The sequence below is a fragment of the Manis javanica genome, chromosome 3, assembly GCF_040802235.1.
Source record: "Manis javanica isolate MJ-LG chromosome 3, MJ_LKY, whole genome shotgun sequence".
NCBI lineage: Eukaryota > Metazoa > Chordata > Mammalia > Pholidota > Manidae > Manis > Manis javanica.
Window position 1 is genome coordinate 111,706,166 of NC_133158.1, and position 121,896 is coordinate 111,828,061.

General features: G+C 35.6%; 2 protein-coding genes across 2 annotated transcripts; one reads left to right on the forward strand and one right to left on the reverse strand.

Annotated features, from left to right (window-relative positions):
- The first annotated feature begins 11,372 nt into the window (after window positions 1–11,372).
- HEMK2 (HemK methyltransferase 2, ETF1 glutamine and histone H4 lysine) lies at window positions 11,373–23,653 on the forward strand. Its single transcript, XM_036998014.2, has 6 exons — window positions 11,373–11,587; window positions 13,525–13,611; window positions 14,356–14,446; window positions 17,841–17,924; window positions 21,313–21,454; window positions 22,496–23,653. The coding sequence occupies exons 1-6, from the start codon at window positions 11,454–11,456 to the stop codon at window positions 22,600–22,602; spliced, it is 645 nt and encodes a 214-aa protein (XP_036853909.1). The 5' UTR covers window positions 11,373–11,453; the 3' UTR covers window positions 22,603–23,653.
- Window positions 23,654–53,448: 29,795 nt separating this feature from the next.
- Window positions 53,449–118,228, reverse strand: LTN1 (listerin E3 ubiquitin protein ligase 1). Its single transcript, XM_017663301.3, has 30 exons — window positions 118,044–118,228; window positions 113,709–113,912; window positions 113,087–113,185; window positions 112,326–112,556; window positions 109,765–109,817; window positions 108,899–109,079; window positions 104,300–104,473; window positions 103,563–103,753; window positions 102,661–102,796; window positions 101,004–101,810; window positions 100,622–100,663; window positions 97,721–97,910; window positions 97,008–97,247; window positions 96,060–96,213; window positions 95,156–95,300; window positions 94,520–94,706; window positions 92,875–93,034; window positions 91,848–91,952; window positions 90,080–90,222; window positions 67,987–68,122; window positions 67,602–67,746; window positions 66,531–66,744; window positions 65,831–66,068; window positions 65,456–65,530; window positions 63,290–63,476; window positions 59,084–59,255; window positions 58,005–58,225; window positions 56,382–56,576; window positions 55,348–55,515; window positions 53,449–54,759 (listed from the first exon to the last, which is right to left on the reverse strand). Exons 1-30 carry the CDS (start codon window positions 118,083–118,085, stop codon window positions 54,697–54,699), a joined length of 5,298 nt encoding a protein of 1,765 aa, XP_017518790.3. The 5' UTR covers window positions 118,086–118,228; the 3' UTR covers window positions 53,449–54,696.
- Window positions 118,229–121,896: the final 3,668 nt, after the last annotated feature.

Genomic DNA, 121,896 nt, shown 5'->3' on the forward strand with positions numbered 1-121,896 from the left:
TGAATTTCAGTAAAGCAAGATTTAATACTATGGCAAGGGTGCCATTAAAATGTGAATATTAACTTGCCAATAATTTCTAGAAGTTGAAATGGAATCTGCTTGGCAATAACACGACATTTTGACACCAATGAAAATATTTTATGTAGTTATGTAAGTGATAAAAATAAAGGTTTTATAAAAATTTATCCAGAAAGACAACTAGGAAAAACAATCATAATTAACAAGATTTCATAAAGTATGCAGCAGCCAAAGATAACTTTAGACCAGCTGAAGGTGATGAGGTCATTGCTGGTCCAAAGTTTGTAAGATCTGACCACCTGTAGAAATTTTTTTTAAAGCATTTAAAAATTTAATTTTCCAACCATTGACAGGCTAAAAAAGTCTCCCTCTTTTACATGACTTTCTGTTGTGCCAAAGTTAATGGAATTGAATGCACCCTTCAGCATTTTGAGCAGCTGTTCCTAGGGTACAGGAGTAAATGTATACACCCTACCAGCTGGAATAAAGACCCAAATCTACTATTTCTGAATATAATATGAAGCCTAGATTTTGTTTCCAGGATAAAATTGTCCAAAACAATCTAATTTAAGAAGAGGGTTGTGAAATTATCCAGTGGATGAGTAAGCATCTTGACAATTCAACTGGCTGATGCAAACAAAGCTGAACTGGCACATAACCATACAACTTACTTGCTGGCTGTGCAGCATTGGAGGGATTCTTTTATTTATTTTTTATTATTTATTTATTTATTTTTATTTTGTTATCATTAATCTACAATTACATGAAGAACATTATGTTTACTAGGCTTTCCCCTATCCCAAGTCCCCCCCACAAACCCCATTACAGTCACTGTCCATCAGCATAGTAAGATGTTACAGAGTCACTACTTGTCTTCTCTGTGTTGCACAGCCCTACCCTTTCCCCCACCCCCCACATTATACATGCTAATCATAATACCCCCTTTCTTCTTCCCCGCCCTTATCCCTCCCTACCCTCCCATTCTCCCCAGTCTCTTTCCCTTTGGTAACTATTAGTCCATTCTTGGGTTCTGCGATTCTGCTGCTGTTTTGTTCCTTAAGTTTTTCTTTTGTTCTTACATTCCACAGATGAGTGAAATCATTTGGTATTTGTCTTTCTCTGCTTGGCTTATTTCACTGAGCATAATACCCTCTAGCTCCATCCATGTTGTTGCAAATGGTAGGATTTGTTTTCTTCTTATGGCTGAATAATATTCCATTGTGTATATGTACCACATCTTCTTTATCCATTCATCTACTGATGGACACTTAGGTTGCTTCCATTTCTTGGCTATTGTAAATAGTGCTACGATAAACATAGGGGTGCATCTGTCTTTTTCAAACTGGAGTGCTGCATCCTTAGGGTAAATTCCTAGAAGTGGAATTCCTGGGTCAAATGGTAAGTCTATTTTGAGCATTTTGAGGAACCTCCATATTGCTTTCCACAATGGTTTAACTAATTTACATTCCCACCAGTAGTGTAGGAGGGTTCCTCTTTCTCCACAACCTCGCCAACATTTGTTGTTGTTTGTCTTTTGGATGGTAGCCATCCTTACTGGTGTGAGGTGATATCTCATTGTGGTTTTAATTTGCATTTCTCTGATAACTAGCTATGTGGAGCATCTTTTCATGTGTCTGTTGGCCAACTGAATTTCTGTCTGTTCAGCTCCTCTGCCCATTTTTTAATTGGCTTATTTGCTTTTTGTTTGTTGAGGTGCATGAGCTCTTTATATATTTTGGATGTCAAGCCTTTATCGGATCTGTCATTTATAAATATATTCTCCCATACTGTAGGATACCTTTTTGTTCTATTGATGGTGTCCTTTGCTGTACAGAAGCTTTTCAGCTTGATATAGTCCCACTTGTCCGTTTTTGCTTTTGTTTTCCTTGCCCGGGGAGATATGTTCATGAAGAGGTTGCTAATGTTTATGTCCAAGAGATTTTCTTTTAAAATCTTTAACTGACATTATTATTATAGCATGAGAATATTTACAGCAATACAAGGAACAGAAAGCAATTTTGGCGAGCATATTTTTTTTTCAAAATGACTATCACTGGTCACTAAATTTATGAGGACTACTAAAGATTTTTAAGTCAAACAATAATTATGGTAATAGTAAAATAATAGAAGGCATTTTATTAAATAAAAATGCTTATCTTTGGACTCTACTTTTAAATGTAATTTTAATAAAAATATTTAAAATTATACTTCTAAGTCTAACCAAATAAAAAAATGTTTTTTAGGGTGTCATAGCTTGTTTTTAATAAGCTGTATTTTTTTAGAGCAGTTTTAGACTCACAGCAAAATTGAGTGGAAGATTCAGAGAATTCTCAAATACCCTTTCTCCCATTACACCCCCACACAGACTCCCCCACTATCAACAGCAAACACACCAAAGCAGTACATTTGTTGCGGTCAATGAACCTGCATTGACACATCATTCCCAACCAAAGTCCATAGTTTACACCATAGGTTACACATGATGTGTGCATTCTATGAGTTTTGACAAAGGTATATGGCATGGTACACTATATTATAGTACCATACAGAGTGTTTCATTGCCCTAAAAATATTCTGTACTCCACCTATTAATCCCTCCCTCTCCACTATCTCTTGGTAACCACTGATCTTTTTCCTGTCTTTACAGTTTTGCCTTTTCCAGAAGGACATATAGTTGGAATCATACCATATGTAATCTTTTTAGATTGGCTTCTTTCACTTAGTAACATGCATTTAAGGTTTCTCCATATCTCTTCATAGCTTGATAGCTCATTTATTTTTTTAAAATATTCTGTCTGGATATATCACAGTTTATTTATCCTTCACCTACTAAAGGACATCTTGAGTGCTTCCAAGTTTTGGCAATTATGAATAAAGCTGCTATAAAGATCAATGTGCAAGTTTTTGGGTGGACACATGTTTTCAAGTCACTTGGATAGGTACCCAGGAGCACCATTGCATATCATGTGGTAAGAGTATGTTTAGTTTTGTAAGAAATCACCAAACTGTCTTCCAAAGTGGCTGCACTGCTTTTCATTCTCTCCAGCAATATGAGTTCTGATTGCTTCACATCCTCACCAGCACCAGTGTTGGTGTTTTGGATTTTGGCCCATTGTTGTTTTAATTTGAGATTTCCTGAAGACATGTAATATTGATCATCTTTTCATGTGCTTAGTTGCCATCTGTATATTTTCCTTGTTAGGGAATCCAGATTTTTTGCTTTCTTTTTAAATCAAGTTGTTTGTTTTCTTATTATTGAGTTTTAAGAGTTCTTTACATATTTTGGATAACAGTCCTCTATCAGACATGTCTTTTGCAAGTATTTTCTTTCAGTCTGTGTCACAGTATTTTAAGTGTAATGATTAACCTTGAAGCACTTATGCTTTATGGAATCAGAGGGTATTTGGAAAAATTTATTTGGCTATAAAGGTTTAGAACCATTTTTGAAGATGCACTCAATGAAAATTATGTTAGGTTAATTCATTATTTTAGCCTAGTAAACTATGGGGGAATTAACTGAAGTCCCCTAAAGAGCCCCCTTAAATCAAGAGGACACTTGGTGCCAGTCCTAGATATGAAGAAAACCAGCTGCAACTTGTAGTTTCTATTAAAATATAAACCAGGCTTTGATTAGGCAAGAATCTGTTAAAAATCTCTTGTCCCAAAAGAAGAGAGGTATTATCTCTTACGTTGCAAGGGTCTTAGACCCTTTATCACTTGTTATAGTATGCTATTTTATTCTATTGCCTCTGAGAAAAATGAATTCTCACTGGGAAAATAAAATCAAAATGCCTAAGCATTTGATCCTACTACGATCCCCCCCAAAACCACTAGCAGTGATAGAGCCAAATACCCCTAAAATATTAAATCTAAAATATCTCTGAAATAAGAAGACATTACCATAACATACCAGAAAATGCCAAGAGTCCCCGTATATCAGTGAGGCTTCCATTGTATGCAACAAAATACACTCTAGTTCATTTAAGCTAAAAGGAATTTATTACAGAATATCTAATAGGTATGACAACCACTGGGAGGTCTGAAAAGAGCAGCTCTGGGCTGAACTTCAAGGAATATCTCCTAAAGTTACATTACAGAACTGAGCTTCTGGCCCTGCCACAGTCAGGAAACTGGAATCAGGAATCAGCTCATGCAGCTTCTGACTCTAGATTCAGGCCATCTATGCCACCATCCAAGCAGCAAAATGGAGGACCTATACCTGCCTCTCAAAACTCATGATGCCAGAGAGCTAACACTAAGAATCTTACCACAGTTGTTGCAGAAAAATCAAACTAGTCCACAACTCAGCTTGTCAGCAGAAATAGTAGAAACAATGGAAGTCAGCGTTCACCTCAGAGTGTTCCACTTCTGCCTTCTAAAACTCATGAGTGATTGGTGGAGCCTATATCAACTAGAGCATCAAGGGAATCCAAAAAAATGTAGTTTTGAGGGATCCAGCATTAGTAATCCAGGAAGGAACACTAAAAGGAAGACAGAAAGGATGCTGAGCTAAGTGATACAGTGGCCCACCCATCCTGAAAAGGGAACAGAAAAGATAAAGGAAAGCTATATGGGATGGTAATTCTAGAAAAACTCCAAGTGGATGTAAGGAATTGGAGTGATGTCTGGAGCAACCGTGAGGCTGATTACATCAGTATCAGAGCAATAGGCAAGCTACCCCAAACTCCCTACCTTGAATAGAGAAGAGAGACAGACTGGCGCACTGGGTGTGAGTACTGAGCCAGAGACCATGATCAGGAGGAGCAGGGAGCGCCACTTCCCTTATAGAAGCTACTGGTCCACCCTGTCTGTAACAGCCCCTTCTAAAACCCCTAGAGGCTGGCTGGGGTGTGCATACTGTCTTCAGTATGTTCAGAACCTCAGCCAGAGTTGGGCATGCAACCACAAACAAAATATCTGAAGTAAAAAACACCATAAAAAAAAAACTTTATGAGCAAAGGAGAGAACACCAAATTGGAATTTATACATCAAAGAAATAGAAACTTTGAAAATAATATAATTGAAAAATCTCAGGATGATAAGAATGGATATTTCATCAGAAGATTATTATTTTTAAAACCCTGTATTAGGAAAAAATGATTACCAAATAAAAATCTTAATACATAAGCCAACAAGCAGAATATATTCAACTAAGGAGAGGAAATGCTAGTTGGATGCCTAAATTTCTCTCAAAATGACAAAGATATGGTGTAGTGGGTGCTGCAGTAAGCAACCCTGACCCCCCCCTTAGGCAACAAGTCACTCGTTTTGCCACCTGTTGGCTGCTGACAGCTCACAGAGAGAGAGAGAGAGAGAGAGAGAGAGAGAGAGAGAGAGAGAGAGAGATCATATATATATAGAGAGAGAGAGAGAGATCATATATATATATAGAGAGAGAGAGAGAGATCATATATATATATATATATATATATATATATATGAAATTGGCTTGCATGATTTGCACAATTATGGAAGTTGACAAGCCCCAAGATCTGCAGGGTGGGCCAGAAGGTTGGTTACCCAGGAAGAACTGATATTACAGTTCAAGTCCAAAGGTTATCTGGTGCAGAATTTCCTCTTGCCCTGGCGAGAACAGCTTTTTGTCCTATTCAGGCCTTCAGCTGATTGGAGCTGATTGGATAAAGCCCAACCACATGAGAGCAATCTGCTTCACTTAAAGTCCCCTGATTCAAATGTTAATCTCATCTGAAAACATCCTCACAGAAACATCCAGAATAATGTTTGACTGCATATATGGACACCATGGCCCATGGCCCAATCAAATTGACACATAAAATTAACCAACAAGCATATAGATACACATATGCATGTGCATCTTCTACCCTGAGACTTTGATAACACGAAAAATAAACACTTCCAAAAGGAATGAGACTCAATGTGGCATTGCACCTCATGAGCAGCACTGACTATTAGGAAGACACAGGAGAAAAATTTTCAAATTTCCAAAGGAAAATGATCCTCAGACTAAATTCTTTACAACACAAACTATATTTTAGGTTGAAGAGTGATATAAAGATATTTGAGATATTATTGTCAGTAATAATTAGAAAGGATGTATTCCAGCTAAATATGAGTCGTAGGAAAAAACATAGAATACTGTAAATATATGGGTCGGAGAACCAGAGTAAAACAGTTACATTAAAATCACTGTTAGCTGTTTTAAAAAATCAATTATCATCTAACTCTCAGGTGATCTCAACATGAGAGATGGGCCTGGGGACACTGGACAAAACAGAAGTAAAAGCATGCTAAAATTTGTATCTTTATTAAGTTTAAAAAATTAAAATTTATCTTCATATTTATTAAGATGCTGATCAATAGGAACACTGAGAAACTGTGTGTGTGTGTGTGTGTGTGTGTGTGTGTGTGTGTGTGTGTGTGTGTGTGTGTATTTGAAAGTCTAAGGGTAAGAGAATGACATTGAAAGAAGGACAAAGGCATATTTAGAAAATGAAAACAAAAAGAAAACAGTGGTGTTCTTAATTTCAGGAAAGTTTGAATTCACAATAAAAAGTAAGCAAGACAAAAACAGACACTTTATAGCAGATATAATCCTCAATCAAGACATATCAATCATAAATATTGCTATTGGCATGGCATCAAAATTCAAAACCTAAAGCTATCAAAAAATATAGTAAGTAGAATAATATATAGTAAGTAGACTCTAATAATAAAAGACTTTTTATTACATTTATTATAAATAATTAAATCACCTCATTCAAGCCATAAAAGATCAAGTAGAAATAAAATAAGATTCTGGAAGATCTAAAGACCTAGTTAATAAGGTAGAAACAATTATTATACTAAAGTCTACACTTTGAAGCCAAAAAATAAATGTTCTTTTTCAGGGACAAAAGACATTTCTAAGCACAATATAAGAGTCAAAAACCAAAAAAAAAAACCAGTTTGAATAGTTTAAAAATATCTGCATAGCAAAAAATATTATAAACAAAATCAAAAGGCAATACAAACTGGAGGAAATAATTACCCACCACATACAAGTAACTTCCATGTAGTAGACATTTTGTGTTTTTGCCCAGCACCCATTTCAGCACCATAGTTTTGCCCTGAGGCTAATATTCGGGTTATTTGCTTGTGGTGAGGCCCTACCTCAGGCCCCAAGATGTGTGGAACTCATCTACAGAATCGGTTCAAGCATAACCATGTGACCCATTTGGGACCAGTAAGGGAGAGCAGCTGACAGGAGTTTGTGCAGGCAATTGAAAAAGGATCTTCCATTGAATTTGGGGGTGTAGGGCTGTGAGAGCAGCCAACTTGGTACCAGATGAAGGTTAACCCGAAGATGAAACCGAAGAGGCAAAACCAAGGGAGTGTCAGAAATGGCATAAAACTAAATGTGCTTTATTCCCAGAGGAATTAACATTTACACAAAAGGGTATTAAAAAGAAGCCTACATGTCAGAACATGCACCAGGGAGTCAGTCCAGCTGGGAGGAGAAGGGAGATTAAGAATGGGCAGGCGGTGCGTCACTTCAAAAAAAAAAAATGCAGAGAAAGTTTTAAACCAGCCAACAAAATTAAGACGAATGTAAAAAAGCCTAATATAGATATAACTTGCTTAGGCAATGTCTGGGAAAGAATGCAAACACTGTCGTACTCAGCCAATAAAGAACCAGGGGAGGGACTCCCACGCTAAGGAAGAAATTGCTTGTTGTAACAGCCCTGAGTGTGCCTGCTCACCAGACACGCGATGCTGCAAGACCGCCCCTACAGCCCCGCTGCGCGGGCTCTCTGACTCCGTGTCTACTTACCAAGTTCCGACCAGTGAGCGCATTTCTCACAGAAGGAGCCCCAGACACATATATTGGTGCCTAAATAGATAAGATAGAAATAATCAGAATGGTCGATGTCTTTAAATGTATTAGGGTGGGGTAGTGGAAGGGCAGAGGGTAAACAAAACAATTAGAGACTTTGAGACTGAATTGTGATATATAGAAAACTACGCAAATGAAAAAGGAGTTATTAGTAGATGTGGGTTAAATCATATTCCCCCAAAAGATATGTTGCCCCCCTCCCCATGCCACCTTCAGCCTTATAATGTGTCTCATTTGCAAATAAGGTCTTTGCAGATGTTATCAAGTTAAAGGGAGGTCATACTAAATTAGTGTGGGACCTAAATCCAATGACTGGTGTCCTTAGATGTGAAATTTGGAGATACAAAGACATACAGGAAAGAAGGCCATATGAAGACCAAGACAGAGATAAGAATTGTGCAGCCACAAGCCAAGGGAGACCAAGGGTTGCTGGTCATCACCAGAAGCTTGATTTCAGACTTCTGGCCTCCAGAATTGAGAGAATAATTTATGTTATTTTAAACCATCCAGTTTATGGTAATTTGTTATGACAGGCCTAGGAAACCAATACACTAGTTAATAGTTAACTTCAAAGAAAAGCAAAAAGTTGTTCAAGAAAGCAAATGTAACTGACTTAATACACAGAACATTCTGAGTAGCATTTATATAAACAGAATAATGTAAAAAATAATGATTATATAATCATATTGGGGGGATGGGGAGAGAGGGACTGGCAATTATATTTGTTTATTGGAGGTAGGAGAATTAAATTCTTGCCACCTTTCAAAAGAACTTTACCTTCTCTCATGGGAACTCAACAGATAATGCTAACGTTGAGAAATCAAGTTATACCATTATAAGCTTAGCATATAAAAACATGGAAATAGATGGCCAAACAAGTGAAAGTTGAAAATGATCACCTCTGAAGAATGAGACACAAGAAACTGGGTGTTGGGTACTACAGTAGACTTTTTCTTAATAGATCGTAAAGAACTCTTTGGCCTGTTAAAGTATCCATGTATAGACATTGATGAATATAAAAACAAACTTAAAGAGGAAAAATAAGCAAAAACAGGTAATTCACAAAGGAAGAAATTCAAATGATGAACATATGAATACATGCCTAACCTTAGCAATTAGACCAATTCAATTTAAAATAAAAAATAAGTCTAATAAAATAAAATTAAATATTAAATCTGCCACCAAGTATAATTAGTTTAGAGAGAAATTTGAAAATATATAGTAAAATTGAAAATACGCATAAACTACAACTCTACTGATCCACTCTGGCTTGAATCCCAGGAAACTTTTGTACAAGATCAGAAAAAAATCACATTTAAGAAAGTTACAGTGTTGTTCATAATAGTGAAAAACCTGGAAAGATCTAAATGCTTACCATAGATATTGATCCATTTCAGGTAGAATATTTTGTGTTTTCATATAATAAAAATACTATATAATAATTAAAAGAAGCAAACTTTATATATATGAAGACATAAATCTCAGATAATGTTCAGCAAAAAACAAATTTGAAAAACAATGTCCAGCTCGTTACTAGTTATACAGATTTGAAAACACATAAAACCATATGCCATTTTTAAACATATGAATGCAAAAGCAAGAGAGAAGTTACCGTGGAGCAAGGTTTATAACATGGAACTGAAGGTGAATACAGAAAGAACATCCACTTCATTTGAATATTTTAGTTCTTATATTCAAAAACTTTAAAGGAAATATGAGAAAAGACTAGTAATAGTCAATTCTGGGTGGGGTACTCAGAGTTTTAAAAAATATAATCCAAGTACTTTTCTGTGTTTTTATTTCCAAAACTTAAAAGACTAGATGTAGAAGAAAAATAGGCAAAAATCTTTTGAATATAAGCATGAGCAACTTTTTCCTGGACACATCTTCTCAGGCAAGGGAAACAAAATAAAAAATGAACAAGTGGGAGTACATCAAATTAAAAAGCTTCTGTACAGCAAAGGACACCATCAGCAGAACAAAAAGGCACTCTACAGTATGAGAATATATTCATAAATTACGTATCTGATAAGGGGTTAACATCCAAAATATATAAAGAACACACACACCTCAACACCCAAAAAGCAAATAACCCAATTAAGAAATAGGCAGAGAACCTGAACAGGCACTTCTCCAGAGAAGAAATACAAATAGCCAGCAGGCACATGAAAAGATGCTACACATTACTAATTATCAGGGAAATGCAAATTAAAACCACAATGAGATATCACCTTACACCAGTTAGGATGGCCACTATCCAAATGACAAGAAATAACAAATTCTGGCAAGGATCCATCAATAGATGAGTGGATAAAGAAGATGTGGTACACACACATGGAATATTATTCAGCCACAAAAAAAGAAATCCTTCCATTTGAGACAACATGGATGGACATAGAGGGTATTATGCTAAGTGAAATAACCAGGCAGAGAAAGAAAAATATCATACTATTCCACTTATTTGTGTAATATAAAAACAAAGCAAAACAGAATGAACAAAATAGCAGTAGACTCAGACACTGAGAAGTTACTGATCATTACCATGGGGTAGGAGTGGGGTGAGTGGGTGGGGAGACTGAAGGGGATAAAGGGAAACAAAAATTCTCAATCATAATATAAGTTGGTCACAGGGATGGTGGTACAGCATGGAAAATACAGTCAATGATTCTGTAACATCTTCCTATGTTGACGATAATAACTGCACTAGTTGGGGTGAGGATTTAATAATATAGGTTAACTAGTGAACCACTGTTGTGTATTTGAAACCAATGTAAGATTGTATATCAATTACACTTCAATCTTTTTTTAAAGTTTCATTGGGAAACAAATTTCAAAAATTGACTCAAAAAGAATGCAAATTCCTGACTAGTGTAATAACTTACAAAAGATGCCCCAAAACATCAGAGAACTACCCCCTAAGAAAGGCACCAAGCCCTGCCTGTTTTTTGAATGAGTTCCACCAAATCTAGAAACAATGTCCTAACTCATCCTGTGAGGGTAGCCTAATGCTGGTACAAAACAGAGCCAGAATTTTAGCATTCCAAATTCAGCAGGGTAGTTAAAGAAAAATGCATCATCTTGCTTGAGTAAAGTATATAAAAACAAGTGTGTTTATGATTTAGCATCATGGCCATCTTCGTACGTACAATACTACAGTAAAATTTAAATGAGAAAAAGAAAATCGTAATTTTATAGTATTAAGCTTAAAGTTCAGTTGGCATTTTAAAAAAAAGTAAATTTCAGTAACCATTACGTATTTTTTTCAATTCTTTCCAAACTAGGAATGGAAAGAACGCCTAAGTGAGAAGAAACACTCCCCTTGGTCAAAAACAATTGGGAATGCGCTCCATCGGTTACTAATCCATAAAACTAAATATTTTAAAAAGAAAAAGCAAATTCAGTAATTGCATATTATATAATTGTTCATTTAGAAATCCCAGAAGCATCTACTGGCAATCTTGGAAACAACAGGTCTTAAGGACACTTCCCGATCTGGCACCCAGCATCCCAGGCCCGACCTGCGCCCGAGCAATTGCGCTTGCGCGCTTAGGGCGCCTGCGCAAGGGCGGAAAGGAAGAAGATGGCGGCGCCAAGCTTTCCCACGCCGCTGCACGGGCATGTGGGCCGTGGCTCCTTCAGCGGTGTGTACGAGCCCGCGGAGGATACGTTCCTACTGCTGGACGCGCTCGAGGCGGCGGCGGCCGAGCTCACCGGGTGCGAGGAGGGCCAGGGGTCCTGCGGGGAAGGGCTCGGGCGTCCTGGAGAGGCGGCGGCGGCGAACCGAAGAAAGGGCTGTCGCCGCCCGTCCTGAGAGGAGGCGGTGTCAGCCCACTCGGCGGAGACTGACTCCAGAACGCCGATGCTGACGGTTTTCCCGCACACGACTGTGCCAGGGGTCTGTCTGCTTTTGCCACAGTGTTTTGGTCCCAGGAGCTGCGAACCTCCTTTTTACGCCAGAGTGTCTTTTCCTTTAACTGTTACACTGACATATACAGGCGCCTAAATGAAGCAGTATTGTAACATTCAAAACCAAAATATCCAAAAAACATTACTGCTTGTTAACATTAAAATGTTTACTAAATATTAAAAGCGGCGTGGCATTATTTAAGTTAGTACATAAAAGCACCCTCTAACAACGGACGGGCACAAAAACTAAATGAGGTTGTGAGGTACTAGAGTGGGGAGGTATTTTTAAACACACCGAAAAGCATGCTCAGCTCTGCAGCAACAGCCGTTTGCCACATGGGGCTACTTTAAATGTGGCTAGAACTGAAAGTTTCATTTAATTGTTAAAAATCTAGTTACATGCAGTAACCAACCTATAGAATTTTCGCTAGCACTTTATAAATATTAAAATTGATCTCCAAATGCTATAAATTTTAATAATGTTAAAAGCATGAATACCTACATTGTAATTTTATTTTTAATGGAAGGAATTTGGGTGATTAGATTTATTTAAATATCAAGACCAAATTGATTTTCTCAGGTTGAACAGCCGTCAGCTTCACAGATCTTACTGCGTTTATTTATCCCTTTTAAACTTGATTAGATCTTTCCATGTGTAAAAAGCCCCAACACTTATTGCACTGGTTTTCACTGTAAACAATGGAACTTTTGAATTTACTGGAATATAGAATGGAACAGCACTGTTTTAACTTGTCTTTTAGTCTCAAGATATCCCAGAAAGGTTTACAAGCACAAATTGCGTTGAAAAGTATGCTGTAAACGGAGCTGATTTTGTTACAAAGTTGGATTACTTATGGTCTTGGAATTCTAATTATTTATGAGACCATGATAATTATTTTCAAATAAAAGCTGTCTGGTAAGATTCAACAGACTCCTTCCTACAGCTTAATAAAGGCTTGTGAGATGTGTGGACTGATCCAAAAGTTAGAAATCCCTAGACTTTGTTGGTGTTGGGTAGTTGTTGGGACAGTTACGTGCCAAAGAGACCCCAAAATCCCATCAGACCTATTTCTGCAATGGGGATAATTGGTGCTTTTGATGCATATATATCAAAATATGGAGGGAATTAATTGAAAGAACAATGGATTTATTATATTCAATAGCATTCTTAAGAGTATTATTGATATTCTGAGATCAGATACGATACTGTGATCAATTTTCCCAATTCAGTATATAGCTGTACAAATCTGGAATTTCTTTGCTGCCCAAAATACATTATTAGTAGAAAGGGGAAACTTTTTTCCCCCAGGATATACTAATGGATTTATGAATGTTATGTACATGATAAACATCTTTCATAAATATGGTAATAATATTATCCCTATCATTTTACAAAAAACTATTAACTGGGAGTTCCTTGTGGGAAGGCTTGATGTCTTTCATTTTTCTAACCCTCAACATGATCCCATTGTTTTTATGTAATATTTTGTACAAATTAATTGAAAGCCATCTATTTTATGGACTCAAACTACACACTCAAAATTTTAAGTTTTGAGTTATGCAATATTAAAGGAGCTCAAAATAGTCATCAGAAATTAGCTTGTTTGTAAATTTCTCTTGTATTTCTGTATATTTGCAGGTGAGTGATGATGCTGGAGAAATATACATTAAAAGCATGAGAGTTGTTCCCTGGTGTATTTTATGTTCACTGTGCTAATATTTATTTTATTTTTTTTTTGCTTTAGAGTAGAAATATGCCTTGAAGTAGGATCAGGGTCTGGAGTTGTATCCACATTCCTAGCTTCTTTGATAGGTCCTCAAGCTTTGTACATGTAAGTATAAGTTTATCAAATTCATTCACACCTTCCAATAAGAGATTCACTGGGGTATGACTGCTTGAATGAAATAATTTTTATAAGTTAATAATATCTATCTGATAGTGTCTATTTATATATAGGAAGGTCTCAGATTGGGAATCATGTTTCTCTAACAATTATAATTACATGCTCAAAACTTAAACTGTATTACATAATTATAGAAGCAATGTAATAATTTTAGGTCATCTCTAAATTTGGATTTTTTTAGGTAAATAATCTGATTATCAGAAAAATTGAAATTTACAAAATTTCTTCATAGAAAATTTGAGAATATAGAAAGTATAAAGAAAATTAAAATCACTGTACTTTTTACCGTATGTGGTCCATGTGTATTTCCTTCAGTTTTTCATTTCCTGTGTTTTTCACTTAACAGTGTATCATGATCATTTGCCTTCAAACATTCCTTTTAAATCTCATTTTTTGGTGACTGCATAGTATTCCTTCATTGGGCTCTTAATTTCATAAATTCCCTCAGATGTGTGCATGTATTTGTATTCTTCTATTCTTGGACATTACGTGAAAATAACAATCTCTTCATAAATATAACAAATCTTTGTTCATTTTTTTTTTCACCATAATGAAAGCATTCTAATTTTTTTCTTAATCTACTTTATATGCAAAGTCCTTGAATTTAAACAAGTAACAAATTTGTCTTGTGGGCATAGGATATCTGTAGTTTCCTTTCTTCTCTGTTTATAGGTGCACTGATATCAACCCTGAGGCAGCAGCTTGTACTCTGGAAACGGCACGCTGTAACAAAGTCCACATCCAGCCAATAATCACAGACTTGGTGAGCAGTTAATTCCTGTCCTTTTCAAGTAAGTTAAGATCAAGATGACTTAGGTCAAAAAAAACTTGAATGATTAACTTTTAACCCACTAAACAGTATACCCTATAATCTACAAAGTAAATTCTTAACTGATGTATGTCATCCATCTTGTTCACATTTCAAAGGATATTTCTACTGGTTTATACAGATCAGGCATCTTTTCATCAGAAGTGACAAAGAATCTAAATCAAACTGGCTTAAATAAAAGAAAACGTGGCTGCAGGCATAGCTGGTTCCAGGAACCCAAATGATATTACAGGCATTTTTTCTTACCTTTGAACTTTTCACTAGTGGCTCTATTTTTAGGCAGTCTTTCTCTTCATAGTAATAATTTGCTTTCATGTCTGTGTCTTATTTGTCAGCAAATCCCTCACCACCACCATGGAAAGAAACTCTATTCAATTACTCTAGCAAAAGCCCCAGAATGAGTATCATTTGGATCAACTTGGGTGATGTACCTATTTCTTAATCTCTCACTGTATCCAAGGATGATTGGTTTAGCCCTGAGTCATAATCCCACCCCAACAGCTTGGTTGGGATAAATGCTACCCAAGCCACTTGGATTGAGAATGAGAGGAGGTATATCTTCCCCAATGAAGGTCAAGGATATGTAATCAGAAAAAAGAAGGGAATGGGTCCTGGGGCAAGTAAAACCAACAAATGGCAATGACAGGACATCATTTTATTTAAAGTTACACATTTTTCAGTTGCAGTTTTTTAACTGTTTTAGATTATATTAATAAGACTTGGACAATTTGGGGTTTTGTTTAGTTATAAATGTGAAATGCCTTTTTCTAAACAAAAATCATAATAGTAGTTACCAGGTGGGCATAAGGAATATAAAATACTTTCTGTGCTGCTTGACCTGTTTTATTCTTCCACTGGTAAGAATTTTTAGCTTTTCTTTTTTAAATTCACAAGCTTTTAGTTTTTAAATTCACAAATGATTTTGCCACTTAGCAGGAATTAAGCCGAAGATGTAAGAAACTATTTACATATTACTGAAAGTTGTTACTGCTAGTAAAAACTATTATCAAAAAATGTATTCAAATGATTTATGTAAGATCAGTGTGGTGATTTTGCTCTTCACATTTTTTAACTTATTTAGTGTGCCCATAATTAGTATTAAATGCATGATTTTGATAGAATAGTAAAACTTTAGATATACAAAAAAGTCAGAATATCTTTTTTCTTTTTCAACTGAGAGGTAGAAACTGAGTGAGGTGTGTTTTTTAAAGTCATATAACCAGTAAAGTGATACATCCAGAATTTAAGCCCAGAACTTCTGAATCCAAACCTAGAAGTTTCACTGCTGTCTTAGAACATGATTGGTGGTAGCCTCTCATATTAATAAAGTGCATTTTGCTGTATGCATTTAAAACTTATTAGAGGCCTTTTTGCTTACTTCCCAATTCTTGGTTATATTCTAGTTCTCTGAGACTGTCTAAAAGCTGAATATAGATAAGTGAGGGATGCCTATAATTAGCCGTTTTATCCAGTCTGTAGTGACTTTCATATTTAAATCCATTTACTTTTTAACTCCATAGTTTTCCATTTTTTTCTTTATTTAAAATTCAGTACTGCAATAATTATTAGTATATAGTACTTCGGGGCCATCGTAAACAGTTATAAAGGAAATTCATTCTAGTTTCCATACTTAACAACATTTCTGGAAAATTATATTTTGGATTTCTTTTTACAATTTGAGAAACTTAATTTCTTTATGGAATTAAAAATAAAGTTTTTGGTTGTTTCAAATGTATTTCCTCACTCTAATATTACTAGAAGGAACAGCAGATTAAACTGGTCATCTTCCTTGCAGGCAGGGTACACCTGAATTTCTTCTCTCAAAATGGTTATCTTTTCCCTTTTTAAATGAGTAGAGAAAGAAAAGTTAACTTCTGTAACATCTCTTCAAAAGTACTGTTCATGGGTTCCTTTTGAATTGCATAATTAATAGGCTAGTAAGATGATAAGACTGGGATTGATTTTGGAAACCTGGATAAAATGGAAATTCTAAGGCAGTGTTTCACCATATATATAAGAAGCCCAGTGACACTGCCCAATACTTTGATGTTATGACTGAGTACTAAATAACTTTGAATCATACAATATAAAGGCTGTTTCTTCTTTAATTCTCTTTCAGCCATTCTGATTTACATCTAGGAGAAGGTCTCAGTTTGATGTTATTTAACACTACTTACACACTTAAATGCCCCTTAAACTACTTAAATGCCCCTTTACCAAAGAGAGAGCAGGCTTGCGTCACTCTTAGACTGACAACACAAATTGTGACAAAAACATTGTTTTACTTATATTGCCATTTATTCTTGTAGTCATTTCTGTTTCCAGAGAGTAATACTGATTTCCATTTACAGTAGTAATCTAAGCCCTCTTCACAGCAAATTTACTTAACAAAAAAAAGGTCCATTTAAAGAAAGATACCCAGTAAATAATGATAGATACCTGTACATATATGGGGAAAATTATAAGAATGTTAGTAAAATAACCACCACTTTGGATTCTACCTTGAGATACTTCAGTTATTCCATCATAAGAAACAGGCTCAGAATTCATAGGTTAAACTCACTACAAAGTGATAACTGAAGGAAATATCTTTAGGGGTAAGTATACATCCAGACATGATGTTTCGACTTTACTGTGCCTGTGAAGGTATAGGACAACATAATCAGGCATGATTTTTCAAATAGCTATCAGAGGAATACTTTAAATGACATTTTGCCCTCTGCACTTTCTTTAAACAGACATTTTTCTTCTTCCATAGAAAATTGTACCCAGTTTAGAGATTCATAAAATGCCAAACAATTGATACTTTCAGCGTCTCTTCCCACTATTTTCAGTTCTTTCTTTCTTTGGCGTCTAAATGCTTCAGTCAATACATTTATGAGTAATTAAAGGAAAAAGAAAAAATATATGTGCTAATGTTTTCTGTCATCTCATAAAACATTTCCCTTGGTTATAGAAAATAAATGTTAAAATTAGCAGCTGTAGCTTTATAGCTGTGTACAAATCTATGGAAAACATACGAGGCCTTGCCTCTTTCTTATCTTAATTTCTAAAAATGAACCCAGAGTGTAAATAAATGAGCTGTTGAAAAGCAGTTTTTCTTGAACATTTTATGTTCATTCTGATAGTTTAATTCCTTATTGTTTAGGTAAATGCATATAATCTTAATCTGAATGAAAAAGTAAAAATATCTCCATTTCTGTCTGATTTTGGCCCTGTAACATAGTTTTTTCTAAAAACATGGGAGGGTATTTATAAAGATTTATTTATTAATCTATTTATTTAATTCTGAATCTGCTTAAAATTCTGACTACTGTTGAACATTTAGGTCAAAGGCTTACTACCAAGATTGAAGGAAAAAGTTGATCTTCTGGTATTTAATCCCCCCTATGTCGTGACTCCACCTGAAGAGGTAAGACTTATAACAAAATTTAATTACTAATATTTTCAGCTATTTTCTTCCTAAAATCAAATGAATATCATATGATATCAGTCAGCTGCTAATTATCACAAACTGCTCTGAATTTACTCATAATTGTCAATAATTGGGTATATTGGTAGCCTTAGGAAAGAAACCTAAAACTAATAGAAATACAAACTGTGTCTCATATCTATACTTAAAAATCCCATTCATATCAGGCCATGGTGTTTAAATTCATATATGTGTGTGGGTGTCTTTGTATATCCTTTATCATAAATGACAAATTTGCAAAGCGAAGTATTTTTATTAACCTTAAATTCACATAGGAATTCTTTGTGAAAGTCTCGGGTTACTTCCTTTCACAGGTATTACCAGGAAGTGGGGGTAGGGGACCAGTTGTCATTTCAGGTATAGAAAAGAAATAATATTGAAAAAAAGTGATTTTGAAAATCTCAGTAATGAAGAGGTAAACCATGTTAACCATTTCCCAATGTAGAGAGAGAAAAAATGGTCAAGGCAGATACAAAATTTAATTATGGAGTAAAGCTCGCTTTCCTTTGAATTATTTTACATATTTATTCATTGATGATTATTCTCTGGCAAGGCTGATACCTCTTAACATTTACCAAAATAGGAAAGGCCTATCTATATAGGTGCTATTGCTGCTAGTGGCAGTTACACAACTAAGAAGTTATTGCTCTGCTGACATATGAGAAAGGAAATCATTGTTATAAGGTGAACAGCAATTGAGGGCAATGCAGCTTAATCAGCTCTTTAGGATAACACTATATGAATAAATATCAAGAGTGATAAAATGTTTTTGTCCAATAACCTCATCTAAACTAGATCTCAAAGATCTAGTATGGGAATATCATTCAACAATAGCATGAAAATTAAAATACACAAAATGTTTATTACATCTTTATTTACTATGACAAATATGAACCTATAATGTAACAGAAGAGACACAGTTAGGTAAATCATGGTCTATCAGGTCTGCAAACTACTGAGAAGACTAATAAATGAAAAGGAGATTCTGTGAACATGGGAACACAAATGGGCTTCCTTTCTCCCTCATTCCATTTATTAAGCTATGTACTCAGCTTCTCCTGAGCCTTACTAGCTGCTGGGGCATATAGATGACTGATTGTGGCAATACCTGGGCTCTGCCGCAGTCCTAACAGAGAGATCTCATGTCATAATTCCCATGAGCTGAACAATTAGCTGGAGAGCAGAATCAACAACAAAGATTTCCTGGAGTTGAAAAATGTGTTTCACAAAATAAAGTATCAGGCAATGAATTAAAAGGAGAATGTGGCCTCAGTTAAGACCAGAATCAGTGCTCTGGAAACCAAATGAATGAAATTTTTAAGCACATAGAACATGAAGATGAAAAAGAAGGAAATCATGAAGGTAAAAGATAAGAGATTTAGAGGATAGATCCAGGAGACATACAAATAATAGTAGTTTGTGCATGTAAAAAATTGTGCCCATACTTACTAGTATATGTAGAAACATGAGGTACTGTTGGCTTATGCCTGTGATCTGCGAAGGATCAGAAACAAGCAGGGGAAGACTCAGGAAGCAGGCAAAGAACAGACCACTAAATGTGACCCCTCTCTTTGAAGATGGAAACCTCCCTTGCATGTACTGTAAGAATGTTGGTGCAGGAGATCTTCCTGGAGGGCCATTTCTGTGCAAGGAGATAAACCCAGATAAGCATCCTTGGTGAGGCATATAAACCAGGTCAATCACACAGGGATCCTAGTCCATTCTGAAACAGAATGACAAGACAAGGCTTAGCAAAGAGTGCCATCACCACATACTCTGTTCACAGACCACTTTACCTGATGAAACATCCAGAGAATGGGCTCCGCCAAAATAGTGGTAAACCAAAGAAGAGGGAGACATGAAGCCCAGAAAAAGCGGTCATTCTAGAAATGCCAAGAAAGGGAAGTCTCCGGGAAGGAAGCCTTGACAAGAACCAGAGAAACTGACAGATTTCCTAATGTGATTAGCTTTGTGGAAAATTGTATTGAGAAGTTTATGATAGATATGGAAATAATTTAAATTAGATACAAAAATTTAAGCAAATGGATACATTGAATGCCTATCAATAGCTAAATAAGATATGATACTTTTCCACTATGAAACATTATGCAACTATTAAAAGAGTAAATTAGAATTATACCTGATCACATGAAGAGATTTGCAAAAGCTATTGTTGGGTGCGAAAAGCAAGATAAAGTTAAGAATGTAAAACAATAATCCTATCTTTGTAAAAGATGGACAAAAAGATGTGTGTGTATAAGGTGAAAGAGGAGACAAGCAAAACAGTAAAAGGTGAAAGTGCTGTTGTTTAAAAGCAAGTGTATGAACATATTTCTCTTATTTGTAAAATTATATATGTATATAATTATAGGTATAAAGAAATTTATTTTAATGGGAAACATATGCCATGCTATGCCATGCTAAGTGGATTAAAGCAGAAGGCATAATTGTATATAAATAATTTAAATTAAAATATGGACAAGAACCATTGAAGGAAATAGGAAATAATTGTTAGGATTGAGGAGTTGTTGTTTTTTTTTTTAGGAGAGCAAGGTACAGGCTTTTATTTAGAAAGAGAAAGTGGCTGCCCCCAGAGAGAGAGAGAGAGAGAGAGAGAGACAGAAAGATGGCGGGGAGCAGCCAGTTAAGTAGTTTTTGAGTGATTTCTTCAAAATGTTCTTTAGTTTTGTAAACAATACACAGCAGTAAGGATCTAAAGATTTTTAATTCCATATACATTCTCATGGGTTTTGTCTCTAAAATAGATTGTTAGAGCAAAAAATACTTCAGTGCAACTTTATATAAATGGGTTTCTAACAAAGGTCTATACAATCATACTTTAATCTAGAAGAGAGTCCGATGTAGTATACCATTTGGAACTTTGTGCAAAGTACATCTCTTCCTAATTGTTCTGTATTAAGTAAGTGTAAGAATTATCTATGTTTCTCAATATAAACACTATATTTTAACAACTATTACTAAGACATTAATATGTACAGCGTACTATTTTGAAACTTTAAATACATTTCCTCATTTATTCCTAACAGACAAAAGTAATTTTTAATTTTCCTAATTTTGTAGTTGAAACTATTGTCTTCCTAATTTTAATGATAAGGGAGGACACTAATCACAGAGATTACAGACTTACATGAGGTCACACAGAATAGGAAATTCTGGGGGTCAGATGCAACTTTACTGCCTACTTGATGGCAATAAAATACAAAATATATACTTGTTTGGTGAATGTTACTTGGCAAAAAGATTTGGTTTGTGATTCTAAATGTAACTTTACATGAGCTAAAAGAAAAGTCTTTCTAATTGGTCACAGGTAGGAAGCCACGGAATAGAGGCAGCTTGGGCTGGTGGCAGAAATGGTCGAGAAGTCATGGACAGATTCTTTCCTCTGGCTCCAGATCTCCTTTCACCAAAAGGATTATTCTATTTAGTTATCATTAAAGAAAATAATCCAGGTAATACACACCAGTTTATATTCTAACCATTTTCTTTGCAGGAATCAAAAGTTAATAATGTTGACGACTGTAATTTATAAAGTAACCTGGAATGTTACAGATATAATCACTGACAACAGCTAATACAAATATAACATTCATGTTGAAAGAAAAGAGGTTTCAAGAGGTATATTTACCTGATTTTAAAAAGTACTGCCATTTGTTGGGCAAGGGGGGGGCAGTTTTTCCCCAATTCATAAACTGACTCAAACACAAAATCTATTAATGATTTCCACTTCTAACATCTCATCCTCAATATTTCATTCCATGTTCTGGTCTTCATGCCTTTGACTCTATGCTCCTTAGTTCATCTGCAGTTTTATCATGAAAGCTCTCTCTTGACATAGATTTTTTAATCATGGTTTTCAGATTACTTTGTAACTAAGTTAACTGTAATCTTTTCTTTCTTTCTGTACACCTCAGATTTGATTTTTATCTTATACCTTATATTCTCACCCCCTCAAATCACATCATGATTCCTAGGTGTTTTTTGGTAACTCTATTTTCTTAGTTCAGCCTTTTTAGTATTATTTATTTATAAAAGGGAAGGTTTGCTTTTTTCCATATGCCTGAAAGAAATAAGCTCCTTCATTTACCACTGTGCAGTGTCACTGTTCAGTATGCCCATACCTTTATTGACTTTTCATCCAAAAGGAAGGGTATTAGGCAGAAAAAGGAGCTGAGCAACTAAAAGCTAATTATTTACTGTAATAACAAGAATAATTAATGTTTCTGTTGAGTCTAGAGTAGGCTACCCCTGCAATGCAATCCATTCAGCTTTATTAGAATACTCAGCAACACCTTGAAAATAGGGTACTCTTATCTGTGAAGTCCAGGTTCACTTTAATAGAAATTTACATGGTAAACATTGTTTCCTTAGATGAGTAGAATTTGTAAACACTAGTCTGTTTATCATCTTATTAAAACTGTTTAATAAAATGATCATATATACTTTATCAGATGACTTAATGGATTTTACCTTTGTTTTAATTTTCATTTTAGAAGAAATTTTGAAAACAATGATGACAAGAGGTCTACAAGGAACTACTGCACTTTCCAGGCAAGCAGGCCAAGAAATCCTGTCAGTCCTAAAGTTCACTAAGTCCTAATTTACAGTGTGTGTGTATATTATAATGAATATATAGAGATAGAATATAATCAGCATACCTTGAAACAAAATCATTTCTTGGTTAACAAGTAAAATTGTCAGAAATTTGTCATACAGAAAAAGCTGGAAATGTAGGGCATTCCCTTTTACTCAGGAATCAAGGCTGAGAAATATTTGCATAAAATAATTTACATTTTATATATAAAAGATGTTTCTATTACATATGAAAGAATATTCATTTCAGCATTGCCTGTAATAGCAAAACAATGAAGTCTACCTAATGTACATCAGTAAATGGATCTGTAAAATAAATTACAGCATATTCATGTCACTGAACATGGGTGATTTATCTAGCCATTAATTATGAGTCAGGTCTGTATGTACTGAAGCAGAAGGGGTTCATGATGTACTCTGGAGTGAAAAACAAGCTGCAAAACAGTACTATCATATCATTATCATATTTTGGGAAAACCAACAGAGAGTGTATCCTTGTTATAATAAAATCTCAGAAGACAAATGACAAGAGAGAACAGCAACTTCCACTCCTGTGGTAGCATTTACACAATAATAACATACTGTATATATTTTTTAAGTTTTTTATCTAAAATTTCTTTAAATTTACTTCCTCTTGCTCATGTTAGAAAAAGCATAAAACCTAAATGTGATTTATTCCCACCAGGACGTTTAAACATTTTAACAGTAAGGTATTAACAAAGGGCCACATGGTGGAAATATGCCAGGAAGCTGCTCAGGCTGAGAGTGGGGGTAGGGAGATGGGATAGGTAAAGGGCCTGGCTATACCTATTTTGAGTTTTTTAAACCTACCAATGAAATTAAGACAAATGTAAGAGAAGGCCCAATGTGGATATAATTGGCTTACGTGATTTTCCTCTGGGAAAGAATGTGAACCCTGTAGTACTCAGCCAGTGAGGAACCAGGGGAGGGATTCACATACTAGGGAATGAATTACTTGTGCCAACTGCCCCCAGGTGTGCCTGCTCACCAGACACCCAATCTTGCAAGACCACCATTAAAGCCTTGCTCCGCTGTTCTCTTTGTCTCTGTGTCCACTTACTGAGTTTGGACTAGTGAGTGTTTCTCTCACAATTTGGGGGCTCGTCCAGGATCCTCTTGCCTTTGTGAGGTGGGGGCTCAAGCGGAGTGGGGCAATGCATCCTGCCCGGCTTTGGGCAGCCCACTCTGGGCATATCACCTTAGCACGGAAGCCAAGAGAAGACCAGAGACTGTTGTGAGGAGACAGCATGAGCAACACAGGGGAGAAAATGCAGGCACTGCAGCAACCAGGCAACCTCGGGCACGAGCCAAGGTAGGAAAATTGGCCTAAAAGTACTGCTGTGGTGGTTAGGCATTTTTCGAAGGTCAGGTGTGTGTGACTGAGATGTGTCCTAGATATGAAGCGAGTGTGGACTCCCGATCCACGGTTCTGTTCTCCCACGAGGGAAATGGCCGCAGACAGATGAAGCGAATCTCAGGGTGTGTGTGAGAAACCTCCATTACAGGGGGTTGAGTACACAGGGAACTCAGACACAAGGACCTCTTGAAAGATGGGAAATATAAAGTCTAGGCCTAGGGAAACAGGGAAAGGGAACCAGATGAGCTCCCTTGAAATTCCCTCAGATAGCCTGGTGAAGGTTACAGTACTGGGGGGCGCCTCCTGTACCAGGGTCAAGGACAAACAGAAGATAATCAAATGTTGCTGTTTTGTCTGGATTAAAGTTGGATCGATGAAAACTGGCTTTGCCAGATTTAAGTTATTCATGAGAGTAATAAAGCCTCCAGTTCACCTGAGAAAGGGACTATGCACTCTTGGTTAGCAAGGGCACTTCCCATATTTCTCCTCAACACCAGAGAAGGGAAAGCTAAGGAGGAGGAACTACAAGAGACTTCCCAGGACAAGTCCTGGTGTTGGGGGAGCCTTGTGTGTTTTCCTCAGTCCTGCCCCCACCACAAGTGGAGAGTTGAGGGGCAGGGACACGGAGGGGGGGGCAGTAGAGTGAAAGTTTTGTTTAGAGTTACTTGGGGAGAGAGAAAGTGCAGGCCACCTCTGCAGGGAGGGGCGCCCTGGGAGGTTGGAGAGAGAAAGTTTGAAGTTAAAAGGTTGCACACTTTGAGGATGCAGGTGGCCTTGGAGAGAGGAGTGCCCCAGGGGTTTGGGGTTCCCCTTTTTAAGGATTCTTTAGGAGTGTGGCCAGGGGCTGGAGGTGTAGACTTGTTAGGTGGTCTCAAGTATCTTTGATGTGACATTAAGTTTCTTATCAGTCCTCTGCATGATTCTGCAAAATTAGCTTAACACAAGAAATGTACTGCTTTGATCACCTTCCTGGATAGCAGCTTCCTGGTTTGGGAGCATATCAGGGCTGTCTGCCCTTCCTCCAAAGTGGGCAGAGTTATTGTCTGTTTGCTAATGAATAAGTTGAGAGTCTTGCTTCTTGACTTCCTGGGTATTAAAATGCAGTCTTTGGGATGGAATCCTTGCCTTTTGCTATGTTGTTTATGGCTGGGCCTGCATGCTGAATTGATTGCCTGGGTTGCAAACTACTTGGTTGGGGCTGGAGGGAGAAAAAAAATAGCAAATAGGTTAAGTTAAAAATGTATATATATAAAATAAAGACATGGGCTATGCTGAGGTACCTTCATCTGAGGAATATTCAAACATTCCAGGCCAAGTTGCTCCTGTCTTTTTGAGCTTTAATTAATTAACTATGGGTCTTTTTAGTGGACTGTCCTGGCCTTTTTCTCTTTCCACCCCAATCATATCTATTTTCCTGCCTAACATTGGGACCCGCTTTTTTGTCTCCCTCCCCCTTATAATCCTCAGGCTAGGACTCGAGGGGAACAAAGCCAGGAAGATCAAGTAAAAGACTCAGGTTCATCTGAGAGACAGGAGCCTTTAGCCCCTACTCGGCCTCCTACAACCCCCTATTCTAACCTTAGAAAGGAATTAGAACAATATAAGAAGGACTTAGAGAGTTCCCCCCTTCCTTCTGGGGAGCACACCAGAAAATCCCAAGATGTTTCCATTGAGAGAGGTCCCACTAGGACAAAAGGAAATTGGGTTTGTTAATGTTCCCCTCACTGATAATGAGCAATGTTTGCATGTATAGCTTTTTGCATCCTTTTGCTTTCAGGCCTACCTAGGTCATTGCTATGAACAATGTTGGTGTCCCCTCAAATTCATGTATTACAATCTAATCCTCAATATGTTGGTATTTGGAGGTGTGGCCTTTGGAAGGTGATTAGGTCATAAGGGCTCTCACTCATTAATGGGATTAATGATCTTATAAAAGATACCCCAAATTCTTGCCCATTTAGCCTCAGAAGACATGTGAAAAGATGACAGTCTGTGAACCAGGAAGTGAGCTCTCACCAAACACTACATCTGTGATTTCTTGATTTTGTACTGCCCAGCCTTCAGAAGTATAATAAATAAATATTTTTGGTTTATAAGCCACCCAATCTATAGTATTTTGTTACAGCAGCCCTAATGGACTGACTATCATTATATTTGAACTGAGTTTCTAATAGACAGTGTATATAGTTGAGTCATGTAACAGACTCTTAAAATTGAGACAGGTTATGGAGACACCATTTTACCTGGGTAAAATGGGTCAAATTTTCAGTACTAGCTTTGAACAAAAGTAATTGTTATGCATGTGCTTCTGGAAGGCCACAGGCGCAGGTGGTCCCGTTCCCTCTCGGCTGGGACACAGACCCCACTGGGATGAACTGCATGTTGGCCCAGGACAAGGATGCTTGGGGAAATGAGACTTGCAAAAGCTTTACTCTTTCCTGCACTAAGGAAGTCAGACCCAAGAGCAATCCCCACTTTTTCCATAGGGAAAATGAATCACTCCTCATGCTTCTCTAGGCAAGGGGAAGGTTTCACAACTGTGGGGAACATACTGACTTGTGCCCATGTCCTAAATTTCTCTAAAGGGGGCAACTTCTCAAAATTATGCATCCCCTGAGTGGATGTTCAGTGGTACTGTGGAAAGAGAAACCTGTGCAACTCGTTGCCATCCAGCTGGACTGGGACTTCTGCTTTAGTCCAATTGACTATTCCATTTACCCTGGCATTTCTCTCCACACCCAATGAAAAATAAATTTTTCATAGAAATCGCAGATCATTACAAGGATCCTTTGATTTGAATGTATACATTGACTCAATAGGAGTCCCTAGGAGAGTCCCTAATGAATTTAAAGCTAGAAACAAAATAGTTACAGGGTTTAAATCAGCACTATTTTGGTGGTCCACCATCAACAAAAATGTAAATTGGGTCAGTTATATTTACTATAATCAACGAGATTACTTACTCATTAATAGAATTAATGTTCTTATGAAAGAGACCCCATATTCTTGCCTATTCAGCCTCGTGAGGCCATGTGAAAAGATGACAGTCTCTACCAGCAGGATGGCCTGGGAAAATAGGATTACTAAAGCCGTATAGGGACTCACCACTTTAGCTAATGAATTAGCTGCAAACTCTGGCATCAATGACCCTTTTACAAACTGGTTAGAAGGATGGTTTGGAAAATAGAAAGTTATGGTTGCCTCTGTTTTAACATCCCTTGTTATGGTTGCAGGAGTTGTAACTGCTGTAAGATGCTGTATGATCCCTTGTGTGAGAGGCCTGACTCCGAGGCTTATAGAGGCAGCCATAAACAAATACTTATGACATACACCCAAAATAATCTTCTGTTATTAGAAGGTAAATTTGATTATGAAGAAGAGAGTAAAAATCTATTAAGAGAAATTTGAAAAAGGACCAAGTGTGAGTTGGAATACATTGCTGGGAATAAAATTAGAAATTCTTAAATAAGAAGAGGGGGAACCATTAGAAAAAGCATAAAACCTAAATGTGATTTATTCCCACCAGGACATTTAAACATTTTAACAGTAAGGTATTAACAAAGGGCCACATGGTGGAAAATATGCCAAGAAGCTGCTCAGGCTGAGAGAGGGGGAGGGGAGGATTGGTAAGAGCCTGGCTATACCTGTTTTAAGTTTTTTAAACCTACCAATGAAATTAAGACAAATGTAAGAGAAGGCCCAATGTGGATATAATTGGCTTACGTGACCTCTGGGAAAGAATGTGAACTCTGTAGTACTCAGCCAGTGAGGAACCAGGGGAGGGATTCGCATACTAGGGAATAAACTACTTGGTGCCAGTGGCCTCAGGTGTGCCTGCCCGCCACACACCCAATCTTGCAAGACCATCATTAAAGCCTCACTCCACTGTTCTCTTTGTCTCCATGTTCACTTGTTGAGTTTGGACCAGTGAGTGTGTTTCTCACACTCATTATCTCCATTTCTTTCTGTTAACTAGAATGCCTTCTGCCTCTATTCCTCTCCCTGGTCAGATTTTTCCTACCTTTTATCCTTTATCTTATATTTCTGTTTTCTTCATGTATACAGCAAACTGTTACACATTTTTTCTTAGATCAAGAAATGCTGTGTGTAAGTAAACTCTCCACTCTTGATCACATTTTTAAAAGTTCATGTGCACCTTTCAAGAAATACCAAATCACCTTTACTAAATTTAGAGACATAAATTCCACACCATTTAAAATATGTCTATCAAAATCCATGAGCAGGACTATGTAGGACCAGAGTAAAAAGAGTCTAGAATTTAATTTGGCTACATTCAGAATCACTAGGAGTTTTTTAAGATTGTAAATTCCTAAGCCCCACCATAGACCCATGGAATCCTCTGCTGAAACAGATCTAAAAACCCTATTTTCACAATGCACTTCCCAGTATTCCTTCAGGTAGCCTGCCAAATTTTAGAACTATTGCTTTAAAGAGCATTCTCATTTAATACTTAGGACAATCCACAGAAAGAGTGGAATTATCCTCCTTTAATGTTCAGAAAGGTTATAAAACTCATTCAGTGAAGCACAATAGTAAAGTGTAAGGCTGTTATGCCAGCAATCAGACACAAGTCTGACTCTAAAAGCCTTTTTTTACATTTGCTTATGCTGTTTTCAGCAGCAAAAATGTCAAAATTAACATTTACTTAAATCTAAAGCGGTAAGTAGATTTTCCTTCCCAGAAAGTGTCATCTGAAATCTTATAATAAATAACCTCTTGTATCCCTGTAATTAAACAAACAAAAAGGATTTTTAAAACCTTAGCATTTTATTGTGGATTTTATTCATAATTTTGGGGCATGGGGTCTTGAAGATTTTTTTTAGATAATTGAAACACTTTAAAATTAGCATAAAGGACTTGCTATCAAGAAGTCTTCTATATAGACTTATATATAGGAGACTAAAAACGTAGAAATACTACACTACACAGACCAAAAAGTTCACATACATAGCTGTCATGGATTGAATTGTTTCCCACCACCACCCAAAATGCATATGTTGAAACCCTAATCCCCAGTATCCCAGAATATAACTATATTTGGAGATGGGGGCTTTAGAGAGGTAATTAAGTTAAAACGAGGCCATTAGGGTACATACTAATCTAATCTGATTGGTGTCTTTATAAAAAAAGGAGATTAGGACAAAGGTAGACGAGGATTGCTTGTGCACAGAGGAAATACCATGTAAGACACAAAGAAGAAGCAGCCATCAGCTAGATAAGGAAAAAGGCCCCAGGAGAAACCAAACTTGATGACTCTTTCATCTTGGACTTCTAGCTCCATGGCTGTGAGAGAATTAATTTCTGTTGTTTAAGTCACCCAGTCGGTGGTATACTGTCACGGTAGCCCCCTTGTAAACTAATACAATAGCCAAAGACAGGGAAATACCTACATTCTGCAAAAGAGAGAAAGCAATACTACTGTGAAAAGTAGGTGCAAATGTCCTGGTGATCAATGTGGCCCTGAGCTTCTGCAGGAAGACTGGAAATTTAGCTCCCTTGGCATTAAAAAGCTGTTCAACATTTTTTTTAAATCCTATAAAACCACATCATTTGGCTAAAGGGAAGCAGCAAAAAAACAACTTTGGACTCTGAATAGAAAGAAAAATAGTAATATTTATGAGAAATCAGACCCCAGATATGTGCTGCCCTCTGTTGTAAGATTTAATTTACACTATGTGGAGTAGAAACAGTAACAGGAAAAAATTAAAATTACATAGTCCGTTTATCACCAAGAAATTAAGCTACAATCAGTGAAAGCATCAAAAAAACAACAGAACTGGACACTTAAGGAATATAAATAGTGCAATTGTTATATTCAAATTATAGACCATTGGAAATGTTCAAAAGTTTTAACATAATCACAAAAACACAAAATGATATTATTTGGAAAGAACAAATTCAAGGCAACTTTTAACAATGAGAAATAGAACTCCTGAAATAAAATAAAGAATAGACTAGGTAAACCAGTGAAAAAAGAATTAATGAACTAAAATAAAAATCACAGAATGTAGCCCAAAAAGAAACTACGAAGGGAAATGATGATTATGGGGGATAGAAAGAAAAGAGTCCCAAAAAGAATGTAAGAGAAGCAATATTTGGAAAGAAAATGGCTAATATTTTTCCAGAACTGACTTTTTAAAAAGATAGATAGATCCTGGTAGCACAAACAGAATAAAGGGAAAGCCACACCTAGACATACAGTAATGACATTGCAAAACACCAAAGACAGATTTTAAAAGGCAGTCACAGGGAAGGTATAACACTGTTAAGCCAGGGTTATAAAACTTTTTTCTAAAAGCAAAACAAAATGTGTACAAAACAGCAGTAGACTCATAGAGAAGTGACTGGTGGTTACCTGGAGGGAGGGGGTGAGGTAGGAGTAAAATAGGTGAAGGGAATAAGGAGGCACAGAATCTCAATCATAATATAGTCACAGGGATGAAAGTACACCATAGGGAATATAGTCAGTTCTGTAACCTTTTTCTGTGTTGACAATAACTTTTGGTTTGAGGATTTAATAATGTATCTAACTTGAGTCACTATGTTGTATATTTGAAGCCAATATAATATTATATATCAATTATATTTTAATAAAAACTTTTTGTAACTAAAATATTAGAGGGGACAGAGAAAAAGATGGTGGAATAGGAAGGCAAGGTGGAATTCTCCTCCCCAAAACACATAAAACACAAAAATATAGCAACTAAAACTACACCTGAAAATGACCTGAAGACTGCAGAACTGACTACTTACATCTGGGGAAGAAGAGAAGACCTCACAGAAAATGGTAAAGTGGCAAAGCTGAGGTCTGGTGGGACCCAAGCACGCCCCACCACCCCAGCCCGCAGGCAGGAGAAAAAGGAATGGAGTGGAGAGTGGGTAGAAGCCCAGGATCAGTGAACACCTGGCCTTAGAGATCTGCTTTGGGAGCACAAGCCCACATTACATGGTGCTCTGGTGATTAGTGGGGCTGGACAACAAAGACAGAACACGAGGAGGCTGAGATTCCAGTTGTTTCTGGAGAACAGGCACACTACACCAGGCCTCCTGAGATAAAAGTAAAGTGGGCTTTCCTTTTTTGAAGTTTGAAAGACTTCCCAGCAGCAGGAGGGGCACCAGAGGGGTGAGGGTTAGACAGAGCTCCCTTCTCAGAAGAAAGGGCACATGGAGGATACCTCCCCAGCCGTCTCAGCTCAAATGGTGGGGAATTTTTGGGAGCCTCAGATGCGGCATCCCCCCCTGCTGGCAACACAGCCCCAAGGCTCTTCCCAGTGTGCACAGCTGGCAGAAAACCCACTTGGCCTGGTGATAGTGTGAGACTTTGCTGCTGGGTAGGCAGAGGGAGGCCCTCCCAGCTTTCCCAGCTCCTTTTCGGTCTATCTAGGAAGGTGCCTATAGGAACTACCCCTGGAGCTCCTTCCTCTCAGATAGCTAATGCTGGTCCTGCCAGCCTTCAGCTCCCACCACTGCTGCAGGCCAGGTGGACAGTGGCCCCACTCACAGCAACTCCAGCTGCTGGGTCCCAAGTCTTCCAGCAGACAGCCCTCTTAGCCTGGCAGTGTTGTCAGACCTTGCAGCTGGGAAGGCAGAGGGAGACCCTCCCAGCTTCCTCATGTCCATTTCAGCCCAGCAAGGAAATAACAGGGAGAAAAAAGCAAGAGTAGCAGTACTTATATCAGACAGAATTGACTCAAAATGAAGTAACGAGACAAAGAAGAACATTACATAATGATAAAGGGGTCAGTCCAAAAAGAGGATATAATCATTATAAATATCTATGCACCCAATGTAGAAGCACCTAAATACATAAAACAAATACATAATTGAAGGGAGAAATAAGAACATAACACATTCATTTTAGGAGACTTTAACACACTCCTCACATCAATAGATCAACCAGATAGAAAATAAAAAAGGAAACAGAGGCACTGAACAAAACATTAGATCAGATGGACTTAAGAGATATCTATAGAACGTTCCACCCAAAAGCAGCAGGATACACATTTTTCTCAATTGTACATGGAACATTTTCCAGAATAGATCACATACTAGGCCACAAAAGAGCCTCAATAAATTCAAAAAGACTGAAATTTTATTAAGCAGCTTCTTGGACCACAATGGAATGAAACTAGAAATTACATAAAGAAAACAAAAAGCCTATGAACACATGAAGGCTAAACAACATGCTTCTAAATAATCAGTGGATTGATAAACAAAACAGAAATGAAGCAATATACAAAGACAAATGAAAACAAAAATTTATCAGTCCAAAATTTGTGGGATGCCACAAAAGTATCAAGAAACAACAACAATCCCAAATAAACAGTCTAAGTCAGAATTAAAGAAACTAGAAAAAGAACAAATGAAATCCAAAGTTAGCAAAAGGGAGGACATAAAAATCAGAGCAGAAACTAATAAAATATAGAAGAGTAAAACAATAGAAAAAGTCAATGAAATGCCAAGAGCTGATTCTTTCAGAAAATAAACAAAATAGATAAGCCCTTAGCCAGATTTATCAAGAAAAAAAGTATACAAATAAACAAAATCAGAAATGAAAAAGGAATAGTCAAATGGATACCACAGAAATATCATTACTAGAGAATTCTATGAAAAATTATATGCCAATAAATTGGACAACCTAGAAGAAATGGACAAATTCCTAGAAAAGTACAAACTTCTAAGACTGACCCAGGAAGAAACAAATTCTAAACAGACCAGTTACCAGTATCAAATTTGAACTAGTAATCAAAAAACTCCCAAAAAACAAAATTCCAGAACTGCTTCACCACTGAATTCTATAATGCATTTAAAGAAGAGCTAATACCCATCCTTCTTAAAGTATTCCAAAAAGTAGAAAAGGAGGGAATATTTCCAAACTCATTCTGTGAGGCCAGCATCACTCTAATACAAAACCAGACAAAGACACTACAGAAAAAGAAAATTATAGACCAATGTCCCTGATGAACATAGATGCAAAAATTCTCAACATAATATTAGCAAACAAAATTTTAAAATACAGCAAAAAGATCATTCATCATGACCAAGTGGGACTTATTCCAGGAATGCTAGGATAGTACAATGTTCATAAATCAATCAAAGGGATAGACCACATTAACAAAAAGGATAAAAGCCACATCATCAATGCAACAGATGCTGAAAAAGCATTTGACAAAATTCAACATCCGTTCATGATAAAAACTTTCAACAAAATAGGTATAGAGGGAACATACCTCAACATAATAAAGGCCATACATGACAAACCCACAGCTCACATCGTACTCAACGGCAAAAAGCTGAAAGTTTTTCCTCTACTATCAGCAACAAGAAAAGGATCTCACAACTTTTATTCAACATAGTACTAGAGGTCCTAACTATGGCAATCAGACAAAACAAAGAGATAAAATGCATCCAAATTAGTAAGAAAGAAGTTGAACTATCAGTTTGCAGATGGCATGATATTATACATAGAAAACCCTAAAGACTCCACCAAAAAACTATTACAACTAATAACTGGATTCAGCAAAGCTGCAGGATACAAAAGTAATACACAGAAATCTGTTGCATTCCTATATACTAACAATAAACTAACAGAAAGAAAAATCAGGCAACTGAGTCAAATTAACAATCATATTGATAATTATGAAATGAAAAAGTGCCACATATCACCACTTGGGGAATATAGTTCAAGAAGTTTATGTAGAGAAATACATTCCACAAATTTTTCTATTAGAAAACAAAAAATATAGAAAATTGAGTAAATATTTAACTCAAGAAGTTACAAAAGAATAAGCTCTCATAAAGTACAAAAGAAATAATAGGAGATATTAATGAAATGTAAAAAAAAGAATCTGACCTGTTAAAACAAAACCTTTTCTCTGAAAAGTTAGTAAGGTTGATCAAAAAAAAGAAATAAGTCACAAATAATATTAGGGATGAAAGAAGATCATACTCACAAATAGAATATAAATATTAAAAATCATATGAAAATATCATAACATTATGCCAATAAATTAGAATACAGGTGAAACTGGTAATTTCCAAGTTAAATAAAACACTAACTCATGAAAAAATAGAACACCGTTAAAAAAGTGTATGACCATTAAAGAAACTGAAATAGGTCAGTATCTATCCATTCCACCCTCACCCCACAAAATGAAAGTACCATGCCAGGTGATTTTACTGGTGAGTTTTACCAAACATTCAATAACTCTGACTCAGTATATGATACTAATGATACCAAAGCCAAACAGAAACAATATAAAAAGAAAATTATAGTTTAATCTCACTTATGAATATAAATATAGAATGAGAAAAATTATCAAACGTTGACTTCATTTGTGAACAAAGATGCAAAATTTGAAAAAATATTTTTTAAATCCACAAATATATTATTAGTAATAATAGTATTGATTATGACCAAGTAGAGTTTAGCCCAAGAATGCAAGGCTGGTTCAACATTAGAAAATCTATTAATGTAATCCACCAAAAGAATAGAGGGAAGGAAAAAAAACACTTGTCATTTAAATAGATGTAGAAAGAATATCAGATAAAACACCACTCTTTAGGACTTAAAAGTATAAAAAAGAGTGGAAGAAATTTCCTAATACAAAGTATGCACCCAAACCTATAAATATATATATTATTAATAAAAAATAGACTGTTTATGGAGAAGTCTTGCCAGCACAGTAAAATTAGAAAACAAGGCAAAATTTATAGACACTGTCCTCAGAACTACTGTCAAGCAGACTTGGACAAGGCTTGTGTTATGTAGGCATGAAAGGGTATTAAATTAAGGAAGGCGTTTTCCAAAAAATAGAACTATTTAATTGCAATCTTGTGACAATTATCTACAAAATCATTTCTATTAAGATAGTAAAATATATATTCTTCTGTTGATAGAAAAATAACTTTGTAAAAAATTCTGTTATTAGGGAAAAATTAGGTTTGACAACATAGAGTTTTCTTTGATTTCTCCTTTCTAGCAATGGCTAGAATCCTAGCAACATAGCCTTTGGAACATGTGACCCAAGGTAAAGCAATTTCTTCAAAACTTGTAGCACTTGACTTGATTGCCTCACCTAGAAGATAATGTGACACCTTATTCATAACAGATTCCTAGCACAAAATCTAAAGTGAAGAAATATTTTAAAATCTGTATCAATAAAACTCTGTGTGGATCTGTTAACCTCTGGCATGGGGACCTGACAGCCAACAGTTCACATATCATCTGCCAGAATGGTATCTTCACACTTTACTGCTTGCATTCCACTAAACAAATTTTGGGAAAGTATGTATCACTTCAGATTTTTTAATTGACAACTAACATTATCATCATTCACTTAAATAACTATACATAAGATAATTTTCAAGGCATACTATAGATACTTACATTTTTAAAGACAGAAACTGTTATATCATTCTTTTGAACATATCTAATAAACTTTAAATTCCATGGCAATTTCATTCCTACCATCATCAACATAATAATACATAGTCAAACTTTTCAGTGAGACATTTAACATCACTTGTTAGATCTGTATTTTTCTGACATCATTAATGTACAATTAATTGAACAACATATGGTTACTAGAGTACCCGTTATCAACTCCCCCCCCACCTACCCCATTACAGTCACTGTCCATCAGCATAGTAAGATGCTATAGAGTCATTACTTCTCTGTATATACTGCCATCCCCGTGTCCCCCCACCCCCACTGCATTATGTGTGCTAATCATAATGTCCCTTTTCCCTCTTATCCCTCCCTTCCCACCCATCCTCCCCAGTCCCTTTCCCTTTGGTAACTGTTAGTCCATTCTGGGGTTCTGTGAGTCTACTGCTGTTTTGTTCCTTCAGTTTTTGCTTTGTTCTTCTACTCGAGAGATGAGTGAAATCATTTGATACTTGTCTTTCTCTGTCTGGCTTATTTCACTGAGCACAATACCCTCTAGCTACATCCATGTTGTTGCAATTGGTAGGATTTCTTTTCTTCTTATGGCTGAATAATATTCCATTGTGTATATGTACATCTTCTTTATCCATTCATCTACTGATGAACACTGAGGTTGCTTCCATTTCTTGGCTATTGTAAATAGTGCTGCAATAAACAAAGGGGTGCATATGTCTTTTTCAAACTGGGTTCCTGCATTCTTAGAGTAAATTCCTAGGAGTGGAATTCCTGGGTCAAATGGTATTTCTATTTTTAGTTTTTTAAAGACCCACCGTACTGCTTCCCACAATGCTTGAACTGGTTTACATTCCCACCAGCAGTGTAGGAGGGTTCCCCTTACTCCACATCCTCGCCAACATTTGTTGTTTGTCTTTTGGATGTTGGCCATCCTAACTGGTGTGAGGTGAACCCCCATTGTGGTTTTAATTTACGTTTCTCTGATGATTAGCAATCTGGAGCATCTTTTCATGTGTCTGTTGGCCATCTGAATTTCTTCTTTGGAGAAGTGTCTGTTCAGCCCCTCTGACCATTTTTTAATTGGATTATTTGCTTTTTGTTTGTTGAGGTGCATGAGCTCTTTATATAATTTGGATGTCAACCCCTTATTGGATATGTCATTTATGAATATATTCTCCTATACTGTAGGACATCTTTTTGTTCTATTGATGGTGTCCTTTGCTGTACAGAAGTTCTTCAGTTTGATATAGACCCACTTGTTCATTTTTGCTTTTGTTTCCTTGCCTGGGGAGATACGTTCATAAAGAAGTTGCTCATGTTTATGTCCAAGAGATTTTTGCCTATGTTTTTTTCTAAGAGTTGTATGGTTTCATGATTTACATTCAGGTCTTTGATTCATTTTGAGTTTACTTTTGTGTATGGGGTTAGACAATGATCCAGTTTCAATCTCTTACATGTAGCTGTCCAGTTTTTCCAACACCAACTGTTGAACAGGCTGTCATTTCCACATTGTATATCCATGGCTCCTTTATCGTATGTCAATTGACTGTATATGCTTGGGTTTATATCTGGGCTCTCTATTCTGTTCCACTGGTCTATGGGTCTGTTCTTCTGCCAGTGCCAAATTATCTTGATTAGTGTGGCTTTGTAGTAGAGCTTGAAGTCAGGGAGCATAATTCCCCCTGCTTTATTCTTCCTTCTCAGGATTGCTTTGGCTATTCAGGGTCTTTTGTGGTTCCATATGAATTTTAGAATGGTTTGCTCTAGTTCATTGAAGAATGCTGTTGGTATTTTGACAGGGATTGCATTGAATCTGTAGATTGCTTTAAGCAGGATGGTCATTTTGACAATATTACTTCTTCCTAGCCAAGAGCATGGGATGAGTTTCCATTTATTAGAGTCCTCTTTAATTTCTTGTAAGAGTGTCTTATAGATTTCAGGGTATAGGTCTTTCATTTTCATGGTTAGGTTTATTCCTAGGTATTTTATTATTTTTGATGCAATTGTGAATGGAATTGTTTTCCTGATTTCTTTTTCTGTTAGTTTATTGTTAGTGTACAGGAAAGCCACAGATTTCTGTGTGTTGATTTTGTATCCTGCAACTTTACTGAATTCTGATATTAGTTCTAGTAGTTTTGGAGTGGATTCCTTAGGGTTTTTTATGTACAATATCATGTCATCTGCAAATAGTGACAGTTTGACTTCCTTTTTACCAATCTGGATGCCTTGTATTTCTTTGTTTTGTCTGATTGCCATGGCTAGGATCTCCAGTACTATGTTAAATAACAGTGGGGAGAGTGGGCATCCCTGTCTTGTTCCTGATCTTAGAGGAAAAGCTTTCAGCTTCTTGCTGTTAAGTATGATGTTGGCTGTGGGTTTGTCATATGTGGCCTTTATTGTGTTGAGGTACTTGCCCTCTATAACCATTTTGTTCAGAGTTTTTATCATGAATGGATGTTGAATTTTGTCGAATGCTTTATCAGCATCTATGGAAATGATCATGTGGTTTCTGTTCTTCTTTTTGCTGATGTGGTGAATGATGTTGATGGATTTTTGAATGTTGTACCATCCTTGCATCCCTGGGATGAATCCCACTTGATCATGACAGATGATCTTTTTGATGTATTTTTAAGTTTGGGTTGCTAATATTTTGTTGAGTATTTTTGCATCTATATTCATCAGGGATATTGGTCTGTAATTTCTTTTTTTGTGGTGTCTTTGCCTGGTTTTGGTATTAGAGTGATGTTGGCCTCATAGAATGAGTTTGGGAGTATTCCCTCCTCTTCTACTTTTTGGAAAACTTTAAGGAGAATGGGTATTAGGTCTTCAGTGAATGTTTGATAAAATTCAGCTGTGAAACCATCTTGTCTAGTGGTTTTGTTCTTAGGTAGTTATTTTGATTACCAATTCAATTTCTTTGCTGGTAATTGGTCTATTCAGATTTTCTGTTTCTTCCTGGGTCAGCCTTGGAAGGTTATATTTTTCTAGAAAGTTGTCCAGTTCTTCTAGGTTATCCAGTTTGTTAGCATATAATTTTTCATAGTATTCGCTAATAATTCTTTGTATTTCTGTGGTGTCTATAGTGATTTTTCCTTTCTCATTTTTGATTCTGTTTATGTGTGTAGACTCTCTTTTTTTCTTGATAAATCTAGCTAGGGGGTTATCTATTTTGTTTATTTTCTCAAAGAACCAGCTCTTCCTTTCATTGATTCTTTCAATTGTTTTATTCTTCTGGATTTTATTTATTTATGCTCTAATCTTTATTATGTACCTTCTTCTACTGACTTTGCACCTCATTTGTTCTTCTTTTTCTAGTTTCGTTAATTGTGAGTTTAGACTGCTTATATAGGATTGTTCTTCTTTCCTGAGGTAGGCCTGTATTCCAATATACTTTCCTGTTAGTGCAGCCTTCGCTGCATCTCACAGGTTTTGTGGTGTTGAGTTATTGTCATTTGTCTCCATATACTGCTTGATCTCTGTTTTTACTTGGTCATTGATCCATTGGTTATTTAGGAGCATGTTGTGAAACCTCCTTGTGTTTGTTGGGTTTTTCATTTTTTGTGTGTAATTTATTTGTAGTTTCATACCTTTGTGGTCTGAGAAACTGGTTGGTATAATTTCAATCTTTTTGAACTTACCAAGGCTCTTTTTGTGTCCTAGTATATGATCTGTTCTTGAAAATGTTCCATGTGCACTTGAGAAGAATGTGTATTCTGCTACTTTTGGGTGTAGAGTTCTGCAGATGTCTGTTAGGTCCCTGTGTTCTAATGTGTTGTTCAGTGCCTCTGTCTCCTTACTTAATTTCTGTCTGGTTGATCTGTCCTTTGGAGTGAGTGGAGTGTTGAAGTCTCCTAGAATGAATACATTGTGTTCTATTTCCCCTTTTAATTCTGTTAGTATTTGTTTCACATATGTAAGTGCTCCAGTGCTGGGAGCATAGATATTTATAACGGTCCTATCTTCTTATTGGATTGACCCTTTTGTCATTATGTAATGTCCTTCTTTGTCTCATGACTTTCTTTGTTTTGAAGTATATTTTGTCTGATACAAGTACTGCAACCCCTGCTTTTTTCTCCCTACTAGTTGCATGAAATATCTTTTCCATCCCTTCACTTTTAGTCTGTGTATGTCTTTGAGTTTAAAGTGAGTCTCTTGTAGGCAGCATATAGATGGGTCTTGTTTTTACATCCATTCAGTGACTCTATGTCTTTTTATTGGTGCATTCAGTCCATTTACTTTTAGGGTGATTATCGATAGGTATGTACTTATTGCCATTGCAGGCTTTAGATTCCTGGTTACCAAAGGATCAAGGTTAACTTCCTTACTATCTAAGAGTCTAATTTAACTCACTTAACATGCTATTACAAACACAATCTAAAGGTTTTTTTTTTCTCCTACTTTTTCTTCCTCCACCATTTTTTATATATTAGGTGTCATATTCTGTACTCTTTGTCTATCCCTTGATTGACTTTGGGGATAGTTAATTTTGCATTTGCTTAGTAATTAGCTGTTCTACTTTCTTTACTGTGGTTTTAGTACCTCTGGTGATGGCTATTAAACCTTAGGAACACTGCCATTTATAGCAGTCACTCCAAAATACACTGTAGAGACAGTTTGTGGGAGGTAAATTCTCTCAGCTTTTGCTTATCTGAAAATTGTTAAATCCCTCCTTCAAATTTAAATGATAATCTTGCTGGATAAAGTGATCTTGGTTTAGGGTCCTTCTGTTTCATTTCATTAAATACATCATGCCACTCCCTTCTGGCCTGTAAGGTTTCTGCTACGTCTGATTTTAGCCTGATGGGCTTTCCTTTGTATGTGATCTTATTTCTCTCTCTGGCTGCTTTTAATAGTCTGTCCTTATCCTTGATCTTTGCCATTTTAATTACTATATATCTTGGTTTTGTCTTCCTTTGATCCCTTGTGTTGGGAGATCTGTACATCTCCATGGCCTGAGAGACTTATCTTCTTCCCCAGATTGGGTAATTTTCAGAAATTACCTCCTCAAAGACACTTTCTATCCCTTTTCCTCCCTCTTATTCTTCTGGTACCCCTATAAAGCGAATGTTGTTCCATTTGAATTGGTCACACAATTCTCACAACATTCTTTCATTCTTAGAGATCCTTTTTTCTCTCTGTGCCTCAGCTTCTTTGTATTCCTCTTCTCCAGTTTCTATTTCATTTATCATCTCCTCCACCATATCTAATCTGCTTTTAATACCCTCCATTGTGCTCTTTATCAATTGGATCTCCAACCCGAATTTATTCCTGAGTTCTTGAATATCTTTCCATACCTCCATGAGCATGTTAATGATTTTTATTTTGAACTCCCTTTCAGGAAGATTCATGAGGTCGATATCATTTAAATCTTTCTCAGGAGTTATATTAGTAATTTTACTTTGAACCAGTTTCCTTTGGCATTTCATATTTCTATATGGCACCCTCTAGTGTCCAGAAGCTCTACTCTCTGGAGCTGCCCAGCCCCTGAAGCAATGTTGGGGGTTGCAGGGGAGTGGTATTGGTGCCTGGGGGAAGGAAAGAGCTGTTTCCTGCTTCCCGGCTGCTATGCCTGTTCCACTGCCTGAACCAGTGGGCCAAACACACAGGTATAAGCCTCTATGCTTTGTGTTTGTAGCTGCTGTAGACAGATCTTCCTTCTGGCTGGCCTAACACCAGGATAGGGTTTGTCGGTTTGCGAGCCAGGTAGGGCTGGCCAGGAGAAAGGTGCAGTAGGCCGCATATCCCAGAGGGGGTCCTTGGAGCTGTGTAGCCTGCCAGGGAGCTGGAGCACCTGAAAATTGTGAAAACTCCCAACTGCTGGGCAGAATGGACCCAGACAATTTTTTCTACCTGTCCTTTCTCCTAAGTAGGAAGCTCTGTGCAATCCTTGCCCCTTTAGCAGCCCTCTGTTAGGAAGTCTCTCAGACACCCCACCTTTCTTTTGTCCAAGAGCAGCTGGATATGGATCCCTGCTTTCCACAAAAGCTGGAATCTGTCTCTCCAGGAATTCTGCCTGTCTTATTAGCTTCCCAACCCCCTATTCGCAAGAGTACCATGCAAGCACCATGAAATGTTGGTTTGTGCTCCCAGAGCAGATCTCCGGAGTTTGGTATTCAGCAGTCCCAGGTCTCCACTGCCTCCCTGCTCTGTTTCTCTTCCTCCCGCCCATGAGCTGGGGTGGGGGAAGGACTTGGATCCACCAGGCCACCGCTTTGGTACGTTACCCTGTTCTGTGAGGTTTATTCTTTCTCCAGCTGTATGCAGTCTGGCACAGTCCTATGTCCTGTTGCTCTTTCAGTATTAGTTGTATTAATTATATTTTCATATTATATGTAGTTTTAGGAGGAAGCCTCTTTCTCACCTCTCATGCTACCATCTTTAATCCTTTCTCTATAGTGGGAACTTTTCCATGTAATAGATTGTGGGGGCTTCTGATTTGGACTACAACACAGTTTTATCAAATGAACTGCTCTAGGCAAAAGTTAGATACAGAAATACAGATGGAGATACCTGCTTGAATAGGGCAGAGCTACCTAGGCATTAGAACTTGAAAAATCAAATCAAAATCATGCCCAGGAAGGATGTATGGAGGTGAGACTGACATTTAGTACTTGTTTTCCCCTTAAAGCAATTAACCTCCAATTCATAATCAACAACATGAGACTGAAAAGCTCAAAGGTGGGAAGAGACAAGCAGAAGTTTTTGGCCCAGAGGTTGAAAAGGAAAGCAGAATTTAAGGCAGTCTTACAGTTCTGGGGATTAAAAAAATGGAGTTCAAGTGAAAGAGTCCTGGATGAAATATAAATATGCCTACCAACCCTCAAAAGGACTAATGCTCATATTTAAACCAGCTAATTCTCACACTGATCAGCTCTTATCTAACCTGTCTGATAGAAGCAAAGAATAAACCCTCTATGAAAGAAGATATACCATCAAGACTTAGTGCCATCATCTCAATAATTTTTTCATGCACAAGGTCAGGCATTCAGGCAAAAATTACCTACCATACTAAGAAGATGAAATGATTGAAAATCAAGAGAAAAAGAGACACTGGTGTTAAGAATTATGGACCATAGACTATCAAATAATTCCCAACTTACTGTAATGTGTTCAAGAAAATATACAAGATGAATTTTAACACAGTTGAAATCAATAAAAAAGAATACAGACTATAGAAATGAAAAATACTTGTAACTTAACTCAATAGATGAGTTAAATAGCATATTTAACACAGATGAGAAGATTGGTTAATTAGAATATAGATCAATAGAAAAAATCCAGACTGAACATGAAAAGAAAAACAAATTAAACAACAAAAAGAATCTCAGACAGAAGTGGTTCATGGTGAAAAGTCCTAATTGAATAGGAGAGGTGAGAGAGAATCAAGTAAAAGTAATACTTGAAGAGTTCAAGCTTCACAATTTTCCAAAAATTACTAAAGACATCAAATTGCAGATTCAAGTAGTTTTACAATCCCAAATGGAAAAAAATTTACACCCAGAGACACCAGAGAAAAACTGTTTAAAACCAAAGACAAAGAGAAAATCTTAAAAGCCACTGAGAGCAGTGTGGGATGAGGGACACATTTCCTTAAAGGGAATAATAAAATTTACAGATTCTTTGCAAAGTAACAATGTAACTCCAAAAGACAAATGAATGACACTGTCAAGATGAAAGAAAGCTGCCAAAGTAGAAAAGATGAAGAGCAATACAAAGAGTAACTATGATGGCAAATATAAATATATAGACTTAAAAAAGAGTGTCTTCTGCATTTTAAAATATAAAGAAAAACAAAATACTTTAAAACTATAGTGTAGAAGTTATTCTAAGGTCCTTAAATTTGTCCTAGAAGTGGTAAAAGTATTATTTATGTGAAATGTTAAGTATGAATGTTGTAATCTCTACAATAATCTTAAATAATAGTACATTTTATTTATAATGTAAAATAAGGTAATAAGACAAAATGAAAGTTAACAAAAGGTACTCATTAATTCAAAAGACAAAAAACAACACAAAAGAAACAATTATAAAACTATAAAATATATCCATAATTGTATTTATGTAAATGAGCTAAATATTACAATTAAAAAACTAAGACTTTAGACTAGATAGAAAATATTGCACATTTTAAAGGCATGGGAAACTCTAGAAAATTATTGTCATCCAAGTTGCAAATATTCACTGGTATTAGGAAAAGCAACAGTGATTTAATGCCAAAGGTGTCTAAGAGACAGTTAGTTTTCCTCCTATATCTGTTCTTCTATCTTCCTCAGCAATAAAACTTATTTTTAACCAGACATATAGATGCTTGGAATAAAGACTACATTTTCTAGCTTCTCTTGCAGCTAGGGATGGACACAAGAAGTAAATTCTTTCCAATGGGGTAAATGTTGTGTGTGACTTGAGTGTCCTTGTAGTTGATACACAATCTTATATTAGTTTCAAGTATATATAACACAGTGGTTCCACAGTTACCCACATTATTAAATCCTCAAAAGGGAGTCTGTTCTTTTTAATTTTTCTTCCTTTGTGCTGACAGTAGAGTATACAAAATGGGTGGAACTTGAGCAGTCATCTTGGCCGACATAGCGAAGTCACACATTGAGAATAAAGGAGCAACAACATAAGAAATCTAGGTCCATATACATTCATAAGAAAGCTACATCCCTGATGATTATAGAGCTATCATAACATTCCGAAACTGCTTAAATCTGGACCTCATTTACAAAAGCAAAATTTCTTTCCTGTTTAAGCCACAACTTTGGATTCTTTTTGTCACTCAGAGCCAAACCTAGTGAATACTGAATTCTCAAGAACTTGTCCAAATTTAAGTTGACATCCTTCTAAAAAAGCATACCTTACTTTAGTATCCAGAATATATTTTTAAAATCTTACAACAAAAATTCCCCAACTAAAAAATGAGCAAAGGATTTGAATAGATGTTTCTCTAAAGGAAGAAATATAAATGGTCAACAAACATGAAAAAATGCTCAATCTCGTTAGAGAAATTCATCAAAATCACAACGAGATACTAACTCACAACCACTAGGATGGCTACAATTTAAAAAATGCAAAATTACATGTGTTGCAAGGATGTAAAGAAATCAGAACCCTCATACATTGCTCAATGGAAATGTAAAATGTGGCAGCTTCTGTTGAAAAGTTTGGTGTTTCTTCAAAGAGATAAATACAGAATTACCAGCAATTCTCTTTCTAGGTACATAGCCAAAAGAATTGAAAACAGGTACTTGTAAAAGCATTACTCACAACAGCAGAAAGGTAAAAACAACCCAAATGTCCATCAACAAATGAATGAATAAGCAAATTGTGGGACACATATGCTATGGAATATTAGTCAGCCATAAGAAGGAATTAAGTAGTGATACATGCTACAATGTGTATGAATCTCAAAAACATGCTAAGTGAAGAAGCCAGACTCAAAAAGGTCACAAGTTGTATGATCCATTTATATGAAATACCTAAAATAGGTAAATTCATAAAGACAGAAAGCAGATTGGTGGTTCCCAGGGATAGGGTGGGAGGTTGGGGAGTAACTGTTTAATGTACTAAATGCCACTCAACTGTCTACCCTAAAATGGTTAATTTTATGTTACCTGCATTTAACTTCATAAAGAAAGTAAATCTACATAACCAAAAAACCTATTAAGAATAAAAAAGTCCCCCCCCCACCCCAAGTCCTAATAAGATTGTTCTATAGCCAGTACAAGTAAATCAGAACCAGTTTTAATTTTGTTTGATCAAAAATAGCTTGCCCCAGTTTAATCTTAATCAATCAGTGACAACTTGCTTTAGTAACCTTGCCTCTGGAAGCCAGTGGCAGTCTCATACTTTTGAAGTCAAACAATCAACAGTAAACTTAATCAGTAAATCTTCTGAAAGCTGGCTGGCCAACATGTCTTGCCAGAATAGCATGTGTGTAAGGCCGACATTAATCTATTTAACCTCTGTAACCAATACACCAAAACAATCCGACTCAAAAATATGACATGAAACTAACAGCTGGATTTACTCAAAATGAGGGGCCTAACTCTCCCTTTCTTAACTAATACAGTTTTGTTTCAGATACCAAATGGTAATCTTGATATCTTCCTTGGACAATTCTTACACTAAGATTATTTATAATACTTCACTTAACAGTATTCCAATGGACCCTTGGGCCAACTGAAAAGATCAGTCGCCTCTTAAGCCCCAAACTCTGATAGTCCTCAGATCTGTTGCCAGGTAAGTTTCTCAAAAACAATCTGAATTTTGATGAGTTTCATTGAGCCCTTATTGCTGAATTTATCTAAAGCTTCTAAACAAATAAATCTTCACATATATTTATTACACTTAGGTCTGTCTTTATGATAATCAGACCTTCTGATTTAGAAGTGAACCACTTGATAAATATTTTTTGCCATCATCCTATGGATTCTTCCAATGCTTGGCTTGCTTTTACTGTTTTGTTCATCTGTTTATACAAATTATTGTATGTTCTTGTTTTGTTCCTTATTGTCTTATGTCTGTTGAGTGCTTCATATGGAACAGATAGAAGCATAAGGCTAAGTCTCCAAATCAATACAAGTTGACGCTATAGATTTAATGGTCCATTAGCATTATGACAATCAGCTGCTAAAATGGTCAAACTTTGCTTTGGGTCCTGTACGGAACCTAAGAGTATACCTCAAGGCCTGGTAATTTGTGATAGTTCACTTTGTTTAGTCTGTATTTCATTATCATTAGTTGTTGGGGTCACTGATCACATGGCTCCTTCTTATCTTCTGCTTGGTGGAGTACCTCAGCTATCATTAACACACTCACTTTTGACTAACATAGTGCCCTTTTCTTGCATGGTCATCGATTTATCTGTGTCAAAGGCACAATTTTCATAACCATCCTAACTCGTACTTAACTTGGTTAAGTGGCAACATTTTGCTAAAAAATTTTGCTTAACTCTGGGAGATAAATTGCTGCACAATTCAGAATTCTGTTAAGATATGTTATTGTACTGGACTACCAACTCTATACCAACCAGTTCACTTAATCACTAGCCCCTCAGATGGGAGACAAAATGATTAAAAGCAGCAACACACCAACAATGAAAAACTAGGGGATGGTTTGTAACCCAGCTGTTCATAATTCAAGAAATTGTTACGGAAAACCTGGACTAGATCTCTGACAGAAGAACCAAGCGACACTCAGAGGTCTTGGAGGGTGGAGGTTTATTTCACACTGGCAGGCTTGGAGGACAGTAATCTCCAAAGTCTAAGCCCCAAAGAAAGGCAAGGGGAGCAATTTATATTTTTCTACTTCCATATCTGTGGCATTTCTAAGTGTGCAGCAAGCAGGGTGAAAGAGGATCCCAGGGGAGTGTGAGATCCTGGAGGAGTGAGGATGAAGAGGAGGGGGACTGGGAGTTTTCTGCTAACCTTGCCAAAGAAGAGAAGCGGATGGAGCCGAGGATTTTCTGCTGACCTTGTCGGCTATGTTAAATATTTTCCTTATCAAAATGACTTTGAAAGGGTAAACAGATAGGAAATTAATACTACATAGGTGCAACTTCGGTGGAAAATCCCAGAGCAAAATACCTTTGAAACCAAAATCAAAGAGAAAAATAAAGTGGGAAAAGCCATTTATTTCTTACAAGCAGGCATCCACTACTGCTCTCCCATGTCTCCCACTACTTGCTACAGAAGAGACCCCACCCAGCCTCTCCAGTCCAGATAAGTCCTTGATCGCCCTTGTAATTACCTATTGATATGGAGATGGACTACTTCTCTCCACCCTTTGGAAACACCTATTAATATGGAGATGTACTAAGGCCAGCCAAGAGATTCTGGAAATATTGCAATTTTACCCACAATAGGCCATTTTAGAAGCCTTTTCCTCAGAGATAGATTGGACAAAAATGCAAAATTGCAAACAAAAAAAGGTGAGTAAGTAGCAGGCTCCAAAACAGACCAAGGAAAATTCCAAAGAGCATTCTGGGATACAGCCAAGGGCTAATGTAAAGGCAAACAGGCTTGTCCATTTTTTTTTAATGTACTCAGAAATGCCAGTTTAGATCTCAACATGTCACTGAACATTTCAAAAAGCTAGAAATAAAAGCAAACTTCAAGATAAAGCAACTGATACTCAAAATAAAACTAAGACCAAAAACAAAAGGTTCTTTAAGAATTGGGCAGCTATAGTTAATAGTACCATAAGCAAAAGGACTGGGGAAAAAAATTAATGTCCTATAATGGCAAAAAATGGGACAACTATGCAAAACTTCTCTACTAATGCCACTCCAGGAGATACTAGTACTTAACAATCCTCTGACCACCTTCTAAGCATGCCAGGGAGGAAGGTCTATAAATATATATGAACAACAAAATATAGATATGGGTCACTTTATCTACAAATACTCCCACTTCTACAAAACATCATATCCTTCAGAGTACTAAATCTACCAAATAGTGGAAATGCCTAACAACCTGCAACTATTATTATGGGACCATTATCAGTATATAATTTTTCTTCATGATACAACCATTTAATAGGTAAGAGTCTACTTAATTAATGAAACTGCCAAGGGAAATTTACAGCAAAAAGATTTTAAGTTACAGAAAATTCTACAAATGGCCAAAGTATATCTGACTTGTATATATAACTACACTATCTGTGAATCAAAAAATAACCAAAGGATAAGCTATGATCCTAGAATTTTTGTGGGCAAAGACTCTCAAGGCATAGTAAAAATATTTGGAAATGAGTTTTAACAGTCCAGATTGATTCTTCCTAGATTATCATAAACCGTTTTTTGTTATTTACATGTAAGTTAGGCCTGAATTGTCCAATACCATAGCCCCTAGCCACATGTGACCAATGAGCACTTGAACTGTGGCAAGTGACTGAGTCATAAGAAATACATATTTGGTCATTCAGATGGCCAAACATATATTTCCCAGGTATATTTGGTCTTCATTCACAGTTCCTGAAAACACTGCAGTCTTAAAAGTAAAATTGGTGTTCGGTCATGTTAATGAGAGGCTTTGAACCCCCACCTAAGGGTGGGGGCCAGAGGTTGAATCACCCAATGGCCAATAATTTAGTCAATCATGACTATGCAATGAAGCCCTCACAGAAACCCGAGAGAAGCTTCTGTAAGAGAGCTTTCATGCTTGGGGAAACAGAACATCTCCATACGCTAACGAGCCAGGCCCCAAGCTCCACCAAGACAAAACCTCCTTTATTTGGGACCTTGCCTTAAGTATCTCTTCATCTGGCTGTTAACTTGTATCCTTTACGGCATCCTTTATTAAACTGTTAAATGAAAGTGTTTTCCTGAGTTCTGTGAGCTGCTCTAACAAATTAATCAAACCTAAGGGGGAGGGTCGTGGGAACCTCCAATCTGTAGCCAGTAGGTCAGAAGCACAGGTAACCTGGGGCTTGTGACCAGCACCTGGAGTGGGGGATGGGGGCCATTCTTGTAGGATGGAGCCCTTAACCTGGGAATCTGGTGCTGTCTCCAGGCAGATAGCATCTGAACTGATTTCTCTGACACCCTGCTGATGTTCAAGAATTGCTTGGTGTTATGTATGGAAAGACCCCCTCTCACACACATATGACCATGGGAATTGGGTTCGGGAACCCAAAAGGAGTTACATTGTTATTACTGCTGTATGTAATATTATTAATTGTATATGAAAGAACAAATAACACTGAGGAAATAAATTTAAATTTTTATTTAATTTTAAAGAGAACACTCAATCCAGTTATTGGAAAATGTGTTTGGGAAAACCTGGATTTCTGAATTTACTTAACTGTAAATCTTCTGAAATCTAAATGCAGGTAAAGTTATTTCTGTGAAAATTTAATACCTGAATTGCTATGTGCTATAAATTTAAAATATACTGGATTTCAAAAGCTTAATATGAAAAAAAGAATGTAAAATATCTTGTATTAATAATTATATTAATTTTTATATTGATTACACTATGTTGAAATAGTAATTTGGATACTGAGTTAAATAAAATAAAATATTAAAACTAATTTCATTTTTTTACATTTTTTAATATGACTACTAGCAAAACTTAAAATACTATATGTTTCACATTATATTTCTACTGAACAGTGCTTGATTAGTCCATGTTCTAATACTACAGTACTCACCTGGGGGCAATTTTGCTACCCAGAGGATATTTGATAATGTCTGGGCATTTTTGGTTATCACAACCAGGATGCTGCACTGGCATCTAGTAGGCATTAAGGCCAGAAATACTGTTCAACATGCTACAATACAATGCACAAGATAGTCCCTAAAACAAACAATTACACAGCTCAAAGTGCCAACAGTACTGCAGTTGAAAACCTCTGTTCAAATGGTTTTTCAACATCGTGGCATGCATCAAAACTCCACTGCCTTTTATAGCCTATCCTTTGATCCAAAAGCTTGTTTTGTGTCAAGTAACTTCCACCTAATTAGTTGAAGTATCTTCAGAATTTGTATTAGGTTCACCTTTAAATCTGATTGCAACAACCACAGTTAACAACAGTGTTGAAATATTAAAAGCTCACCCACTATGATCAGAAACAAGACAAAGATCTCTGCTCTCACCACTTCCACTCAACACTGGAGACTCTAGCCATGGCATTTAGGCAAGAAAAAGAAATAAAAGGCATTTAGATTGGAAAAGAAATAAAATTATCTGTTTGTCAATGATTTTAAATATAGAAAGTCCTAAGGAATCCACAGAAAAATTATTGGAATAAACAAGTTCAGCAAGTTTACAAGTACAAAATCAATTTGGAAAAGTAAATCTGATGTACCACGTAAAGTATATTATCACTTTCTCCTTCTCATTTTACCTTCAACTGGTGTAGACCTCTCAAATCCAGAAACTCTATGACCTTCAGCTGATGGATAATCCCATGATTATGGTTCTTCAGCTGGAAAAGTGTCCATGCCCAGAACACAAATTTTGAACACTCCAATACTACATTTTTACAAATATTGCTTGTTAACGAATCTTAAAGAATGAAATGAACAATTCAACTGGTTATTATACAATAACTACACCTAGGTCTTTTAGAATCCAATACCTTACCAGAAGCCAAATAGGTTCAAATGGCCAAACTTGTGATCTTTTTATAGGGCACAACACATTGTTGAAAATAAGAGAAAACTGATGTGCTGCAACCTGTATATTTTGAAATAAATTATCAATTTGGAATGCCATGGAAACAGGTTTCTTAACCTCCTCATGTACCTATAAATATCTAGACACCAAATATACAAATTATTTGATGCCTTGGTGCTACCCAAAGAAGTTGCTAAGTTGCTATCTTTAAAAATAAATCCACAGTAAAAAAAAAAGACATTGTCAAAACTACTGGAATAGCAGACCCCCAGCTCAGCCAGTCCTTTTACAAGGAACTTTCATAAAACAGAAAGACAAATTCATGGGAGGTTCAAGGATTCTATCACAGATATGCAAATTTTTTCACCTCCAGAATTTTGAAAAACAGAGAATAACTGGGTTGTAAGACCTTTTAAGTATAAGATCTGGCAAAGCCAGAAAAGCCACCTGTTTGCACCAGATAAAACCTAAGATGAGCACCTGCTAAATTCTTCCATAAGACAATTCATTATAGTAAAGACAAATTGGCTGTGATGGTAAATAAGCAGCTGAAAAGGAGAAGGAAAGTCTTGAAGAAGAACAAGAGTAGAGGACTACTCACCAACTCTTTGAGATTAATTATAAAGCTTCTTGTTAAAGATAAAGAATTGTGTAGAATTAACACAGATAAACAGACCAATGGAAAAGAATACAGAGCCCAGAAACCAATCCACACATGCAAGGGGATTTGGTAACATAAGAAGAGGCACTACAAAGCTAGTGGGGAATGGGTGTACTATTTAATACATGATGCTATGAGAACTGGCTATCACTATGTGTTAACATTTCTACCTTACAACAGTCACAAAATTTAACTTCAGGTGAATTAGGCATATTTTGAAATGTGTAACTACTAACAAATAGAATTTTTTTAAGCCTCAGGGAAGGAACAAAATTTTAAAACCTAACATAAAAAAGGTTCAATCATAAAGGAGAAAGACAAATTTGACTAAATTTAACTGAAAAACTCTATAATTAAAGACAGCCACAGACCATGTTGAAAGTCAAGCCATCTACAACATCTTACTATGCCAATGGACAGTGACTGTAATGGGGTTTGTGGGGGGGACCTGGTGAAGGGGGGACTCTAGTAAACATAATGTTCTTCATGTAATTGCAGATAAATGATAACAAAATTTTAAAAAAAATAAGTGATCAGAAAAAAATAGTCAAGCCGCATGCTAGAAGCCCTGTAACAGATAAAGCATTATGATCAATAAGAATACAAGTAATCAAAGAGAAAACTGACATTAGATAATAACTTTACAAAATAATGATCAATAACTATATGAAATGAAGAGTCTTGTTAGCCAGGAAAATATAATTAAATTACCAGCTACTCTCTCACAGTTCTGACTGGGAAATTTTAAAAATCTGGTAAGACTAAGTGATGAGGTAGGGAAACCAGAATTCTCTTACATTGCATTGAGTGTACAAACTTGCACCTCACTTCAGAGAGCAATTTGACATCTAAATTCCATGCTGGGGCATATGTCCAGAATATCTAGTATCTTTGCATGAGATCACTACCGGGGGAATTGGTAAACTGATACAATATGATACTAAACAGCAGTTACATTGAGTATTTAATAATGTAGATACATGTTGAGTAACTATGTTTTATACATGAAACCAATATAATGTATAGCAACTATACTTCAATTAAAAAATTTCTTTAAAGATAACAGATAATAGGATATCACAAATATAAATTTTTTAAAGACTGCAATCTATTATTTATGGATACAAACATGAGATAAAGTATAAAATCTCAAATAGGAAGGAATCACACCAACTTCAGTAGGTTAGCTCTAGGGAGGGAAAGAGGAGATGGCGTCAGGGAGGAGTACAAAAGAGTAACATTTTATTTCTTTAAAAATCAGAGGCAAATATGGCAAAATAGTTTGTGAAGAATACAAGGGTATTTATGTTATTATAATTATTATTATGCATATTTGAAATATCTTGTAATTAAAAAGAATTTTAATGGGCACATATGGTATAACAATCAAATAACATTAATTATTCACACCATAAAAACTAATCAAATAATAACATTACTTAAGCCAGAGAAACTTATGTAGATACATTAGAGCATGTGATAAATAAGAGTTAAAAATAAATCTAAAACTTGAAACTTACATTAGAATTTTAAATTATTAATTTATGAATGGGCTTTGAATATCATGCAATTTTAAAATGTTCTTATGCTGGAATTTTAAAGGGTACTCTCTAGAGTTGTCAAAGCTGTATAAGTAAAACTTTAATTAATGTGGTATTCTAAATTTAGTCTTATTTTGGAAAGGTTTTTCTTTAGCATATAAACAGTAAAACAAGCTTTACATTTATATTTACAAGTCTCAAAGAAATGTGTTAGAGTCCTAAGTATGAAGAGTAGGTATCGTACTGTGTTCCACCCAGAACCTGATGCCCTAAATACTAACGTGGAAAAGCAATGCTCCATTATTCCTTTTTCTTTTCTACTTGGGGTTTGGGTCAGAAGCCAAGAAGTACTAATACTGGAAAGTTACAAACAAAGTCTTATTATAAAACCATTTTTAAAGGAAGTGTAACTTTCACAGAGGAGTAACACAATCCTTTGGGATTACTATGTCAGAGAGAGACATAGAAAGACAGAATATTTTCAGAAAGGGTTGTTAAGAAGAGGTAGTAAAATTTTGCTATCTGTACATCACTGACTGACTCCTTGAGCCTCAAGGCTATAATATAATATATACTAAAGCAAAAAATTTAGGACACAGAAGAAATTAGGTAGGACACTGCATCTACAAATACAACTCAAGAGATCACTGACTCATGTAACACCTCATTCTCAACTATAATACTCTGACCATATTCATACTATTTCAATAATAACCATTTACCCAGTTGATGGTAAGCATAATTTTATTTAACATGAGTTGCTTTTTGCCAAATTAAACATCTGCAAGAGAGATGATCAGCTGATCTTTCAAGTAACCTTGCTATTAGATATGCTAATATTTCCCATGTAATGGAAGACTGCAATAAAATTATTACAAGTTCCATACTTTTACATTTTGGGCACAATTTTAGGCATAACAGTGTTGTGGCAAAAGGCAGTTCTTCACTTACTCTACTTTAGTCTGTTATACTGAATTTTGCTTAGTACTAAAATTCTTAACTTGTACTTCTGAAGATTGCAAAAAAACTAACTCCCACAGATTTCTAATTTAGTGTAACTCTGGCCAGAAAGAACACCAAATCTTGCTTACAAAATTAGAAAGCTTCCTACAACATTTTAAAAAAATTTCTTCTTCTGCCAATCTTAAGTTTCAGAAATACTAATTTATTTATTTCTTCTCAATAATGGGATAACTACCACTCTGCTTCATGAATAAAATAACCGAATTCCTGTTTGTCTCAAAGTCTCACCCTCTGGAGATTCAAACTGAGTAATAAATTCACAGATAGGTCACTAATACATGGAAATTTGTCTTCCACAGCAAAAGTTCAGTGTTATTATGAACTTAGTTTTCTGATTTTCATAACCCTTGATATATGGAGGCACCTTAAAGTTCAGTTTACACTCTTTTATTTAGAATTTCAGAGCATGCTTTAAAATAACTTGCTATATTAATATAGCTTAGTCTCACTTTATCATTAAAATATCTACAAAATCAGAATATTAATTTTGTTGTCATAACTCATAAATAAGTCTTAAAATATCTGTAGCTGTAAATCAACCCTCTTAATTCATTTGCCTCCCTTGGACTATTCTAGAACATAAGTCAACAAACTAAATGGATTTATCAGTATAATACAGTTGCATAATGCTTTCACAAATTCCAATTCTGTAATTTAGGCTTTTTCCATATTTATTTTTAAATACACAAAGAGATTATTAATATAAATATTTTCTCTCAAATATGTAATATTCTCCTGTCAAAGAAAAGGTTTCCAAACATTTACAACACAATCTAAAGATAAGTAAAAGTGATTTTAGGATCATTACATTAACCAAGATACATTTTCCAGAGAAGGCCCTATTTATAAGTAATGTTCACTGGCCTCCTTACATCAACACTTTAAGATGGATCCAAATTCACTGCCTTTGCTTGATTTACTTCAGGGATTACTTCTGGTGGGAAAAAAATCTCAGAAAAAGGTCTCACGACAGAGTGGACAAGTAGATTTGTTGCTAGATGTAAACCATTTGTACTGAAAAAGAAAAGATTTTATATGTTAAAAGGACTTTTAAAAGCTGTCATTTTATATATATATCTAAAGAAGCCTTAAAATGATAAAGTAAAAAAAGGGAAAATTCCAAAATTTTTGCTTTCTCCACCTCCAAAATCAACACAACTCAGTATTACTTCCAAAGGCTGCAGTATGCTTGCCTCTACCTAGGCTCATGCACATAAACACTAAGATACATAAGGAAGACCTCTTGTGGAACAACGAAACATACAGCAACTTTCTCTTCAACTGATGTTTAAAAAGAGCAAAACCTCTGATGCCAGATGGCCCACAGTTCCAATTTTTTCAGTCTCCTTTACGGTCTAGATCTTAGAAGACCATTTGTTTTTTTGGGAGCTAAAAGGTGTATTAGAAACACCCATTTATTAAAGTGTTTTGATGCTACCAGTCTCAGTAAAGTACTAATTATGTCTTATAGCTTTTGAAAAATTATTGTTTCCCATTAACTACAATTAAGAGTTTAACACGTTTACTTTTCCGAAGTTAGACAGCATACATATGTAATATACATAAAATATAAATAAGTTCATTTCTCTTTAACAGACTTACCAAGCAGGCTGAATGAAACTTTTTCTTGCATGTTCTACATGCTTTTTTGGGAAGAGAGTAGTTGAAACCATGAATGACTGAGAAACAGATCATGCAATCTTCAACACCCTCAAAACGTTTGTCTACATTATTTTTCCATAATGCCAAGCCTTCCATAATACTTCCATTCTATCAACAAGAAGGAAAAAAAGTCAATTTGCATTCAGGATCACCAATGTAATTTTTATTCAATTTCACAAATTTTGAAGTTAAATTATAATTTGGAAAGAAGAATATCTGCTTAGCTATGTTCACATGTCCAAAGTTTTATGAATATTTTTTAAATGACCCCCAAGTTTTAAGAACCAGATATAATTTGTCTCCATTAAAGGCAGACTTGAAAAAAAGGCTTCTGCACGAATACTTCAACTTTTATAGTCTCAGAATGTTTTGAGGAAACTTTTAATAAATAATTTGGGTCAGTTTTCCCAATTTTTAACTAAAATGATTAAATTATTTCTTTACCTTCTCAACTGCTGATTTGTTTCAGCTCTACAATACTGGTGAATGTATTTGTTTTAAAATACTTTTTCCTTATTGTAGAATGCCTGAGATACAGTACAATTATGCAAACAAAATTAGAGAAGACTGTCATTTGTTTAAAAGTCATGGTTTTCGTTAGTACTGGGATTTCTCTAACTACATAGGAGAAGAGATTAAATGAGTAAAATAGCTTAGAAAACATTCATCTGTCCAGAATCTTATAAAAGATTCCTTCTCAATGTCCTTAGTACCATGTGTTGTTCTATATCATCTATAATGACAATGAATGAAGTAAAGTCAATTAATCACACACACCAAAAAAGAAATTACAGACCCTTAAAAATTAAAACAGCTTGGCAAATTCAAGTCATTTAAGCATATATGTGGGTTTATCCAAGGAAATATCAGCCTTAAGCAGGAAGATACATTTTAAGTTTTATTGCCCTTTCAAATGGTAGATCAGCAGTTTCCCTCTCTAGTTTGGCAAGCCAAATGTGTACACAGAAACTTACTTGATGGGTGAGGTAAGTGCTTAACTGCAGCATCCAGTTCCGCCACTGCTGAACAGCCACTCCAACTCTTTTCCCACTTTCTACTGTTATTGAACCCAATGGATAATTTGAAGGCAGTTGTATTATAAGTTCAATAACTATGTCCTCAATAGTATAAGTAGCCATTACTTCTCGAGTAGTAGCTCGAGCTTTAACCTGCAACACATGAAAGGTAATTATTTTGCCAAACTTTTCTTGCACTCAAAAAAACATCTTGACCTGATGACTATTAGAACAGTCTTCAAAGAAAACATAAACAGGTTAAACACCTGACATTTTATAGTGACTTTATAACAAAATTTGTTTCAAAAGAAATACTGTTCATAAAAAAAGTATGTTTTATTATATTAGGCTTGACACACAATAGTTATTTTTAAGAGACCAATGCCAGAATGGGTTATTTCTTCCCTTCTATGCCCAGGGTATCAAATATCACTTCTATTTAGATGTCTCCCAAAGTCTTTCTCTACCACAGAATTCTCCTGAGCTTTAAAGTCAATCATCAACTGCCAGAATATTTATACCTGGTTTTGATTTCATATTAGCACTGAAACAACATAAAACGCAAACTGTCATCCTTGACAAATTTATTCTTCTGAAATTTCTCCTTCTACCTCATCCCAGGTATTAATGAGTTACAAATTTGGATAAGTCACCACAAAATTTCTCACATCCCTCCCCTTTTATGGAATATTCCCACTGACACTGCCTCACTGAGGCCATCCATCCTTATCGCTCATTTCTCATCCTTTGAACTCTAGCTCCATGTCAACAGTCCATGCTATCTATTGCAGTCAGAGCAACTTTACAAATTGTAATCTGACAGTGTCACTGTTTCAAAGGATTCCATGGCAAAATAAAACCAAATACTTTAAACTGTTACTTGAGTCCTTTCCCAACATGGCCGTAATGCATCATAGAAGCAGTCTGCTCTCTATTCACCTTCAGGAATCCTGCTTTCTATGAATATTGGGTTATTCATCATTTCTTGGGCAATCACAGAAATTACATTCTCATCTCCAAGCTTTCTGCTTTTTCCATACTGTTTTCTCTATATTAAATGTCTTTCCCCTCATTTTCCCCAAAAACAAATCCTGCCCACCTCAAAGTAATCTTCCTCTGTAAAGTCAACGATCAATCTCTTCAGCCAGATGAATCTTTCCCACTCTGACTGCAGAGCATTCTTCCTCTTACTGTGCCAATTTCCAGTTTCTATTACAAAAAACTATCAGTATCACTCTTTTCCCTTTATTAGATTGTATGTCATTACAGGACAGGAATCTGACCCTATTAAACTGCTCATTTTCCAGGTGATTGGCACACTGTGCCTTGATGTCTGTTAAGTATTCCAATATATAGTTTGAATGAACTAATGAATGTTCAGAAACATCTGGTGGGGGTAAATGAAATTATAGCATTGTTTCAACATCTGCATGAATATTACAATTTGATAACAGAATCAGAAAATAGACAATTTCTATAAATTCTGAACCAAGGGTTACAATTGTGATGATACTCACTTCAGGTGACAGATGTTACCAATATTCAAACAATTTTCTAGAAAAAATTTAAGACAATACTAACCGTCATGCCATTAAATAGTTGTGTACTTGTCTGCACAGAAGATATTTCTTGAAAAGAAAGAACACTGCTGACATACTTGCTTGTAAATCTATCCACAATATTGAAAACACGCTTCTCACTACTATTCCACCACAGCCTCACCATGGCAGGCAAGTCTTTTAATGTCATATGATAGACTGAACAAGCCAAGTGTGGAATATGGTATGGAAGAGTCGCTGTTTCTGAAGAATAAACAAATTCTTAGTAACAATTATTTCTTACATAGAATAACAGGCTAATATTAGTATCTTCCTTAGAAAATCATTTTTAATTCCTTAACACAAGTGCTAGGACCCATTAAAAAAAACCAAAACACAGAAACAAGAACTCTAGATATGAGCTTTCTCTCACATTCAAAATGAACCATTAGAATGTCAAAAATAAGTAAAAAGAATGAAGATCCCAACTGATACTGAAATGTTTGCCTAGAAATCGCATTCTATATTTCACCTGAAAGATCACAAATAAAATGGGACACACATATTTTTTAATGGAGGAAAAATTAAAGATTCTCTCTTTCTTATAAATCATGAAACAAAGTTTGGCCTCCTTTACCTTCCTCAGAGCTCACTGATGTGATATGCAAAGATACTAGAACACCCACCTCAATACTCATGAGACAGAGTCCCATTCTCAGATCTCCAAGGCACTGTAGTACAACTGGATGCATGTACGTCTACCCCCTCAGCTAAAATATGAGCTCCCAGAATGAAGGAAATAAATTATACTCATCTTTATTTCCCCAACTGAAAGCTAATTATTTACAGGGCTATAAAATATTATCACATAAATATTTCTTTACAGAATAAAAAATAATAGTCTCAACAAACTAAGCTTCAAGTATTTATTAAATTCTTAACTTTGTCCACAAGATCTATTTGTTATGCCCTAGTTAGAGAAATAAGGAAAATCTTGCATGTCAACATTCTGAAAGCCAGGACTACATTTGGAGTTACTCTCCATACCCCCAGAATAAAGCATAACATAGCTTAATCTGGACCAAGTTTCCATGAAAGAACACAAATACACATCTTACTAACCTCTAATACTCAACCGGAGCTCTTCTGTAAAGAATGTTTTAGGGTCCTTATTTGAAAGCTCAATAGCTGTCTCTGCATAAGTTGGATTTTCTGGCATAAGCCTGAACAGGTGATAGAGCAATTTATTCAAACTTTTTGTTTTTCGAAGGTACATTGAATACAGAGCTCGAAGCTGGTGAAGAATGAAGAATTTTTGTTAATAAACCCAATTAAACCAAAAGAATCAGTATATAAAAATAAATCTAAGTAACAGATTATACAAGAATACAGTAAAAATGCATTAATTTGAACACTCAGAATTACAGAGTCCTACAAAATGTATGCCACATTCTTACTTTTCAAACGTATATCTGTAGCACTGCTCCCTTTCCTCATAAACCAGAAGTTTTCACTATCCCTCTTTATTACACATACGCTTCTAACATCTTTCTCAAACTGTCTCCCCATTAACTAAGTTCACCTCCACTTGAAGTCCCTAAGCCAAGAAAATCTATTCATCATTTACCACAGATGTTCACCCACTCTCCTCCCAAGTCCTCTACACATTGCTTCCACATCACAGTCCTTAATCCTTCAAAATCCTGCTTAAAACTAATTCCATTTTTATGGCTGACATCCCCTTAGAGCAAATACTCCAGCATCCCTTCAGGACAGAGAGCAAAACCTACTAGTCCAAAGTGTCTTGGGGTCTTCTCACAGTTGTTTTATAAGTCAGGATACTTCACAGAAAAATATGGGATTCTGGTTTCTTTTTTAAAAATAGGAAAACCTGGCACCACTATAGGCACTATAGGTACACTATAGGCATCTGTGTAAAATGTGCTTTAGAACTCATCCTTTACTAACAGAGAAAATAATTCATTTGTTAACATTTACTTTGCAACTCTTTGGTATATGTACCTGTTTTAAAATGATTTCTCCCACTATACCATACATCTCTTCACAGAACAAAGAACACTATGTACACTCCAATACAAGGATCAAGCCATAGGATTTGGAATTGATTCTTCAGTGTGTTGATCAAAGTACCTTTACAATGGAGAAATCTGGAGGACACTACCTTCACCAAGTAACCAAACTTAACATCACCAATAAAATACACACTGACATTCTGTGCCTCCTGAGATGACACACTGAGGATGCATCACCACTGTGCAGTAGGTACTCCTGCTGAAAATTAACCAGAATCTAACCATGACGCAACAATCAGACAAATCCAAATTGTAACACAGTCTACAAAATAGCTGACCTAGTGAAAGACAAGGAAGAGAAGAAAGGTAAGGGAATTCATTATAGGTTAAAGAAATATGACAACATGGATGCACCTAAAGATGATACATTAAGTGAAATAAGCTAAAGACAAATACTATATAATTCCACACGCATGTATATATATGTGCAATCTGAAAAATAAATCAATAAAAAACAAACAGATTCATAAATACAGAGAAGAAAATGGTGCTTGCTGGAGAAGGGCATGGTGGACGAGGTGAAATACGTGAAAGGGATTAAGAGGACAAACTTCCAATTATAAGGTAAGTAATTTGTAGGAATGAAAACTACAGCAAAAGGAATATAGTCAATAATACTGCAATAACTTTGTACAGTGACAGTAACTATTGTAGTAAGCATTTCATAAAATATGTAATTGTCGAAACACTATGTTGTACAACTGAAACTAATACAGTATTACATGTCAACTACATTTCAATTAAAAAGGAAAAAAAGAAATATGACAAATGCAAACATGATCATTGATAGAACTGTCAACAGAAAAGGAAATAAAACTATAGAGGACATTGCTGGAATAACTGAGAAAATTTGAATACAAATTAGATAATATTATTACATCAAAATTTAATTTGAGTATAATGATTATACTATACTTGTGTAGAAACATGTTCTTGTTTTTAGGAAATATATGTTTAGAAATACTTTTGGTGAACAATCATGACATTTGCAACTTACCTGCAAGTAGATCAGCAGAGAAAAAGTAAACAGACATAGCATGCTTTTAAATGTAGCAACATGTTAAAAATTTGTGACTCTAGGACTTTTCATTGACTTAGTCTTCCTTGTTCTCTGTAAATCTGAATTTTTTTCAAAACTACAAAGTAGGAATGACAGTAAACTTTTTTAAAAATCATAAATAATGGACTTCTAAAAATATATGTATAGTACCCAGCTATACCACTCCTAGGTATACAACATGAGAGAAATGAAAACATATGTCTACCCAAAAATTTACACACAAATGCTTACAGCAGCTTTATTCAAAATAGCCAAAAAGTGGAAATAACCTAAATGTCCATCAACAGATGAATGGATAAACAAACTGTGACATGTTCACACAATGGAATATTATTCAGCCATAAAAAGGAATGCAGTACTAATACATGCTACAATGTGGATGAATCTTGAAAACATCATGTGCTAAGTGAAAGAAGCCCAACACAAAAGACCACATTTGTGAAATGTCCACAACAGGCAATCCATAGAGATAGAACAGAGATTAGTGTTGCCAGGGGATGTGGGGCTTGAGAGGAAATGGGAAAAGATTGCAAATGCATAAGGGTTTTTTGTTTTTAGGTGTTGAAAATGTTCTAAAATTAGATAGTGATGATAATTACGTAATTCTGTGAATATACTAGAAACCCCAAACTCTACATTTAAATTATCAAATTTGATGGAATGTGAAATATATTTCAGTGAAACTGTAAAACACACACACACACACACACACACACACACACACAGAGCTTTGGTTCCAGTTCAATCTGATTTACGAGGAATTTCCTGAAATGCAAGTTAAAAACAACTCAGATTTAAGCCTGATTAAAGTTTTTTTTTTAATTCTGTTTTGTGTCAAGATTCATGTAGTTAGTGTTATTTACTAGATTATTCTGGTTTATCTGTTCACAGCTTAGTTCAAATTCCTGTTCCAATAAATGCTGCTATATCATTCTTTGTGCCCCCTCTCCCACTCTGGTTTAATGAAAAAGATGATCCATGGCTATTTTCCTAATTTCTGAATATAAAAAAGAACAAAATTCTTATACAGAGAAGTCTCAATGTGCTACTATTTTTTAGAGATCAACAATATTTTAAGAAATGAGTACAAAAGCCCAACAAGGAGCTCATAAGATATAGGGAAATAAAACTAGCTCGTCTTAAACATAAGTAGCAGGCCTGAAAAGAAATAAAACAATTTAGACATATAGATCAATGTTGCCTCTGTGATTTGATTTTCCCTTTAGATATACAAATGCCAAGATGCATATGTTGATGTATTTATATAACAGATTATTAGCAATAACATATATTATAATTTAAGAATTTTGAAAAGTCACCTTAGAAATGAATGCCATGATATTCAGTCACACTTTAAATATGAAGTGATAAATGGAGTGTTTTTGTATTGACCTGTCAAAGAAGCCACACACCTTATTAAGCTGATTCAATCAACATTTGATTTTTAGGTGGAGATTGCCTAAAAGAATTTTTTTTAATTGAGATTTTTCCAGCTTCCCTTCTGAACAATAAGGTCTGTCTTTTTGAACATGAGACCACAGAGACATCTAGTGGCTGCTAGAATAATTAGGGCAAAATAATTAAAGGATACTTTATAGTTTTAATTATATATAGGTAATGTTTCACAGGTCTTTATTTAAACACTGATTTTCAAATAAAGTAAATTTCCAATCAAGTATTAACTGAAATCTCCACAAGAGTCAGAAGTTTATCAAAAGAAAAAAAACAAGCAAGATCCAATTCTTTAAAATTACTACATTGGTAGTATAGATTATACAAATCCTGTTTACTGCAATAAAAGGACCTGGTGGCTATATTCAGTTAGGAAAAAACTGATCTAATCACATTCCAGAGATTGATTAATTTTGCAAAAACTGTGTGTGTGTGTGTGTGTGTGTGTGTGTGTGTGTGTGTGTGTGTATGTGTGTGTGTGTGTGTGTGCGCGCATGTGTTTAAAAACAAATGGTGGGAGGGTGAAGAAGTAGGGACAGAAATAAATTTAGCAGAGTATCTGAAGTTAGTCAGAGAAGATAGGATTAAAATATGGGAATTTCCTTGCCCACCCCCACCACCCAGCTTTTTTTTTTAGAAAAGGAGGGGAAGGAGGCAGTGTAGGAAAGTAACAGAGAAACACATACAAGACAGAACTGTCAAAGTTGTTACATGTTTTTTTACCTGAGATGAAGCAGCTTTGAAGAAAGTAAGTATTAATTTCCAAGTGAGGAGATATCCCAGAACATAGCAGAAGTCTTCACTCATTGGCTTAATATTCACTATTTGTCCAACAGGAATGCACCCCAAAACATTTTCCAGTAAGTTCTCTTGAGTGCTAAGAAGAGACATCAGTGCTGCCGGTGGTGACCTAAGAATCAGTGATTGAACATAAATGTGTCTATAACTTGTCCCTTAACATATTTGACAGCATGTATAAATTTTAAGCATTTTATAAAAATCCTTCCCTATTTTTCAATAATCATTTTAAAAGTTCCCCTTCCTAGATTCAATTTTAACTCCTCATTTTGCATATAATTGCAATTACAGAATCTGAAAGGTATAAAATGTTTTATATATACACACACATATATACACAAATATATAAAAACATAAATATAAAAGTATATCAAATATGTAAAATATATATAAAATATAATTTTTATTTATATAAAATATTTATTATATATTATTATTTAATATATATTATATATATATTATATATTATGGATATAATGTTATAAAAATATGGAATCTAGAAGCTAACCCTTAAAGGAAAGACCCTTTCAGAAGGTATATGTTTCAAACTTCTATTTTATAGATGAAAAAAATAATTCACACACCCAGAGATGCTAAATGATTAGTCTAAAGTTCCTCAGCTAGTTAGAGAACTGATGAAGGCCAGGGGCTACAAGCCCTAACAAGTCCTTTATCATTCTATAAAGAATAAAAAGGTCATAAGATTGTACATCTTTTCAGGAAAGTGAATTTAACATGCACATTAATTCATGACAGTGTAAGTTAACTTTCTTCTTGACTGAACTACCACATTCATTAACACTTTGGGGATTCTCAAAAAAGTGATATACTTGTATATATCCTGTCAAATTCTCTTCTCTACGACATTCCAGCTTGGTCCTCCTCTCCTTTTACCTCTGTAATCTTTCTTCTGTTGTGGCTGGCTTCTTTCTCCTAGCCTATAAATATAGGTCTTCAAGCTTCTGCCCTTAGGTTTTTACCTTCAACACCACCATCTTATCTAGCAACCCTTTTCTAATCCATACACATAGTCACTTGATTTTACAAATACCAATTCAGACATCTTTCCACCTCCACACTGTCCTCCATTCACACACATTCTGGAATGATCTCTACTTCTACTTGCTTTTTTTGCATAATTTATGCTTCCTACTATTGCCAGAATCAGCTGGTGGGAGCCCACCTTCTACCAAAGAGGGCCCAAATCTCAGAAAAAATCATCTTTAAAGCCCTTCATTATCTGAAGTACCCTTCCACCTTTATTTTCCACTATACCCTTCCTGTCTACTGTATACCTATTCATTTACTCTTTTCTTAACAAATGAGCAATCCTCATGATGAGTAGTAAGTCTGCTTTAGGCCAGGAACCATTCTGGATGCTGTGAACACAGCTGGGAAAAAAAGACAAAAATGCCTGCCTTCCAAGAGTTTATATTCTGCTGGAGGAAAATATAGACAATAAAAACATATTAAGTGGCACTATGAAACATGCCCCAAGCATATCCTGAACATTCATGCCTCCATGCCTTTGTACACAGTGTTCCCTTAACTTTTTATACTACCACCTAACCTGAAGGATAAAGCATAAATGTCTCCTCCTCAAAAAAGTCTTCCTTCTGGCTGCACAGCAACTGTGCCTCCATAACCATGCTATCTATCCTTCTTTCTTAGCACTTGTCATATTCTATCTTCTATTATAAGGGTTCTCTATATTAGACTATAAGCTCCCTAAGAAAAAGAACATTTATTAAAGCACAGTACTTTTCCCTCAGCATTTACTTAATACTTTGCACAAAGTGGGTGCTCAATAGGTATATGAATTGATATATTCTTCCCACATCTATCATGTTACCAAAAAAAAGTTTTACTAAACAAGTAGCAAGCTGAAAATATGACTTAGGTACAATTAAGGAGAGAAACTATCTTTTTGGTAAATTCTGTATTTTATTTATATCTTATAAATAACTTTAAAAGATCTTCTGAATGAATATATAGTCTAAATTTAGAGTTTCTGTGTTGCCTCAGTCTTCTAGAGTCATAAGTAAGATGGATTATGAGAATATATTAAAACAAATTACTAAAAAAACTTACAAAGCTGGTTCTTCTTCTTCATCTCCATATGACTTTAGATTATCCTGATCGTACTGTGGTAATTCAGGCATCAATCTGGAAGTAAGCATATTATTTTAAATTATATTACATTAAATTTTTCATTGTTAAATCATGCTTAAGAGTAGAAAGTTTTTTCTAAAATAACGGCCTATGGCCATGAGTATCTAAATGTAAATTATGTATTGAGAACAGTGAACTAAAAGATCAAAAACTAGGAGTCCCTATTATTAGAATGCGTGGCCAGTTTACTTTTTATTTCCCTGGACTATTTTTAATGACTAAGGAGTTAAAACTAAACATACATTTAATATTTCTAGACTACTTCAACACTGATTCAATTGGAAGAATTCTTACTTGTATAGCATATGATAAACAGCAATTTGCACAGGCCGAGCTCTGAAGAGGAGTAAGGGGGCCAATGTATTTAACAAAGTCTGGAGATATTCTGGCAAGTTTGTTTTTTGGCTAGCAACCAGTTTTGCAGGGAGTTTTTGACTCAATAGCTGATTCTTTGGGATATATGTTAGTGTTTCACACATGGGCTTTAGCACGGCATTCTGAAAGGATGTTTCAGATGTATCTTTGCTTTCTCCTGATGACAAAAAGGAAATAAACATGCACATTGCAAAACAAAGTGAGTATACAGCTTGACTGAGTCACAGTCAATGTTATTGTAAAAACTGAACTAAAAATTTTACAAGTATTAAAGCAGTCCTAACTAGAAACATGAACTGAATATATATCTCAGATAATCTCAACTGTTAAATGACTTCTATTATCTCATCCTTAAAAAAGAGAGAAGTGCAAGTTAAAATAATCTATCACGTTATCCAAATTACTATTATTTTAATTTCCAATGGTCTTTGGATATCTTGCCTTTGTCCAATTCTTATCTGTAAAGCAAAAGGCATACATGATGCTTCTGAGATGCCAAGCTGTCTCTCTCTTTTCTTTTAGTATTCTGTATGTTTGACGTAAATATCCAAAGTTTTTGTTCTGAAATTTTAACAAGTCAGTTTCAACGAATCTCACTATTATTCCCTTTTACACTTGCCTGTAACAGTCACCAAAAGAGGTAAAAGCATACTGTGGATGCCTTGGGAAAAAAATTCTTTCCATTCATTGATTAGATTTATAGGAAGATTGCCAATGGAGTCCAGAGTTGTGGATTCAAAAAAAGCACTGAGCTCACAGGCCAGATCACAGCTGACACAGGCAAACAGTTGTACAAGTGGAACAGAATACAATGCATGATTCTCACTTGTTGTCTGAAGAAACAAAAATGAAACAGGTGAGCAGACTTCTACCAGAATACCACAAATTAAGGCAATAAAGAAAAGTTCCTTTCATTTCTCTATAAATTTTTAAATAAGAAGCAGTTAAGTGAATAATCTTAGGAGACATTTATATATCTTACATCAAACTAATTTTTCTCCAAAATTAAATACTATGAATTAGAAGCAATCCATTTATTCTGAAACATTCCTTTTTATTTCTAAAATTATGAAATGAAATAATATAAATTACCTTAACAAGTGAAATACATTAAAAACACTTTATAATCTCAGGAGCCCTACTGATTAGGCATTATTAAGCTATTTTAAAATAAACAAACTAAGACTCAACTAGGTCAAGCTTAAACCCTAAGCCATACAGCTAAATAGCGGGCAAAACAGAGATTCAGACCAGTTCAACCCTGCTAACTGTGTAAAAGCCTACAAGTGTTAAACATCTGGTTGCTTAAAAGAACACTAACTCCCTCTGAATTTGCTTAATTTTTAATGCATTACCAACACAGTACATTTTTTTAAAAAAGACCAAAAAGCTTGTCATGAAAAGATACACAAAAGGGCCATGCTGCAAATATCATATTAAAATGAGCTAATGGGGATACATTTTAATAGCAGTTAGGAGATCTGGTCACTGAACAATATTGGCAGACATTAAACCTCTTATCATTTTACTGTTCTGCCAAATAGTAGCTGGTGCTATACAGTTAATATAAAGTGCTTAAACACTTGTGAAGGAACTAATCACAATCATTAAGAGTAAGATTAGAAAATAGATTTGGCATACACATATGCACAAAGATCCAACAGAGGTGATGACACATAGATTAATTTACCTCCAACCAAGCCAACATGGAACACATGATAAAGTCCCATTCACTCTCTGCCAAAGGAGATGAACAGTATTTCAGAAATAGGGAAAGGAACCGGATTATTTCTATGTTTACACCCAGTATCTCTGGACTTACTTCTGATAATTTACTGTGATAAAGACAAAAACAAAACAACAAAACCATTAAAGAATTACGTAGATGTTCAATGAGAAAATATTCTATTAAATCTTAAATACTTATAAAAGACTGACTTAAATGTCTATTATCCTATCTATGATAGGATATTTTAAATAGACATAAAATTATGTCTATTTTTATCTATAAAATTATGACTATAAAATACCCAATCTGTATAGGAGGGGAAAACATAGTATAAAATATCACCTACCAACTGAAAAGAAAAATATCTTCATGATCTTTTTTCCAGGATATTAGAATTTTTAATATACCATGTAATAGCTCTCCATCATCTATGCTTCTGGTTTGCAAACAAGAATTGAAAATTGCAAGATGTCCAAAACCTCCTAAAATAAAATTCAAAATGAAAAGTAAAATGTTGTTTGAATTATATTGCTACTATAAAAAAGAAAGTACTTTGAAATAGGTCAAAAACTTTCTTCAAAAGTGTTTAAGAACTTTAAAAAGGGCCTATATGAATGAAAAAGTCAACAAATAAGCTCCACAGGCCAGAGACCCTGTCTATACACCTAGCACCTAGCACAGAAAAGGGAGCAAGTGAATAATATTTGTGCTTTAAACTAACCTATGCTGTTTTTTGTTTTGGTTTCTTAAGTACTGAACTTAGTCAGCATACTGGCCTCTCAAATAGAAACAAAAAGCCATACCTAGAGTGCAAAGTTAAATAAGGATGGAAAATAGAACATACTGTTCCATAATTCATACATTCAGTTAATAAGCATCTATTATGTCAGAAACGATCTTATGAGGTCCTCAACTCTTTAGAATCCCCAGTCTGTTCTTACCCTTCAGCTCTCAGTTTAAATATTGCCTCTACTCTACGGAATTCCTAAATGTATAGATTATGCCCCTCTACATTTCTCTTTTCTCAAATATCACTTCTTTGTTGCCTTTATAGCACTGATGTGTTATGTATTTAATATTATTTCATCGATTAGGAAGTAAGTTCCATGAGGGTAGGAACCTTGTGTTTTATTTACCACTGTATACTTCTCCAGCATAATGGCTAAGGTACACAGAGACACTCATTCTGACTGACTAAATGAAGAATGAATAAATGAATACCAGGTACATTGCTAGATGTTGGAGACAGAAAGATGAACTAAAATCTAGTCCCTGAAGGGACTCATCTAGCAGTACAGTCAAACTTTAAAACAAATTAGAATGTAATATGGACAAAGACCAAAAGCCCAGAATAAGAAAAAACTACCTGAATCTAAGTTGAATCAGAAAAAGCTCCCCAAAGTTGGCATCTGAACTGGGATTTATCAAAGAACAAATGAGTCTGCAAGACTAGCAAAGCAGCCCTCCAAGAGTGCTAAGGCATGAAGTTATAAGTATAGGAAGAGTGCGGCTGTGTACACACAACAGGCGCATGCTTGCAGATAACCATCCTAAAATTTTAGTCCTATTTTTTAAAAAAGTGAATCTTATATGGGTGGCACCCCATATGTAGCCAGATAAAAGATAATTTTTATCTAGGGCTGCTAATCTTTTGCAACCTTCAATAAATTTAGACATTTAAGAGAAAAAAAAAAGTATAGGAGAGTAATATCACCAACATGCTGACATAAGTTCATACTAACTTTGCTCCCCTTACAAGAAAAACTAACAACTATTCAAGAACAAGACACCATTTAGAGAAAACTAGCACACAAGAGTAAGACTGAAGCAACCTCCTGCACCACAGAGATTAAGATAGACTGCCTTACAACGGTAAGAGAAACAGCTACACACTGACTGCTTTGTCCCTCCCCAAGGCCAGCAGAGCACCTCATGGACAGGTGAGCCTCCCATTCCTCCAGTGAGAAAAGAGAGCCCAGGGGTACACCCAGTACCACTGAAGCACTGTGGGTCACCTTGTGGGACTCCCTACTCTGTTCTCACACCACGGGGATTACAGAAGAATCTGCAGGGCTCAACCACTAGAATCTGACTGTGATGGAGAAGGGGCAAAAACTTAGCACATGGATTTTGGTAGACCAAGTACATACCTGCAGTGCCCAAGTAGTAGTAGTCATCCCAACGAGCAGCTTTGCTCATCTGCACAACCAAGTCAGAAGCACATTTTAACCAAGGAACAACACAGCAGGGGGGCAGATCTGCCTGGTTTGAATCATTAAAGAAAGAGTTTTGCTGGCTGAAGACTCCAGTTTGCTCACGCCCAGACAAGGAGCTGAATCACAGCCTTATCAGCGGTAGAGAATGTCTCCCAGCTTCATCTGACCAAAAGGGTTCCTGGGAGTTGTCCAAAGACAACTCCTGGAAGCTCTGTGTCCCAGCAGCACACAAGCCAAGAGGTGGGAGTGCAGAGCCAAGAGTTTGCAAAGCAAAATCACTGGCCCTGTTCAGTGAGGGAACTTGGGGTGCAAGACAGCTTGAATTAAGACAACAAAAGGCTTTACCAGCTTTAGAGCTGCTTCTCTTACTATGCACAGTCAGATAATCTAATTCATAGCCCCACTCATCACTGAATACAGTCTTCAGGCTGTCCAAACATGAACCTAAGCAGAGCACAGGGGGAGCTGCATAGCCTATTCAACAGCCCTATGTACAGGGTCACCTGAACAGACAACGCAGCCCAAGGCTTCCCCCATCTGCAGAGCAAAACTGTTGCCCTCCTAACTAAGGAATTTAATGCACATTCAGGCCAGATTAGGATCCCTAACCAATGCGCTATACTGGCCCGAGTCCCATCCAGCTACCCTGCCAAAGCAGGAAAGCTAATTCATAACTCTACTACTACTGAATATAGTATCCAGTCCAAACCATCTAGTAAGCCTAAACAGAGAATCCAGACAACCATGGAGCTCATCCTACAGCCTCACTTGGGTAGGGAACCAAGCCAGAAGTCCAACTGTACTAAGCCAGTGCCACAACCCACATTGCCATCCTGAGAGCTTAAATAGTTGCCTCATCCAAAAACAGACAATAGCAGGCTATACTTCCCCAAGAATATTATGAGCAGAAACACACACAGACCCAAAATGAGCTAACTAGTGAAGAACTATCTCTGCCAAATCAAACCTGTAAAGTTTGTATGAAGAACATGATTACTCAAATGCACACATACCAATATAAGTAATCAAGGATCATGAAAAATACCACCAAAGGAAATTAATAAAGCTCCAATAATTGACCATAAAAAAATGGAACTCTATGAAATGTCAAAAGATTCAGAATAACCCTCTTAAGGAAGCTTAGTGAATTATAAGAAAATAGAGACAACTAAATGAAATTAGGAAAACAATGGATAACAAAACAAGAAGGTCCAACAAGGAAACAGCAACCAACAAAAAAACCAAACAGAATCCTAGAGTTGAAAAATATAACTGAACTGAAGAATTCAATAGTTTCAGAAGTAGACTCAACCATACAGAAGCACAATAACCTGTAAAACAGGACACTAGAAACTACCCAGTTAGAGAAGGGAAAAGAAAAAAGAATGAGAGTGAAGAGAGCCTAAGGAAATAATGGGGCACAATGAAAAGAAACACTACTCACAGCATGGAAATTTCAGAAAAAGAGAAATGGACTTAAAGCATTAAGGGCTGAAAAACCCAAATGTAAAGAGAGAAATTGACTTCTAGAGCCACAAAGCCCAAATGACCCCGAATAGGTTGAACCTTAATAGGGCTACACAGGGGTATATTATAATTAAATTGTCAAAAGTCAAAGACAAAGGAAGAATATTAAAAGCAGCAAGAGAAAATAGAGAAGTTACATACAAGAGGACCCCTGAAAGACTATAAGCAGATTTCTCAACAGAAAATTTCCGGCCAAGAAAGAATGAGCTGACATATTCAAAATCTAAAAGAAAATAACTGTCCACCTAGAAATCTATATCCAGCAAAGCTGTCCTTCAAATGAGGAAGGGATAAAGATTTTCCTAAAAAAAACAAAAAGCTGAGGGAGGTCATCACCACCAGATCTGCCTTCCAAAAATGCTATAGGAAGTTCTTTAAGTAGAAGTAAAAGGATGCTAATCAACAACACAAAAACATAAAGTAGTGCAAATCTTGCTGGCAATGGTGAATATAAAGGCATAGACTCTGTAATATGGTAACAGTGGTACATAATTCACTTGTAAGTCTAGTTTAAACGTTAAAAAAAAATAAAAATAGCAATAACTACAATAATCTGTTATTAGTTACACAATATTTTAATGTAAATTGTTACAGCAATAAACCTAGCATGAGAAGTAAAAAAAAAAAGTAAAATAGCAATAACTACAATAATGTGATTAGTTACACAACATTTTTAATGTAAATTGTTACAGCAATAAACCTAGCATGAGGAGAAGTAAAAACATAAGTTCACAAATTCTACTGAGGTTAAGTTGCTAACAGTTTAAAATAGAGTTATAAGTTTAAGTTATTTTATGTAGCCTCATAGAAACCACATGGGAAAAGCCTATAGTGATTTTACACAAAAGTATAAGATAAAGAAGTCAAAGCATTATGACACCGTAAGATATCAAAACACAAAAAAGACAGCAGGATAAGAAACAAGGAACAATGGATCTATAAAATACCCAGAAAAGACCTGAAAAACTGCCAATAGTGAAATCCTAACCAATCAATAATTATTCAAATGTAAACAGACTAAATTCTCCAACTAAAAGACAGGATGGCTAAATGGATTAAAAAGCAAGCAAGGATAGCTATAAAGTCATGACTCAGAGGTATTACAGGTTCAGTTACAGACCAAACACAATAAATCAAATATCACAATAAAGCAAATCAAATGAATTTTTTGGTTTCCCAGTGCATATAAAAGCTATGTTTATGCTATACTGTAGTCTTTTAACTGTCTCATAGTATATTGTCTGAAAAATCAATGTACCCATAAGAATTTAAAAATACTTTACTGCTAAAACATGATAACCATCACCTGAGCTTTCAGTGAGTTGTAATCGTTTTGCTGGCAGAAGATCTTGTCTCAATGTTAATGGCTCCTGACTAACCAGGGTGGTGGTTACTGAAGATTGGAGTGGCTGTGGCAATTTCTTAAAAATAAAACAATAATGAAATTTGCTGCAGGGTTGCCAAAAACTTAATTTATAAAAATGCACTATATATCTGAACAGTGCAATAAAAGAATAAACAAACAAGATATGCCAATAAATGTACGAGATAGAATAGATTTTAAACTAAAAGTGGTAAAAAGAGACAAAAGACGACCAGGGAGACTGAAGATGGCAGCATGAGAGGAGAGACAGAGAACTCCTCCCAAAACTACATATAATACGAAAATATAGTTAATACAACTAATCCTAAAAGAGCAACAGAAAAGAAAGCTGCACCAGACTGCATACACCTGGAGAACAGAGCATACTTCAAGAAACAGGGTAACAAACCAAAGCCTTGATCCGACAGAACCCAAGCCCATTCCCAGCCCAAGCTCACCAGTGGGAGAAAGAGAAATGGAGGAGCGGGAAGGGGGTGGAAGCCTAGGACTGCATAACACCCAGCCCTGGACATCTGCTTTGGGAGCACAAGCCTACATTGCATGGTGCTCTGCAGATTAGTGGGATTGGAAAGCTAAGACAGGCAGAATACTTGGAGAGACTGAGATTTCAGACACTTGTGGAAAACAGGGATCCATATCCAGCCGCTATGGGACAAAAGAAAGGTGGGGAATCTGAGAGACTTCCTAACACCACCAGAGCTGCTAAAAGGGCAAGGATTCCACAGAGCTTGCTGCTCAGGAGAAAGGACGGGTGGACAAAATTGTACAGGCACACTCTGCCCAAGTTTGGAACTTTCAGGAGCTTCAGGCACTCCATCCCCCTGGCTTGCTACGCAACTCTGAGACGCTACCCAACACCATATGCAGCCTGCTGCACCTTCCTCCTAGCTGGCATCAGCTCACAAATCAAATGCCACCACCATTGTGCCAGGCTACCCAGAGGGCAGCCCTGCTTATAGCAGCTACAAGTGCAAAGAACAGAGGGTTCTCCCTGCATGCTTGGCCCACTGGCCCTTGCAATGGAAACAGGAACTGCAGCCGGGAGACAGGCAACAGCTTTTTCCTCCCCACAGGCACCATCATGCCTCACTGCGACCCCCGACATCACTCCAGGGACTGAGCAGCTTGAGAGACTAGAGCTTCTGGGCAATAGAGGGTGCAACATACCAATATGAATTGTCAAAGGAACCTGGTTCAAAACAAAATCCCACAAACACCAGGAAACGGTTCAGGTGAAACTGAACAGATCAATCTTCATGAAAGAGATTTCAAGATAAAAATCATAAACATACTTATGGTGGCTCAGAAAAATACTCAAGAACTCAGAGACAAATTGAGGATGGAGATTCAATCCTTAGGAAATTCAATATCTAAAATGAAACATACAATGGAGGCATTTAAAAGCAGATTACACATAGTGGAGGAGAGAGTAAATGGAAAAGAAATTAGAGAACAGGAATACAAAGAAGCTGAGGCACAGAGAGAAAAAAGGATATCTAGGAATGAAAGAATATTGAGAGAACTGGGCAACCAATACAAACGGAACAATATTCACATAATAGGGGTACCAGAAGAAGAGAAAAGGGATAGAAAGTGTCTTTAAGGAGGTAATTGCTGAAAACATCCCCAATTTGGGGAAGGAGACATGCTCTCAAGCCATGGAGGTGCACAGATTTCCCAACACAAGGGACCCAAGGAAGACAACATCAAGACATATAATAATCAAAATGGCAAAGATCACGGATAAGGACAGAGTATTAAAAACAGCCAGAGAGAGAAATAAGATCACATACAAAGGGAAACCCATCAAGCTATGATCAGACATTTCAACAGAAACCTTACAGGCCAGAAGGGAGTAGCATGATGTATTTAATGCAATGAAGCAGTAGGACCTTGAACCAAGAATACTCTACATAGCAAGATTATCATTTAAATTTGAAAGAAGGATTAAACAATTTCCAGATAAGCAAAAGCTGAGAGAATTTACCTCCCACAAACCATCTCCACAGTGTATTTTGGAGGGACTGCCATAGATGGAAGTGTTCCTAAAGTTACATAGCTGTCACCAGAGGAAATAAAACCACAGTAAAGAAAGTAAAACAATTAATTACTAACAAGAGGCAAAATTAAATCAAATATCCCCAAAGTCATTCAAGGGATAGATAAAGAGTACAGAATATGATACCTAATATATAAAGAATGGGGGAGGAAGAAAAAGGAGGAGAAAAAATAAAGAAACTTTAGATTGGGTTTTTAATAGCAACTAAGTGAGTTAAATTAGAATGTTATATAGTAAGGAAGTTATGCTTGAAATTTTGGTAACCATGAATCTAAAGCCTGCAATGGTAGTAAGTACATACGTATTGATAATCACCCTACATGTAAATGGACTGAATGCACCAATCAAAAGACACAGAGTCACTGAATGGATCAAAAAACAAGACTCATCCATAAGCTGACTATAAGACACTCACTTCAAACTGAAATGCATACACAGACTGAAAGTGAAGGAATGGAAAAAGATATTTCATGCAACTAATAGGAAGAAAAAAGCAGGACTTGCAGTACTTGTATCAGACAAAATAGACTTCAAAACAAAGAAAGTAACAAGAGACAAAGAAGGACATTACATAATGATACAGGGGTCGGTCCAACAAGAAGATATAAACATTATAAATCTCTATGCACCCTACACAGGAGCACCTACATATGTAAAACAAATACTAACAGAATTAAAGGGGGAAAGAGAATGCAATGCATTCATTTTAGGAGACTGCAACACTCCACTCACTCCAAAGGACAGATCAACCACACAGAAAATAAGTAAGGAGACAGAGGCACTGAACAACATATTAGAACAGATGGACCTAAAAGACATCTACAGAACACTCCACCCAAAAGCAGCAAGACACACATTCTTCTTCAGTGCCCATGAAACATTCTCAAGAATAGATCATATACTAGCCCACAAAAAGAGCATCAGGAAATTCAGAGAGATTGAAGTTGTACCAACCAGCTTCTCAGACCACAAAGGTATGAAACTACAAAGAAACTATGCAAAGAAAATGAAATGTCCCATAAACACAAGGAGGCTTCACAACATGCTCCTAAATAACCAATGGATCAATGACCAAATTAATACAGAGATCAAGCAATATACGGACACAAATGAGAACAGTAACTCACCATTGCAAAATCTGTGGGATGCAGCAAAGGCTGTACTAAGAGGGAAGTATATTGTAATACAGATCTACCTCAGGAAAGAACAATCCCATATGAACAGTCTAAACTAACAAACAACAAAAGTAGAAAAAGAAGAACAAATGAGGCCCAAAGTAAGTAGAAGAAGGGACATAATAAAGATTACAGTAGAAATAAGTAAAATCAAGAATAAAATAGAAAGAATCAATGAAAGCAGGAGCTGGTTCTTTGAGAAAATAAATAAAATATATAAACCCCAAGCCTAGACTTATCAAGAAAAAAAAGTCTACACTCATAAACAGAATCAGAAATGAAAAAGGAAAATCACTATGGACACCACAGAAATACAAACAATTATGAGAGAATACTATGAAAAATTATATGCTAACAAAATGGATGATCTAGAAGAAATGGAGAACTTTCTAGAAAAATACAACCTTCCAAGGCTGACCCAGGAAGAAACAGAAAATCTGAACAGAACAATTACCAGCAATGAAGTTGAATCAGTAATCAAAAATCTACCTAAGAAGAAATTCCCTGGACCAGATGTTTTCACTGCTGAATTTTATCAAACATTCACTGAAGATCTAATACCCATTCTCCTTAAAGTTTTCCAAAAAGTAGAAGAGGAGGGAATACTCCCAAACTCATTCTACGAGGCCAACATCACATTAATACCAAAAACAGGCAAAAACACCACAAAAAGAAAAATTACAGACCAATATCCCTAAGAACATGCATGCAAAAATACTCAACAAAATATTAGCAGACCGAATTCAAAAGTACATCAAAAAGATAATCCATCATGATCAAATGGGATTCATCCCAGGGACACAAGGATGTGATCTCCATAGATGCTGAAAAAGCATTCGCTCAACATCCATTCATGATAAAAACTCTGAACAAAATGGTTATAGAGGGCAAGTACCTCAACATAATAAAGGCCATATATGATAAGCCCACAGCCACATTACACTTAACAGCAAGAAGCAGAAAGCTTTTCCTTGAAGATCAGGAAATAGACAAGGATGCCCACTCTCCCCACTTTTATTCAACATAGTTCTGGAGATCTTAGCCAAGGCAATCAAATGACATGTACATAAAAAACCCTAAATAATCCACTCTGAAACTACCAGATCTAATATCTGAATTCAGCATAGTTGCGGGATACAAAATTAATACACAGAAATCTGTTGCATTCCTATACACTAACAATGAACTAGCAGAAAGAGAAATCAGGAAAACAATTCCATTCACAATTGCATCAAAAAGAATAAAATACCTAGGAATAAACCTAACCAAGGAAGTGAAAGACCTATACTCTGAAAACTACAAGACACTCATGAGAGAAATTAAAGAAGATGCCCATACATGGAAACACAACCCATGCTCTTAGATAGGCAGAATTAATATTATCAAAATGGCCATCCGGCCAATCTACAGATTCAATGCAAACCCTATCAAAATACCAAAAGCATTCTTCAATGAACTAGAGCAAATAGTTCTAAAAGTCATATGGAATCACAAAAGACCCTGAATAGCCAAAGCAACCCTGAGAAGGAAGAATAAAGGGGGGCGGATTTTGCTCCCTGACTTCAAGCTCTACTACAAAGCCACAATAATCAAGACAATTTGGTACTGGCACAAGAACAGACCCATAGACCAATGGAACAGACCAGAGAGCCCAGATATAAACCCAACCATATATGGTCAATTAATATACGATAAAGGAGCCATGGGTATACAATGGGGAAACAACAGCCTCTTCAACAATTTGTGTTGGCAATACTGGACTGCTACATGCAAGAGAAACCCAACCATATATGGTCAATTAATATACGATACAGGAGCCATGGGTATACAATGGGGAAACAACAGCCTCTTCAACAATTTGTGTTGGCAAAACTGGACTGCTACATGCAAGAGAATGAAACTGGATTATTGTCTAACCCCATACACAAAATGGATCAAAGACCTGAATGTTAGTCATGAAATCATAAAACTCTTAGAAGAAAATATAGGCAAAAATCTCTTGAATATAAACATGAGTAACTTTTCCCTCAACGCATCTCCTCGGGCAAGGCAAACAAAATAAAAAATGAACAAATGGGACTACATCAAACTAAAAAGCTTCTATACAGCAAAGGACATCATCAGTACAACAAAAAGGCATTGTACACTATGGGAGAATATATTTGTAAACGACATATCCGACAAGGGGTTAACATCCAAAATATATAAAGAACTCATGCCTCAACAGCCAAAAAACTAATAACCTGATTAAAAAATGGGCAGAGGAGCTAAACAGACAATTCTCCAAAGAAGAAATTCAGATGGTCAATAGGCACATGGAAATATGCTCCACATTGCTAATTGTCAGGGAAATGCAAATTAAAACCACAATGACATATCATCTCACACCAGTAAGAATGGCCACATCGAAGAGACTAGAAACAACAAATGCTGGTGAGGATGCAGAGAAAGGAGAATCCTCCTACACTGCTGGTGGGAATGTAAACTAGTTCAACCTTGTGGAAAGCAATATGGAGTGTCCTCAAAAAACTAAAAATAGAAATATCATTTGACCCGGGAATTCCACTCATAGGAATTTACTGAAAGAAAACAAGTATTCAGATTCAAAAAGGCATACGCACCCTGAAGTTTATTGCAGCACTATTTACAATAGCCAAGATATGGAAGCAACCTAAGTATCCATCAGCAGATGAACAGATAAAGAAGATGTGGCACATATACATAATGGAGTACTATTCAAACATAAGAAGAAAACAAATCCTACCATTTGCAACAATATGGATGGAGCTAGAGGGTATTATGCTCAGTGCCACGCAGAGAAAAACAAGTTCCAAATGATTTCTCTCATTTGTGGTGTATAACAATTTAGCAAAACTGTAGGAACAAAACAGCAGCCAACTCACAAACTCAAAGAAGGGAGTAGCGGTTACCAAACAGGAGGAGGGGTGCAGGAGGGCGGCTGGGGAGGGAGGGAGAAGGAAATTGTATTATGATTAGTACACATGTTGTGTGGGGCTGTCACGGGGAAGACAATGTAGCACAGAGAACACAAGTGGTGACACGGTGGCATCTTATACACTGATGGACTGTGACTTCAGTGGAGTATGGGGGGACTTGATATTACGGGCAAATGCAGTAAACACATGTTTTTCATGTGAAACCTTCATAAGAGTGTATATCAATGATACCGTAATTTAAAAAATGGAAAAAATAAAATTACATCCAAAAAATAAAAAAGAAAGAAGGTACATTTAACTGAGGAGGTAAAAGATCTATACTCTGAAAATTATCAAGACATTGTGAAAGAGTCAAAGACAAATAAATGGAAAGGTATCCTGTGTTCATGGATTGGAGGAATTAATACTGTTAAAATACCAATACTACCAAAAGCATTTGTAATCAATCCCTACTAAGATTCCAATAGCATTTTTTACAGAAGAAAAAGCACTCCTAAAATTTATATAGAGCCACAAGAGACCATGAATAGCAAAAAAAAAAAAAATCCTGAGAAAGAAGAACAGTGCAGGAGGCATACTTCCTGACTTCGAGCTATAGTATAAAGATATAGCCATCAAAACAGTATAGGACTGACATAAAAACAGAAAAATAGGCCAGTGGAACAGAATTGTTAGTCCAAAATAAACCTACACCTTCACAGTCAATTAATATTTGAGAAAGGATCCAATACTCCGGGGATAAAAGACAGTTTTTTGAATAAACAGTGCTAGAGTAATAGGATGGTCACATGTAAAAAAGGAAATTGGACCTGTATCTTACACCACACACAAAAACTAATTCGAAATAGATTAAGACCTGAAACCATGAAACTCCTAGAAGAAAACAGGAATAAATAAAGCTCCTTGATAAGGGTCTAGGTAATGAAGTTTTGGATGAGACCTAAAGCACAGGAAACAAAAATAAATAAACAGCACTAAATCAAAATAAAAAATCTCTGCACAGCAAAAGAAACCATCAAGAAAGTGAAAAGACAACCTACAGAATGGGAAAAAATGTTTACAAACCACATATCTGATAAAGGTTCGAAATTCAAAATACATAAAGAACTCATACAAACTCAATAGCAAAAACACAAATAACCCAATTAAAAATGGGCAAAGGACCTGAATAGGCATTTTTCCAAAGATATATGAGAGGGCAACAGGTACATGAAAAGATGCACAACATCATTACTCATTAGAAAAATCAAAATTACAACCACGATGAGATATTACTTAATAGCTATTATAACGGCCATCATAAAAAAGACCAGAGATAACAAATGCTGGCATGCATGTGGAGAAAAGGGAATCCTTGTGTACTGTTGGTAGGATTATAAATTGATACAGCATGGGGGATGGAAAACAGTATGGGGGATCCTCAAAATATTAAAAATAGAACTAGACTTCTTCTGGAGCAGAGGAGAAAGACAGCCCTGGACTGCAGTTTTTTACAGCCTAATGGACTTTCTCACAGTAAACATACTGTGTAACCACCACTGAGATCCAGAAATAAATGATTACCAGCACTCCCAAAGTCACCATATATTCCTTTCAGTTACTATCTCAAACGTGGAGGAGCCAAGATGGCAGCATGAATAGGGCAGCGGAAATTTCCTCCCAAAACCATACATATTTTTGAAAATACAACAAATACAACTATTCCTAAAGGAGAGACAAGAAGATACAGTACAAATGCCAGGCTACATCTACACCTGTGAGAGCCCAGCACCTCATGAAGGGGGTAAGATACAAGCCGCAGCCCAGCGGGATCTGAGCGGACCCCCTACACCAGCTCCCCGGTGGGAGGAAAGGAGTCAGAGCGGGGAGGGAGTGGGAGCCCAGGACTGCTAAATATCCAGCCCTAGTCATCCGCACCAGGAGTGCAGACACATAGTGCGTGGTGGATACTAGGGAAACAGAACACTAAAACCTGCGAGCAGATTCCCACAGCCAGTACACCTGGGACAAAAGAAAAGCGAGTGCTTTTTGAAAGTCTTAAAGGGACAAGAGCCTCACAGCTGGACAGAAGCGTCCCGGCACACTCAGCCCAGCAGCTGGGAATCCTGGGGAAATCCGGGTGCCCTAGCCCTCTGGGAGGCAGCACAGCTCTGAAGCCCCTCACGGTGATAAACAGCCTCCTGCCTGTTCCCTGTCCGGTGCAGCCCCACCATAGCGGAGCAGCAGCCTGAGACAGGCCACGCCCACAGCCACCACGCAGAGCATCCTCCTCAGCCACCCGGGCTAGACTCAGAAGCCCCGTTGGTGCACAGCTGCCCAGCACAAGCCACTAGGGGTTGCCGTTCTCACAGGAAAGGAAGGTGACAGGCAAGCAGGAAGAGACTTTGTTCTCCCAGGTGACACACATGCCAACTGCCTATGACTACCTCTATCGCCATGAAAATGCAGAAGAATTTGATACCAACAAGAATAACCCAGACATTCCCTGAGAGGGAAGCTGGGGAGATAGATTTAACCAATCTTCCTGAAAAAGAATTCAAAATAATGGTCATAACCATGCTAATGGAGCTGCAGAGAAAAATGCAAAGGCTAACGGATAAGTTGAGTGGGAGAATACAGATATAAAACAATCTCTGGAAGGACTCGAAAGCAGAATGGGCAAGGTGCAAGAGGCTGTTAATGGAATAGAAATCAGAGAACAGGAACATAGAGAAGCTGATGCAGAGAGAGAGAAAAGGATCTCCAGGAATGAAAGAACATTAAGAGAACTATGTGACCAATCCAAATGGAACAATATCCACATTATAGGGGTACCAGAAGAAGAAGAGAGAAAAAGGTATAGAAAGTGTATTTGAAGAAATAATTGCTGAAAACTTCCCCAAACTGGAGGAGGAAACTGTCACTCAGACAACGGAAACACACAAAACACCCAAAAGAACGGACCCAAGGAGGACAACACAAAGATACATAATAATAAAAATGGCAAAGATCAAGGACAAGGACAGAGTATTAAAGGCAGCTGGAGAGAGAAAAATGGTCACCTACAAAGGAAAACTTACCAGGCTTCATCAGATTTCTCAGCAGAAACCATACAGGCCAGAAGAGAATGGAATGATATATTTAATGCAATGAAACAGAAGGGCCTTGAACCAAGAATACTGTATCCAGCACGATTATCATTTAAATATGAAGGAGGGATTAAAAAATTCCTAGACAAGCAAAAGTTGAGGAAATTTTCCTCCCACAAACCACCTCTACAGGGTATTCTAGAGGGACTGCTCTAGATGGAACCACTCTTAAGTCTAAATAGATGTCACCAGAGAAAATAAAATCACACCAAAGAAAGCAGACCAACCAAATACTAACTAAAGGCAAAAAATAAAATCAACTACCCACAAAAGCAGCCAAAGAAAACACAGAAGAGCACAAAATAAAACACATAGTATATAAAGAATGGAGGAGGAGGAATAAGAAGGGAGAGAAATAAAGAATCGTCAGACTGTGTTTATAATAGCTCAATAAGCGAGTTAAGTTAGACAGTAAGATAGTAAAGAAGCTAACCTTGAACCTTTGGTAACCACGAATCTAAAGCCTGCAATGGCAATAAGTACATATCTTTCTAATCACCCTAAATGTAAATAGACTGAATGCACCAATCAAAAGACAAAGAGTAATAGAATGGATAAAAAAAGCAAGACCCATCTATATGCTGCTTACAGGAGACTCACCTCAAACCCAAAGACATGCACAGACTAAAAGTCTAGGGATGTAAAAAAATTTTTCATGCAAACAACAGGGAGAAAAAAGCAGGTGTTGCAGTACTAGTATCAGACAAAATAGGCTTCAAAACAAAGAAAGTTAACAAGAGATAAAGAAGGACATTACATAATGATAAAGGGCTCAGTCCAACAAGAGGATATAACCATTCTAAATATATATGCACCCAATATATAGGAGCACCAACATATCTGAAACAAATACTAACAGACTCAAAGGAGGAAATAGAATGCAATGCATTCATTTTAGGAGACTTCAACACACCATTCACTCCAAAGGACAGATCAACCACACAGAAAATAAGTAAGGACACAGAGGCACTGAACAACACACTAGAACAGATGGACCTAATAGACATCTATAGAACTCTATACCCAAAAGCAACAGGATACACATTCTTCTCAAGTACACATGGAACATTCTCCAGAATAGACCACATACTAGGCCACAAAAAGAGCCTCAGTAAATTCAAGAAGATTGAAATTCTACCAACCAACTTCTTGGACCACAAAGGTATAAAACTAGAAATAAATTGTACAAAGAAAGCTAAAAGGCTCACAAACACATGGAGGCTTAACAACATGCTCCTAAATAATCAATGGATCAATGACCAAATTAAAATAGAGATCAAGCAATATATGGAAACAAATGAAAACAACAACACAAAGTCCCAACTTCTGAGGGATGCAGTGAAAGCAGTTTTAAGAGGAAAGTCTATAGCAATCCAGGCATATTTAAAGAAGGAAGAACAATCCGAAATGATTAGTCTAAGGCCACATGATCAAAATTGGAAAAAGAAGAACAAATGAGGCCTGAAGGCAGCAGAAGGAGGGACATAATAAAAATCAGAGAAGAAATAAATAAAATTGAGAAGAATAAAACAATAGAAAAAATCAATGAAACCAAGATCTGGTTCTTTGAGAAAATAAACAAAATAGATAAGCCTCTAGCCAGACTTATTAACAGAAAAAGAGAACCAACACACATCAACAGAATCAGAAAAGAGAAAGGAAAAATCACGACAGACCCCACAGAAATAAAAAGAATCATTAGAGAATACTATGAGAGTCTATATGATAACAAGCTGGAAAACCTAAAAGAAATGGATAACTTCCTAGAAAAATACAACCTTCCAAGACTGACCAAGGGAGAAACAGAAAATTTAAACAGACCAATTACCAGCAATGAAATTGAAGTGGTAATCAAAAAACTACTCAAGAGCAAAACCCCCAGGCCAGATGGATTTATGGAGGAATTTTATCAGACATAGAGAGAAGACATAATACCCATTCCTTTAAAGTTTTCCAAAAAATAGAAGAGAAGGGAATACTCCCAAACTCATTCTATGAAGCCAGCATCACCCTAATACCAAAACCAGGCAAAGTCCCCACCAAAAAAGAAAATTACAGACCAATATCCCTGATGAACATAGACGCAAAAATACTCAACAAAATATTAGCAAACTGAATTCAAAAATAAATCAAGAGGACAATACACCATGACCAAGTGGGATTCATCTCAGGGATGCAAGGATGGTACAACATTCAAAAATCCATCAACATCATCCACCACATCAACAAAAAGGACAAAAATCACATGATCATCTCCACAAATGCTGAGGAAGCATTCGGCAAAATTCAACATCCATTCATGATAAAAACTCTCAACAAAATGGGTATAAAGGGCAAGTACCTCAACATAATAAAGGACATATATGATAAACCCACAGCCAACGTCATACTGAACAGCGAGAAGCTGAAAGCTTTTCCTCTGAGATCGGGAACAAGACAGGGATGCCCACTCTCCCCACTGTTATTCAACATAGTACTGGAGGTCCTAGCCATGGCAATTAGACAAAACAAAGAAATTCAAGGAATCCAGATTGGTAAAGAAGAAATCAAACTGTCACTATTTGCGATGACATGATATTGTACATAACAAACCCTAAAGATTCCACTCCAAAACTACTAGAACTAATATCGGAATTCAGCAAAGCTGTAGGATACAAAATTAATACACAGAAATCTGTGGCTTTCTTATACACTAACAATGAACTAACAGAAAGAGAAATCAGGAAAACAATTCCATTCACAATTGCATCAAAAAGAATAAAATACCTAGAAATAAATCTAACCAAGGAAGTGAAAGACCTATACCCTGAAAAGTACAAAACACTCTTAAGAGAAATTAAAGACGACACTAACAAATGGAAACTCATGCCATGCTAGGAAGAATTAATATTGTCAAAATGGCCATCCTGCCCAAAGCAATCTACAAATTCAATGCACTCCCTATCAAATTACCAACAGCATTATTCAACGAACTGGAACAAATAGTTATAAAATTCATATGGAAGCACCAAAGACCCCAAATAGCCAAAGCAATCCTGAGAAGGAAGAATAAAGTGGGGGGGATCTCGCTCTCCAACTTCAAGCTCTACTACAAAGCCACAGTAATCAAGACAATTTGGTACTGGCACAAGAACAGAGTCACAGACCAGTGGAACAGAATAGAGTCTCCAGACATTAACCCAAACATATATGGTCAATTAATATATGATAAAGGAGCCATGGACATACAATGGGGAAATGACAGCCTCTTAACAGTTGGTGTTGACAAAACTGGACAGCTACATGTAAGAGAGTGAAACTGGATCATTGTCTAACCCCATACATAAAAGTAAATTTGAAATGGATCAAAGACCTGAATGTAAGTCATGAAACCATAAAACTCTTAGAAAAAAACGTAGGCAAAAATCTCTTGGACATAAACATGACCAACTTCTTCATGAACATATCTCCCCGGGCAAGGGAAACAAAAGCAAAAATGACAAGTGGAACTATATCAAGCTGAAAAGCTTCTGTACAGCAAAGGACACCATCAATAGAACAAAAAGGCATCCTACAGTATGGGAGAATATATTCATAAATGACAGATCGATAAAGGGTTGACATCTAAAATATATAAAGAGCTCATGCACCTCAACAAACTAAAAGCAAATAATCCAATTAAAAAATGGGCAGTGGAGCTAAACAGACAGTTCTCCAAAGAAGAAATTCAGATGGCCAACAGACACATGAAAAGATGCTCCACATCGCTAGTCATCAGAGAAATGCAAATTAAAACCACAATGAGGTATCACCTCACACCAGTAGGGATCACCAACATCCAAGAGACAAACAACAAATGTTGGTGAGGATGTGAAGAAAGGGGAACCCTCCTACACTGCGGGTGAAAATTAAATTAGTTCAACCATTGTGGAAAGCAGTATGGAGGTTCCTCAAAAAGCTCAAAATAGAAATACCATTTGACCCAGGAATTCCACTCCTAGGAATTTACCCTAAGAATACAGCAGCCATAAGACATATGCACCCCTATGTTTATCACAGCACTATTTACAATAGCCAAGAAACAGAAGCAACTTAAGTGTCCATCAGTAGATGAATGAATAAAGAAGATGTGGTACATACACACAATGGAATATCATTCAGCCATAAGAAGAAAACAAATCCTACAATTTTCAACAACATGGATGGAGCTAGAGGGTATTATGCTCAGTGAAATAAGCCAGGCAGAGAAAGACAATTACCAAATAATTTCACTCATATGTGGCGTATAAGAACAAAGAAAAAACTGAAGGAACAAAACTGCAGTAGACTCACAGAACCCAAGAATGGACTAACAGTTACCAAAGGGAAAGGGACTGGAGAGGATGGGTGGGGAGAGAGGAATAAGGGGGTATTATGATTAGCATGTATAATGTTGGGGGAGGCACGGGGAGGGCTGTGCAACACAGAGAAGTAGTGACTCTACAGTGTCTTACTATGCTGATCAACAGTGACTGTAATGGGGTTTGTGCGGGGGACTTGGTGAAAGGGGGAGCCTAGTAAACATAATGTTCCTCATGTAATTGTAGATCAATGACACCAATATAAAAAAAACATTAGAAAGAAAAAAAAATAGAACTACCATATGATCCAGCACTTCCACTTCTGGGAAAATCCAAAAGAAACAGAAACACTTGGAAGATATCTGCAATCTTATGTTCATAGCAGCGTTATTTACAATAGCCAAGACATGAAAACAACCTAAGTGCCCAATGATGTTTGAATGGATAAGGAAGCTGTAGTATATATACACAGTGGAATATTATTCAGCCATAAAGTATGAGGAAATCCTACTATTTTTCACAATATGGATGGACCTTGAAAGCACTATGCTAGTGAAATCAGTCAGAGAGAAAAAGACAAATACTGTATGATCTCACATGTGGAAACTAAAAAAAAAAGTAAAAAAACAAACTCATTTATAAGAAAAGAGATCAGACTTATGGTTATCGGAGGTGGAGGCTATGGGGAGGCAGGAATAGGAAGAAGGTGGTCACAAGATATGAACAACCAGATATAAGAGAAACAAATACTATGGAGGCAGTGTACAATATGACTATAGCTAACACTGCTGTATGATATATAATAAAGTTTTTAAGAGAGTTAATTCTAAGAGCTGTAATCACAAGAATTTTTTTCCTTTTTTCTTTTCTTTTTATTCTATCTATATGAAAAAATGGGTGTTTGCTGAATGTATTGTGGTTATCGTTTCACAATGTACATAAATCAAACCATCAAGCTGTACCCCTAAATGTATACAATGATGTATGTCAATTATTTCTCAATAAAACTGAAAAAAAGTATATTCAAAAATCATGAAAATTTATCATCGCTAGGATCCAGGGTGGAAATAAAAAGAGGTAAAACTGGAGATATCAGTTGCATTAAGATTGTAAAATGTCTTACAGGACAAAATAAGAACTTAGTCTTATGTAAGCAAAAGGGAACAAAGGAAGAAAGAAAAAAGTATGCAATACATTTAATCTTTCCTTAAAGGCAGAGGAAGAATTTTTTTTTAATTATCCTGACAAAATAGAAGTGGCTCAAATGTAATTAGAAGGAATGAACATTCTAACAACTAAAAAGTATTTGGTAGCTAATTCTGTATCACTGTGGCTGAATGAGCAAAACTGGCTGTCAAATCTCCCAAATATTCCTCCTCCCATTATGCCTCTGCACAGCTGTGCACCTTCTGATCAGTGTGAACAGCACACAGTTGTGTGGTACCAAAGCCCTGTCCCCAGCCCCTTCTTCCTCTCTGCCATCCTTCGGTTATAATGTGCTAGAAAAGTCACCTGTACTCCCATTAGGTAGTCCTCTCCTCTAAGCAGAGTCATTTAAACTGCATCCCCATTTCAGAACTACAAATCCCAACATAATCCCACAGTCTAACTAAATTTGAAAGTAAACTTGACAGTAAAGCTTGATGTCACAAAAATTTATTTTTGATGTCAGCTGACCCTTGATGCCACAGGGCAACTTTCTTTTTGACTAATGTTTGTTGATGGGCATTGTATTCTTCAACTATTTCAAACTCCCACTATGCTTCTTAAAATCTGTAATCAGTCTCCACTTATTAAATCACCTACCCTGAAGAGACAGAAAGCTTATAAGTAAGGAACACAGGAAGTCCCCAACCTCCTCCACATCCACATTTGCATCCATCTTACAGCTCTCCTTACTTTGTCTCAGAAGAAAGTCACTCCACTGATACAAGGTTAGTATCTTTTAACTATGCTCTAGATTCCATCCTACTTGTCCTTCCCTCTCATTTGCTCAATGGGAGTTATCATCAAGTATTTCCTGTCTCTATTTTCTATTCTTCCTTCTCCCCTGCAACATATATTTTCCCTCTTCTCTGGTATCCATCTCCAGCTTTCACCTTTTTACATCCCTTTTTGCCACTTAGAACAGACTATCTGCTTTCACTTTCTCACCACTATTCATTCCAACAATGTCAAAGCCAATGAACACTTTTCAATCTCTAATTTTGACTTTCTGTGGCATTTAACACAAGTGATGAATATTACCTAAAACTCCTCCTTTGCTTTTCTTTATCTTTAGTCCTTTTTCTCAAGTCTCCCTCCACCTACATACCCCTTAAATCTTTGAACTGGTGTTTCCTTGGTATCCCTTTCACTTTTCACTCTCCCTGGACAAACATCCTCATTTACAGATTATACCACCACCTACACAATATGGACTTTGAAAGCAGTATTTCTATCCAGTCAATAGCCTATTGCTTACTGAAAATCTTCATGTGGATATTTATTTCACAGCCACCTTCATCTAAGTCTAACTTAATATCAGCTCCCTGTATACTTCTTCCCTATCTTCCTCTCAACCTTCAATTCTCCTATAGGGTTTTCTCTAAGGCCTAACAGTATTTCCATCTACCCAACCCAGAAATCTACTCACACAGCCTCATCAATTCTATATCCTTAATCTCTTTCATTTCTATCTTCTCTTCTCTATCTATACCTTGGTTTAAACTCCATTTATCTCTCATTAAGACTATTTCATATTTCTATCTGGTCTTCTCCCACAATCTCTCTCCTCTCACATCCACCCTTCATACAGTTGTCAAAATAATCTTTCTAATGTAAATGTGATAGTGTTAACTACTTTCCTTCCAAATTTCGGACTGCAGCTCCTTCCTGCTTACCTCTTAAAATCAAAACTCTTCAACCTACAAAACTAGGCCTTTATGTTTTCCCAACTATTTCTTAAAATCCATCTTTTTGTGCATCCTAACACCCTTTGTCCCCAACCTTCTATCTTAAAATGCCAGCCAAACTAAACTATCTATACTCTTTCATGTAGGAATGTCCTTCCCCAACTATGTCCATATGGGAAAATATCTTTCATCATTCATTTGAAATATTTCTCTTTATGAAATCACCACTGATAGCTCAAAGCAGAGTAGAAAACTCCTTTTCTGCCACTTTCACAGAGAGGCCATCTTTTTGCTACATCAGTTAGCACACAATATAACTTTAAGTCTGTCTTCTCTATAAAAATAACTACAATACAGCCAGTGCTCAACAAGTGTTTATTAATAAACAAATGAACTAATAGCGTGCAGAGTGTCCAAAAAAATTTAAAACACAACAAAACTATTTCCTCTTTTGCCTTTATATATTTAATCAGTAGTTGCCAGAGAAGAATGAGGTATAGTTTAAAAAGCTATAAATGGAAAAGAAATAATTAGAAGGTTATTTGTGGCTGTAAATCTCCCCTTAAGTCTTATAGCATTTCTATACTGCAAAATGATAATAAGCACTCTTTTGTGACATGCATCCTACTGACTAGCAACTTGCTATGTAGCAGAAGTATAAACTAGAAATAAATCAGCTGTAATTCAATTTATCTCTGCTAGATTTGGGTTAGGGTATTAAGAAACACTTCTTTCATTTCAAGCAATAATTAATGAAATATTTATTATCAAGCAACTAACCATTAGTACTGCAAATATCTTCCTTAGTCCAGGCCAAAAGGGCAGGTATACATTGTGCAATGAATTCTTTCTTGTCTTCTTTTGACAAAAATGGACAGAGACTTTGAATGGTATGCATATTACCTTCTGTGAGTGGAAAAAAACTGTTTAAGGAAAAGAAAAAGTATGAATTATATTTATCCTAAATATGCAATTATTTTAAAAAATTCCTCCTATTCAGACTATTCAAAAAGACTAATAATTCCACTATATAAAATAATTGTACAGGAAAAAAAAACAAAAGAAACTAGAAAAGAGATTGACAATTGCTGGTTCTGGATGATGAAACTGTGGATAATTATGTTTTGCTGCTTTCTCTTTTTTAAATGTTTCTAATTTTTCAAAGAAGTATATATAACTTTAAAAAAACTATACAAACAATACATGATTGTTCTCTCTTTAGGAGTCAATTTAAACAGTACCAGTTGCATGTCCTTTCTATGAACTGATATTCATATATGTGCATATACACAGTGGGTTTTATTTTTAGGTATTTATAGTTTTGTTAACATTGTTAATAGAATCTTTTTTCCTATGCCATTTTTAATTATTACTGGTGAATAAGAGTTACCAATTTTCTTATGTATGTCAGTTATAAAGTATGTTGAGTGTATATCCACCTCATTAATAATTAGTTCTCACTCTATAGATAATTCTCTAGTACCTTTATAATCGGAAAAAAATTAAAAAATTATGCTGACTAAAAAAGCCAATACCAAAGGATATTTTGTTTGATTCCATTATATAATATTTCTAAATGATGTAATTAAAGACAGAACAACTTTTTGGTTGCCAGAGGAGAATTAGTGGAAGGGAAGAAGCTGTGGCTATAACACAAAAGGGATCCTTATGATAAAAATATTCTGTATTTTGAACTATGGTGGTGCTCACAAATGGAATCTACACAGAATACACACACAAGTAAGTACCCATAAACTGAGTCAATGGATTGTATCAATGCCATTTTTTGGTTGTGAAATTGTACTAAAGTTGTACAAAGTAGTACTCTTGGTATATACCAAATGAAAGTATATGGAATCTTTTTGTACTAGTTCTTAAAATTACATTTGAATCTGTAACTACCTCAAAATAATAAGCTTTTTTAAAATAAGATTTTTAAAAATCATTAGTTAACTATTTTACTGTACCAGAACATATGTTATCGTTTCAGAATTATTCTTGGTAAATCATTAAATTCACAATGCGTCTTGGAAAATTTTGACTAAATCTTGGTTTAATTTGAATTTTCAGCTTCTCTTCTTTGATCAACTCTAGTAGATCGCCAGGACATTCAATCCCACAATCTATTTTGTCCTAAGAATTATTGTGTTTCTAGAATATACATCAACAGCATGTCCTTATTTAAGAGAAGTATAAGGCACCTTTACCTATCACTTCTATATAGCAAATAAAGTGATGGAAGAAGGATGTTAGGAAGGGAAAAACAAAAGATTTCTGGGGAAAAGATAACAAGTTTATAAAAAGCTAATTGTTTAAAACAAGCATAAAATTCCACAACAGAATGTTATAAAGTTAAAAATACTTATTAAAAAAGGTGTGTCTCAAACCTAAAACAATTTAAGTTGTTTTAAAGTTTTTAATTCTCATTTCCTTAAATTTTATTTCTTAGACTTTGTTTTCTTGACTCATTAAGAGACTGTTCATTAGCTGAGGGTTGCCAAGGTGGAAAATTACAATAAATTACAAAGAACATCTTAAATAAGAATACCCTTCTTTTCTCCTGTAATGTCGTTTTACTTCATCAGATGAAACACTCTGGGAAAGGATCAACTTAGCAATAATAAGAGACCAAAGGGTACCATTTTCCATGGATCTATAAAAGGAAAAGAAAAATTCTGTTTGAAAGTGTACTCAAGATTTTTAAACACTGCTTACCTGGATTCCTTTTACAGAATTTAATAAATCACCTTGTGAGGTCATCAATTCATAAAGAACTTTTCAACCCAAACAACTGTCATTATGAAAGGATTGGGAGCTAATGCCTCCAACACTTTTCACAATTGCTACTAAGCACTCATTCCAAGACAATCCCAAAGTCTCTCAAGTCCCCTAGGGGAAATGACTAGATTAGGCTAGAGGACTGGAGGCTACAGCTGGGAAAAGGACATATCACAGAGGACACCTACACTGGCTAAAAATGAGGAACCAAAGAGGTATTAATACCCAACAGGGAAAGTTCTGAGTGTTAAGTATGTGGAGTAAGATTGGAGAGGAGGACCTGTTCAGCCTGGGGGCCTCTTAACACTGCAAAGCATACTCAAAATATTATAGACATGTGAACCACTTAAAGACAAAGCAGTTCAACACAGTAATTTCAGCAAGCTAAACATCTGTCTTAACCTCTAATGACTGTTTTCAAACCTACTTCTTCATCTAGGGGAAAGGGTTTTGTGGTTATAATATTAAGACACACCTGTAACAACATGCAAGGGGAAAGGTTAAATTAAGAGAATAGTGGGAAAATGGGTCACAGATGACAAATTACAACAACTTCTACAGGTTTCTATTTCTTTCATCATCATCTGTCCCTTGAATGTACTATGGATTTCGTAACAAGCAAAGTCTAAGTATCTCCACAGAGCAATAAACCAAGTACGTAGCATCCACAAAGTACTTACCATTAAGAACTGGGATTAAGATAAACTGATTGAAAAATTAGCATGAAGTGAGTTATATTTTACAGTCACAAACTAGTAAAATAGTCATAAAAAATGGAAATCAAAAGGGATTCTTACCTGTTAAATAACAACTGTAAAAGGCCAGATGTATTATCAAGTCCACATAAACTATCATATGTAATATTCATTTCTTGAAGCATTTCACAAAATCCAGTTAGAAAAACAGGTGCATTGTCTAATTCTTCATACCACTGCAATGAATAGAGCAGTTCTGCAACTAACAAAATGGATAACACATTATCAAGCATGCTTTGTGAACAGGCTTTTCAATCAATTTCACTTATCTGCCCCATTTTCTAACACTGCTGTGCCTACTAATCTCAAAATATCTATGAACTAATTTTCATAGCTTTGAGAATTTCAATAATGAAAACTAAACATCTGTCTGAAACACAATACCATTCTTCTCCCAAATCACACTTGGTCCCTTTTCTGATTAGTTAAGAATGTGACAGTGACCTGTTACCAGAGATACTAGAATCTTCCTGCTATTTTGGCCACAAAGGGTAAGAAGTTGCACACAGAATAAACAACTAAGGGACTCAAGACCTGAGATGAGAAGTTGAAGCCAGTGTGCTAAGAAATGGCAGTCAGCACGCTACAATAAACAAGGCATGGGCCTCAGTGACAGACTGGTCTGGATTCAAATGAACTGCATACATAGTTATCAATTAGGATACTACAACCTATGTCACAGACTACTGCGAGAATTAAATGACCAAGTATCTGTCACAAAAACTGGCACAATTAGTCACAACTCTCTTTACACAGCCATGTATGGATTTTTCAAGTCAGAAGACTTGAGACATGGTTCACAATCCAATCTTATCCCTTACAAGCTCAGTAAGTCTAACCAAGTCAAGATAAGAAAAACGACAATATCTAAGTGATAGAGCTAATGAGAAGATTAAATACATAATGTAGTCAGTCTAACTAATAACACAATCTAAAAAAATATTACTCTGATTTCCAGTTTTGTTTCTGGACAGAATCACTCTGTGAAATAATGTAAACTGCAGGCTAATCTCTTTGTCCTTAACTGAATGTGGAGCTGGCTAACCAAAAGTGGTGTTCCAGCATTCTTCCACAGGGCATATATTCCCCTCTACTAGTAACTGTGTTACAGCTGAGGGCTTACAAACAAGACTGACACAGGAATTACACAAATCCCCTATCTTGAATACCACTTTGCACAGGTCACACTGCTATCTACAATTCTATACCACTTCCTGAAATGGGAGAATTTTCTGAAGTCCTAAATCCTTTTGAGATTCAACATTTAGCCTCCACTTAGCAGGAAAAAAATTATAGCCCTATGAATAAAAAGATATAGTGATTCAAAAATTAACTGAATATTAACTCATCGGAGTCTTTAATGAAAAACCAGACTCACTAAACCATTTTGTCTGCAGTTATGTGCCATAGGATCTGCTTATGATGATGTCATACCAGCTTGTAACTGATCTCATAACAAATTCTTCTCTACAGCTATCAAGATTACAACAAGATTTCAGTATATATCCATCCATTGGCAACTTAACATTACATCATGTAATGTGAATGTAAAAAGTTAATAGGAATTAAAGACTCCTGGTTCTCTATAAAGATTTAAATTGCAGAGCAACCAAAATAATTTCAAAATTGTATTTGTTATAATTATTTCAAAACTTGTATTTATATGTGAATGCTCATATATACTTACTTATTTTCTCAAGCTCATTATTTTCTAGGATTATTTCCTTTTTTAGTGCAACTAATAACATTTTGCTCAATAATGCTGAAGTACACAAATGGCTGGGAAGTTTCTTTGTAACTTGTTCTTTAAAATCTGTTTTGAAATACTCATAATTCAAACTCAATCTTCCTTCTAAAAGAGGTCTGTGTAACCACTGTAAAAATAAAAAATCAGATATTCTAAATTATTTAATACCTATGCAATTAAGGCAGGTAACAAAAATGAAGTTATTAGAATATCTTCAAAATGTTACTAGAATAACTTGAAACATGAAGTTATTACTAGTTTATCAGTACAACCACAAAAGCCTAGAAGTTTGGTTTCTATTAAGGAAATTACCAACATGTTCATTTCTTGAACACTCCTTTAGAACAGAACTACAGTGGCAACTGCCAGTGTTAATTGGTATTTTACACATCCAATATATGAACATTCAGAGACATAAAGGCAAAGTAAGGTATTTTCTTATTTACTTTTTTTTCTTCCCCAGAATAAAACAAAAGATGATCATTTCTTTTACTTCTTCCTCAGAATAAAAATATTTAAGCTTGCAAAAAATCCAAACTTCAAAATGAGATAAGCACTCTCCAATGTCAAAAATACCTGCATAGGAAGAGACTGTCTCATCTTTTCCCATTCACAGTTGTTTGGCATTACACTTTCAATATAAACTCCTAGAAGATGAGTATCTTCACTCTCTAGAAGCTTATTTAGCAAATCATCAACAGTAGACAAGAGGACTTGAAGACTGAAAATAATATGAAGAATTTAACTGTTGTAGTTATGCTTTGACTAATTTGAACACCCAGGACACATTAAATAACCTATGGCAGGTAGTAGCTTACCTGAACAAAAAGATAAAAGCAAAGTGAGTGACCCTTCTACCCCACCGACACACACACAAATCGGGTATTTAATACAACATTTATGATTTGAAATTAAATGCTGCTTCTCTCAGAATGAAGGGAAACTGGCCTATCTCAGATCAGGTATTTCTGAAATATAGCTACCCTATTCCATGAACACAGTATGATGCTTAGAAAGATCTGGCTCAACCCCAATTGCCTCTGGATGCATTTTCTTAGTTTTCATTTTTATATATAGATTTAGGTATTTGCAACTCAACACATTAAAAAAAAATAGAAACTCAACTACCAGATTCAAAAAAATAAACAATGAAGTACAATCATTATGTGTGTGGTGGCCATGAGAGGTTGTCATTACAATCCCCACAAATCTAAGACACAGGATAATACCACCATCACATCACTGACCATAAATCAGAAGACATGCTATAACAAATCATTCTTCAATTAAGTTGGATGAGCAATAAATATGATCATAAATGATAACTAAATGAGTGATCATTAAAACAAAGCCTTTTGGAAAAACCTGTTTGGATCTTACCTAACATGTCATTTTTTCACAGGCACTCTCATTAATCATGGCATCTTATTTATGGACAAGTATTAAAGAGATATGTGCAAATGAGTACAAAAAAAGTTACCTCTTAATATCCAAAGATGATGACTGAACTTGGTTCTTTAGCCACAGAGCAGACAGACGTAGGAAGGTACTCTGTTTATATGTACTGCCAGCTTGATGAACCAATAAATTCACACCACAGAGCCAAGTATTTTTCACTTTACAGATAAGAAAGTCTAAAATCAAGATGTTAACAGTAATTTGAAATCCTCTGAAGTAACTATTATCAGTACAAAATGTCTGAAGGAATTCAATGCAGATCTCAGATTTTTAAGGTATCGTTAAAAAAAAAAACATAAAATACTATTAAATGTCAAAACAAAGTAACTATGTCACAAATGTGCAAAAATACAAGCTAGCTCACACCATATACATGTAAAATGGTAAGATTTTTAAAGTTGGCTTTTTTCTGCTCTGAACTTATTTATAAGAGCATTGTCCTTTTGAAGATGTGAAAAATACATCTCTTCCAAAGAGCGAGTGAGTATGAAATAAAGGGTTGGGGAGGAGTGCTCTCTAATAATAGTATTTTTTATATTCTTTTCATAAGTCTGTATCGACACAGAAGGTAAAAATGTAATCTTTGAAACAGCAATCTCAATTTCATTTTGATATATACCAACATAGAACTATGAGATATTAATATTCCCCTTTATGAATGCAGAAAATGAGGCATCAAGAAATTAAGCAACTTGGTGGAGTGGCTAAGTAAAGGGACTAAGATTCTAACTCATCAACCATGGCCCCGTCCAAACTGTTCCCTTGATTATCAAGTAAGAACTTTAGACATACTTTCTACAAACATCTTTAACTTGGTTTCTAAAGCTGGAAGTGTTTAAGATTTGTAGCCTTTAACTCAAAATGCTTTCAACTTTCAAACACATTATGATTCAAATAAAGCCTGGGAACTTACACTATGAAGGTCAGAGCCGGAGATTCCCAACAAAACATTTGAGCAGTAGGCTATTACCTGGCAAATGTGTTTTTTCTTTGCTCTGAGCACATAACTGAAAGAGAGTTAATAATAAATCCTCGGATGATGGCATTAGCAAGCATCCTTTTGCTGAACTGAAATAATTATAGGCCACATCACAGATAAAAGACACTGATGAGTCATTATTTTCAGCTTCTGACAATTTCTTTGCATTGGATAAAGTTTCATGAAGTTTAACAATAATTCTTTCAACATATACTTCTCCAATCAAGTAATCTAGAGAAAAAAATACACATAGACAAAAAATAAAAGATATTAACAGTATATTTTTTAATACCTTACTTTGGGTTAATCATCACTTGAGTCTTTTCATGTGTTTTTTTAATAAAAAAGAGTGTTTATATGTTTAAATATTAGACAAAAGAAATCATATTAATATATCAATCTGTTCCCTCACACATAAAAGCCCTCATGTAAAAAAGTAGTTTTAAATTAAGTAGAAAAGCAAGGCTCTACGAAATTAAGCAGATTTGTTAAATTCAAAATTCTCTGGAATATAAAACTAAGAATAATAAATGTCTTCTAAGTCATGCTACAAAGGTTAAAGGGTAATTATAAAATTAAGATATGTGAATCAATTAAGTCTTGTTATTCTCAAGCAATAATATGCAAACTGAGCAGTATGGAATGCCTCCCAAAAGTGAAAGGATTATTTGGTACTAAAAAGCAAAAGTCATATTTTTGCCTACCATTTTTAACCTGCTGTGATAATACCAAACTTAAAAGAGTCCATCTTTCTGAGAAGTAAGTTTCAGAAGATACTGTGGATTCCAAGTCCTTATTACAAAGATGATCTGCCAAGGTTACCAATTTCTCTCCAAGGATATCTCCTTTGAGCCAAGGAGTTACTAAAGCATGTTTATCTGAACTAGAACATGCCTAAAACCACAAAATTAAAGCAAAGATTAGAAGCAAGATCAAAAAGTTTATCTGCCTAAAATATTGCATGTACCATTATTACCTCCCTTCACCATCATGGCCCCAACACTATCCCCCACTCCTCCTCCTCAGTGCTAAGGAGGCTGGTTATCTTCCTGTTCCCCACTAAGTCTTGCTTACATACACTTCTATGCTTTGCTCACACTATCATCCCAACCATAAATATTCCCTCTTCTTTACTAATTGAAATCCTGTTCATTAAGAATCAGTACAAATCCCACCTGCTTTATGAACTCTTCCCCATCAACTCCAGCCCATACTTATCACTGCTTTTCTGTGAATTTCTAAAGCACTTACTGGATTTTATTATATTACTTATAATGTTCCATCTGTGTTTATCTTGTTTCAAATGAGATTTTAAGTTCCTTGAGAGCAGAGACTGTCTTACACTCCTTTGACACCTGCTATCAACACTGCAGAGATATTCAATTAATATTAAATGGATGAATTTTGAAGACAGATTCATGAATGCTCTATAGATACTAAATTTTGTTCATTAATTTTGCTAAAATTAAAGAATAATTAATACATGATAGTAGTAAGTTACTTCAATATGAACTATGGGACAAATTATTTCCCCAAGTTCTCTGAAATAGTTACCGGGACCAGATATCTGACAGCAACTGGTTTATTTTCATGGGGTGAGGAAGCAAGAAAAAGAAAACTATAAATCCACCCCTAAAGCATGCTGATCCATGTTCCCACAGCTTCTTTTGCTTTAAGGGCTGAGAAGAAAGGAATTTGGAACTTGGTTCATTTCAAAGCAATCCGGAAAAAAAAAATCCAAGTGTGGATTGGGTAGTGCTTTAAAAACTGTTCATCCCTTTTTTTTTTTTAATTGTAGGTAAAAAGAGCTTTCATCTTGCCCTAGCTTTACTACTATCCTGGCTTTACGACATTGGACAAATTTCTTAACCAACTTTGGCCTATTTCCTAATTTCAAAAATGAAGATTAACTTAGAAAATCTCAAAACTCCTTTTCTAGTTAAAAACTTAGGTTTGCTTTTTAAATTATGAGGTTGCATTAAAAACAAGAAAAACTAGAGTTTAGATGGCTAAAATATTGGCTTTCCTAACATAATTTGCCAAATAAAATCAATCTATTTTATAGAATTTTACAGAATCTAGAAAATAAACTTGTAAATGTCTCTCAGGTTAGCAAGACATGAAGTTTGGTTCTCAAAGTCTTGACATATCTACAAAAAGAATCTGACCAACTTTAAGGGGATGGGGAGACTAGTCAGTCATGAAAGTATAGGTGAAAACTGGCTATGAACTTCCAAACACTGCCCAGAAAGGAGACTGTCTTCCAATCAGATATGAGTATCTGAGCTACTTGGCAGGTATATTCCTAATTTGGGAAATGGGCATATCAATCTTCTCTTCTGAAATTATTAACTCCCCTTGCTCTGATTCTAGACTTACCAGGCAGCTTTCTGATAATTTGGCTTTATATGTAGCAAGCCTATAGGGAGAGAAGGAACTGGATAAACTAATGCAATGGTGTGACTGGTAAGCTACATTTCTTATTAAAAATAATTAATTAATATTCTGTATTGATTTTTTAAAAATAAATTACTGGGGGAAATGGGAAATTATTGCCTAATGGGTAGAATTTCAGTTCTGCAAGATGAAAAGTTCTGGAGACTGGCTGCACAATAATATGAATATACTTAGCACGTAGAAAAAGTAATGACTCTATAGTATCTTACTAAGCTGATGAACACTGACTGCAGTGGGATGGGAGGGACCTGATAATATGGGTGAATGTTGAAATCACAATGTTGCTCATGTGAAACCTTCATAAGATCGTATTTCAAGGATACCTTAATTTAAAATAATAACAATATGAATATATTTAATGATACTGAACTATACACTTAGAAGTGGTTAAGATGATACATTTTAATGTTATTTTTTTCACTATAATTTTAAAAGATCCAAGTAAAATTATAAAGAGTTGTCTATGAAAAACATAAATATAACCAAAAAAAGTTAGTAACAAAAAAGTTTTAGGTAGCAGCCATAACATTTCTATAGTTGGAAAAGTGTTTGTTACATCATTTGCATCACCATGAGGAAAGAATATTTAAGCCACTTTTAAAATTTTCTAAATTGTTTATGTTCCTTGACTTCTTTTCATTATTCTTACCACTAGTTTTCTTATTTAGTCCAGTAGCAATCAGACAAAGGCTGGGAGATTTTAATTTTCCTTTACAGTATTCTGAGTATGACAAACTTAATTTCCTCATATGTTCTGGCCATACTAGAACCACTCAATCAATTTCTATAGAACAAAAAGCAACTAAGATAAGAGTAAAAACCTGTTGCCTTGTTTAAAAGATAATAAAATGTGTAATTCTCCCTTTGTTATCTGCTAGGGAAAACACACTGGATTTTCCAAAACCTGTTCATTCTTCCCTGATACTCCTAACTAGAAAAATCGTACTATATATAGAAAGGCAAAAAATCAAATGTCTTCCCAACTTATAGAAAATAATAATAATAATAATAATTTCTCTAACATAGACACTTGACCACATACCAGTGTGTGAATGACTATGGTTTTAATTTTTCTGTATCCATAAACATAAACACACACAAAAAGAAAAAGAAAAAGAAAGAAGAGAAGAAAAAAATCCCTAAGATACCTTTTCAATGACCTGAAGAATAGAATTCCATTTCAGGTCCACCTGAAAGAGGAAAAAGAGAATCTGCTAGAGGGAAAAGTAAAATTTTTTACATGTAAATAAATTCACCAGGTAACCACTACAAAACTATAATTTTTAGTTCAATTTTTAAAAGTAGGGACTGAAAGAACTTACTTATGCATGTCATTTTAACATACTTATTCAATACCTATCTGGAAATCTCACATAGTTCCCAATCACAATCAAGAGTATGTTACATTGTTCATCTTTAAATTGACAACCTCAGTCAAGAAACAATCAAAATACAACTGCCATGTAGGTTTCATTCTACAATTAGTGTGCCAGTGTAAACTATTACAGTTTAAAAAGATAACACTAGTACCTCAGTTAGATCGTCCAAGACTTCTTTTCTTTCCATATTGTTGTCACAGCAATGGAGGGCACTGTACAAAATGTCCACCAAGAAACCAGCTTCCTTCCTTTGATGTTCATTTAGCCAACCTATTAGTTTCTGGTATAGAAACTGAACTGCAGGGTTTTTTTGTGCAAGTTTCGCTACTTTAAGAGGTTTGGCTTTGACAGTACTCTGTTTTTCATCACCAAGCAGCATTTTAAATACTTGGGTTGAAGAGAAAGAGCTGAGCAGAGTGGAAAGAAATCTTAGATGTTGCTCTGACTTTTGTTCATTGACATAATTAATACTCATCTCTGCTAGTTTACAGACTAAGTCTTCCAAAGGTTTTTTCCTTAGCGGAGATATATCATCTGAACAATTATGAGTAAGAGACAGGTCAGCCATTAATCTGGAGCCTTCACTATTCTCTCCTGAGGAAACACATTTTTCATTCTCTTTATTACATTCAAGCATCTCATCAGCAAATCTAACTTTACAAACTTTTTTTTTATTTGACTTCAATGAACTCTTTGGCTTTTGAAGGACCTCTAATAGGTTAGATAAACCCAAAACAGATGTAACATTAGCTTGTGGCTCATTGATTTTTTGAACACAAATTTCTGAGAGTCTTTCCCAGAAATTTACTAGCACTTTCTCCAAGCTATGAGCCATTTTATCATCATTTTCCATATCTGCTTTGGCTTCCCAGGAAGTTAAAGTTTCTGCTAAATAGTTAAATAGCTGCCCATCTTGCGTCCTTGGGTCTTTGAGAAATGCATCAATAAAAGGAATCAACTGAAAGAGAAGGTAAAAATATAACCATTCAGTTTTCAGGAAAAGTAAAATTTAAACAAGATTATTTGTAAAACATTATAAAATTTGATATTTCATAACTGAAAAAAAGATTTTTTTTCCAGAACACTGAGAAGTTAACTTGAAGATCATTTTCATATCATACAAAGAGATTAATGATTTCATCACATTCCCCCTGAATTGCTTCTTTTTAATGATGTAATTGGCCAAGATAATTGGTCATTATCAATACAGTTTTCTTTGCATCTTCTCTTCTTATTCAAGTTTTTTGCTTTTTTCTAAGCCAATATGAAAAATGCACTGGACCCATAGAATTCAGACACTTTTTCTTAAATTACAAATTAAAGTCAACTGACAGTAACTAGGATCTGGGCTTATATAATTTCATTAATTTCCTACCAAAGGAACCATACTCCAGAACTTTCTCATCACTAGTTCTAAAAGTCAAGCACAATTGGTCACAAAAGGATAAATATACTTGAGCATTTTAGAAGTAATAAGATAATCATTGTGTAATTTAAATTTTATACAAAAGATCACAAATAGTATTTTCTAAATTCTGTTATGCAATGCAGTTCTCTAAAACAGGCAGGATTTGTACCACCAGAGACTAACTAGGACTCAGGCATTATGGTATTAAGGCTAGCAACTAACAGTATAAATTTGTATTTATCTGGTCAGAAATATAGATTACTTAATTTGTAAATTATAAAAATGAAATAAAAATGAAATCTTTACAAGGAAGGCTAATTAATAAAATGGCAAGACACACTGAGCTTAATTGTTTATAGTTAGTGTGCAAAGACAGTGGTAATTTTCACATTATAAGTACCTGATCATTGATGAGCATCTCTTCAATCTCTTCCTCGCCTAAGTTTTGTTGCATTATAAAACGTAAGCACTCAAAAAAGGCAGATATTGCTGCTGAACACTCTGAAAAGCTGGTTTTGATTCTCTCTGTTGACAGCCTAAGAAATAATGAATAACTGGCTTATTGTTTCATGAAAAAAGAAAATAAGCAATTCAGAAACACCAAAATAAAGACACAGAAAAGGCCATCATAACAAAAGAAAAGGATCTTTTAAATAAAATTCTTAAACTAAAAACTATGAATGACCAAAATACAGCCCAATTAGAACATGTACTTGAAGAACAGTAAGAAAAAAGCATATTTTCAAAACATGTAAGCTAAAGATAACAGATACTTATTTTCTATTCATGAACCATCCACCTGCAAATCTGAAAGTGAGGAGTTACCTAAATAAAGATAATAGTGTAGCAAAAAAAAATTTTAATCACTAATAAAAATGGGTATATTTCATTTATGAAGTTCAACAAATATACTGAAATTATTTTTAAGTGTGACTTTAAATAGCTATTATATTTAAGTTTACGGAAGTTTTAAACTCCACTGGTTCATTTTCCGTATTTGGGCATTTGTATTTATTATCAGCATAAAAAAAAAATGGCTCATCTGAAAAATGGCCTATATCCATCTAAGGGTCTTAATATATTTATCTCACTTTCTGCTGTGTTCTACCACTCTTTTCTACTACTTTTAAAGTACCCAAGAAAAGAATTCCAATTGTAATTCCTCAAAAACTTTAAAAGTATTTAATGAACAGCAAAACAACTTTGGGAAATTAAGAAAGATAGTGAGCATATCATTCTAACCATTTATAAAAACAAGAAAAATATCTTCTGCTTTAAAGATGAAGAATTTTAATTCCTTACCCTATAACTAGAGAGGTGAGGAAATTTTTGAAGAACTCCAACTTTGGATCTGTAATGGACTGAGGGAGTTTGCTGATAAATGGCAGAAGATAAGGATAAATGACAGTAGCCAGACCCCGACCACCTTCACGAACCACAGCTGACAGTTTGGGAAACACACTTTTTTTTGCATTTACATGAAGCCAACAGTCCTGTCCATAGAAAAGATTATAATAATAATCACAGATCATAAACATACTTTCCCAATTAAGAGAGAAGATAGACAGTATTCTACCTAAGGAGGCTAAAATCTCTTACAACCATTTAAAACTAAAACTCTGAAATTGTAAGAAATTTATTACATATAGTAACCATGTCCCACAAGCTTCTAGGATGATACTGATTAGAAATAATTACTTAACTTAAAAAATTTCTAAGAAAACTGCTTTCAAAAAAGGACAGCAATATTTAACCTTAAATATAAGATGGGAAATGCTGACTTCCTTGGGCTACATAGGTTTAAAGAATATTTGATACTAAACTGAAAGTAAAATAAAAATTCTATGCCATTTTATAGTCAAGTTTAAGATTTATACCAAGTTTTGTATAAGTATTTTATTTCCCAAAAAAGCATTTTTCCAGTAAGTTTTGGATATAATAATTTTATAGGTTCTCTCTTATATTTATTACCTAAGGCTTCTAAAATACAACAAGAAGACAAGATTGCCAGGCATGGTAAATGTACCTCTCTTACATACCTCAATAGTTGTAACTGTATAAAGCACAGCTTCCCAAAGAGCTGGGCATACAATGGGGTCACTGTCATCAATGCTAAGTAAAACAGATGGGCTCACTTTAGATGCTTCATCTTTTATCAATTGTGGAATACGCTGGCACAAAGCAGAAATTAACTCAAAATAAGCTGAGCGGATCTAGAAGAAAAAAGGAAAGCTGAATTAAAACCTAGTAAAGCTGATAAGATTTTTTGATTTACGGTAATGGTAGATAGGTTTTCCCACTAATAAAACTAAAAGAGCTAAAAAAAATTGTTTTAATCTTCTCAAGAGTATCAAATAACTGAAAAGACAATAGGAATTATCAAGCCAAAAGTGAAGGCAGAAAGAATTCAATTTTCCATTTGGCTGAAGCAAATACAAATCCTCTCTAGTGGCAAAGTCCTTCATCTGGGGCCTCAAATTATCCCTGTGAATATACTAGGCAGCAAAAAGTTAAATTTGGCCAAACAAACAATAAATAAGACACTACAAGCCACTATCAGCAGGAACAAAAGATAACACAAAGATCAGAAACTTTAAATCATAGAATTTATCAGTTACAAACTCCATATAAACAGTTCTTATTGTATTTGAAGAAAAATTTAAAGAAGCCTGGAAATGAATCTTAGAAAAAGTACAGCAGATCTGAAAAAGAACCAAGCCCAATCCTAAACTAAAAATAAATAAATATGCAAGAGCTCAATTCACAGATAAAGAGCAGATTAAATAGTGATAAAGAATCAGTGAAGTGAAAGAGTAAAAGAAAGTATGAATCCACCAATAGGCATGGAAAGACAAAAACCCAGAAAACACAAAGGACAGCATAAGAGACAGAGGAAAGGGTGAGAGGATTTAACATATGCTTGACAAGAATCCCAAAGGAAGAGAAAAGTATAGAATGAGACAAAGGGAATATTTGAAAAGATACAGCTGGGCATTTTGAAGAGCCAATGAAATAGACCAATCTACAAACTCAGTAAGTTCAACAAATCCCAAGCAGGATAAATTTAAAAAAAATCCACACCAAGACACATCACAGTACAATCACAAAAGGAAACAAAACAAAATCTTTAAAGTACCCAGAGATTACAGACCAATATCCCTGATGAACATAGATGCAAAAACACTCAACAAAATATCAGCAAACCGAATTCAAAAGTACATCAAGAGAATCATACACCATGATCAAGTGGGATTCATCTCAGGGAGGCAAGGATGGTACAACATTCAAAAATCCATCAACATCATCCACCACATCAACAAAAAGGGGGACAAAAATCACATGATCATCTCCATAGATGCTGAAAAAGCATTTGGCAAAATTCAACATCCATTCATGATAAAAACTCTCAACAAAATGGGTATAGAGGGCAAGTACCTCAACATAATAAAGGCCATATATGACAAACCTACAGCCAGCATCGTACTTAACAGCAAGAAGCTGAAAGCTTTTTCCTTTAACAAAATGGAACAAACAGTTATAAAATTCATATGGAACCACCAAAGACCCCAAATAGCCAAAGCAATCCTGAGTAGGAAGAATAAAGTGGGGGGATCTCGCTCCCCAACTTCAAGCTCTACTACAAAGCCACAGTAATCAAGACAATTTGGTACTCACACAAGAACAGACCCACAGACCAGTGGAACAGAATACAGTCTCCAGACATTAACCCAAACATATATGGTCAATTAATATATGATAAAGGAGCCATGGACATACAATGGGGAAATGACAGCCTCTTCAATAGCTGGTGTTGGCAAAACTGGACAGCTACATGCAAGAGAATGAAACTGGATCATTGTCTAACCCCATACATAAAAGTAAATTCGAAATGGATCAAAGACCTGAATGTAAGTCATGAAACCATAAAACTCTTAGAAAAAAACATAGACAATAATCTCTTAGACATAAACATGACCAAATTCTTCATGAACTTATCTCCCCGGGCAAAGGAAACAAAAGCAAAAATGAACAAGTGGGACTATATCAAGCTGAAAAGCTTCTGTACAGCAAAGGACACCATCAATAGAACAAAAAGGCATCCTACAGTATGGGAGAACATATTCATAAATGGCAGATCTGATAAAGGATTGACATCCAAAATATATAAAGAGCTTCGAACCTCAACAAACAAAAGGCAAATAATCCAATTAAAAAATGGGCAGATGAGCTGAACAGTCAGTTCTTCAAAGAAGAAAGTCAGATGGCCAACAGACACATGAAAAGATGCTCCACATTGCTAGTCATCAGAGAAATGCAAATTAAAACCACAATGAGATATCACCTCACACCAGTAAGGATTGCCACCATCCAAAAGACAAACAACAAATGTTGGTGAGGTTGTGGAGAAATGGGAACCCTCCTACACTGCTGATGGGAATGTAAATTAGTTCAACCATTGTGGAAAGCAGTATGAAGGTTCCTCAAAAAGCTCAAAATAGAAATACCATTTGATCCAGGAATTCCACTCCTAGGAATTTACCCTAAGAATACAGCAGCCATAAGACATATGCACCCCTATGTTTATCGCAGTACTATTTACAATAGCCAAGAAACGGAAGCAACCTAAGTGTCCATCAGTAGATGAATGGATAAAGAAGATGTGGTACATATACACAATGGAGTATTATTCAGCCATAAGAAGAAAACAAATCCTACCATTTGCAACAACATGGATGGAGCTAGAAGGTATTATGCTCAGTGAAATAAGCCAGGTGGAGAAAGAAAAGTGTCAAATGATTTCACTCATATGTAGAGTATAAGAACAAAGAAAAAACTGAAGGAACAAAACAGCAGCAGAATCACAAAACCCAAGAACGGACTAACAGTTACCAAAGGGAAAAGGACTAGGGAGGATGGGAGGGAAGGGAGGGATAAGGTTGGGGGGTAGAAAGGGGGCATTAAGATTAGCATGTATAATGTGGGGGGACATCATGCGGATGGCTGTGCAACACAGAGAAGACAAGTAGTGATTCTACAATATCTTACTACACTAATGGACTGTGACTGTAATGGGGTTTGTCGGGCGGGGGGACTTGGTGAAGGGGGGAGTCTAGTAAACATAATGTTCCTCATGTAATTGTAGATTAATGATACCAATATTTTAAAAAAATGGGAAAGGCCCTCATAAGGCACGGTGACTCTTGATTTCATCAAAATTACAATCTCTTTCTAGCAGAGAACATATGAAAGGTGACAAAATGAGTGATTATTTGCAATGCTTAAAAATGACAAATGGACTAATATTTAGAATACATAATAAATCCAGTAAAATAAGAAAAAGAAAAACTCCAAATGAAAAATGGAGAAAGATATAAACAAGTAGTTTATAAAAGAAACACAAAAATCTACAATGCTTACAAAGAGATGAAGAAAGTCACTAGCTACCAGAGTAACTAAAATTAAAGAAAGATTATCATTTGAACTCCTTTTAGACTCACAAAAATTAGAAGGCTAAATGATGCCTAATCCTGGTTATAATATAAGGTTATATAGGATTCAACATGCATTGATGGCTGAGTCTGAAGTAATGCAGCCAGTCAGGGGAGCAATCTGGCACTACTTCAGAAAACTAAGTATGCATATACTCTTTGACTCACCAATTCAGAAAAGGAATTTCAGAAAAAGACAGTCTCCCAGATCTGAGGATATATGCATGAAGATATTCACTGCTATATTATTTGTAAGGGCAAGGAGTTAGAAACAATCAGGGAGTCTTATCACTGGAGGAATAGAGAGGTAAAATGGAATGAATGCCAACTTCTGAATACTACACAGCAGTCAGATGCCCTTGGCCAGATATACATAGATAAATATGATGGATATAGAGTATTTTAGTACTTTCTGAAAAAAGTACTAAAAAATAGTAAGTGGGATGAAATATAACACAATACCATTTATGTGAATTAAAAACACTTGCAAAAAGGCTGTAATGTGTCTAACAGAGAAAACCCATGTTAAATAAGCTTCATTCAGGCATGATTTCTTGTGCTATTGTCCACTGACTTCAATGTTAATGAATCTACAATATATATTAAAGTATCTTTAAACAAACACACATAAAACAAGATTATATACTGACCAACTGCCAAAAATATTTAGAATATGCCAAAAATGCCATGACCAGACTCACAGGAACCTAATCCTGTATTTCCCCTAAGAGCAATGCTTCAGCACTCACTAATTCAGTGTTTGCAGGGACTCTATAGAACACAATTACCATGAATAACAAGAATCAACTATATGAACAAAAAAACATACATTAAGCACACTTGGAATGGTCAGCTGGTTGGGATGGAGACAAAGATAAAAGGAAAAAATACATTAAATGTGAAGAGTTTTGCACACCAACTATTTTATGCGCCATGAACAGAGGGAACTCTGAATCTGAGCTCCAAATAACTAAATAACTAAATAAAAAAGTGAAAATACACTCACATGCCAGTAAGAGAGGCAATTCAGTCCGACCACAAAGATATCTTTGCACATAACAATAAACAATAAACATAAATATAACAAGATTGGGGGAGGGGGAAGAAGAAATCAGGGAAATCTCTTAAAATTTTAAAAAATGAAGATACCTGAGGTATACTGTGTTTTCCATACTTCCAAAATTTATTCTGTGATAAAACAACCTTAAATTTCTCCTCCAGAGACTCAAGCTCATTATCAGGTAAGAGGCAAAGCAATTTCTTCAATGCTAATAAGGAAGAAGTTACAACCCGATAAAATTTAGCTTCTCTCTCTTCCTCTGGAACAGTTCTTGATGTGAAAAGAAAATAAACATAGATGATAAGGATTGAGAATAAGCCAAACTACCTATCTGGTATTTGTACTTCTATTTTAAATTTTTTATTAATAAATATCTACCAAAGTTGCTTTATTTCTATATTTCATTCTCCCTCTGCCAACCCTCCTCCAAAATACAAACATACACAGAATTTTAATCACAAATTTTTCAATTAATACAAAGCAAAATTAGATGAAAAGGCTTGAAATAAGTATACAAGTAACAGGCAATAAGGTGATCCAGGGAATGGATATAAATATATCTAAGATTACTTTCCCTTATGAATTCCTAATAGTTCGACTGAAGCATAAAAGGAAAAGGAAAAGGAACATGGCACAACTCTTTCAACAGAACAACTTCATTTGTTGCAACCAGACCTTCAAACAATTCCTGCTATGACTGTCTGAAAGTAAATGAGAAAAATGTAACATCTCTTCGTGAAAGAACCTAACTCCCAGATAATTCAAGTTAAATAGCAGAACTACATGCAAGTAAAAGCCCATAAAACAGTACCTGGCATATGGCATTATACCAAGTGTTTTGTTTTCATCTCCACATTTAGCAGCCCTTTTTAAAAAGTGTCACATTAAAATTATATCATTACCTATGACTGAAACAAACCCTTAACATGAGTCACACAGATATAATACAACTTACTGTGGGTCACTGAGCGTATCAGGTGTTTCTTTTATAAGATGATCCTGCAGCACCTATAGAAGGGGAAAAAATCCCATAGCCTTGAGACTTTTACTGAACTCTCTGAGAATGGTGAACAGTTAGAACATAAGCATCACCTTACCTAAAAGTATTTACACGCTTACCTACAAACATACTAAATTAAGTAGCAAAACTAAAAGTTTTGAATTTTACCTATTTTTCTTTCCCTATCAATCCCCCAAGTTGACTGCTCTTGGGGTAAGGACAGGGTACTTCTTCCAACCATCAAGAGGAATTTTCCCCCAAATATTCCTGGCCTCTTGCTCCTCCTTTCCTCCTGCACACAGCAGTAAAGTGGAATACCCAATCACAGAAATTAGGTGCTTTTGACGGCCTGCCTGCCCACAGAAAACAACACAGATTGTGCTATGCCCCATCATAGAGGAAGGTCTAAGGTTCCATTTGAAATGGGTAAGTGTGCCTACTTCTTGGGTGCAGTACAAGGCAGCTCACTGTCCCACTACCAATTTTATCAGGTGTAATAATAGCTAACATTTTCTGAGCTTTTCCACATGCCAGGTATTGCTCTGAGCACATTTCATCCACTAACTAAATTAATCCTCACAACTACTCAATGAAGTACAAATCAATTTCCACTTTAATAGACGAGGAAAGGGAGACACAGAAACTTGCCCAAGGTCACACACCTAACTAATGGCAGAGGGGGACTAGAAGCCTATGGCATGACTCGGAGCCCATGTTCTTACTGTCTATAAATCTGACACTTGGATTTTCATTTGCCTAACTTTTCCCTAATAAAGTGGTTTTGAACTTGGGCAAATTCAAACCCATATCTGTAATGAACTATGACATAGCCAACTGAAGGAAAAATAATGGAGAAAATAGCCACACATTCAATGATCAGCTATCCATTCAAAACAAAGCCAAGAATTTAAAAAAAAAACTATGAACCAAATTAACCATCTTAAAACCCACTTTCTAAAATTTTTAGTGTCCAAACTCATGACACTTCACTCTCATTAATATTTACCACTTGATATTTTAAATCAGTGATTCCTAACTTACCCTTGGGTTAGTGAACTCCCTTTGAGAATATGATTAAAGCTACAAACCCTCTCTCTCCCTAGAAAAACAAACTTGGCACACCTGAGAAATAAAGACTGAAAGACCCAAGAAGCTAAATGGGGAACTAGAATGTATATGTGTGCATGCAGAGCCCTGAAGACCAAGATCACAAATCTAGACTTGAAAGTATAATGGGAAGCCACATGAAGGTTGACTAATTGAAAGAGGGGGGAGAATATTTAAGTAGGACTATATACAGGGTGCTATAGAAACCCAGGAGTACTAAATAAGGAAATCATTGCAAGCATGAATTTTTTTTTTACCCTCAATTCCCCCCCACCCCCACTCAACAGTCCATCTACTTTTATTTCTTGATCTAATACTAACAAACTTGGTTGTCTGGTTTTTCCAGTCCATATATTAGGAATAGCACATAAGGAGGGATGAAGTGAGGAGGGACAGTATTAGATACAAACTGAAAACCACAAAAGTGACAGCTGACATCAACCTGGCAAAAGTGTCGGCCAAGTATTGAAGAAACTTTCCTATCTGTTAATGGGAGTAAAGATTTGTATGCCTTTTGAAGGGCAATTCATCAGTATCTATAAAGATTTTAAATGTTCTTATCCTTTAACCCAAACATATGATTCCTAGAAATTCTGGTAACTATCATTCCCAAAGGGTATGAAAAGATCTATTTAAGATTGTTCACTGAAGCAGTGTTTGTTATAAAAAAAATATGGGGAGAAAAGCAAATGTTTATTAATATAAAAGGATTTAAATAATCTTTCTACGATGATAGATAGTAACCACACTAGAGGTCAGGATTTGATAATGTAGGTAACTGTTGAAACCACTGTGTTGCACATTGTATATTCATTCAATGGAATACTATACCCCAGTGAAAACGAATGGCCTATGCCTATATATAAACTGATGTTGAACTTCTGGTCTCCCAAATTATGAGAATAAATTACTGTTGTTTTAAGTCAAAAAAAAAAGGAGTTAAATAAACTGTTGTACATCCAAAAAAAGGAATACCAAAGAGCCAACAAAAAGAATGAAGTAGATCTATATACATGTACTGACATGGAAATATGAGTAAAAATAAACTTATTTTTAGATGTATTTTTTTATGTAATATACATTCTTTTTATTAGGTGTATATTTTTTATATTTTACATTATATATGCTTTATGCACCACAAGCATATATCTAAATTTCTAGATATGATAAAGATTTGTAAATTAAAGATAGAAATTTAAATAATTTAAAAAGATCCAATCCAAAATGTTATGTTAAAAATAAAAAATAGTCAATTTTGTTACACACTATTTTAAAAAGGTAGTTTTCCACTAGAAGTTTTTCACTTACTGATTCCCTCACAGTACCAGGTAAAAGAGCTGTCATTATAATATACCTTATATCCCTTAAATAGTTAATGAAAAAAATACAGAACAGTTCCAATAACTTACACTTATAATTTCATCCCTACAAAACGCTATGGCTTCAGGTTGCTTGCTTGGAGGGAAAGCTGCTTCAAAGGCATCTTTTGCTGCAGATGCAGCTGGTGTATAAGTATCACACTGAGCCATTAGCCAATAGCCCATTAAACTTTTTAAATAAGGAGCCAAGTGTTTCTTTACTTTAAGGATTAGTTTTTCAAAAGCTTGCTGTGTGGCTTCTCGAACCCGGCGGTCATGATCCTATTGAAAAATATCATGGTTTAAAATTGCTCTTATTGAAAAATATCATGGTTTAAAATTGCTCTAACCCATAAAAACAAAATACAAACATTTCTAGATATGCTATGATGACCCATTAATAAGGATTCATCTATGTGCAAAGGTGAACTAAAACCAATAAACATGTGAAAAAATTTATTAATTTTTCCTTTGCCTTTCTCCTAATGAAAAAGACAATTGTATTCACTACACAGTCAAGACTAGGCCTTGAATAAGCAATTCATTCTCACTCTTCTGCAGCAAAAAAGCAAAGAAATGAAATCATAAAAATTTACTATGACTGGAGAGTATCTAGGTGATTCTCTAATAATGACCTAATTTCTGAAGACAGACTGCATATACACTTTATACATCCCAACATGATCTCATCTGCACACAATCCTGACAAAAATTTCATAACACTCACCAAAAATGAGTATTAACTTGACAGTTGCATGACTTCAACCAAAAAACATACAATAAAAATATATTAGTAAAGTCTTAATACTTACAAGTGAAATTTTGCAGAAAATTCTTGGCCAGTATGGAAGAACTCCTTTTACAATTTCTGTGTCTCTTTCTGTACACATGAATCCAAATTCCTGCATTGCCTTTAAGTAAATTATTAACATCATTAAGGATCAACAGCCACAATACTGGCTATTGATTATATTTACTCTGTTCTAGAAGCTTAGTCTAATATATGTAATGGGAGAGTATGTACAGTGTTTCCTTTTGTGCCACATGGGACTAATTTGAAGAATTCTTTCATAGGCTACTATGGTAAAAACTTTTCAGTTATTTTTAAATATATAAAACACAAACAAAAACCTCAATTAAAATTACAGGGTCAAAATTTCATTCTCTAATGGGAAAACTACATAGCCTGAATTCCACAGTAGTTCAAATTAGTGCAGAGCGGCAAACTAATTTTTAACCCAGAAATTAAGTATAAATTAAGCTTAATTCATGAGTCAAAACAAGTACCATTATAAAAGAACTTATTAGTGATAAATACCCATTCATTTTTCTTAATATAAAATGTGTCAACAACAACAACAAAAAAATGTGTCAACAACATTTTGTTTTAACAAAGATTTTCTTGATGGTTTTTATTAAAACAAAAAAACTTGCTTTTAATTTTGTTGTAACATCTTTCTTAGAAAGTTTGCGCAGCACCATTCGGAAATCAGAATCTACGAGACTGTCAATTTCTTCAGCTCCTTGAATAGCAGGAACATAACCGAGGTCACTCTGAGATGTTCCAAAACCAATAAATCCAGGAACCGTTCCCTGTTCTTTGGCAAGGAGTTCTGCAGCACGGCCACTGTTTGAAGGCTGATGAAAAAATAGGGAGAAAAACAGAGTCACAAAGAGTTCAAAATTTTACAGTTCTTTAGAATAATCCCTCGACAATTCCCAAAGCAAAACAAGCTTTTATTTGAGCACTTTTTTTCTCTAGCAAAGGTTTCATCCTTTGCAATTTTCCCATCACTGAGAACCTATCAATAATGATCCTAAGAGCTATTTCCTGGTTTCTTAACCATCAGAACAATGTTTTTAAAACTGTGAATACAATTCATTGGTGGCTTGTGATATCAACTGAATGGTCATGACAGCATTTCAAAGAAACAATAAAATTTTAAAACTCAGAAGGTATCACATGGTAAGAGCAAGTACTATTTTATGAAATTTTTATTTCCAAATTTTGTATATATCATACGTATAAACATGTGTACTGTGTAATGATGTAAAATTAACTCATAGATGGATTACATCTTTTCATTCATCTATTCATTCAACAAATATTAAGCAACAACCATGGGACAAATCTAATGATTGCTATTTATAGACTAGGTGTTCCTTAAGGGCAGACACACTCATTTTTGCACAAACACCTAGCCTATCCTCTCTGGACTATAATGGTTACAAATTACATTATTATGGATATAAATATCAATGCCATGGTTAGGATATAAGATACACGCCTTTGTTTTGAACCATAGTCAGTGGTTTGTTTGACTGATACACCTCATAGCAGCCTATTACTAAAAGTTACGGGATTGTGACAGAGAAAGAAATATTTAAACTGTTGAAAGAAATTAACATATTTACTAATAGGAAAATGCCTCAGTTCAATGTCTAGGATAACAGTACAACCCATCTAAATTCATTTGTTTTTTATTTCTCTGGAAGAATGTTCAAAAAAGGTTATCCCAATGTGTGATTCAATTTGCTCATACCTAGCAAAATTATGTTTGGGAAACTCATTTATCGAGGAATAATCTGAACTACTTTCTAAACTGAGAATGAGTGACTAGAAATGAAAATGACAGTCTGAATTACATATTTTCAAAATAGTATCATTTAATGATTAATTTTAAAAAAGGTTCTCTATTTTAAAACTTTATTAAAATGGACTAACATTATTCAGTTCACCTTTCTCAATACTGGTACATGAATAAAGAGCTATAAAAAGTCAGTGAATTACAATACAATTCTGGAAACTAAATATGATGCCATTAGGACATCAGAAACTTATTTATAATCTCATTTGTAAGAAGTTTTATTATGAAACAGAATAATGAAATTGTGTAAAATACTAATTATTGCTAAAAGCTAAAGGAGTCAAGGCTGAATTCTTAACTGACCTGAAATACCACAGCTGATATGATAACTTGGTGCAAAAGAAAACGTATCAAATTTTCAGTTAGCTTTTTAAAAGTAATAAATTATTTTTTAAACATACTAATTGTATCTTTAATTCAATGTCTACTTTGAATTTAAAATACTGTTTCTTACTACTTTATTGTATGTTAGATGATTATATCAACAGTTCAAAAATTTAGAACCCTGATTCTAGTTAATTTTCTTATACTACTCTACTTCATTCTTTTGTGCCTTTTAGAGGTAGTTGAGGATGCAATCCTCGGTCCACAGTTTAAAGATCAAAAGTGGGAAGACTTCCAAGATCTTTTACCATCTGGCCTCAACTTTTCCCAGTTTTATCTCCTGCCACTCTTTTCTCCCCTTGTCCCACTTCCTCTTCCCCTCTCCCAATTCTGCTGCCATTATTTATGTTCCACTCCCAAACTGAATTAAAAGTTCCCAGAATATGATATGCTGTTTCATAGTTTGATCTTTGCACAATCTTTCACACCATCTGAAAACCTTTCCTTCTTTTTCACTAACAAACTCCTACACATCCTTCAAAATACACTCATATTTTCAACTTTTGCCTGCCTCAGGTCAATTACCAGTCTTTCCTGTTCTCCCACTCTCTTCTACTCATATTTGTATCAGAATCCTTTAAGATATTGTAATTTCTTGCTTACTTATATATCTGTATCATTAAACTACTAGCTTGAAACGAGACATCTGTCTATCATCTTTGAATACAGTCTGCCACTCTAAAGTTCAAATCCCAATTGTGAAACCTCCTGGCTGCATGAGCATAGGTGAATTACTTTCTCTATACCTCAGTATCACCTTTAAAATGAGAAAATAGTAATTAAACCATTATTTGGGTTGTTGCTAAGATAAAGTTTTTAAACCACCATAATAACTGACTCCAACAAGAATCATCAATGGATGCTAAAACCATTAGATGAAAGTGTGAAAGAACAGGTGATTCCCAGTCTTGAACTACCACTCCACATATTATTTGTTAATAGCCAATGGAAAAAGATACATTCATAATGGACACTATTTTACCCAAATAACACCAATAAAGGGAGAAATAAGCATCACGTGCCTCCTGGTGGGAAGCATTGAGAAAGATACATCTATGAAGCATTCCTATAAAAAATTGTTTAACCTGAATCTAAATGTAAGGAACACAGACAAATCTAAATTAAGCAAAACAACTTCCCCAAAAAGCACTGAGAAATTAGGTCTACATGATAACTACATGGAATGAGTATCCTTGATTAGATCTTGGTTCCATTTTAAGATGGCTTATCAAAAAGAGGTTATAGAGAACATTATTGAGATGACTATAGAAATCTTAACTCAATATTGCATATTTATTAGATAACAGAATTACATGGAAGTTAAATTTTCTGTATGATTGTTTATGATTATGAAGAAGGATGGCATTGTTTTTAGAATACACATGCTGAAGTATTTAGGTGCTAAATGTCATGATATTTGCAACTAATTCTCTCATGGTTCAGCAAAATACATATATTTAGAGAGATAAAGAAAACATGACCAGATATTAACAATTGGTAAATCTAGATAAAGAATATATGGGGTGTTGCTCTAATATTCCTGCCACTTTTCCTCACATGTAGAATATCTCAAAAATAAAACATTGAGAAAAGTTTTAATGAAAAAGTTAAAAATTAAAAGAAGTTGCAAGTAAAGCACTTAGCACAGTGCTGGCACAAACTCAGTTGCCATTATTATTGTTGACATTATTATTTTCCAAAACAAAGTGACTGGCAGATCTAAGAAAAACATAGTACTGGTATCACCAGAATTGGATAAGAAACAGGAGAAATGCATTCGCATAAAATTGGACTATGCCATAACAAAGCTTGCATCATAAAAAACATCACTTTAACATCCCTAATCACATAGATTAAATCCACTTTGGGGTCTTCTTTAAACAAGTATTTAGTGAGCTTCTACTACATGCCAGTGCTTGTTCTAGGCCCCTAGGATAACAGCAGCAGATAAAAACACCTGCCTTCATGATACTTACATCCCAGTGAAGCAAGAAGTAAATTACTTAGTATGTTAGCAGCTTAACATTAAGTGGACTGGAGTAAAATAAAGCAGGAAAGGATAACAAGGATTGAGGGAAGGCTACAATTTAAAATAGGGCGATCTTGGCAGACTTCACCAAAGGTCTAAGGCAAAAAAAAATTGAAGCCACCCAACAAGAGTGTCGGGAAGCCTGCCAGGCAAGGTCAAGGCTCAGTGAGGAGGTCAGTGTGGATGGAGTGGGTGAGGAGGGAAGTGAAGATGGGGTTGGAGATGGAAAGGGGTCAGTCAGGGAGAGACCAATTCCACGTACACCGTGGTAAAGGCTTTGGACTTTACCCCCAAGAAATGTGGAGAGCCATGGTAAGTTTTTGACAAAGGAGCCACATGATCCGAGCACACCAGACTCACTTAACTGCTTCCCACCCAACTCCCTTCTTCCCAATGCACCCCCACTCCCTCACCCCACGCTACACCGGCCAGGTAACCTTCCAGTTGAAGCTGACACTAAAACAGGTCCTAACGAAAACTGTGAGGTGTATGCTCAGGTCGGGACAGCTCTGGCATAGGACATCTCCAGTCTGCTCAGAGATAACCCATCCCGCCCGTGGGGACGCACACACAACAGAGAGGTCACACACGACCCGCAAACACACGCCTCCCCACGGCCGCATTTCACCCCCTCTCCGGCGTGCGCGGGGAGAAGCCACGCGCTGCGAGATGAAGATTCCCGGGTTGGCTGGGCCACCCGGCGCTTACCCTCAGGTTCCCCTTGGTCCGCTGCTTGTTCTTCCCGCCCATGGTGGCGGTCTCAGCAGCACTCACAGACCGCAGACCCCAGGTTGACACGGCCGGCCACAACTTCCGGCCCCCTTGCGCCGGAAGAAGGCTCACTACTTCCTCCGGGCTGCCCTTCCGCCACCCTCCACCCCGCCCGCGCACCCCAGAGACCTCCTGCCGTCCCACCCCAGCTTCCGCCTCCCGCTGCGTCCATGAGCATTCGCCGAGGGAAACGTCATAATTAAGAGTCTCGTTTGTCTGCATGATGTCATTCTTGTCCAATAAGAAGCCAAGCGTTGGAACAGTGGCTCCAAATCCTGCTTGCCGCCGTATCCTGGAACAGATTTGTTCCCTGCTTAGCGGTTAAGAACTTGGCTGAGCTGTAGGAGGAATGTTATAGAACGGCACGGTAGGGATTGTAGGAAGATGGGAAAAATGTTAAGCTTTTTAAAATGGAATCATCAACATCACCTGGGCATTTATTAAAAATGCCAGGCCCACCTCGAGACTACTGCATCCGTCTCATTTTTAACAAGTCGCATTTTTAACAGTCCCAGGTTTTTAAAATTTGAGTAGTTCTCTGGACAATATTTTCTCTAAATCCCTCCCCCCTGTATTTCATGTAAAAATGTGAAGTTTTTAAAGGAGGGCAATGTGGCAGTCTCTATTAACGTTTGTATGTACAGCTCTTGTACTTAGTGATTTTGCTTCTCATAATCACATTAGAGAAACATAAACCCATGCTATTGGTTATTGTCTCCTTTGTCCACACACTGATCCAATTCCATGATACTGAGGCCCTGCAAACTATTTCTCCTTTATTCAGCTGGCTTCTTGTTAGGTCCCATCAACAGAGGGCACTAGGAGACAGACAAAAAGGAAGAAGAGATTGGCTCCATTCGGTTAGCATCACCAGCAGCAACTGGTTTAGGCAGCAATTGGTTTCAGACTCCACTTTTTTTTTTTAACCATCAGAATCAACCTTATTGCTCATCTTCGGAATACCAGCAGCAACCAGGCAGGACCCTCCCGCTCAGAGGTCTGAATCCTAACCCCGAGCCCCTCCCAGATAGCCAATGGTGCCCCTTCCTCAGAAATCAGAGACCCAACACAATCGGGTCTCTTCTTTGAGTTCCAGAGAATCAGCAACAGTCAGGCACCACCATCTCTTCATTGGCTTGAACAGAGCTTGAGCTTTTCAAGGCTCACCTCCAGACTTATAAATTCTGACTACCACAACCTCTTCTTTTTCTCTTTCCTTTCTTTGCCCTAGGGATGGTTGCTGCTGATGCAGTGAATACCTCTATGTTTCTTCTCGATTAACCTTTTTGCTCTTGTAATCCTTTTTATCTAATTTCTCATAACAGATTTTTGTCTCTTTAAATAAGTAGTAAAGTTTCTGTTTTCCTGACTGCACCCTGATTGAAAAACTCACACAAAGAGGCATACTGCAGAATGTTCACTAAAACACTGATATAGCAAGACAATCGGAAACAACCTAGTATCTGCCTGTTTTGAGAATGGCTAAGTAAATTAGATCTATTGTGTGGGCTGTTGAGAGTATGATCTGTACATACATGGGAAGAATTCTAAGACATATTCTTAAAAGCAAATGTAATATGTAAAGCATGATATGTTTTAAAAGCTCATAAAACAACATACATATATTTTTATGTAGATATATAATACACCAAAAAAAAATCTTCAATGATACATACCTAACAGTTGTAGTTAATCCTGGGGGAAAGAGGTAGCAAGGAAAGAGATTATAGTCAGTGTTAATTATGCCTTCTCTGTAAGATTCTATTTTATTCAAGAATATGAATTATGTAATTAAAAAGCCAATAAATGTTTAATAAACGAGGTTTGTGTAAAATATGTTGCCTAAATCATAGTGTCCTCATTCTTAAAAGGTAAATGATATAGTTGGAAAATGGCTTAACATATAGGAAACAATACTAGATACCACGCAATTCACTGATAATTTGAGTGTCACATATCAAAAAGCTACAAGGGGGAGATTAACACGTGCAGAAAAATCTTCATGAATGAAAGCAGAAAATCTTCAAACTTAGGGAGAGTAGAATGAAAGAAGCACTACTCCAAATGGGGACTAGAAAGGGACAGAAGTAGTGACTAAAGAATTAGCATGACCTTTGGAAAGGAATCATACAGATTTGTCAGGAAAAACAACTTCCTGGGAAAGACCAGGATGATTATCTGTGCCATTTACTAACGTTCTGAAACTGGTTGCTGCCTGTTCTCACTTCAGAATATTTCATGATTTCGTTTCTATTTTCTTGACACTGCCAACATTTCAGAAAATGGATTCCTGCATTTTGCAGTAGACCCATGAAAAATCTGCAGACCACACATATCTCTCTTCAATTTTCCTAGAGCACCATTTTATAACCGGTTTGGGCACTTGAAAATGGATAGTCTTGTCTATTTAACAGTTCCTCATGCTTGTTTTTTTCAGTGATACTGTGGATGCCTTTCAGATGAGATCTTAAACCACAGGACTCTAAACAGTACCTACCTAAGTGGATACTCACAAATTTAATTGGTTTATACAGGGCTACAGAAATCAGAAAAGAATAGTTATCAATACAGTAAGTGATAGAAAGGCAGAGGTTTCTAGACAGAGTAACATTAAAAATAGTTTTATTTTGTCAAAATACATTTTATGTAAAATAATACTTCTGAGGTCAAGATTTAAAATTGTCTGACCTATTCACAACTGTTACAATCTCTTATCACAGATGAACTATTATACATCAGAACATTAGTTACCACCACTCTCTACCCCAACCAAGAAAACACTGAAGAAGTATGATGTTAATCTTAACTATTCCAAAATTTTCTGAGAGGGAAAATCAAACATCCAGTACTTAAATAAATACTTCCTCATTTTACTTTATTTAGTTACTTACCCTCTACACAAAAGTACACTTGAGAAACATCACCACATCCTATAGCATTTATAAAGTAATACAGTTAGCCAAAATTCATAATGACTTCTTCTAAGGTCATTCACATCAAATATTTTTTTCCTCAAATATTGAAAATTTTCTGTGTTCTTCCATTTCATCATGAATGCCACCAAAACAATCTTCTCCATAATGAATTAAAATTTTCTTCCAGGTTATTCTGAGTCAGAAAATAAATGTTCAGAATAGACATTTAAAATTAAGGTGTGTTCAGAGGTATTAAGAAGTTTTGTCATGTAGTCCACCAACACTAATAGAAATTTATTATGTCGTACAAACACATTTTTATTACTCAATATTATCCAAGTCATAATCCTATTCCAGAACTAACCTGTACTTTTCTTCATTTTTCTCTCATCAGATAATACTTTCAGGGTAGGGGTTAATACTACAAAGATTCTGGATTCTTAGCATCAGCAAAAGTACACAAATGGTTTTCAACTACACTGGCAAAGTTTTATTTCTTAAACTGGGTGGTCAGATTATGACCATTGTTTTATGCTTTTTACCTTTTATACAAGGTATTCATGGTAAGAGAAAGAGGATGATGTTACATGTATATTTCACAATCAGGTTTTAAAACAAAAAATATTACAAGATTATATAATACATTTACAAATTATCCTGGAGAAAGCCTTGCCAATCAATGCTCCAAAGACAGAAAAAAATAAAGGAAATGATTAATGAATTTAAGTACATCATACTTAAAAATGTTTATTTTTGTCAGAAGAAAACAAACGGGAAATAACTGCAACATTAAGTAGGAGTTAATATACTTATTACTAAAAAGATGTCTTACAAGTAAAGTATTTTAAGCCCACCCATTTATTAAAAATAAGGCA

Coding starts and splice junctions, on each gene's coding strand:
- LTN1 (XM_017663301.3), bottom strand. CDS start 118,085: ATGGGCGGGAAGAACAAGCAGCGGACCAAGGGGAACCTGAGG. Junction 66,069..66,530: donor TCTTTTGGTGACTGTTACAG/GCAAGTGTAAAA, acceptor TTTTGTCATCAG/GAGAAAGCAAAGATACATCT. Junction 58,226..59,083: donor GCTCCGGTTGAGTATTAGAG/GTTAGTAAGATG, acceptor TTTATTCTTCAG/AAACAGCGACTCTTCCATAC.
- HEMK2 (XM_036998014.2), top strand. CDS start 11,454: ATGGCGGCGCCAAGCTTTCCCACGCCGCTGCACGGGCATGTGGGCCGT. Junction 14,447..17,840: donor AGCCAATAATCACAGACTTG/GTGAGCAGTTAA, acceptor TTGAACATTTAG/GTCAAAGGCTTACTACCAAG. Junction 17,925..21,312: donor TCGTGACTCCACCTGAAGAG/GTAAGACTTATA, acceptor AATTGGTCACAG/GTAGGAAGCCACGGAATAGA.